Raw genomic sequence first — 144,179 nt, forward strand, 5'->3', positions numbered from 1 at the left:
AGTGGGATCGAGCTCAAGGAGAGGTCCCAAGGCCTGACACTATTACTGAGGCTATGGAGCAGTTACAAAAAGGGACCTTGCATGACCTCACTCTGAAAGATCCCACAAGCAGCTGAAAGAGTCAGATGCAGATATTTGCACCCAACCAATGGACAGATGCAGCTGACTCCTGTTACAGAATTAGGGAAGACTGAAAGAAGCTGAGGAGCAGGGCAACCCTGTAGGAGGATGAGCAGACTCAAGTAATCTGGACCCCTGAGATCCCTCAAACACTGGACCATCAAACAGGCAGCATACACCAGGTGATGTGAGGTCCCCAACACACATACAGTAGCGAACTGCTAGTGCACTTAACCCTCAAGAGACTGAAGACCCTAGGGAGTCTAAAGATCAGGTGGGGTTGGGGTGGGGATATCCATGTGAACACAGGGTGTGTGGAGGAGGCATGGGATGTGGAACAGTTGGAGGGTGGGCAGGGGAAATAAAATATGGAGTGCAAAAACACAAATAAATTAATTTTAAAAAGCAAAGAAAAATTATAAATGTCATCATATGGTTTTGGTTTAAGAACAAGGAATGCAGTATGTTTTTTGAGAGGCGTAGCTCACTGGAGAATTTTAGAACCACTGTAGCAAGTGGGTGTCTCCCGCTGATTTCATGATAGGAACTTGGCTCTTTCTCAGACAAAGAAGTGACATTAACGCCTTTGTAGTGAAGAAAAGAACACCCTGGGGAGAAAGCAAGCAAAGCTATAGTAGAGAGTATTTACCTAAGCTAGAATGTCTGACTGTAAGGGGCCCTGCATCCAGCCTTATTGCTGCTTGTGAAAAAGCAGTATAAGAAGGAAGTCAAAGCAGTGTTCCTAGCACTGTCTTGTTTGTGTCAAATAGCCATCTCTCTCTCATAGTCACTATGAAACTGAGGCAGGTGATATTCTACAGAGCAGAAAGAGCTGCAGGTCAGTTACTTTGTCTCTGATTCTTGGGATCTTATTTGGTGCATTTAAAGCAGCACATTCTCAAAGGAACACTGAAACAGGCTGTCTGCCTCACTTCTTGCAAACCACTTCACTTGAATTTCACTAAACCTTCATTTTATTAGCCAATAAATTCATTTACTTATTTATTATTGTAGTTATGGCACACACATGTCCATGTGCACAGAGTCCTCTATGATTCCCTCCTCTAGTCTTAAGACAACATTGAACTTGGAATTTGACATTTTTTTAGCTGTGCTGGTGGCCAGCTGGTCCTAGCACAATCCTCCTGTCTGCAACACTACACTCTTCCAGCACTCCTCCAGGATCATGGGCCCACTGTCGTGACATCCTACCTGGGGTGCTGAGGATCTGAGCTCAAGTCCTTAAAAATTATCTCTTTCAGCCTTTCTATAAATCCTTTTAAATTTAATACTGGATTTCCAATAAGATGGAACTAGATGGATTTTTAAATCCTTTTAAATTTAATACTGGATGGATGGTCTGTTCTTTGTATCTGGGATGGTGCCTAAGAGGCGAGGTTTGTGCATGTTTATTCTCTCATAAAGGTCAATCTTCCCACATTACATTTCTACTGTAAAATTGTGTGTATGTAGCTTAAAGTTATTGCTAGTGTTGTTTCTAGCTTACTAAAAATTGTATATACTTAAGATCTGAGTGTGATGGGACACACCTATAATCCCAGACTCACTCAGGAGGTAGAGACAGGCATATCATAAATTAAACCAGCTTGTGCTTCATCTCTGGCACAGAGAGACCCTGTGTCAAAAAAACAACCAACCAAACCAGACTGAAACAACAACTACCCAAACACCAACATAAACAGCTGATACAACTTCAACTTCAACAAAAGTGGATACCACATTTAAAGGTGTTATCAAGTACCAATGTTACATGATCAATTTTAGTTCATGAATGAAACAATTTTGAATTAACTTCAAACATATATACTTACTTTTCTATTTACTCTACAGAGAAGTAGACAACATAACTCATACCGGCTTGCTTGCTATTCATGCAAATGGTAGAGAAACTTCTACACCAGTGTTTAACACACACACACACACACACACACACACACACACACAAACACACTCCACCTCCCCACTGCCACTATGCTCCTTTCCATGAAACCTATAACAAGAACTTGCTCGAATGTGCTCTTCTTATCATGCTGACCTGTACCAATCTGTCTGTAGCTATAACTGACCCACCTCTAGCACCCTCTGTATCATTTCCCAGCTCTCTTTAGAAACATATCCTACATGGAGCCTGTAACCATGATTTACTCAATAGCTTACCAAATAATGTATCTATGATACAACCAAACATTTCTCAGATGACTTAGCTGTTTTTGTCTCTTCCACAATGATGTGCTTATGAGAGCATGCCTGGTTAGTGTTATTTGTTTCACTCATTGCCTATTTCCCAAATCACAAAGTACTTGAATACCACCAACCAGAGGGCCACGTTGGGGTTTTATCTTCTGGAGGAAAGCCTGCATTGTTGACTCTTCTGATGAACATATCTGACTCACCTTTGTTGTACATTATGAACCTTCACTATGTGTGGGTTCCTGGCTTCCTCCTCCTCCTGTTATTAGGTATAACAGCTTACATATGTTGGCCTTTTCTGTTCTGGGTACAGAATGGACTCTTCTGCCCACAATCACTTACCTTATAATTTCTTGTATCTGCTATTTAATTTTACAAAAGCAAAACAAAAAATATCTATACTGGAAATATGCATATAGTCTTAGTTTAAGAAAATAATACATATTTTAATGTACATAATCATAATTATTTGCTGTCTGAGATCCATTGAAAACAGATGACACATATAACATTTATTTATGTTTTATGACATAAATATTATTTCCTCTCTGAACAATTGTGACCCATGATGAGCCTTATATATTCAAATGCCAATCAAATATTTCATTGTCATAATGAAATAAACTATTTTTGTTACTGAAGTTAAATTTGTTCTTGCAGCCCTGTCCAGATGGTCATTTTGCCTTTTACCATTTATAAAGATTTCTTAGCTTTGAATCTCATATTTCCAGTTTATCTCTGATTTTGTTGCTGCTTCCCCCCCCCCCCGACAAACTTGTTGTCTGTTATCTAGGAAAATTACAGAATTTAGCCAACAGGCCCTTCACTAATTTTGAGATAAGAATAATACACAAAAACTATGATCTTACGTTCACCAATGATGCTAATGAAAAAAATCAGGAAAGGTGTTATATACTGTACAATAGACTCTAAGAAACATTTCTAAGCTGCTGGGTCTTTGTGTTAATACAGTTCAGTCACAACAACAGTGTTATAGATGCATGGTATATATTTATTTTCAAGATTATATGGAAGCTATATGTGCAAGGTCCCTTTGTGGTGGGAGCCCTTCTCTAAGCTTAGAGAAGCCTGTTCTCTTGCTGTATCCCAGAGTTCTAGAAGGGGTTGAGGAAAGAAGGGAGAAGGAGTAAGGAGAGGGAGGAGGACAGAAGGGACTACAGAAAGGGGAGAGGGGAGGGACGAGGGAGGAGAGGAGAGGGGGAAGGGGAGGGGGAGATGGCAAGGGGAGGGGGAGGGGTAGATGGGAGGGGGAGGAGGAGAGGGAAGGAGGAGGAGGAGAGGGGAGGGGAGAGGGGAGGGGAAGAGGGGAGAAGGGAGGGGGAGGGGGGAGAGGGGAGAGGAGAGAGAGGAGAGGGGGAAAGGGGGAGAAGGGAGAGGGGAGGGGGAAGAAGGGAGGGGAAGCCAGGAGAGGGGAGGGGGGGGAAGGGGAGAAGGGACAGGGGAGGGGGGAGAAGGGAGAGGGGAGAGGGGAGAGGGGAGAGGGAAGAGGGGAGAGGGGAGGGGGGAGAAGGGAGAGGGAGGAGGGGAAAGGGGAGGTGAGAGAGGGGAGAGGGGAGGGGGAAGAAGTGAGAGGGGAGAGGGGAGAGGGGAGGTGAGAGAGGGGAGAGGGGAGGGGGAAGAAGTGAGAGGGGAGCGGGGAGAGGGGAGGGGGCAGAAGGTAGAGGGGAGGTGGCATGGGGGAGGGGAGGGGGAGAGGGGAGAGGGGACAGGGGAGAGGGGAGGGGGGAGAGGGGAGATGGGAGGGGGCAGAAGGGAGAGGGGAGAGGGGAGAGGGGAGAAGGGAGAGGGGACGGGGAGAGGGGAGGGGGAGAGGGGGGAGGGAGGAGAGGGAGGGAGAAGAAGGGAGAGGGGAGAGGGGAGAGGGGAGAGGGGTGGAGGAGGGGAGGGGGAGAGGGGGAGAGGGGAGGGGGAAGGGGAGAGAAGGGAGAGGGGAGGGGGAGGGGAAAGAAGGGAGAGTGGAGGGGGGAGGAGAGAGAAAGGTGGGGGAGAGGGAGGGGGAGAGGGGAGTGGGAGGGGGGAGAAAGGAGAGATGAATGAAAGGAGTAGGGTAAGAGGAGATAGAGTTCTAAGCACGCTAATTTTATCATGAGGACTTCCCCCCCTTACAAACTTAGCTAATCCTAATGACCTCCTTGGGTTCCATCTTTAAACACCAACAGAAGTGCTTTTCTCTTCAACAAATAAAGTTTGAAGGAACACAAATATCCATTATTTTATTTTATTTTATTTTATATTTTGCTTCTTTTTTGTGTCTTTTATTTATTTCTGTACTGAGACTTTTCTTTTTTAAAATTCTTTTTATTGGGCTCCGGTGGGTCTGGCTCCACCGAGCTTAGGTTCCAGTCCTGAGGCCTCTGGCAGGAGCCTTCAGATCTCTGCTTCGGGATCCAGAACAGCCTGGACTAAAACCCACATCTCCAGGTCCTGCAAGAGGCCAGAGGGGCACCCTGGAGGCCGGCTGGGAGGAGTCAGTGTGCTCTGGTGAGTCCAGCAGGCCCTGGGCGGGAGCCTTCAGGTGTCTGCTTTGGGATCTGAACAGCCTGGGCCATGGCACCCTGTCTTCAGGCAGTGCAGGAGGTCAGCTGTGCACCAGAGGCCACCTGGGAAGAGGCAGCTTGCATTGGTGAGTCCAGCATTGACAACAAGACCAACTAACACCAGTGAGAACTAGATGGCAAAAGGCAAATGCAGGAACGTCACTAAAAGAAATCAAGGCAATATGGCAGCATCTGAACCCAATTCTCCTTTAACAGCATGCCCTGGATACCCCATCACACCAGAAAAACAAGATTTGGATTTAAAATCACTGGTCATGATGCTGGTACAGGAACACATTAAGGACATACTTAAAGAAATTCAGGAGAAAATGGATCAAAAGTTAGAAGCCCTTACAAGGGAAACACAAAAATCATTAAAAGAAATTCAGGAGAATACAAAAGCCAATAAGGAGGAAACACAAAAATCACTTAAAGAAATACAGGAGAACTTTGGTCAACAGGCTGCGGTCATGAAAGAGGAAACACAAGAATCTCTTAAAGAATTACAAGAAAACACAAACAAGCAAGTGAAGGAGCTAAGAAAAACCATCCAGAATCTAAAATCAGAAGTAGAAACAACTAAAAAAACTCAAAGGGAGACAACTTTGGAGATAGAAAACCTTGGGAAGAAATCAGGGGACATAGCTGCAAATATCAACAACAGAATATAAGAGATAGAAGAAAGAATTTCAGATGCTGAAGATACCATAGAAACTATGGACTCAACAGTTAAAGAAAATGCAAAATGCAAAAAGCTTATAACCCAAAACATGCAGGAAATCCAGGACACAATGAGAAGACCAAATCTAAGGATTATAGGCATAGATGAGAGTGAAGATTTACAACTTAAAGGGCCAGCAAATATCTTCAATAAAATTATGGAAGAAAACTTCCCTAACCTAAAGAGAGAGGTGCCTATGAATATACAAGAAGCCTACAGAACTCCAAACAGACTGGACCAGAACAGAAATACCTCCTGTCACATAATCAAAATCCCAAATGTACTAAACAAAGAAAGAATATTAAAGGCAGTAAGAGAAAAAGGGCAAGTAACATATAAAGGCATACCTATCGGAATCACAGCAGACTTTTCACCTAAGACTATGAAAGCTAGAAGATCCTGGGCAGATCTCATGCAGACTCTAAGAGAACACAAATGCCAGCCAAAACTACTATACCCAGCAAAACTCTCAATCACCATAGATGGAGAAACTAAGATATTTCATGACAAAACCAAGTTTACCCATTATCTATCCACAAACCCAGCCCTACAAAGGATAATAGGAGAAAAACACCAATACAAGGAGGGAAACTTCACCCTGGAAAAAGCAAGATAGTAACCTTCTTTTATCAAACCCAAAAGAAGATAACCAATCAAATTAAAAAATAACATCAAAAATAACAGGAAGTAATAATCACTATTCCTTAATATCTCTTAACATCAATGGGCTCAATGCCCCAATAAAAAGACATAGACTAACAGACTGGATAAGAAAACAGTACCCTACATTTTGCTGCATACAGGAAACACACCTCAGTGTCAAAGACAAAAAATACCTTAAAGTAAAAGGCTGGAAGACAATTTTACAAGCAAATGGTCTCAGGAAACAAGCTGGAGTAGCCATTCTAATATCAGATAAAATTGACTTTCAACCCAAAGTCATCAGAAGAGACTCTGAGGGACACTTCTTGCTGGTCAAAGGAAAAATGCAACAAGAAGAACTCTCAATCCTGAACATCTATGCTCCAAATGCAAGGGCACCCTCTTTCGTAAAAGAAACTTTATTAAAATTCAAAGCACACATTGCACCTAACACAATAATTGTGGGTGACTTCAACACTGCACTTTCCTCAATGGACTGATCAGGAAAACAGAAACTAAACAGGGACACAATGAAACTAATTGAAGCTTTGGACCAATTAGATTTAACAGATATATATAGAACATTCTATCCTAAAACAAAAGAATATACCTTTTTCTCAGCACCTCATGGTACCTTCTCCAAAATCAACCATATAATTGGTCACAAGACAGACCTCAACAAATATAAGAAGATAGAACTAATCCCATGCCTCCTATCTGATCACTATGGAGTAAAAGTGGTCTTCAATAGCAACAGAAACAACAGAAAACCCACACACACGTGGAAACTGAACAATACTCTACTCAATGATACCTTGGTCAAGGAAGAAATAAAGAAAGAAATTAAAGACTTTTTAGAACACAATGAAAATGAAAACACAACATACCCAAATCTATGGGACACAATGAAAGCAGTGCTAAGAGGAAAACTCAGCCCTGAGTGCCTCCAAAAAGAAAATGGAGAGAGAATACATTACCAGCTTAATGACACACCTGAAAGCCCTGGAACAAAAAGAAGGTATTTCACCCAGGAGGAGTAGAAGGCAGGAAATCATCAAACTCAGGGCCGAAATCAATCAAGTAGAAACAAAGAGAACCATACAAAAAATCAACAAAACCAGGAGCTGGTTCTTTGAGAAAATCAACAAGATAGACAAACCCTTAGCCAGACTGACCAAAGGGCACAGAGAAAGTATCCAAATTAACAAACTTAGAAATGAAAAGGGAGATATAACAACGGAAACTGAGGAAATCCAAAAAATCATCAGATCCTACTACAAGAGACTGTACTCAACACAACTGGAGAATCTGGAGGAAATGGACAATTTCCTTGACAGATACCAAATACCAAAATTAAATCAGGACCAACTAGACCATCTAAACAGTTCCATAACTCCTAAAGAAATAGAAGGAGTCATAGACAGTCTTCCAACCAAAAAAAGCACAGGACCAGATGGTTTCAGTGCAGCATTCTATCAGACCTTCAAAGAAGAGTTAACACCAATACTCTTCAAACTATTCCACAAAATAGAAACAGAAGGAACACTACCCAATTCCTTCTACGAAGCCACAATTACGCTGATACCAAAGCCACACAAAGATCCAACAAAGAAAGAGAACTTCAGACCAATTTCCCTTATGAACATCGATGCAAAAATACTCAATAAAATTCTTGCCAACCGAATCCAAGAACACATCAAAACGATCATCCATCATGATCAAGTAGGCTTTATCCCGGGAATGCAGGGTTGGTTCAATATACAGAAATCCATGAATACAAACCACTACATAAACAAACTCAAAGAACAAAACCACATGGTCATTTCATTGGATGCTGAAAAAGCATTTGACAAAATTCAGCATCCTTTCGTGTTTAAAGTCTTGGAGAGAACAGGAATTCAAGGCCCATACCTAAACATAGTAAAAGCCATATACAGCAAACCGATAGCCAGCATCAAACTAAATGGAGAGAAACTTGAAGCAATCCCACTGAAATCAGGGACCAGACAAGGCTGCCCCCTTTCTCCTTATCTTTTCAATATTGTACTTGAGGTACTAGCTCGGGCAATTCGACAACATAAGGAGGTCAAAGGGATACAAATTGGAAAGGAAGAAGTCAAACTATCATTATTTGCAGACGACATGATCGTCTACCTAAGTGACCCAAAAAACTCCACTAGAGAGCTCCTACAGCTGATAAACAACTTCAGCAAAGTGGCAGGTTATAAAATCAACTCAAGCAAATCAGTGGCCTTCCTATACTCAAAGGATAAGCAGGCTGAGAAAGAAATTAGGGAAATCACCCCCTTCACAATAGCCACAAACAGTATAAAGTATCTTGGGGTGACTCTTACCAAACATGTGAAAGATCTGTATGACAAGAACTTCAAGACTCTGAAGAAGGAAATGGAAGAAGACCTCAAAAAATGGGAAAACCTCCCATGCTCATGGATCGGTAGAATCAATATAGTTAAAATGGCCATTTTGCCAAAAGCAATATACAGATTCAATGCAATACCCATCAAAATCCCAACTCAATTCTTCACAGAGTTAGAAAGAGCAATTATCAAATTCATCTGGAACAACAAAAAACCCAGGATAGCTAAAACTATTCTCAGCAACAAAAGAAAATCTGGGGGAATCAGTATCCCTGACCTCAAGCAATACTACAGAGCAATAGTGTTAAAAACTGCATGGTATTGGTACAGTGACAGGCAGGAGGATCAATGGAACAGGATTGAAGATCCAGAAATGAACCCACACACCTATGGCCACTTGATCCTTGACAAAGAGGCTGAAAACATCCAATGGAAAAAAGATAGCCTTTTCAACAAATGGTGCTGGTTCAACTGGAGGGCAGCATGCAGAAGAATGCGAATTGATCCATCCTTGTCTCCTTGTACTAAGCTCAAATCCAAATGGATCAAGGACCTCCACATAAAGCCAGACACTCTGAAGCTAATAGAAAAGAAACTGGGGAAGACCCTTGAGGACATCGGTACAGGGAGAAAGTTTCTGAACAGAACACCAATAGTGTATGCTCTAAGAGCAAGAATTGACAAATGGGACCTCATAAAATTACAAAGTTTCTGTAAGGCAAAGGACACCATCAAGAGGACAAATCGGCAACCAACACATTGGGAAAAGATCTTCACCAATCCTACATCAGATAGAGGGCTAATATCCAATATATATAAAGAACTCAAGAAGTTAGACTCCAGAAAACCGAACAACCCTATTAAAAAGTGGGGTACAGAGTTAAACAAAGAATTCTCACCTGAAGAACTTCGGATGGCGGAGAAGCATCTTAAAAAATGCTCAACTTCATTAGTCATTAGGGAAATGCAAATCAAAACAACCCTGAGATTTCATCTTACACCAGTCAGAATGGCTAAGATTAAAAATTCGGGAGACAGCAGGTGTTGGAGAGGGTGTGGAGAAAGAGGAACACTCCTCCACTGCTGGTGGGGTTGCAAATTGGTACAACCACTCTGGAAAGCAATCTGGCGGTTCCTCCGAAAACTGGGCACCTCACTTCCAGAAGATCCTGCTATACCACTCCTGGGCATATACCCAGAGGATTCCCCACCATGTAATAAGGATACATGCTCTACTATTTTCATAGCAGCCCTATTTATAATTGCCAGATGCTGGAAAGAACCCAGGTATCCCTCAACAGAAGAGTGGATGCAAAAAATGTGGTATATCTACACAATGGAGTACTATTCAGCCATTAGAAACAATGAATTCATGAAATTCTTAGGCAAATGGATGGAGCTAGAGAACATCATACTAAGTGAGGTAACCCAGACTCAAAAGGTGAATCATGGTATGCACTCACTAATAAGTGGATATTAACCTAGAAAACTGGAATACCCAAAACATAATCCACACATCAAATGAGATACAAGAAGAAAGGAGGAGTGGCCCCTGGTTCTGGAAAGACTCAGTGAAGCAGTATTCGACAAAACCAGAATGGGGAAGTGGGAAGGTGTGGGTGGGAGGACAGGGGAAGAGAAGGGGGCTTATGGGACTTTCGGGGAGTGGGGGGCTAGAAAAGGGGAAATCATTTGAAATGTAAATAAATTATATCGAATAAAAAAATTTAAAAAAATGCTCAACTTCATTAGTCATTAGGGAAATGCAAATCAAAACAACCCTGAGATTTCACCTTACACCAATCAGAATGGCTAAGATTAAAAATTCAGGAGACAGCAGGTGTTGGAGAGGGTGTGGAGAAAGAGGAACACTCCTCCACTGCTGGTGGGGTTGCAAATTGGTACAACCACTCTGGGAATCAGTCTGGCGGTTCCTCCGAAAACTGGGCACCCCACTTCCAGAAGATCCTGCTATAGCACTCCTGGGCATATACCCAGAGGATTCCCCACCATGTAATAAGGATACATGCTCTACTATGTTCATAGCAGCCCTATTTATAATTGCCAGATGCTGGAAAGAAACCAGGTATCCCTCAACAGAAGAGTGGATGCAAAAAATGTGGTATATCTACACAATGGAGTACTATTCAGCCATTAGAAACAATGAATTCATGAAATTCTTAGGCAAATGGATGGAGCTAGAGAACATCATACTAAGTGAGGTAACCCAGACTCAAAAGATGAATGATGGTATGCTCTCACTAATAAGTGTATATTAACCTAGAAACCTGGATTACTCAAAACATAATCTACACATCAAATGAGGTACAAGAAGAAAAGAAGAGTCGCCCCTTGTTCTGGAAAGACTCAATGAAGCAGTATTCAGCAAAACCAGAACGGGGAAGTGGGAAGTGGTGGTTGGGAGGACAGGGGGAGAGAAGGGGGCTTGCGGGACTTTTTGGGAGTGGGGGGGCTAGGAAAGGGGAAATCATTTGAAATGTAAATAAAAAATATATCGAATAATAAAAAAATTAAAAAAAAGAAAGAAAACACACATACATGTGGAAACTGAACAATATTCTACTCAATGATACCTTGGTCAAGGAATAAATAAAGAAATCAAAGACTTTTTAGAATTTAATGAAAATCAACATAGAACATACCCAAATCTATGGGACACAATGAAAGCAGTGCTGAGAGGAAAACTCATAGCCCTATGTGCCTGCAAAAAGAGAGCCAAAATCAATCAAGTAGAAACAAAGAGAACCAAACAAAGAGAACCAAACAAAACCAGGAGCTGGTTCTTTGAGAAAATCAACAAAATAGATCAACCCTTAGCCAGACTAACCAAAGGGCACAGAGACAGTACACAGATTAACAAACATAGAAATGAAAAGGGAGATATAACAACAGAAACTGAGGAAATTCAAAAAGTCATTAGATCCTACTACAAAAGCCTATACTCAACACAACTGGAGAATCTGGAGGAAATGGACAATTTCCTTGACAGATATAAGACACCAAAACTAAATCAGGATCAAATAGATCATCTAAAGAGTCCCATAACACCTGAAGAAATAAAAAGGGTCATAGAAAATCTCCCAACCAAAAAAAGCACGGTACCAGATGGCTTCAGTGCAGAATTCTATCAGACCGTCATAGAAGACCTAACAGCAATACTCTTCAAACTGTTCCACAAAATAGGAACAGAAGGAACTCTACCCAACTTGTTCTATGAAGCCACTATTAAGTTGATACCAAAACCACACAAAGATCCAACAAAGAAAGAGAACTTCAGGCCAATTTCCCTTATGAATATTGATGCAAAAATAGTTAATAAAAATCTTGCCAGCTGAATCCAAGAACACATCAAAACGATCATCCACCATGATCAAGTAGGCTTCATCCCAGGGATGCAGGGATGGTTCAATATAGGAAATCCATCAACGCAATCCACTAGATAAACAAACTCAAAGAAAAAAACCATATGATAATCTCATTAGATACAGAAGAAGCATTTGATGAAGTTCAGCATCCTTTCATGAAAGCTAAAAGTCTTGGAAAGAACAGGAATTCAAGGCCCATACCTAAACATCGTTAAAGCAATATACAGCAAACTGGTAGCCAACATCAAACTAAATGGAGAGAAACTTGAAGCAATCCCACTAAAATCAGGGAGTAGACAAGGTTGTCCTCTCTCTCCATATCTTTTCAATATAGTACTTGAAGTTCTAGCTAGAGCAATTAGACAACTTAAGGAGGTCAACGCCATACAAATTGGAAAGGAAGAAGTCAAATTATCACTATTTGCAGATGACATGATAGTCTACTTAAGTGACCCAAAAACCTCCACCAGAGAACTCCTACAGCTGATAAACAACTTCAGCAAAGTGGCTTGTTATAAAACCAACTCAAGCAAATCAGTTGCCTTCCTATACTCATAGGATAAGCAGGCTGAGAAAGAAGTTAGGGAAATGACACCCTTCACAATAGCCACAAACAATATAAAGTATCTTGGTGTGACTCTAACCAAACAAGTGAAAGATCTGTATGACATGAACTTCAGGTCTCTGAAGAAGGAAATTGAAGAAGACCTCAGAAAATGGAAAAATCTGCCATGCTCGTGGATTGGCAGGATTAATATAGTTAAAATGGCCTTCTTGCCAAAAGCAATCTATAGATTCAACGCAATCCCCGTCAAAATCCCAACTCAGTTCTTCACAGAGTTAGAAAAAGCAATTCTCAAATACATCTGGAATAACAAAAAATCCAGGATAGCTAAACCTATTCTCAACAACAAACGAAATTCTGGGGGAATTAGTATCCCTGACTTCAAGCAATACTACAGAGCAATAGTATTAAAAACTGCATGGTATTGGCACAGTGACAGACAAGTGGACCAAGGGAATAGAATTGAAGACTCAGAAATGAATCCACACACCTATGGTCACTTGATCTTCGACAAGGAGCCAAAAACATCCAGTGGAAAAAGATACCCTTTTCAACAAATGGTGCTGGTTCAATTGGAGGTCAGCATGCAGAAGAATGTGAATTGATCCATTCTTATCTCCTTGTACTAAACTCCACTCCAAGTGGATCAAGGACCTCCAAGTAAAACCAAACACAATGAAACTAATAGAAAAGAAACTGGGGAAAACCCTTGAGGACATGGGCACAGTGGAAAAGTTCCTGAACAGAACACCAATAGCTTATGCTCTAAGATCAAGAATTGACAAATGGGACCTCATAAAATTACAAACTTTCTGGAAGGCAAAGGACACTGTTAAAAGGACAAAATGGCAACCAATAAATTGGGAAAGGATATTCACCATCCCTACATCTGATAGAGGGCTAATATCCAATATATATAAAGAACTCAAGAAGTTAGACCCCAGGGAACCAAATAACCCTATTAAAAATTGGGTACAGATCTAAACAATGAATTTTCACCTGAAGAAATTCGGATGGCCAAGAGGCACCTTAAGAAGTGCTCAATATCATTAGTCATTAGGGAAATGCAAATCAAAACAACCCTGATATTTCACCTTACACGAGTCAGAATGGTTAAGGTCAAAAACTCAGGAGACTGCAGGTGTTGGCGAGAATGTGGAGAAAGAGGAACACTCCTCCACTGCTGGTGGGGCTTTAAGATGGTACAACCACTTTGGAAGTCAGTCTGGCGGTTCCTCAGAAAACTGGACATGACACTTCTGGAGGACCCTGCTATACCTCTCCTGGGCATATACTCAAAGGATTCCCTGGCATGCAATAAAGACACATGCTCCATTATGTTCATAGCAACCTTATTCATAAAGCCAGAGGCTGGAAAGAACCCAGATGTCCCTCAAAGGAGGAATGGATACAGAAAATGTGTTATATTTACACAATGGAATAGTACTCAGCAATTAGAAACAATGAATTCACATAATTTTTAGGCATATGGTTTGATCTGGAAAATGTCATCCTAAGTGAGGTAACCCAATCCCCCAAAAATGCACATGAAATGCAATCTCTGATAAGTGGATATCAATTAGCCCAGAAGCTCTGAATACTGAAGGCACAAATTGCATAACAAATGACTCCCATGAAGAAGCATGGAGAGGGTCCTGATCCTGGAAAGGATTGATCTAGCGCTGGAGCGGAATATAAGGACAGAGAAAAAGGAGGGAAGTGATTGAAGAATGGGTGGAGAGAAGAAGGTTTATGGGACATATGGGGAGGGGGGATCTGGGAAAGGGGAAACCATTTGGAATGTAAACAAAGAATGTAGAAAATAAAAATATTAAAAAATTCTCTAAAAATTCTTTTTATTGAATATATTCTTCATTTACATTTCAAATGTTATACTGTTTCCTGGTTTCCTCCCTTCCCCAAGCTCCCTACTTATCCTGCCACCCCCTGCCTCCAAGAATATTCCCCTCCACCCAATCTATTCTCACCTACTCCACCTTGATTGCCCCACACTGGGGCATCTATTGAGCCTTCATAGGACCAAGTACCTCTCCTCCCCCTGATATCTGACAAGGCATTTCTCAGCTACATTCTTGCCTGGAACCATGTGTACCCCTTGATTGATATCTTAGTCCCTGGGAGCCCTGGGGTATTTGGTTGGCCAATATCGTCGTTCTTCCTATGGAGCTGCAAAACCCTTCAGGTCCTCTAGTCCTCCTTCCAACTCCTCCATTGGGAACCCCATGCTCAGTCCAATGGTTGGCTGCTAGCATCTGCCTCAGAATCTCTAAGGCTCTGGCAGTGCCCCTCCAGAGGCAACCATAACAGGCTCCTTTTGGTTCGCACTTCTTTCCATCCATAGTAGTGTCAGAGTTTGGTGACTGTTTATAGGATGAATCCCTAGGTAGGACCATCCCTGGGTGGCCTTTAAGTCAGTCTCTGCTCCACACTTTGTCTCCATAATTGCTCCTGTGAATATTTTGGTCCCTTTCTCAGAGGAACCAAAGTAACCCCACTTTGATCTTCCTTCTTCTTGAGCTTCCTGTGATCTGTGAATTGTAACTTGTTTATTTTGAGCTTTTGGTCTAATATCCACTTATCAGAGAGTGCATACCATATGTGTTCTTTTGTGATTGGCTTACCTCACTCAGGATGATACTTTCTGTTCCATCCATTTGCTTAAGAATTTCATGAATTCATTGTTTTTAATAGCTGAATAGTACTCCTTTGTGTATATATACCACAATTTCTGTATCCATTCCTCTGTTGAAGGACATCTGAGTTGTTTCCAGCTTTTGGCTATTAAAAATAAGGCTGCTATGAACATAGTGGAGCATGTGTCCTTATTACATGTTGGTGCATCTTCTAAGTATAGGACCAGGAGTGATATAGCTGGGTCCACAGGTAGTACTATGTCTAATTTTCTGAGGAACCACCAAACGGATTTCCAGAGTGGTTTTACCTGCTTGCAACCCCACCAGTGTTCCTCTTTCTCCATATCCTCTCTAGCATCCTGTAGGTGGAGCCAGAGATCACAATGGTGTCTATCATACAACCTTTTTCCTATTGAAATCTAATCAATGACTTCACCAACCTTTTCCTCAATTCTAAAGCAAAAAATTTCATGTCTCCATATGCAACATGTGCACAAAACCTATGTTAATATCTTGTTTATTGTCATCTTTGACACATCTAATTGATCTAGAGAACTTTCTAACCCTTGTTTTACCTCACACTATGTTTGAAAACATGACATATGAGTAGCAAACCACATTGAGAAATCTTACATGACACACTTCTGGAAGTTTCTACTGACTGTTTTGGGGTTGCTTTCTCAATTTCCTTTTCTTCTTTGCTTCATCTGTTCTAGTACATTAGAGGAAACTGTTTTTAAGATTTATTCTTTTTCACTTGGCTCTCTTATACTGAACACTTACTGATCTTACCAGAATAGGTCAGATGTATTGATGTCCAATCTTAAATGTTTCTGAAGAGATACCTGTGATAGAAATATACATTCTGGGCAAGAAGTAAAGGGCAGACCAGAATCTCCTGACACACATAATGTGGCTAGAAGAATCCCAAATGAAATGTGAGTCTCTCTCTTTATCTATCTATCTATCTATCTATCTATCTATCTATCTATCTATCTATCTATCTATCTATCTATCTATCTACTTATCTAACTATTTATATATCTAATTCCCTCCCTCCTATTCTTTTTCTCTTCTCCCCTTTCTTTTTTCCTCTGATCTTCCTCCTCCTCCTCTTCCTCCTCCTCCTCATTCTACTCTTCTTCCCCTTAATTCTTCTTTCTTCAAGATAAAGTCTTGTAATGTTGCACAGGCTGGTCTTGAATTTCTGTGTAGCTTAGTATTGCCTCAAACTTGATATTCTTTATTCCAACTTCTGAGGGCTGAGTTGACAGTTGATGTGTGATCATGCTTAGCCCTTTTCACATTTAACTAGGTTTAAGACTATGATTTTAAAATGTGAACTGATGACAGTGTAAAGATTAGAGATGAGGGGGATGAGAACACAATGAGAATGGTCTTGATGGAGATAAAGGGCATGGCTGATTACTGATAAGCTGTAAAACAGATTCTAAGAACAAGGAAAGGAGATTCTAAAATCAGATAGAAGCAAGAGTGGAGATAAAATATATATTAAGAAGAAATGAGATAAAAAGAAAAGGAGAACTAAATACTTTGGAATTTTCCTTTGACAGGAAGGGAGAAAAATAATATATAGAACACATAGACATAGGCTCAAAGTATGTCAGACTCTGTCTGGTTTCCTGATTGATTTAAAGGATGCTACTGGATCTGCACTGTGAGACTGTTAAATAATACTTTGTTATAGTAATTATATTACATTACTACAAGCAAGCTATTGATGCATCTTCTGGATATGAAATGGCCATTGCAACATGAACTCCCAGCAGCTGTGGTCACCTGCACAAGACTTGGCGTAATATTAAACTAACAAGATCAGTTAACATTCCAGCAGACAGCACTTAGTGGACTCTGGATTACAGAGACAAAGCAGCAAAGGAGAGAATGTGAAAGGGGAAGTGGGAAGGTGTAGGGGATGCCTGGGAATGGGAGAAAGAAGGTGAGATAGGGGGCAGGGCTTAAGGATGGTCATGATCAAGATACAGTGCCTAGATGTATGAAATTACCAAAGAATAAGTAATATATATTCTAGTAATAAATGTGTTGAAAATGTTAAATTATGCTTACAATTTAAATCTTGCTTAATCTCATCAGTCTGCTAGAGCTAACTTCATCAGGACCATGTTGTATTAAAAAACCTGATTGTTTTTTGGTTTTGGTTTTGTTTGTTCATTTGTTTGCTTGCTTTTTTTGGTTGCTTAGTTACATATATGTGCGTTTTGCTTGTTTGTTTTTGGTTATTATTTTGTGTTTAGAATCAGAAACAGTGTCTACCACATGCTAGAGAATTAAGTGCTCCACCCTGAGCTATGTATACCCAACCCTTTCTTTACTTTTTAATTTCTTCACAGACTAGCACTGTGTTTCCTAGGCTAGAGTTTAACTCCCTCTGTAACCCAGGTAGCTCTTGAATTTACAATTCTTCCCTTACCTCATGAGTAGTTGGCATTGCATTTCTGTTGCACCAGACCTGGCAGAAAAAATACAGCAAGAAGTATTTTTTTATACAAATAAATGCACTTATTTCTGGGTCCTGGAGTTTTAGATTGAAGTTGGTACAGCAAATGTAATGCATTTATAAATGGATAAATGATGGGCCACTAGGTGAAGGCACCTGCCATCAAGCCTGAGGACCCACCCAGTGCAGGGACAGAACAAACTCCTACAGGTTGTCTTCTGACTTCCCATATGTGCACCATGGCATGTGCGCGCGCGCGCGCACACACACACACACACACACAGACAGAGCTAAGAATGAATAAATGCTGCTCATTGATGCTTCTCAGGGTTTATTTTTCCTTCCTACTCAGCAACCCAGCCGTCTCTCTACTTGAGTATATTCTCTCAGCCATGCCAATACTGCATGCTTTCAATATGCTTTTTGAATAGATATGAAAATCTTGCCACAATATTTTAGTTTATAGTTCCCAGATGGTGCAGACCTTCATTTGTTTGATGACCACTTATAATTTCAACAGATTAAATTTACTGCTTATTAACCAGACCACCCAATGCTCCCATGGACTAGACCACCAACCAAGGAATATACAGGGAGGGCTCCAGGGCTCCAGTGCATCTGTAGCAGACCATGGCTTTGTCTGACATCAATGAGGGGGAGGACCTCGGTGCTGTGGAGGTTTGATGCCCTAGCATAGGGAGATGCTGTAGAGGTGAGGTGGGAGTGGCTAGGTAGGTCAGGAAGCACCCTCACAGAGGCAAAGTGGAAGGTGAGAGGGCAGATGGGATGGGAGGGTTGTTGAGGAGTAACAAGGAAGGGCTATATCATTTGATATGTAAACAACAGGAATGATTAATTTTTTTAAAAAAGACAAAAGAAAAGTAAAAATAAATAAATTATGCAATAAACTGAAAAAAAGCTTATTGCTCATAATTTTGCTCAGTGTTTTGAGTTTAGAAACTATGTCTTCAATAATGCTATTATAAGAGCTTTCTTCTTGCATGTGAGTGTGTGTATGTGTGTGTGTGTGTGTGCACCTGTATTGCACTGTTATATAGACGCTTTGATTTTTATGACTTTTGTATTCTGATGTTCTGTTTATGAAAACATTTCTTTATAAAAACAATCTTAGCAGGTTCTAACATTGGTTTAGTCACAGGAAATATTTAAGTCTCTTGAACTTCTAAAATACTTTACACACTTTCCTATTTAGCCTGCTCCTTGATAATCATGACTTCCCTTATCTTACGGCAGAGAGGAGACTAACCTATTTTCCTTCTTGTTTTAGCAAAAGGTTCCCGGAATCCCACTCTGATCCCTTGCGTCTTCGCTCTTGTATCCATCTTGCTCCTCAGTGCTTGCTTTATCTCAACTTGTTTGGGTAAGTTACTGGCCAGAGTGAAACTCCTTTTGAGTTATCTTTTCCAGGAATTTCCAACATGTGTTCCTGAAGTCTCGCTTCTCCTCAGTTTATCCACATGTAACACATTTCCCTTCTTAGACTTATTATCAGAGTTGTGCATTTGATTTCTTTTTTAAATTTGTATGAGACTTCTCTGCTTGCTTCCAAAATAATCACTTTGCTGATGCATGACCAACATGTAAAAGCTCTAAGCACTAAATGTGTCCATATCAAGATTGAGAACAAACATGTATCCATGAAGCCATTGCCACCATTAATGTCATAGAAAATCTTGTTCTTTCTGACATCAAGCTATAAGACAAGGTTATGACTGAATTAGTATGTTGTAGGCTGGAGCAAAGAACAAACAGTGGCAGCATAGACTCTGAATATGTAATTCTTAATCTAATATTGAGGGGGATATTGCAGAGTTATGGGGAAGGTTTTGTTGAATTCATGTTGTAGACTTCATTGATTATATTTAATAAATAAAATCAATTTAATAAATGACATCATACCATGTACAAATAACAACCTGCTAGTGAAACCAGAAATCTCTAAGATAGGATTTTTAGTGTATTGATGTATGAAATATATATTAATCTGTCAAAACAATTGGAAACATTCAGCAATAAAATAAAAATGGACAGTCTTAAGTAGGCACTACAGAAAAGGATAACATAACACACATACACACACACACACACACACACACACACACACACACATTATCAACCTTGTTGGTTGTTAGGGAAATAAAACTGCAATTCACAGTGAGTCACCATCACTGAAACACCAGGATGGTAGTGTCTCAAAATACACAGTGTCTCATGATGAAGATGCAGGAAACTTGGACCTGTGATGCTTAACTGCAGGAGGGAGCCTAAAGTAGGAAATCTGTTTGGAGAGCTTTCCTATGTATGTAGTGTCCAGCAACTACATTCTAAAGGCAGGTTCTCTGGAAGGAGAGATGGGAATTGGACAGGGTGGCAAGAGAAAGCACATGGAGATAGACATGGCTTCTGGTTCAAGTCTCAACCTTTAATGCATCTCTCCCCAGATACAAAGGCAGGCCAGGCCCCTCCCCTGAAGGGTGGAAACCAGTTCTGCTTGTTCTGCAGTAGGTGAGCGGGTCAGGTTGCTGGCTGCTATTCTTTGAGGACAAAGGGCTGGAGGAGGTCACAATTCCTCCCTTTTTATTAATTTTAAGAAAAACCAGTGGATAAATATCCATCAAAAGATGGTGGGCTTTGACCAGAGGGGGAAAGAATTGACCATGACCCCCTTAAATATTATATGACATCTTTTGCAGAGGAGGGAAATAGGCTTCCTTATTATTATTATTATAAGGACAGTCTTTCAACCCCAATGCAGTCATGTGTGCTTTCAGGGAACTCAGAGCCAGAAAACATGGTCCTTCCCTTGGAGAGCTTTGCCTCACACCTCCTGTTGGTGTTCATGTTTGTTTAATTAACAAACACACATAGATCTGAGTTCTATGTGGCTCCATTTTTGGATATCCACTGGTAAAGTAAATGCCTTGTGAATGTGAGCTGACTGGCCTTCATAGCAGCCCACCTTCGAGTCCTGGAAGCCATTGCTGTAGCAGCCCTTCGAGTGCTGTATCTGAGAGATACTTGCTTGAAACACAAAAGAAGAGATTAAAAGAAAAAAAAACTGCTTGGGATTTATCTGGAAGGTCCAAGGTATTTAATTTGATTGCAAATTTGTGACTTAGGCACAAGGCCTGGCTTGCAAATGAACTGCTAGTGAACAAAGGAGCCTATCTTCCCAACTATGGGAGAAGCAGCTTTGAGAATACTTTGAATTAGTCATACTTACCAGTTGATTTAGGGTCTCTATCTACCTGCCATATCAATTTTTCTGGCAGCCATTGGCCTCCATATTCTTTTTGAGAGAAAATATAAATAGAACATTTTCTCCATATTAAAACAGGGTCTGGACCTTTCCATGTATTAGTTAACGTGTCCTGCCATTTAACCATGGCATAGGAATTAGAAGTGGCAAGGTGCCAATGGCGATCTGCTGCAGACTGACCTTTAGCATCAGTTTGCAAGAAATTCAAAACAAACAAAACAAAAGCAAGTCATGCTTTAGGTGATTTTGGAGGGTACAGTTTCTACCTTCTTTGTTTTAAAAAGCCAATTTTTAAGAGTGTTATGTGCATGCTCAACAATTCCTTAGCCCATTGGGTTATAAGGAATCTCAGTTTTATGTTCAATTCCAAATTCTTTACAAAATGACATAACGTTATTGCCAGTGTAGTCTGGCCCATTGTCCATCTTAATGACTTTGGGTAATCTCATGGTATAAAAAGCTTGTGAACAATGATTGATTACATTTAGAGGATTCTCCCAAATGTAGAGAAATAAAAAGAAATCTTGAACAAGTATTAATGCAAATGTGTATAAATTTTAATTTAGTGAGTTACATGCATTTGTCAAATATGATTGGGCATAAGACCACATGGATCAACCCCTAAATGGGGAGCTGGAGATAAGGAAAGGCAGTTAGGGCATTGTTTTACAATCATATTTTGCTTGTTCCTCTGTGATTCCATATCAGAGTCTTAATGTATGGCTAGAAAGGTGGAACCCATTATGATCATGTCTAGCCAATTTAACAGGTTCTAAAACTAAAGCCTCTCCTATTAGAACTTTGTCAATTCAATGATTGCTTTCAGCTAATGCTCCAGGAAGACTGTAGTGAGCTCATATTTGGCCAATATACAAGGGATTTTTTTCTAAGAAAAATGTTTCGCAATAGTGAAAACAAAGATCCTGATGATGTATTAAAATTAAATGTGCCATAGGTTTCTAATAAAAGGATAGATTCTGCAACCTACAAGCTAATTGTAAAAAGATTAAAAGTATTATTTATAGGTTGAAAAACATTTAATACCACCCTCAGCTCTGCTAACTGAGCTGAGCCCAGGTGTTTCTATAACCACCTGTTGATTATTAATAAGATATCTATCTCTTCCTTTAGAAGAGCCATCTATGAAAATCAAAAGAGCATTATACAGCGGCTGTAGAGATCATATTAGGAAATACAAACTCATGCACATCCAAAAACTTTATTAATCTATCTTGAGGATAATGGCCATCTATAGTTCCTTCAAATCCGATTTGAGCAAGCAACCAATCTGTGCCATGCTGCTTCATCTAAGAATGATTTTAATGTAAACCTTGATTTACATTAAAGGGCTGAATAATGATATCTGGTTCTTTGCCAAAACAAGATAGCGAATGCTTCCTTCCAAGTACAATTATTTGGGCCATTGCCTCATAATATGGCAGAACATTACATTTAGGAGACACCCTTAAATGAATCCACATAAGAGGAGACTTTTGCCACAATACTACTATAGGCAAATGAGTCGTTATAATTTCTCCTTTAGATTTGTTTTTCTAAGTTAGTTTAACAGTCTTCAATTTTTCTGTCCCACAATTACTAAAAGCTTGAAGCAAGGCAGTTTACCTAATCTGGGACAATTAATAGTTAAAGTGTATTCAATATTTTTCACACATGCACACAAACACCGGCCATCCTGCTCCAAGGCACACATGCCTTACAGATGCAAGGTCAAAGACGCTCAGAGTAATACAGTTCACAATGGCCTAATACTGGAAGCCATGAAAGTGCTCAAAGCCAAAGAGATCAGGGTGTTTTACTCCTTTGAAAAGAACAGGTCACTGTCCAGTTATGGATGGACTATAACTATAGGCAGCAATATTGCTTCAGAAACAGTACTTGGCATAAGACAGCACCAACGGATGCAGGGCATCTGAGTCCATCTATAGAGATTTGTGTGGTCTAAGCTGAAACTGTGGATCAAAGCACAAGGTGAATATTTTAAAAGTTACAAAATGGAAGAATGGATCCTGCTGGTATATAACGGCTACCTTGGGTATTGACAATATTCTATCTTTTGAAGTAAGCAATCTTTGCCAGGAGTATTCACATTACACTAATTTATTATACATTTATGGTTTTCTTTTTTACTTTTCAATATTTGATTGTGTTCCAAATAAAAATGTTACTAAACTTGTAAAATTCACAAAACTTTGTGGAACTAGTCCAGAGCTTACCAAAATCCCCACTCAAATTCTGGGGAAATAAACTGAAAATACTATGTATCTAAAAGATTCCAAAAATTCCAATATAAATCATAGACAATATGATATGATCACAAAATAGTAGCTTTCACTGAATTTACCTGGGATCATGAAATAGCACAGGGAAAAAAAATAGTATGTGGGGACCTTAACTGCGAGGGAAGGAGAAGTGAGGGAGATCAGCCTACTTTTCTAAATTGATGGCTACACAGCAAAAGAAAATCAACTACTTTTCCTGGTAACAGTGACTCATCATTACTTTTTACGCTGGAAGAGAGGAAACGTGGTGAATCTGTCAGACTACCACACAAGGCTAACATGCACCCATGAGGAGTCACCACCTGGAGCTACAGGTAGCAGTGAACCTCTTTATTTGCTTCTATCCAGCCTTCAGAGAGCATCTAAAGGAATGATGAGGAATCTGTAGGAATGAGAACAGGCTGCAAAATGAGTATCAGTCAACTAGGACAGAGAAGTTTCTCATTACTCTAATCAATTGTTGTAACACATTACTAAAGTGTGTGTGTGTGTGTGTGTGTGTGTGTGTGTCAGAGAAAGAGAGAGAGAGAGAGAGAGAGAGAGAGAGAGAGAGAGAGAGAGAGAGAGAGAGAGAGAGTCAGTCAAATGCAGGACCTTGTACATGCTAGGCAATTGTTCCACAACAATAGAACTTGTTTTTTGAGACACAGTCTCACTGTGTAGCCCAGGTTGGTTGGCTTGGAACTAGTGACATTCTTGTCTCTGTCTCTTAAGAGCTTAGATTTAATGTTAGTATTATTACCCCTAGATTGTGGGCATTTTTGACATCTGAAATATAACAAGAACTTCATTCAGTTTTTCCTTGACTCAGATATATTGTGAGAACAGTTTGTTCTTGTTGAGATGCCTATTTCTTTATTTGTATTCTGGAATTTATAATGTTAAGAAAAACTAAACACTTGAGTTTTACATAGTATTTGCTTTTCATACAAATAGAATATCCTGTAAAAGGCTTTGTTACAGGAACACTTTGTTTAAATTAATTTATCCCTTCTATCTCTCAATTCTTTTCTTTCATTGATAAATATCAAACTTAGGACTTTCCATATTCTAAGAAAGTGCTTTATCATTGAGTCACATTGCTAGCTTGGGAAATAATTTAAATACAAAAGCAAAATACATGAAGGGACACTGAATATCTTTTGAGGTAATACTTTAAGTTAGATGACTGTGCACCTGTCACAAATTAGATGCTCCTTGGTAACTAACATCTATGTCAATTCTTACCTGAGGAGGTACGTGGACCTGCTGTCCTGTTAGCTGGAGTGCCTTCCAGTCAAACTGTTACTTTCCTCTTAATGACAACCAGACCTGGTATGAAAGTGAGAGAAACTGCTCAGAGATGAGCAGTCATCTGGTGACCATCAACACCGAAGCAGAACAGGTATGCATTAGCTTACTCCATCCTAATGCTGTGGTTTTACTCTATAGCTGCGACAATCACAACAACCAAAAGTAAATTCAAAGAGGGAAGAGTTTCTTTCAGCTCACAATTTAGGGTCCAACATTGAGAGAATTCAGGGCAGAGATTCATGCAGGAACTTAGAAACCAAGGAGGAACACTACTTTCTGACCCACTCAAAGACTCACACTTAGCTTTGTTTCTCTTCAGCCCAGGACACTTGCCTAAGGAATGGTGCTGCCCACAGTGGGCTGGGCCCTCCTACATCAATTAACAATATACACAATTCCACACAGATGTTCCCAAAAGCCAATCTGATTTAGATATTCCTCAACGGAGATTCCTTCTCAGGTAACTCTAGGTTGTGTCAGGACCATCAGTAATTCTGTTGCTTTAAATCTCTTCATAGAGAAAAGATTTTTTTGGCTCTCTAATGTTCTTTCTTCATCTTTCTGATCAGCCTGGAAAGATTTTTCTTCCTCTCCCACTTTTTCCTTTTCTCTCTTCCTTCAAATCAACTCACTGATTTTGCAACTTTGCTTTTCCTAATACAAAGTCCAATATACACTGTAGCATTCTTTACCCTCCGTCTAATAATAGAAAATGTTGCACACATGAAAAATTGTATAGCAGAATGCATATTTTCTTCTTTTTAAACTAAAAATAAGTTCTTCTCTCATTCAATTTTTCACAACTATAGTTTCCCTTCCATCCACACCTCCTAGCACCTTTCTTACAAGAACTTCAAGCTAATAGCCATAACATATACAAGAAGGACCTGGTAGAGACCTATGCAGGCCCTGCACATGAGTAGAATGTAAATACATTATAAGTTAGAACATTTTTGGTCTTTCCAGACTTTAAGGATGTGCTAGCTCTCCCAGAAACCCATTCTTTCCTTCTCTGTGCTCCCTAGTCTATAACATTGTCTCTGCTAAAGCTCTTTGAGCGTAGTGGGGAGTTAGCACTTAGTCCAGTAACTTGCAGGTCTTCCAATGACTTCCACTTGATGGAAGACTCAGACCATACATTTCCAATTGTCTGTGAAAAGTCAGCCATAGAGTAGGACTCCTGAATATATAATTACATGAATAGTTAATCAGGGATTTCTTGTATATGAAAAATAGTTCTAACATGTGTTATTTATTCTAAGTAAATGCATTTGAAAGTAAATTCAGCATTTTAAGAGCTGAAATTGCTCTCTTCGTGTGATACATTTTCTACATGTGCCCTACCCAAGCTTCTTTTTTCTGTTGGTCAACAGAATTTGTTTAAGAATCCTGTATCATTGACTGCCATTTATAAATTTTCCAACTCTTCAAATGATATAAAATTGTATGAAATATGCAATTAAAGAGTTTTTTCTTTTATCAAAAATAGATTTTTTTTTACACAATATATTCTGATTACAATTTTCCCTCCTACTCCTATCAACTCCTTGCTGCCTCCCCTACTCTCCAGACCAACTTCATTTAGGTCTCTTATTAGAAAAGAACGGGCTTCTAAGAGATGACAACCCACCACAACAAAATAAAATATAATAAGATGAAACAAAACGTGTTACATTGAAGTTGGGCATGGCAACCCAACAGGTGGAAAAGAGACCCAAGAGCAGGCAAGAGAGTCAGAAAGCCACTCATTCTCATAGCTAGGAATTTCATAAAAATACGAAGCTAATAGTTATAATATATACACAAAGGTACTGGTGTAAGCCTATATAGGCCCTGTGCCTCACTGTAAGCCCATGTAGGACCTGTGTTCATATGTGACTTTGCAAATACTATCTCACTTCATTTTTACAGTGATCCTTTGTAGCAGTGGAATTGTCAGAAGACTCAGGGTTTGATGAGGTTAAAGCTTCCCCATCACGCTATACAGATTTAAAGACAGACATGTCTGATATCATGATGTTTATGCTTAGCTCGTGATCTCATTGTCTTTGTTTCTCCTTATTAGCCTAGTGGACATTGCAAAAGTGCATTTACTAAAAAAAATGTATATTTTGTATGCAGAATTTTGTGACTCAGCTTTTGGATAAACAATTTTCCTATTTCCTGGGACTTGCTGATAAGAATGTGGAAGGCCAATGGCAGTGGGTAGACAAGACGCCGTTTAACCCACACACGGTGTGAGTATATTGGTTGGGGCTAAGGGCATTTATAGGAAAACATGAGAAGGGCGGCAAGGAAAACTCATCCTAGAGCAGGGAACACCAGTGTAAGTGCTTTCTCAGTGGAGCACCAGCAGTTGGGCAGTCTCTGTATGCTGTGTTCCCACTGCAGGATAACCCTGTGACTTCAGCACAGTGTTTATGAAAGAACCGACATGATGAGAGTAATATGAACAAGGGTTTCTTAAGATTATCAGTCGGATAAACAATAGTAGAAGAGCTAAAATTAATTTTGAAAGAGTTTTAACCTGTTAATTTTCTTTTTTGAAACCATGGTAATATAATAATATATTACCACATGTATAGTTTGAATTTTCCTAGAAAGTAAAATAAAAATGTTAGACATGGTGGCACACACACACATAAGCCTTGTATTTATGAGATGGGATTGATAGAGTTGAAAATTTAAGGCAACTCTGGACTACATAGTGAGTTTTAGGGAGGACTTAGGTACATAGCAAGATGATGCTTTGAATGAAAAACAACAAAATACACACACACACACACACATATCAGAAGGACTAAAAAGGAACAACTGGTAGAACATGTGGTGCTAATACATTGACTATCAATTATTAATAATGTTTTGACACACTACATTCACGTGCACTCAAAAGGACAGCTCAGTATGGAGAACCCACATTTCTTTCTTTCTCTTTTAAAATCAGGTTTTGTTTTCCACTAAGAGTTTCACACAACGTGTTTTTCTCATATTTGCTCTTCTCCCACCCAGTATAGTGTCATCTTCATTTATTTCATGCCTTTTCTGTTACCTGTATGTTCTTGGAAATACTGTAGAAGGTCTATCAGGGGCCACAGTCTAAACATTGACTCTCCCTGTCCCAGCAGTTGTCAATTCCCATGGCTAGGGATGGGACTTGGTGCCCAGCTCCACTCTCCCTGCTGGGATCTGATTTGCCTTGAGCTTGCACAACGTTAGTGGGTGCTGCTGCAGTCCTGTGAATTTGTGCATTCAGCTGCCATGCTGTGTCTAGAGGACACCATTTCCTTGTATTTCATCCATCTCTTCTGGCTCTAACACATTTTTTTTTCATCAAGATCCTTGAATTTCTGGGTGATGTGATGTGATACAAATGTCCCATTTAAAGGGAGACAGTTTTTAGTATTTCATTTGTACCTTGGCCAGTTGTGTATCTCTGTGCTAACCTTTATCTGCTGCAAAAAGAAGCCTCCATGATGAAGACTGAGAGATGCACCAGTCTATGAGTATAATATTTTAGTCATTAGGAATCCTATTAGTACTGTGTCCATTTAGCAAACTAATAACATAGTTCTCCTTTAGGACCTAGGATCTATACTACAAATTCTTGAGCTGGCAATGGTGTCAGATAAGAGGTTCATCTTGTGGTACAGAACTTAAATCCAATAAGAAAGTTCATTACTCCTATAATGTTCATGTCACTCCATACCAGTATGTCTTGCCAGATAGTTATTATTATAGCTTGCCAAGTTTACAGCTGATTAATGCATACCCTGATAACATTCATAGCATTTTCCAGCCCTATGAAATCTAGTTAGTAGGGGCAAAGCTTCCAAGCAGTATCAACTTTATTTCTGTGACTCAAGTATGTTGTTGGCCACACTATCAAGTTCTGGAGTGTAACCTCTAATGTTGGTAATAGGTTGTAATATTTAGGGGTCTACTGAACCTCACTGGCCAAAAAATTTAAAAGAGGTTACCCATTCTTAGCACTAGTATTTAATTTGTTAGCTTTGTGTATTTAATAGGAGTAACTTATAGGGTGACTTCATTTTAAATCTATCTACATCTGTCTGTAGCTCTGTCTGTCTGTCTGTCTGTCTGTCTGTCCTTGTGGGTTATTTCATTCAGAATGATTGTTCTCAGCTCCATCTTGTAAATTTCATAACTTGATTTTTGTTAACAGCTGAATAATATTTTATGTGTAGATATACCACATTTTTAGTGTCTGTTCCTCAACTGTTGGACATCTAGGTTATTTCTATTTCTTGACTACTTGAGTAGAGCAGCAATGAACATGGATTAGGAAGAGTCTCGATCTACAGGAGGATCTAGAGTCTCTCGGGTGTTTGCCCAAGAACTGTATAGCTGGATCATTTGAGGAAGCTTCACATGGATTTACATAGTGGCTAAACCAGCTTACACTCCCACCAGCAATGAACAAATATTCTCCTTTCTCCACATGTATGCCACACTTGACAACATTTGCTTGTTTAGATCTTAGGCATTCTGACTGGGGCAAGATACAAAATAATCTGAAAGTGGTTTTACTCTGCATTGCCCTGATGGTAAAGAATATTGAGCATTTTAAAGATGTGTCTCTGCCACCTGGATTTCATCTTTTGAGAGCTCCATGCTTAGTCCTAGTCCCCATTTGTTTTCCCCATGTTTACCTATTTTTCCCTTCAGGTCTTTGTACGTTCTAGATACTAACTCTGTCAGAAATATAAGCTGATAAATGTTCTCTCCCCTCCTGCAGGCTGCCTCTTCCCTTGATTGATGGTGTCCTTTGGTGTATAGCAGTTTTCTACTTCCACAAAGTCCCATTTATTAGTTACTGGTCTTAGAGCCTTTCCCATTGTTCCAGAAGTCCTTTCCTGTGTCAATGAGTTCAAGGGCATTCCCTACTTTTTGCTCTGTTATATTCAGGGTATCAGGTTGTATCCAAGGTTCTTGACTCATTTGGAGTTGGGTTTTGTGCAAAGTGAGAGGTAAGAACTCTGTTTCATTATTTTTACACATGGATATCCAGTTTGGCCAGGACCATTTGGTGGAGATGCTGTCTTTTCTCCCATCTTCACTGTTGGCCTCACTGTGAAAGATAAGGTAGATGTATAAATGGAGATTTATGTATGCATCCAAGATGCTATTCCATTGAGCCACAGGCCTATTTTTAATGCCAGTGCCATGATGTTTTGTTTATGGTTTTTGTTTTGTTTTGTTTTGTTTTAAAGTATAGCTCTGTAGTATAATTTGAAATCTGAGGTGGTAATACCTCTAGATTTTTTTTTTAACTCTTCAGAATTGTTTGTTTATTCTGGGACATTCATGTTTAAATTAATTTTAAATTTAACTAAAGTGCATTTAAATTTGCTTTTTCAATTCTGTAAGTATTGCCTTAGAATTTTGATGGAGTCTGAGTAGAATCTGTGATCACTTTTGTTGAGATGAACACTTACACACTATGAAAGGGAGACCTTTTCATATTCTGAAATTTTTTTATTTCCTTGTTAGGGTTTTTAGTTTTTCATTGTATGAGTCTTTTACTTGCTTCATTAGACTTATTCCAATTTCTTTGGTTAAAGAAATGAGGGCTATTGTGAAAAGTATTGTCTCCCTGGTCCCTTATTTCTTTGTGTGTTTTGTCATCATATATATATATATATGGAGACTCCTGGTCTTTATGTGTTAAGGAAGCCACACTTCAAATGTTCAATAGTCATATATGGCTGATGATCTTGCAGTGCAGATTGTAGCTCTGTTTTACTCACATACTATATTTGTTCTGTTTCTCTGGATTGTCCCGGGATAAAATCTTGTCTCACAGTTATGCTTCTCTTTCAGATTCTGGGAAGATGGCGAACCCAATAACTTTATGGAAGAAGACTGTGTTGTCCTTGTTTATGTCCAAGATAAATGGGTCTGGAATGACTTTCCTTGTCACTTTAAGGTGAGAAGGATTTGTAAGTTACCTGGAATAACATTCAATTGAAAGCCCTTGAAGTGATCCTATCAGACCCTGGGGAAGTGTTCAAGTGTCCAAGCATCATAGAAATAGATAACACACTGGGTCATAGAGCACCGTTAACAATGAGGATGATTATTTTTGTTTAAATTTAATTCAACATACATAGTGTGGTTTGTGCTCTCTTTCTCTTCTCTCTCTCTCTCTCTCTCTCTCTCTCTCTCTCTCTCTCTCTCTCTCTCTCTCTCTCTCTCCCTCTCTCTCTCTGTCTTTGTCTCTGTGTCTCTGTGGGGACTACATACTGGCATGCACACACATGCTAATGTACACATGTTTAAGATAGTAAGGTTTTGTGGTGTTTTGGTAGAGAGAATGATCATCTTTCTGTGGGATTCAGTTTTTAATCATTGCTTCCTTGAGAGTATTTTAAGAATTTACTTTTCAATTGGTATGTTTTTGTTATATATTTAATGAAAGTATTAGATTATATTATATAATCTTTTTGTCATTTTTCTCCTGTCCAAATTGTTACCTCTTCAAATTCAAACTTACAGCAGAAAAATGGTAGTAATAAATCATATTTTATTCTTCTCTTATACATTACATTGTGGCCACAGAATCCCTCTAGTCTTCCCAATCCTCCCTACCACCTCTGTTTCAGATCCACTCCTCCTCCATTTCCCTTCAGAAGAGGGCAAGCCTCCCAGTGATGTCTACTGACTATAGCATAACAAGCTACACTAAGCTAGGCACAAATATTTGTATCACAGCTAGAAAAAACAACCCAGTAGGAGAAATAGTATCCCATTTAAACCTAAATCTCAGTTAAAATTTTTTAATTGATATTTTACTTTCACATTTAAGTGGTTACTAAATATCTACCAGGAAAACAATGTAAAAGGGGCTTCAGTGATTGTATTGCCCAGGTAGAAAAGAAGAATATAGACCTTTTAACAATTTTCTTCTTTTTCCATTCCAGCTGTTGGGTCAAAGCAGGTAGTTTCATGATGGCCTAACTTCATTGTAATGGCCTCTTTTTACCCCCCTTTAACTGAGGAAATAAAGTCCTAGGAAGCTAAAGAGCTCCCATTTTCATTGCTTGTTCATGGCAATCAGGACAATGGTTCACATCTACCTTTTCCTGGAGATGAACCCTATCTCCTTTGTACTTGCAGGGAAGTTAATGGAGATAAGCTGGCCTTTTTACTTGGGCAAGGACTCATTTCTTAATTATCTGAAGTTCCACTCTATTGGTGTTTTCATTTTAATTAATAATAAATAATTAATAAAGAGGCCACATTTTCATTTATTTATATAAATTGTTCTAATGTTTAAGAGCTGTACTATTGGCAACCTACAATTATGATGTTTGTACTATTAGTAGTTCAGTTGTGAGTTACCATAAGAAAACCTACTGGAGGCTATGGAGATGGATCAGAGGTTAAAATTGCTTGCTCCTCTTCCAGAGAACCTGAGTTTGCTTCCTAGTATTTATATCAGGTGGCTCATAGTGGCCTACAACACCAACTCTAGGGTATCTGACACTTTCCTCTGGTCTATACAACTTCTTCTGCTGATACAACACACATTCACATACACATATTCACACACACATGTGCACACATATATACATACACACAAAAATAAATAAATAAACATTTAAAAGAAAAGTACTGTTCAGGTTTTGCTTGAAATTTGATTTGCTGATATTTTCTACATCTGAGCTGAGAGTTTCCAAGCAACAACTTTTTAATTTTTCTTCTCCCCCACCACTTTGAAAGGCAATAGCTACTCTGTAAATTTGTTAATAATTTTCTGGGTTAAATGTAGAACATTAATGTTTGGTTCAGTGTGACAGTATAACATTGTGTTTTGTGTGTGTTTGTGAAAAAGTTGGTATGTTTAAAAGAAGTGGAACCAAGTACCTTGACATTGGGTTAGATACATTAATTAAATCATAAATCACAAGACAAGTTGAAATAATTTTAAGCATTAATGACATTTGTATGTTTAACATTATCCATTTTAATGTACAAACCATACACCTGTCTATGATGAAATCCAATTGTCAATAAAATATGATCATCCATTATCTCCTTCACTGTTTCTACAACTCTGTCTACAATCTGTTTCCTTCTGATAAGAATGATCATTCTCAGAACCTTTGCCATGTCTTGGGCTCCCAGCCTCCTACCTGGTTGAAAGCAGCAGAATTTTCCCATTTTCCCATTTCATTAATAGGAAATCAACATGTATATGTGTGAAAATATAAACAGTAGACATGTTAATAAAAACACAAAGTAATAGCAATGTATGAATGTAAACATATGCAGGAGGAGTTGGACAATGTGCCTATTTCAGCTGCTGCTGCAGTAAATAACCTCCCGCCCATACTTGAACAAGACATTTGGTCAGCTCAGTGGGTCACACACAGGACGAAGACATGAGAGTGGGAGAAGGACTAATGGGGAAGGAGTCTAGATGGAGAGGAAGGGAATGAGAGAAAGAAAGAGGGTGTATTAAAATGGCTAAAATCATTATATACTTTTATTTATATAAAATTATATACAAATCATACATAATTATAAAATATTGTATAATTATATAAATGTATGAAGCTATCAAACAGGAAAAAGTGAGAGAAGTGAAGGAAGTCTCTCTTCCTTTAGGAAGTCACATGCTCTAGTGCCTCTAGCGTAATTCCAACCATCAGGTTTTGTTTCTAAGATTTCTTTTCTGAATTTTAAACATTTTTTCCTTTAGAATTCCATGCAGTAAAATGAAACTAGACATGTACCTCTCACTCTGCCATAATCAGTTCCAAATGGATCAGGGACTTCAACTTAAGACCTGACACTTCCAAACTGCCAAGCAGAAACTAAGTAGAATTTCAAGATATAGGCTGCTGTTCAAGGTGTGCTTTCACATACTTGGACCTAGGCAAACTCCCTTTGACTTTTTGTTTTCCCTTCACTTATATCTAATGCTTAAAGTTTTAGGTGAGGGAAACTGTTTTTTGCTACTAGATGTAAAGGCCATCAATGAATCCTTGGGGTTTCAGCTGTGCCCTGAAGCTGAAAGTGTCATCAGATAACACTTGAAACTTGTCCCAGGATTTTCCCTACCTTGCTGTAACATATCTACATGGTTTTCCTACCAATATATTTGAACAATGCCATGATTTGATTCTTGGTTTGGTGTTTTTCTCATTGTTATACTAATTTTCACATAATTACTTCCGAGAAGGGATTGATACATTATCTGAGAACAATCTGAATACATGTATCTAAGAGGATAGATTAGAAGAGAAAGGCATAAACAAATATATTTAGTTTTATAATACACAAGTTTATTCAGGAATAAAGAAATGGAAATCTATGTTTTGCTATGTCTGAAAAAGAGGTGACTAACCCTGGGGTGTGGTAAAACATGCAATTTTGGAAATAAAGCACAACCTACTGCTAAAAAAGTAGGGGAACTTATAAGGCCTGTGCAGTCTTCTTACAGGGGTAGAGTCCTTGAAACCTGAGAGTCTTGAGGAGACAAGGGGGAGGGGCTCAGGGTTATGGTTTCCCTTAGTGAAGAAAGGCAGGTGAAGGCAAACAGGACCACCCTGCATTTCCTTCTTTATAACTTTCTGAGTTGTCATGTAGTGAAACAGTACTTCTTGCACCAATGAACAGGGAAGTGGAAAGGATTGGGTGGGAAAACGGGGGAGGGAAGGGGGCTGATGGGACTTTTGGGGAGTGGGGGTCCAGAAAAGGAGAAATCATTTGAAATGTAAATAAAAAATATATCAATAAAAAATAAATAAGAGAGAGAAAAAAACTTTAAAAAAATCCACATATGGTTTTCTGTAATGATATTTAATGTTCATGCTAAGTATTTCTCTAACTGGAGACATTTTTCATCTATACATCTCTTTGTGCTCCATAGCAAATTTTCATAATGAATATGTATAATTTTTATTAAAGTAGTAAAGTGACTATTCTTTAAAAATTTTGGGCCATGAATGTTTCATTTAAATTCTACTGGTGTCTTTTTTTGAGGAATATGTCATTGAGAATTTATTACTCTATTTTTGTCCCTAAAGTTGTTTTTCTGTAACCTAATGTACAAAACACTACATTTTAAAAATTTTAATTGGGTGTTCCTCCCATGTCCAATTTTCTGAATAAGTAATTTATATTAAGATAAATTAAACTTTTCCTGGCCCAAGCTAGTTTTGGCTTATGTTTCATCACAACAAAAGAAAAGTAAAAACATCCAGAAGGTTATCTATCATAATCACATCAGTTTCATCCTAGAGATGGATGGATGTCACAATATATACAAGTCAATGAATGTAACAACCACATAAATAAACCCAAGGACAGAAACCACATGGTCTTCGTGGTTTCTTTGTGTGCCCTTTGATGGAATCCAGAATCTTTTATGATGAAACTCCTAGAGATTCTAGGGACACAAAGGAACTAACTCAGTACAATAAAGGCAACATAAAACAACCCAAATTCCAGCATGAATGGCATGGTGTCCATGAAATTCCATCCCCAGCTGAGGATTGCCAGTTGGCAATCGGTACCTACTGGAGCAGGTGGAGTGTGGGATGTGGCTGCCACGATGCTATTTATGTTCCAGTAGAAAACATAATTCCTAAGTGCATTCAGGAAGAACTGAGTGGACATAGTAGGTTTAAAACAAATAGAAACACATGAAATTGTGAAGGAAAAACAATGAGGTGGATAGGAGCAGCTTGTAGGGAGGAGAGTAAGGATGGGTTCATTAAACGTGAATTATATAAATGCATGAAATTTTCAAACAAAATAGTTTAAAGAAGAAAAGTCAAATGTGCGGCTGTAAGATTTCTTTGTGTTTATAGGTTATTAATTTTAAAATCAGAGTGTTAAAATGTGTGATAGAAATGCTTGTAAAGAATGCTAATACATCGAATTAATTTATTTAGTTTAACTTCCCAACTCAAGGATACATATTTATTACAATTTGTGAACACTGCTTAAGATCCCTTTGGGACTCTGTTTGAAAGAAACAAGGTGTATATTGACAGAATATCATGCAATAAGTGCAGAGTCTTAAGATGTAAAAATGTGAAACTGAATTTTTAAAGGATAATTTCACTTTGATTCCTGGTTCTACTTGAGCAGTAGATACAAGTACAGGTGAAATCCAGTTAATAGAAGAGAACACAGAGAAATGGGGGTCCCAGAACTGTGGGCTAGACCACAATATATTAGGAGCTGAAGTTTGACTGGCCTTTCCTTAAGGAGATGTGCTTGCTGTAGGACACGCCTTTCTCCCAAGTATCCGGTAAGTTTTAAGACACAAAGATGCATCTTCCTCACTGTTGGAGAACACAGAAGAGACCTATGCATCGATGGCTTGAGGGGATAAGCTCAAGAACCAAGGATGTAGAAGAGGATGATGTGGTGACCATCAAAAGTCTCTTTCTACAGATGTCTTCTTTGCTGGACTGGGTACATGCTCTCTACCTGTCCCTTCATATCAATTCCCATGGGCAAGACAGATGTGAAAAGGAGAGTACCTTTCCTCTTGCTTCATTTATTAGAGAATTACTTTTTACAGTCTGAGAAGAGGACTTGCAGGTTATGGTGAGACCATCAGACAATACCATGTATTTTTACCGGATACAAGTCAGAGTAACACATACATGTGCAGCCCTTCTGATGCCTGACAGACATTTTCTTATGTTGAATTTTGGGTGTTGTTATATTTACTCTCGTTGCTCTTCATGCATGTAAACCATGTTCCCTCTGTTCTCTTGCACTTAGTTCAAAGGACTTATTTCTGGCATCTCACAAATCCAAGGCATACTGTAGAAACAGGGTACATCATTCCAGTTCTTTTTGGAATTTGAAGAGTCCCTTATGGTGGCACAGTCTTCCACTAAAATTATATTGTTAGGCTCTCCAGCATCCCAGAAGCTGTGAAAGAAAAACATGGGAGATCTTAAATATCAGAAACAGAAGGCCTAAAATAGTAAACAACTTGCATATTTGTTATTTAACTATCATTTTGGGAGGTGGGAATTGTAATATCCATTTTATCAATGAGGAAAACCCATTTGCCTATGTTATCAGCTGATGGAACATTACTGGATTTCTACACTATTATGCAGATCCATGAATTTAAACCCAGAAAGAGGCATCATGGTGAGTACTGCTGGCCTGGCAGATGTGCTGCCTCTGCCCTTCTACCTCAGGCCACTCCCACTGTACTCTGCCAGAGATTTTTTTCTTGGGACATCCTTCCTGTACAGTGAGCCACATCTTCTCAGGTTTCAGGGCAGCCAAGCCTCTGAATTCACAGCTACTGTTTGATTTCAATGAAGACAAATAATGAAAACCACTGCAAATTCTAAAATGTGGTATAAGAGAGGGGAGAGAGGGAGGGACATGGGTGGGAAAAGAGTCAGGGAGGGGAAGAGGGAAACATGATCAGGTATTGGGTAGGGAGAACAGGACTGAAGCCCGGAAAGCCAACAGAAAGAATGGAAACTGGCAACCTTGGGACATAGGAGGTGGGTGGCAGGGACCCTCCAGAATGTACCAGAAGCCTGGGAGGTGGGAAACTCTCAAGACTCAAAGTGGGGGACATTAGATACAATACCCTACAGTGGGGAGAGGGAACTTGCAGAGCCCACCTCCAGCAGAAAGACAGGGCATTAAGTGAGGGATGGGGTTGCCATCCCACAGTCAAAAACTCTGATCCAGAATTATTCATCTGAAAGAACTGTAGGGACAAAGATGGAAAACAGGCTGCGGAAAAGGAGGTCCAGCAGCAGGAACAAATTGGGATCCAGTTCAATGGGAGGCCCTCAGGCTTGACATTATTACTGAGTCTATGGTATGCTCACAAAAAGGGACATATTATGACTGCCTTCTGAGAGATCGAACAAACAGCTGAAAGAGTAAGATGCAGATATTTACACCCAACCAATGGACTGAACCCTGTGGTTGAATTAGGGAAAAGCTGGAAGAAGCTGAGGAGAAGGGTGACCCTGTAAGAGACCCTGTAAGCAGTCTCAACTAAACTGGACCTCCGAGATCTCTCGAACACTGGGCCACCAACTAGGCAGCATATACCAGCTGATATGAGGTCTCCAACACATATACAGCAGAGGAATGTCGGATCTGGGTTCATTCAAAGATGATGCACCTAGTTCTCCAAAGACTGGAGGCCACAAGGAGTAGGGATGTCTGATGGGCTGAGGGATGGGGTGGGTTGGGACATCCTGATGGAGACAGGGTTGGGGGAGGAGGTATGGGATCTGGAACAGTCAGAGGGTAGACCTGGAGGGGAATAAAATCTGGACTGTAAAAAAAAATTTAAATAAATTTTTTTTTTAAAAAAGAAGAAGAGTAAAAAAAAGGAGTTAAAAAAGAACATGCTGTCTTTTAAAAGTTACAATTTTCCCATTATTTCTATTTTAGTCTTCCTTCTTCTTGAGTTTCATGGCTAATATCCCCTTATCAGTGAGTGCATACCATGTGTGTCAGGATGACATACTCCAGTTCCACCCACTTGCCTAAGAATTTCATGAATTCATTGTTTTTAATAGCTGAATAGTACTCCATTATTTATATATACCACAGTTTCTGTATCTATTCCTCTGTTGAGGGACATCTGGGTTCTTTCCAGCTTCTGGCTTTTATAAATAAGGCTGCTATGAACATAGTGGAACATGTGTCCTTATTACATGTTGGAGCATCTTCTGGGTATATGCCCAGCAGTGGTATAGCTGGCTCCTCAGGTAGTACTATGTCCAGTTTTCTGAGGAACCACCAGACTGATATCCAGAGGGCTTTTACCAGCTTGCAATTCCACCGGCAGTGGAGGAGTGTTCCTCTTTCTCCAAATCCTTTCCAGCATCTGCTGTCACCTGAGTTTTTGATCTTAGACATTCTGACTGGTGTGAGGTAGATTCTCAGGTTTATTTTGATTTGCATTTCCCTGATGATTTAGGGCATAATATTTCATTTTACCCTTTTAAAATTTTTCATTGTAAGTCAACAATTCTTCAGTTCCTCATCATTTTCACCTAATATTTCTCTTTCATTATTTTGACAATCCTAGGGAATGGGAAAGCTAGGAGCCTGCACCTCCCAGTCCCTTGTTCCTGCTTCCAGTGTCACCCATGATGGACCTGAACTTGCATCATTGTAACGAATGTCAACCTGAGCCTCTCCCTCAGGATGCTCTCAGTTTAGGAATATCTAATTAGACAATTTTCCTTAAGAGTAGTACTTACCTCAGGGACTCTGTGAAAGGTGTATCATCCACCCATCGCCACTGACCCTCCACTACCTGGTCTGTCAGTCCAATATAAAACTCTTTCCTTTTAGGTTTTGTGTGGAAAAGGAATTCCTAAGGAAAATATAAATTTATTATTATTATTATTAATAGATGAAATCAACTATTTTCATTTTGAAGAAATGTTAAAAGTAATTAGTTTTTGGAAGAAGTGAAACAGAATTGAGACTAGACCTAATAGGCATGTTTAAAACTGTAAGATTACTGAAGATTATCTATTAAATTTTTTATTGTGAGAAACTACAAGTAACAAAGTTCAACAGATGAAGACCTTCTAAGTTCTAGAATATTCTTAGTAATTCATTCAAAGTTTCTCTATTGTTAATGGCAACCACATATGATGTATCTATTTATCATGAGAACGTAATCAGCCTGAAGACAACCTATATTAGATGTTTTCCCTCATTCATACAAAGTATCCATCAACAAAATATTATTCTAGAGTTAGCTTCTTACTCCCCTCCCATTCTAGTTAATATGGAAACACCTCATTGAAATCAGCATTTTAAAAGCTGTAGTAATGCTAAGACAGAATGTAAGTTAGGAGGAGAAACAGTGACAGGGGCACATTCCATCCCACACTACTGGCAACAATTGCAGCTCAAACATCACAGGTTCTGGTGAATATATCTGGGAAGATCATGGCGTAAGCACCGAGGAGCCTGTTGACTAATTACCTGTTCTTCCTGTGTGTTGATAACCACCAGGTGAGCACCCATGTCTGAGCAATTCCTTAAACTTGATGACCAGGTCAAGGTTGTCATAGAGAAAAAGTAACAACTAGATTGAAAATGTTTCCAGTTCAAAGGACAACAATTCTTGACTGAACCTATAAGGAGAAAGGCTTCAGACACTGCTGCCCAGAAACTTTGCTACTGAGTCTGTGTGTTGCAGACCGTTTTACCTGATGCTTCATTGTAGCAGGAAAGCTCCTTGATAGTTTCATGTGGCTGTAACTTCTGCTCATAAATTTGAAAGCTGCGATATGTTACTGTAAGAGGAAAGGGAAGCGGTTAATGCTTTGTGTCCTTTTCGGCCCTCCCATTTTGTGCTCTTAACAAACAGCCAACAGTGGTCACAATGCTTCCTCCATATTCTCCCCTCCATACTGAGATGCCCTTCCTCAAAGAAAGACTAATTCACATTTGATGGCTTTCCTAACTTAAAAAGACTAAGATTCATTTCTGATGCATGTTTGCAGTACCTTCTGAGCCATGTCTAACCATCTAAACCTTCCATCCATAAAGAAAATTGTTGTGCCCTTCATCCTGACCAGATATCTCAGCTGAAGGTTACCATTTCATAGAGAAGGCTGAACTAATGATAGTGCTCTGAGAGGAAGAATTCCAGAGCACTAAGGGAGTAGAAAATATGCATTTCAAAAAATTTGTAGAGATGACTGAAATTCAGTTATAGTTAAGCTTCTGGCCTAGGAAATACTTTAGAGCTTGAGGATGGATAGGGAGAAAAATGAAATAAGATGTTGCTATACATCTGGCCAACAAACCCACAGCAGGAAGTATCATAGGCCCTAACTGAACCTATGAATATCACTGCTCAGCTAAATCAGTGGCTCTCAACCTGTGGGTCTTGACTCCTTTGGTGGCCACATATCAGATATATATTTTTATTATTATTCATAATGGTATCCAAATTATAGTTATGAAGTAGCACCTAAGTAATTTTAAACTTAGGGGTCATCACAACATGAGAAACTTAAAAGGTCACAGCATTAGGAAGGTTGAGAACCACTCAGCTGCATAAACATGGAGCGCGCGAATCATGCCACAAGAGAAACTGGTATGGAACTGGTTGGTCAGTAGAGAATATTCAAACCCTGGAAATCTTAGAACTTGGGAGTGGCAGGAGTAGAACTAGCTCCTTCCCTGTTTCAGTGCCTACTTCAGAGCCTGTAACCAGGTAACACTCACCCAGGTGGTCAGTCACAGACCAAGAACCTAGATCAGCCTTCCTTAAAAACGAGGCTTCCCAGTAGTCTTAGCTTTCAACCAATGATCTTCCCCCTCCACCGATAGTCTCATGTTCTTCCCCAAAACTACCATTGGTTCACCCTGAATAAATTGTTTGCATTCAAATCCACCTCCCACAAAAGAAATACTAACAAGCTAAGATTGTCTCAGAGAACTCCTTTTTTAAAGATGTCAGAGCCTTAACACTAAGATTCTTAGAGAAGGCCTTCTCCACACACACACATAGCTGACTGGATCCCAACCAGACTGGGATCTTGCCTGTTCCAGACTCTGCCCAGCTTGCTGCAGTGGCTGACAGCACCAATGAAAGAGGCAGACTGTGGACCCTACACTTTCAGGACTTTGCCCTGCCCTCTCCATGACAGTGCACCAGCAGCATCGGGACACCTTGAGAGGAAAGGTGGAACCAGGAAGCACAAATTAATATGGTGTCAAGTTGCTGTTTATATATTTGTGTTTATGCCCATAGATGGATAAACAGAACTCAGCCTCCATCCGCAGAGCCTGTCATTTTGGTGACTGGCAGAGGATGCAGAACCACACAAGGTGCTAAGAATAAATGACAGATAGTGTTCATCTCTAAATTACCCACTTTATGGTCCTGGGTATGCTGCAAAAGAGGGAAAGGAAGTAAGACTCTGAATATGAGGAGAAAATTTGTGAAACATCATCTTCTGGATAGGACACAGCTATTACAATCATAAAACAACAGTAGCTGTACTGGGTTTGCCAAAGAGTGGGCCCATTCACTCCCAGACATGGTTGGAGGAGGGCACATCCTCTGTTAGAGCATTTCCTATTGATAGATTCAGGGATTACAGAAATTGCTCCCTTCAGTTGTGTACTCTGAATGACCCTATCATCTTCTGATGGATTCCCTCCTCCAGTGGATGCCCTCCTCCAGTGGATAACCTTCTCCAGTGGATGCCCCCTCCAGTGGACTCCCTCCTCCAATGGATGCCCCCCCCCAGTGGATAACCTCCTCCAGTGGATAACCTCCTCCAGTGGATGCCCCCTCCAGTGGATGCCCTCCTCCAGTGGATGCCCCCTCCAGTGGATAACCTCCTCCAGTGGATAACCTCCTCCAGTGGATGCCCCCTCCAGTGGATGCCCCCTCCAGTGGATGCCCTCCTCCAGTGGATGCCCCCTCCAGTGGATAACCTCCTCCAGTGGATGCCCTCGTCCAGTGGATGCCCTCCTCCAGTGGATTCCCTCCTCCAGTGGATGCCCCCTCCAGAGGATAACCTCCTCCAGTGGATGCCCTCCTCCAGTGGATTCCCTCCTCCAGTGGATGCCCCCTCCAGAGGATAACCTCCTCCAGTGGATGCCCTCCTCCAGTGGATTCCCTCCTCCAGTGGATGCCCCCTCCAGTGGATAACCTCCTCCAGTGGATGCCCCCTCCAGTGTATTCCCTCTCCAGTGGATGCCCTCCTCCAGTGAATGCCCCCTCCAGTGGATAACCTCCTCCTGTGGATGCCCTCGTCCAGTGGATCCCCTCCTCCAGTGGATGCGCCCTCCAGTGGATGCCCCCTCCAGTGGATAACCTCCTCCAGTGGATGCCCCCTCCAGTGGATTCCCTCTCCAGTGGATGCCCTCCTCCAGTGAATGCCCCCTCCAGTGGATAACCTCCTCCAGTGGATGCCCTCCTCCAGTGAATGCCCCCTCCAGTGGATGTGCCCTCCAGTGGGTGCTCTCCTCCAGTGATCACACAGATGGCATATGTTAAACTAAATGGGTCATAAAAACAAACTAAAAGTCATGAAACTGTGAAAGGGACCAGGTGGGATTAATGGTGAAGGGAGGTGTGTAAAAAAGGGTGTGAGAGAAAATGAATAATCTGAAACATACATGCATGAAGCTATTAAACAACAAATCTGTCAAGAATAATAAAATATAGTATATACAAAACTTTGTAAAAACAAAAATAAAAATCCTCTTTATAGGAAGAGTGATGCACCAAGCAAGAATGTACTTCTAGTATTTGCCATAGAGAAACAGAGTGAATTTGATCTTCAGAACTCACGGACACATCTGGTGATGAAACAGACACTGAGAAACAGAATGGAGGCCCCAGCCATAGTCCATGAGAGCACTTGGGAGTTTTTGAAGCATACTCTCTCTGTAGGAAGAAAGATAAAATGCACAGTGGATCTTCCTAAAGCAATATGCAAAAGAGATTTGAGTTGACTCTGTCTTTACTCCTTCCTATATTCATTGCTTATCTCTACTAGTCCTGAGGCCCATGTATCTCTCCATGCCCTCTGGAGACTGCTGGCCCTCACCCCCAGAGCTAACACTGCGGGAGACTTGTGTAGAAGCATCTGCTTCTGCAGGCTGCTAGCCTGGATACTACACCTTAAGAAGCACTGAGCTTTTCATTTCTGTTTCCCCCATTTAAAACGCTTCTGCACTCTAAGGCCTTCCCTCTGTGCCTCCTCCTTTCTTCTCTTCTCATCTCACCTCATTTTCTCCCTTTGCCTTTCTGGTCTCTCTTCTGCCAGTCTCTTCTCAGCATCTTATTTTTAAGCCTTTTTTATAAATTAGACAAAACATCGGCAGCCATGCAGTAGATACTTCCTTGTCCCTGATATACGTTTTACAGACGATTAGAGTAAATTTCACTGTGTTAGTCTATGTCTTTTTATTGGGGGCATATACCCAGAGGATTCCCCGGCATGCAATAAGGACACATGTTCCACTATGTTCATAGCAGCCTTATTTATAATAGCCAGAAGCTGGAAAGAACCCAGATGTCCCTCAATGGAGGAATGAATACAGAAAATGTGGTATATTTACACAATAGAATACTACTCAGCAATTCAAAACAATGAATTCATGAAATTCTTAGGCAAATGGTTGGAACTGGAAAATATCATCCTAAGTGAGGTAACTCATTTATAAAAGAACTCACATGGAATGCGATCACTGACAAGTGGATATTAGCCCAGAAGCTCTGACTACCCAAAACACAACTCACATATCAAATCATTACCAAGAAGAAGGAAGGAGAGGACCCTGGTCCCAGAAAGGCTTGATGCAGCATTGTAGGGGATTACCAGGACAGAGAAGTGGGAGGGGGTTGATTGGGGAATGGGTGGAGGGAAGAGGGCTTAAGGAACTTATGGGGAGGGGGGAACTGGGAAAGGGAAAATCATTTGGGATGTAAACAAAGAATATAGAAAATAATAAAAAAAAGGAAAAAATAACTAAAAAAATAAAAACAGAAAAAAGAGTTAATTTCACAGAAGCAAAGGATTTGCTCAAAGACATTCAGAGTATCACAGAAGGTAGAAACACTGAACAGTCAGGTCCTCCCCTCCCCATTCCCCCACCCCTTCCCCCCCACCCCCATCCCTTCTGGGGGGGGAGCTCTTATCTCAGACTCCTCAGCTAGAGTTCTGATCTGTTTTGTTTCCCCCTCACTAAGTGCCTTTCTATCACCCCAGCCCTTAGCAAACTTCTAATAAGAGAGCAAAGCAAGCAAAGGAGATATTCAGGATGTACCTGTGTGGTGAGATGTAGGCGATTTGGTTGAACTCATTCTTCCTTTTTCCTGCCTTTCTTACCTTTCCTTCTCCTCTCAGTTTAGAAAGAGCCCCTGGAAATTGAGTCTCAAAATCTGAATCCTTTACCCTCTTTTTAAAAGTTCAAGTCTAACAGACCCCGATAGCACAGGATGTCAACGTGTTCTATAGATGTGCAATCAAGTCAGAATTTCCTCTCTTGCACAAGGACAGGAGTTTATTGGATGCCACACCACTTCTCGCTCCAAACCACAAAAGAGGAAATGATGAGGTATATGCTGAACATCAAGAGAAATGTCAGAGTGGCCTGAAAAAAGTTTGTGTTATTTTTGGTTCCTAAGCGCCTTACTTTTCTTGAAGTCTAACTTGGTCCCAATTTTCCTTTGGCACTATGTGCCTCAGGACCACATTCTGAATTCTGGTTGTTTTTGTTGTGTTGTGTTTTGTTGTTTGCATGAGTACACATTTGTCCATAGACAGGAGCCTGAGAACCTCTAAATTCTTTCCACACACAGCACACAGCTGGGCACATAATGTGCATATTTACAAGTCAGCAACACATTTTTTTTTTTTAAATTAGGTCCTTTCTGTTCTTTCTCCTTTACCAGCTCTTAGACACTCACTGTGTGGACTCTGACCACTTTACCAAGACACTATCCACTGGGGTGTTTTATAGATCAGCCTTTTTATTTGGAAATTTTAGAGGAGGAACAGATTTGAGTGTTAGAAGAAGCAATTTCCGTTAGACATTAGAACTCAGTGCTTCTCTGGAATGTGAGCTTGATACAGGATGTCTTTCCTAAACTTCCCACAAGTTTTCCAAAGACTCCTTAGTTGTCTGTGGAAGTCACATTAGCATCAGCTGTCTTGAGGTTGTGAGTGTCAGGAGAGAGAAGTGGTACACACATGACTTGGTAATCCCCACGCTCGATGAGCCAGATTTCCTATGTGCTGCACAATAGTTTTTGCCTCAAGGAAACATTCTATTATTTCCATAGATGGGAAATTTTCCTCACAACTTTTTATTTTACAGACATATGATTTTTTTTCAAGTATCTTAAAGCATATTTTAAAATTGATATGGCTTGGTTGAGTTGTCACTGACATTCCACATGGAAAGTTTTGGTCCCTAGAAAAGAGGCGTTGTGGATGTACAGAGATGAGCTATTGTGAAAAGGCCATAGCTTCGGTGGCTTTGAAAAAGTCTGAACTAGTTCAGTCTTCTATGGCTTCTTGACTTCTACCATGGTTTGCCATCTTTACCAAGATCCATACCATGGGGCTACCAAGTCTTTGACCTGATGCTCCAGACAAACATACCAAAAGAAAACTCTATTTCTGTATCAATGGTCTTTTGTGTCTAAAGATTCTTTTGGTAGCATGACCATTTAGGCTAGATTAACTTTCAAAACCCATAAGCAGGGTGGGTTGTACTATCCTCTAGTTTTTTTCCTAAATCTTTTTCTTCAAAGTCTAAAAGTTTTCACTGTATAGTATTTTTGTTTGTTTGTTTCCTTGGTTGAATTTATTTCTGTTTTTTTTTTTTTTGTGGTTGTTTTATTTTTCTCTTCTCTATCTGCCTTTTACTCTTGCCATATGTGATTATTTCCTATGTTATTAAGTAATTTGCATATGATTTAATTTTCAGTATTTGTCATTGGGAATTAGGAATTCTTGCATGCCTAGCACTTTAATGAAAGTGTTTATCATCTCTATGAGTCTTTGGTGGAGGCTTTAGAGTTTATGTGTAACATTATATTACATATAACTAAACATATTTTGACCTCCTTTTACACACACACACACACACACACACACACACACACACACACACTTTCATTATTATTCTAGATAAGACTTCAAGTACTATATTGAATAGGAGTGGAGAGAGTAAGCTTTCTTACATTGTTTATGATCTCAGTAGTAATAATTCATCTCCAGGATGTTGGCTATGGGCTCATCACAGACTTTATTATGCTGATGGGCCTTCCATTCTTAGTCTCTTTCTGGCCTTTGTAATGAAGAGATGTTGGGTTTGTCAGAAGCCTTTCCTGCATATAATGAAATGATCATGTCATTCTATCTTTGAGTCCATTTAGCTGACTTATTTCATTTTTTTAAAATTTTTTTGTGTTAATTCATTCCTGCATCAAGGCCAACTTGATTATTGTGAATGATATTTTTTGCTATGATCTTAAATTTTTGCAAGTATTTAATTGGCAATTCTTGCATCTATATTCACCAAGACTATCAAACTCTAACTTTCCCTTTTGTGGTGTCTTTATCTGGGCTTGTTATCAAGGTAATGTGGTCTTCTCAAAAGGCTCCAGAAAGATTCTTTCTTATTTTATTGAACTAATTTGAGTAGTATTTAGTATCATCTATTCCTTGAAGTTCTGGTAAAATTCTACAATGATCTCAGACTTTCTATTGCTTCAGAAGTTTGTTGTTATTGCTATTGCTTCAATTTGCTACTGATTATAAATTTGTTTATTTACTTCTTAGTTTAATTTGAGTATGTCATATACATCTAGAAATGTATCCATTTCTTTTATGTTATTCAATTTAGTAGTGTAAAGGTATGGAAATATGTCCTCATGATTTTTTTCAATTTCATTGTTATCTGTCACAATGTATAACTTCTTATCTCTAAATTCCTTTGAGTCTCCTTTCTCCTTTATTTGCTTAGTTTGGCTAGGAATTTGTCAACCTTACTTTTCTTTCCAATTAATCATTTTTTCTTTGATTAATTCTCCCTATTTTTTTTTTTTTACAAATTTTTCTCTCAATGTATTGTTTTAGATTCTTGTTTGTTCTTGCTTTTATAAGGACTAAATGATTTTGATTAATTTAGTCATCGATTTCTTTCAAATATTTTAATGTGGACACTTAGTGGTATAAGGTTTCTTTAATACTGTCTTTATTGTGTCTCAAAGAATTTTGACATATTTTCTTTTTTATTCACTTCTGGAAAATTTGAAACATTTATATATTTTATTTTGTTTTGATGTGTGTATATTATTCACCACTTGTGTGCCTGTTGTTCACAGAGGTCAGAAAGGGTGTCAGATCCCCTGGAACTGGGTAATTGTGAGCCACAACATAGGTGCAAGGAACCAAATCCAAGTCAACTCTTAACTACTGAGTCATCTCTCCAGCCCCAATTCCAGAAACACTTTAATTTCCTCCTAATTTCTTCAGTGGCCCATCCATTATTCAAAGTTTTGCCATTTATTACCCTTGAGTTTGTGCATTGTCTGCAGTTTCTATTGCTCTTGTTATCTAACTTTATTACATTGTTGTTAGTGGCTTTTTATAAGTGTGTATGAGTTTTCTTCTTAATCCTGCTAGCTCCTAATTAATTGAGAATAAACTATTATATTTATTTAAAAATCTTTAAAGTCACAACAACTGACAAGTATTATTTTATTTTAAACCTCTAAGCTACTCTGGCTACCTCCCAGGCCAAATCCCTCTGATACTTGCTTTTTAGTATTGATCTGGCTTTCTGGGCTCCAGTTGTTTTCCCATGGTGTCTCTGTGGTTAATCCCCACTACCTCTCTTCCTCCTCCTCCTCTTCCTCCTTCTCTTCCTCCTCTTCTCTTCCTTCTGGCTAAAAGGAAGTCTAGTCCTATTCTTGCTCCTGTTTAGTCATTGGCTGATAAACTAGCTTTATTGACCAATCAGAGAATGATTGAGAAGGAATTTTTAAACAACAAGGAAACAAGAGATTCTCAGAATGAAGAATGAAACAGGATACAACGTCAATATTCCTGTATTTATTGAGGCTTGCTTTATTTTCTAATATGTGATAATTTTTGGAGAACATTCATTGAGCTGCTGAAAAGATAGTATATTTGTTAGCATTTGGTGAGATTTTCTGTAGATTTCTTCTAGGCCCATTTTCTTTTTTTTTTCTCCATTAATTTTTTTTTATTCGATATAATTTATTTACATTTCAAATGATTTCCCTTTTCTAGCCCCCACAACTCCCCGTAAGTCCTGTAAGCCCACTTCTCTTCCCCTGTCCTCCCACCCACCCCTTCCCACTTCCCCGTTCTGGTTTTGCCGAATACTGTTTCACTGAGTCTTTCACTCCTCCTTTCTTCTTGTACCTCATTTGATGTGTGGATTATGTTCTGGGTATTCCAGTTTTCTAGGTTAATATCCACTTATTAGTGAGTGCATACCATGATTCACCTTTTTAGTCTGGGTTACCTCACTTAGTATGATATTCTCTAGCTCCATCCATTTGCCTAAGAATTTCATGAATTCATTGTTTCTAATGGCTGAATAGTACTCCATTGTGTAGATATACCACATTTTTTGCATCCACTCTTCTGTTGAGGGATACCTGGGTTCTTTCCAATATCTGGCAATTATAAATAGGGCTGCTATGAACATAGTAGAACATGTATCCTTATTACATGGTGGGGAGTCTTCTGGGTATATGCCCAGGAGTGGTATAGCAGGATCTTCTGGAAGTGAGGTGCCCAGTTTTCGGAGGAACCGACAGACTGCTTTCCAGAGTGGTTGTACCCATTTGCAACCCCACCAGCAGTGGAGGAGTGTTCCTCTTTCTCCACACCCTCTCCAACACCTGCTGTCTCCTGAATTTTTAATCTTAGCCATTCTGACTGGTGTAAGATGAAATCTTAGGGTTGTTTTGATTTGCATTTCCCTAATGACTAATGAAGCTGAGCATTTTTTAAGATGCTTCTCCGCCATCCGAAGTTCTTCAGGTGAGAATTCTTTGTTTAACTCTGTACCCCATTTTTTAATAGGGTTGTTTGATTTTCTGGAGTCTAACTTCTTGAGTTCTTTATATATATTGGATATTAGCCCTCTATCTGATGTAGAATTGGTGAAGATCTTTTCCCAATTTGTTGGTTGCCGATTTGTCCTCTTGATGGTGTCCTTTGCCTTACAGAAACTTTGTAATTTTATGAGGTCCCATTTGTCAATTCTTGCTCTTAGAGCATACGCTATTGGTGTTCTGTTCAGAAACTTTCTCCCTGTACCGATGTCCTCAAGGGTCTTCCCCAGTTACTTTTCTATTAGCTTCAGAATGTCTGGCTTTATGTGGAGGTCCTTGATCCATTTGGATTTGAGCTTAGTACAAGGAGACAAGGATGGATCAATTCGCATTCTTCTGCATGCTGACCTCCAGTTGAACCAGCACCATTTGTTGAAAAGGCTATCTTTATTCCATTGGATGTTTTCAGCCTCTTTGTCGAGGATCAAGTGGCCATAGGTGTGTGGGTTCATTTCTGGATCTTCAATCCTGTTCCATTGATCCTCCTGCCTGTCACTGTACCAATACCATGCAGTTTTTAACACTATTGCTCTGTAGTATTGCTTAAGGTCAGGGATACTGATTCCCCCAGATTTTCTTTTGTTGCTGAGAATAGTTTTAGCTATCCTGGGTTTTTTGTTGTTCCAGATGAATTTGATAATTGCTCTTTCTAACTCTGTGAAGAATTGAGTTGGGATTTTGATGGGTATTGCATTGAATCTGTATATTGCTTTAGGCAAAATGGCCATTTTAACTATATTGATTCTACCGATCCATGAGCATGGGAGGTTTTCCCATTTTTTGAGGTCTTCTTCCATTTCCTTCTTCAGAGTCTTGAAGTTCTTGTCATACAGATCTTTCACATGTTTGGTAAGAGTCACCCCAAGATACTTTATACTGTTTGTGGCTATTGTGAAGGGGGTCATTTCCCTAATTTCTTTCTCAGCCTGCTTATCCTTTGAGTATAGGAAGGCCACTGATTTGCTTGTGTTGATTTTATAACCTGCCACTTTGTTGAAGTTGTTTATCAGCTGTAGGAGCTCTCTAGTGGAGTTCTTTGGGTCACTTAGGTAGACGATCATGTCGTCTGCAAATAAAGATATTTTGACTTCTTCCTTTCCAATTTGTATCCCTTTGACCTCCTTATGTTGTCGAATTGCCCGAGCTAGTACCTCAAGTACAATATTGAAAAGATAAGGAGAAAGGGGGCAGCCTTGTCTGGTCCCTGATTTCAGTGGGATTGCTTCAAGTTTCTCTCCATTTAGTTTGATGCTGGCTACCTGTTTGCTGTATATTGCTTTTACTATGTTTAGGTATGGGCCTTGAATTCCTGTTCTCTCCAAGACTTTAAGCATGAAAGGATGCTGAATTTTGTCAAATGCTTTTTCAGCATCCAATGAAATGACCATGTGGTTTTGTTCTTTGAGTTTGTTTATGTAGTGGATTGTATTGATGAATTTCTGTATATTGAACCAACCCTGCATTCCCGGGATAAAGCCTACTTGATCATGGTGGATGATCGTTTTGATGTGTTCTTGGATTCGGTTGGCAAGAATTTTATTGAGTATTTTTGCATCGATGTTCATAAGGGAAATTGGTCTGAAGTTCTCTTTCTTTGTTGGATCTTTTTGTGGCTTTGGTATCAGCGTAATTGTGGCTTCGTAGAAGGAATTGGGTAGTTTTCCTTCTGTTTCTATTTTGTGGAATAGTTTGAAGAGTATTGGTGTTAACTCTTCTTTGAAGGTCTGGTAGAATTCTGCACTGAAGCCATCTGGTCCTGTGCTTTTTTTGGTTGGAAGACTTTCTATGACTCCTTCTATTTCTTTAGGCATTATGGGACTGTTTAGATGGTCTAGTTGGTCCTGATTTAATTTTGGTATTTGGTATCTGTCAAGGAAATTGTCCATTTCCTCCAGATTCTCCATTTGTGTTGAGTACAGGCTCTTGTAGTAGGATCTGATGATTTTTTGGATTTCCTCAGTTTCCGTTGTTATATCTCCCTTTTCATTTCTAAGTTTGTTAATTTGGATACTTTCTCTGTGCCCTTTGGTCAGTCTGGCTAAGGGTTTATCTATCTTGATTTTCTCAAAGAATCAGCTCCTGGTTTTGTTGATTTTTTGTATGGTTCTCTTTGTTTCTACTTGATTGATTTCAGCCCTGAGTTTGCTGATTTCCTGACTTCTACTCCTCCTGGGCGAAATAGCTTCTTTTTGTTCTAGGGCTTTCAGGTGTGTCATTAAGCTGGTAATGTATGCTCTCTCCATTTTCTTTTTGGAGGCACTGAGGGCTATGAGTTTTCCTCTTAGCACTGCTTTCATTGTGTCCCATAGATTTGGGTATGTTTTGTTTTCATTTTCATTGTGTTCTAAAAAGTCTTTAATTTCTTTCTTTATTTCTTCCTTGACCAAGGTATCATTGAGTAGAGTATTGTTCAGTTTCCACATGTATGTGGGTTTTCTGTTGTTTCTGTTGCTATTGAAGACCACTTTTACTCCATAGTGATCAGATAGGAGGCATGGGATTAGTTCTATTTTCTTATATTTGTTGAGGTCTGTCTTGTGACCTATTATATGGTCGATTTTGGAGAAGGTACCATGAGGTGCTGAGAAAAAGGTATATTCTTTTGTTTTAGGATAGAATGTTCTATATATATCTGTTAAATCTAATTGGTCCAAAACTTCAATTAGTTTCATTGTGTCCCTGTTTAGTTTCTGTTTTCCTGATCGGTCCATTGAGGAAAGTGCAGTGTTGAAGTCACCCACAATTATTGTGTTAGGTGCAATGTGTGCTTTTAGTTTTAATAAAGTTTCTTTTACGAAAGAGGGTGCCCTTGCATTTGGGGCATAGATGGTCAGGATTGACAGTTCTTCTTTTTGTATTTTTCCTTTGACCAGCAAGAAGTGTCCCTCAGGGTCTCTTTTGATGACTTTGGGTTGAAAGTCAATTTTATCTGATATTAAAATGGCTACTCCAGCTTGTTTCCTGAGACCATTTGCTTGTAAAATTGTCTTCCAGCCTTTTACTCTAAGGTAGTGTTTGTCTTTGACCCTGAGGTGTGTTTCCTGTAAGCAGCAAAATGTAGGGTCCTGTTTACGTATCCATTCAGTTAGTCTGTGTCTTTTTATTGGGGCGTTAAGTCCATTGATGTTAAGAGATATTAAGGAATAGTGATTGTTACTTCCTATCATTTTTGACGTTATTTTTTAAATTTGAATGCTTAACTTCTTTTGGGTTTGATGAAAGATTACTATCTTGCTTTTTCCAGGGTGAAGTTTCCCTCCTTGTATTGGTGTTTTCCTCCTATTATCCTTTTTAGGGCTGGGTTTGTGGATAGATATTGGGTAAACTTGGTTTTGTCATGAAATATCTTAGTTTCTCCATCTATGGTGATTGAGAGTTTTGCTGGATATAGTAGTTTTGGTTGGCATTTGTGTTCTCTTAGAGTCTGCATGAGATCTGCCCAGGACCTTCTAGCCTTCATAGTCTCAGGTGAAAAGTCTGCTGTGATTCTGATAGGTCTTCCTTTATATGTTACTTGGCCTTTTTCTCTTACTGCCTTTAGTATTCTTTCTTTGTTTAGAACATTTGGTGTTTTGATTATTATGTGAAGGGAAGTATTTCTGTTCTGGTCCAGTCTGTTTGGAGTTCTGTAGGCTTCTTGTATATTCATGGGCATCTCTCTCTTTAGGTTAGGGAAGTTTTCTTCCATAATTTTATTGAAGATATTTGCTGACCCTTTAAGTTGTAAATCTTCACTCTCATCTATGCCTATAATCTGTAGTTTTGGTCTTCTCATTGTGTCCTGGATTTCCTGGATATTTTGGGTTACAAGCTTTTTGCATTTTGCATTTTCTTTAACTGTTGAGTCCATGGTTTCTATGGAATCTTCAGCATCTGAGATTCTTTCTTCTATCTCTTGTATTCTGTTGTTGATATTTGCATCTCTGTCCCCTGATTTCTTCCCAAGGCTTTCTATCTCCAAAGTTGTCTCCCTTTGAGTTTTCTTAGTTGTTTCTACTTCTGATTTTAGATCCTGGATGGTTTTGCTTAGCTCCTTCACTTGCTTGTTTGTGCTTTCCTGTAATTCTTTAAGAGATTTTTGTGTTTCCTCTTTCATGACCTCAGCCTGTTGACCAAAGTTCTCCTGTATTTCTTTAAGAGATTTTTGTGTTTCCTCTTTCATGACCTTAGCCTGTTGACCAAAGTTCTCCTGTATTTCTTTAAGTGTTTTTTGCATTTCCTCCTTGTTGGCTTTTGTATTCTCCTGGATTTCTTTCAATGATTTTTGTGTTTCCCTTGCAAGGGCTTCTAACTCTTGATCCATTTTCTCCTGAATTTCTTTAAGTATGTCCTTCATGTGTTCCTGTACCAGCATCATGACCAGTGATTTTAAATCCAAATCTTGTTTTACTGGTGTGATGGGGTATCCAGGACATGTTGGTAGAGGAGAATTGGGTTCAGATGTTGCCATATTGCCTTGATTTCTGTTAGCGGCGTTCCTGTGTTTGCCTTTTGCCATCTAGTTCTAACTGGTGTTAGTTTGTGTTGTCAATGCTGGACTCACCAGTGCAAGCTGCCCCTTCCCAGTTGGCCTCTGGTGCACAGCTTACCTCTTGCACTGCTTGTAGACAGGGTGCTGCTGCCCAGGCTGTTCAGATCCCAAAGCAGGCACCCGAAGGCTCCCGGTGGGGCCCGCTGGATTCACTGGAGCACACTGACTTCTCCCAGCTGGCCGCCCGGAAGCCCAGCTAGCCTCTTTCAGGACTTGGAGATGTGGTGCTGCCGCCCAGGCTGATCTCAGTCTGTCCGATCCCTGGAGTCCGGAACCAAGATGGATGCACCTCTCCTGACTGGTGGGAGTTCTGAAGTGGCTTCCGTTCAGGAAAGGTGCCGCACAACTGCAGCTGCTTGCTGCCCGGCTGGTCAGCGAAGGTCAGTGGTCGTGGGCGCAGGGCCTAACTGGACCCTGTGTCGCCTTGGTTCCACTGCTGATGGCCCTTCAGCTGGACCAGCCAGTGCTGCACTGCCGCTGCTGCTGCTGCCGCCGCCGGAAGTCCCATTTTCTAATGATATAGTTTAATGTCTATGTTTAATTTTTGCCTAGATAACTTATCTATTGTTGAGTGTAGGTATTGAAGTCATCTATTCTTATGTACAGATCAATCTGTGGTGTACAAATATTTATTTTATAAAATTGTGTACACTTGTGCTTGCTGAATATGTGTCACACCAACCCCAGTAGCCTTATCATGGACTCTTCTTTTAAGGAATATCAAGATTCCTTCCTTATTTCTTCTGAGTTGTATTGGTTTGAAGTATATCTTGCCTGCCTGATTTTTAGTTCCATTTTCCATCCTTTTACTCTAGTATGGTATCTATCTTTGATAGTAAGACATGGTTTACTTGGTGTTGGGAAGGGGATAAATTCTGGTTTCTCAGCCAATCTGCTAGTCTGTATTTTTGTTTTTTGTTTTGTTTTATTTTTTGATTGGACAATTAAGACTTAATATTCAGACATTAGTGAAGGATGTGAATATGTTTCTGTCATTTGTTTTGTTGATTTTTCTATTGTTTCCTCAGATCTATTTTGATTAACTTTCCTGATAATGCTTATTTATCCCTGGAAGCCAGTTGTATGTGTGTTAACCATTCTCTTCAGACTGGAGCATTACTTCTACAATCCACTAGAGAGTTGCTTAGGGGTTACAAATTCCTATCTTATCATACAAGGTTTTTCTTCCTCCTTCTAATATAGGGCATAGTTTTACTATGCATAAAACTCAGGGTTGGCATTTGTGATCTTTCAGAATTTGGAAATCATCCTTCCAGACTCTTCTGTTTTAAGTGTTTCTAGTGAATATAAGATTAGTTGTTTTTCTGATGGGTATGTATTTGTAACACAAATGACATACTGTGCCTGTGTCTGTCACAGTTTTTAAAGCCTTTTATTTTGTATTTCAACTATTTTAACTATAGTATATCATGTGAGATTTCTTTTCTGGTTCTGCCTATTTTTTTCTGTTGACCTCTTGTACCTAGATGAACATCTCTTTCTATGGTTTGGGGGACTTTATATTTTCTATGCTTTTGAAAGGGTATTATTCTCCTCTTTTTGTCTAAAATGCAAAGATTGTGTATTTTAAGGTCTCACAAAGTTCTTTCATGCTCTATACTAATATATATTTTAATTTATTGTTGACAATTACTGAATGAAAGATTTTCTCTACCTTGTCTTCTAGTCCTGACATTCTCTCATCAATCTACTTTATCAGCAAGATTTTCCACTAGAGTTATAGAGTTTTTTATTTCTATCTTCATTTCAACTTGACTTTTCTTCAGCATTTGTATTTCTTTATTATTAACCAAGGAATCATGATTTAAAGACAGATCCATACATGTCAGAATTTTGATATGCCAATACCAAGCATGTGTGAGAGAGAAATAAGTAAAACAACCCTACTCACAATTGTTTCAAATTAAATGTGCTGAAATTTTGGTAATAAAGGCACTAGAAGCAATAAGAAATAGTTGTGAATTTGTTGTTTGTTTAATTAGTTAATTATTTTATATCCCACCACAGTTTTTCTCCTCTCCTCTCCTCTCCTTCAATTTCATCTCCCCACCCACATTTATTCTTTTTATATTTCTCTTCAGAAAATGGCCAGTCTTCCATGGATATCAACCAGCCATAGCATATTTAGTTGCAGTAAGACTAGGCACCTTCTCTTTTATTAAGGCTACACAAAACAACCCAGTAGATGTAAAGGGTCACAAAGGCAGGCAACAATGTCAGAAATAGCTTCTTTTCCAATTGTTAGGGGTCCCATAAGAAGATCAAGCTACAAAACTATAACATATATTCAGAGGTCCTAGGTTAGTCCCATGCAGGCTCCTGGGTTGGTGGGTCAGTCTCTATGAGACCCATGTTAGTTGATTCTGGGAATTTTATTGTGGCATCCTTTACCCATTTGACTCTGATAATCCTTCCTTCCCCTCTTCTGTAGGATTTGCCAAGCTCCTCCTAATGTTTGGCTGTGGGTCTCTGTGTCTGTTTTTATTGATTGCAAGGTGTAGCCTCTTTCATGACAACTGCAATAGACACCAATCTATAACAGAATATCCTTGGCAATCATTTTATTTTCATTGTTTTTTGTGGTGGTGTTGGGTTTTAGTTTGTTCATTTGTTTGTTTGTTTTGCCATTTGTGTTTGATTCTAATATGGCCTTCTGAGCTATACAATCTCTGGTTCTTGGCTCTCCAGGAAGTGTTAGCAATGGACTCCATCTCATGGCATGGGTCTCAATCCTGACCAATCATTGATTGTCCTCTCAACAATTTCTGTTTACCCCACCTTTCTCCAGCACATATTGTTGGAAGTGGGTTGGTGTTCCAATCTCCCTGCTGTCAATCCTGCCTTGTTGTGGGAGAGGGGTGTTTCATGCCCCAAATCTCCCATTGCTAGGAGTCTTAACTAGGGTCATCCTTATTGATTCCTGAGAGTTTTCTCTGCCCATGGCTTCTGGCTTGTCTCACAATACAGACCTCCCCCATCCACTCCCCTGCAGCCAATTGCAGTTGTCTCTCAGAGTTACTCTCTTTCTCCCACACTTGATCCCTCCTATTGCTCCTAATGAGGAAATGATTAAATCCCTTAAAAAATTCAGGAAAATAAAACCAAATAGGTGAAGGAAATTAATAAAGCTGTTCAAAATCTGAAAATGGAAAGAAAAACCAATAAAGAAAATACAAATAAGAAAAATCTTAGAAATGAAAATATTAATAAATGAACAGAAGCTATAGATGCAAGCATAACCAACAGAATACAAAAGATGGAAGAGAGAATCTCAGGCATAGAAGATATTGTAGACAAAATCAATACACCAAAGAAAATGCTAAATCTATGAAATTCCTAACACAAAACATGTAGGAATTCTGGGATGCTATAAAAAGACAAAAATCTAAGAATAATAGGAATAGAACAAGGAGATAATTCCCAGATCAAAGTCCAACAAAATATTTTTAACAAAATCATGGAAGAGAATTTCTCTTACTTAAAGAAAGAGATGCCTAAAAAGGTAGAAGCTTTACAGAACACAAAATAGATTGGACCAGAAAAAAGTCCCATTGTCACATAATAGTTAAAACACCAAATATGCAAAACAAGCAAACAATATTAAAAGCCTCAAAGAAAAAAATGTTCAAGTAACATATAAAGGCAGGCCTATTAGCATTACACCTGATATCTCAACTCTAAAAGCCAGAGACTATAAGGCCAGAAAGGCCTGGACAGATGTCTTACCGACAATAGGGAACCACAAATGGCATCCTAGACAATACACCAAGAAATCTTTTAATCTCCATAGATGGAAAAAACAAACTATTACATCACAAAAACAAATTTATAAAATACAAATCCATTCCTACAGGAGGTACTAGAAGGAAAACTCCAACTCCAGGACATTAAGTAAATGCAAGAATATACAGGAAATATACAATTCTATATAAGCAAAGCACAAAGAAGGGAGACACACACAAGTACATACAAACACACATGAACACATAAACACAAATAGGCATGCACACACACGTACACTATCAACAATATCAAAACAAGGATTAACACTCATTGCTTATTAATATCTGTCAATATCAATGGACTCAATTTCTGCATAAAGACACAAAGCTAACAGAATGGATGTGTAAACAGAACCCATCATTCTGCTGCATAGAAGAAGCACACCTCAACATCAAAGATGAACATTTCCTTAGTAAAGGGCAGAAAAAAGATTTTTATTATTCTAGATAAGTACTATATTGGATAGGAGTGGAGAGAGTAAACTTTCTTACATTGCTTATGATCTCAGTAGTAATAATTCATCTCCAGGGTGTTGGCTATGTGCTCATCACAGACTTTATTATGCTGATGGGCCTTCCATTCTGGCCTCTGTAATGAAGAGACATTGGGTTTGTCAAGAGCCTTTCCTGCACATGAAATGATCATGTTATTCTATCTTTGAGTCCATTTAGCTGGCTTATTTCATTTTTTGATTTTTGTGTGTTGATTCATCCCTGCTTCAAGGCCAACTGAGTTATTATGAATGATATTTTTGCTATGATCTTAAATTTTTTGCAAATATTTAATGGACACAAGCAAATGGACACAAGAAGCAAGTTGGTGTAGCTATCCTAATATCTAACAAAATAGATTTTCAACTAAAATTAATCAAAAGAGATAGGAAACTATAATTACTATTTATCAAAGGAAAACTCTACCAAGATGACATTTAGTTTCTGAACATCTACGCCTTAAATGCAAGGACACCCACATTCATAAAAGAAACATTATTAAAGTTTAAACCACAACATCCACCCTCATACATTTCTATTAAGATACTTTAACACCCCAGTTTCATCAATGGAAAGGCTAAAGATACAGAAGCTAAAGAGAGAAATAATGGAGCTAACAGATGTTGACTCATATGGATCTCAGACATAGATACAGAACATTTTACTCAAGCACAAGGAATATACCTGTCTCTCAGTACACTCCAGAAACTTCTCCAAAACTGAGAAGTCACAAAACTAGTCTCAACAGATATAAGAGAAGTGAAATGTAATAGGTCTTCCTCAGGACCTAGATACACAATTCCTGTGCATAGAGTCAAAGGATCCTCTACCGTACTGTAAGGATACTTACTTCAACTATGTTCATAGCAGCTTTATTCATGATAGTAAAAAAATTAGAAACAACCTAAATGTCCCTCAGTTGAAGAATGGACAAAAATGTGGTACATTTATACAATGGAATATTATTCAGCTGCTAAAAACAATGCCATGAAATTTGCCAGCAAATGGATGGAACTAGAAAATATCATCATGCATGAGGCATTGAGTCCCAGAAAGATGAAGGTAGTATGTAATCACTTATATGTGGATATTAGCCTTAACGTAAAGAATAACCATGCTACAATCCACCGAGAAATAAGCTGAGAATAAGGTATAATTTTCCTCATAGGTGAGTAACAAAGTCTGTGTACACACTCTTATCTACAGGTTCTTACCCCTTTAAGGGCTATGATGAAGTATCTTTTCTATGTGAATGGATTTAATATGATTTGAAAAACAAATGACATTTCTCTTTATACATTTGAATTTATTATTACAAATGTGTATAATTTTTTCACACCAAAATATGGTAACAGCTAGGCTTGGTGATGCACACTTGTATCTGTGACTTATCAGAAGATTGAAACAGGAGGGTCACAATTGCCAGGACAATCTACGCAGCCTAGTACTTACTTTTAAAGATTTTAAAAGTGTAAGGATGTGACTTTATGGTAGAGTATTGCCTAGCATGCACCATGCTCTAGGTTCAGTCTCCTAGTTTGTAAGCACCAAAAAAAAAAAAAAAAAAAAAAAAAAAAAAAATTAATGATAGAGTAAAAGAAAGGAAAAAAAGAGAAAAGTTTGACAAATTGGATCTAATTCACAAGAGACATTTTAAAAAGCTCTTAGTATCCCACGGTTTGCTTTCTTTGAAGTAAGTCAATCTGAAATCATGCCAGTACTTGGAAAAAAGTGTGAATTAAATATTTATATTTAATTTTTACCATGTAATATATTTCTATTCATAAGCATATATAATGCAAGATACTAAAAAATGCACATTAATAATTTGCTCTATATAATAATCAGAAGTAATTTTTTCTAATGAAAGATTTTGTCTTGGTCATGAAGAAATATGTTAGAATTACATTTATGTTAACAGATTATGAGTCCAGCCCTGCTCCCCTACTGAACCCTTTGATGCCTCCTTCAGATGAGCCTTCCTGACCTAATTATGCTACCACTGGATAGTCTCTCTTTACCCTGGAACCTTGAGAGGTCACAGCTCAGTGAGTGTATACACCCCACAGGTGTTTTAGAGGACTTCACATTTGTTCTTAATTGTGTGTTTTCTTGTTGAGAAACAGGATTTCTAGGTGCCAAGTGAGAGGTTCCTGAGCCCTTGGGGACTCACAGTGACTCCGTGAAAGGTGACACAATCTAGGGCTAAGAAGGTTGCAAAGCAGATTATACTGTCAGGAACTGAGGGAGTGTTTGGATACTGGTGGGCATGTATCAGGACAAAACAATGCTTTATGACCTTGATCTACACTGTCCAGACAGACATATGTTTTATCAGTTTGTTGATGTGCTATTGGGGTTGATTAGTCCAAGATTCTCAACTGAACAGATTTCTGGGTTTTATCAATTATTTATCAACATAAATATGGGATTACTCAGTGCTTTTTCTTTCCAGATTTTTCTCATTGTGTTTCAGGAACAAATTTCTTGTTTCTCCTTACATATACCTGCTTCTCGTGGTTACTATCAAGATGGGGATTTTGTGATTGGAGGACTCTTCTCCCTTAGAGTGATAATTAGATACTTCATAAATAAATTTAGCTTTAGAAATTCATTCTATTTATCAGAATTTCTTCATGGGTGTTTGGTTTCTTTCATTAAAATATTGCTTGAGGATTTCATATATATACATATACATATATACATATGTACATATATACATATATACATATATATGTATTATGTTCATCAGACCTTCCTTTACTTCCTCCTCTCCAATGTCCACTGTCTCCTCTCTCTCAAGTTCATGCTCTCTCTATCTGTCTCTCTGTTTCTCTGTCTCTCTGTCTCTCTGTCTCTGTCTCTCTCTCTCTGTCTCTCTCTCAACTTGGATTCTGTCTCGCTCTTACTTTTTAATCTACTGAGTTTATTTAGGCATGCTAGTACTGCAGGAGTATAGGACATTATTTAGAGTCTAGGCAAGCTAAACTTTCTGGAAGGAAACTGACTCTCTGTTCCTCAGTAGCCACGAAATGCCAATGGCTAATCAGCCATGACTGTCTGGCTCTGTGTGTCACTCCCCTACTCATGCCGAATTCTCTTACATATGTAAGAAGGTGCTGAAAGCACTTTGCAGTCAAAAATGATTTTTCTTCATAGTTATTTAGTGTATTATACTGAGAACAATTACATTTCCTCTTTACATCTACTTGACATTATTTTTAAACTGCTATTGGTGATCAAGCACTGTGCATTTTCCTGAGGTTTATCCTACTTTCGAAGATCACAGTACTAAGTTTTAATGTTTGCTATTTCTAATATGCTTTACTCCTCCATTTTAATTTCTCAGAAACAGGTGGCGGTGGTGGCGGTGGTGGCAGTGCAGCAGTGGCTGGTCCAGCTGAAGGGCCATCAGCAGTGGAACCAAGGCGACACAGGGTCCAGTTAGGCCCTGCGCCCACGACCACTGACCTTCGCTGGCCAGCCGGGCTGCAAGCAGCTGCAGATTTATGGTGCCTTTCACCGCACAGAAGCCACTTCAGAACTCTGCCTCCTGCCAGTCAGGAGAGACTCACCTCCATCTTGGTTTCAGACTCCAGAGAGATCGGACAGACTGAGGTACACAAACATAACCCGAGGCCAACATCGCAGGGGTCTAAGCCCGACGGGCATTGGCCTGCACCCAGGCCCTGGGCTGTTCGGGGGGGGGGAAGGGAGGCCATCAGGGTGCCAACCCAGCCAGGAGGTTCCCCCCCCCCCTCCCCGCCGGCGTTCGCGCTGCCATTTTGCCTACATGACACCAGAGAGCTCTAGCAGGCAAAGCTGGCTAACAGGCATAGCCCGAGGCTAACAAAGCTGTGGTCTAGGCCCCAACAGGCCCTGGACTGACCCCAAGAACTGGGCGGCTTGGTGAGCGATCTCTGTGTCAACCCGCCCAGGAGGTTGTTAGCCCAGCAGACTCTCCCGGCACTTTCAGGGAGCGTGAGCGCACACGCCCGCCATCCTGGCCACCTGACTGACCCAATTAACAGTCATAGCCCGAGGGAAACTTTGCTTGGACCTTGGCCTCCCAGGCTTTTACCTGGACCTAGGGCCTGAGCAGCAGGATAGCCTTGTGTGCACCAACCCGTTTGGGAGATCGGCTGCCCAGCAGCGTGATCAGCACTTGGAAAAGTTCCTGGCATCATACACCATCAGCACTCCCTAAAGGTGCAAACGGGCTCCATCTGGTTCACAGACACAATCTGGGGCAAAGCATACTAGAGCTGCAAGGGCACCCAAGAGGAGGACAGCACATCAACAATCTGCTACAGGGGAAACCCAGCCATATAGTGTTGCAGTAATAGCCCCAGAGCCCCTCAGGAGGCCCAAACACCAGCCAGGGACAAGACCAACTAACTCCAGAGAACTAGATGACAAAGGGCAAACACAGGAACGCTACTAACAGAAATCTAGGCAATATGGCAGCATCTGAGCCAAACTCTCCAACATCAGCAAGTCCTGGTTATGCCAACACATCAGAGAAACAAGATTTGGATTTAAAATCACTAATCATGATGCTGCTAGAAGAACACAAAAAGGACATAAATGAATCTCTTAAAGAAATATAGGGGAACATGAATAAGCTAGAAACCCGTATAATGGAACCATAAAAATCACTTAAAGAAATGCAGGAGAATAAGGCTCAAGAGATAGAAGCCAATAAAGAAGAAACACAAAAAAAACTTAAAGAAATGCAGGAGAACTTGAGTCAAGAGGCAGAAGTCATGAAAGAGGAAACACAAAAATCTCTTAAAGAATTACAGGAAAACACAAACAAACAAATGATGGAACTGAGCAAAACCATCCTGGATCTAAAAACAGAAGTAGAAACAACTAAGAAATCACAAAGGGAGACAACTTTGGAGATAGAAAACCTTGACAAGAAATCAGGGATCATAGATGCAAATATAAACAACAGAATACAAGAGATGGAAGAAAGAATTTCAGATGCCGAAGATACCATTGAAACCATTGACTCAACAGTCAAAGAAAATGCAAAATGCAAAAAGCTTGTATCTCAGAGCATCCAGGAAATCCAGGATACAATGAGAAGACCAAACCTAAGGACTATAGGTATAGATGAGAGTGAAGATTTACAACTGAAAGGGCCAGCAAATATCTTTAACAAAATTATGGAAGAAAACTTTCCCAACTTGAAGAGAGAGATGCCTATGAATATACAAGAAGCCTACAGAACTCCAAACAGACTGGATCTGAGCAGAAATACCTCTCGCCACATAATAATTAAAACCCCAAATGCTCTAAACAAAGAAAGAATATTAAAGGCAGTAAGAGAAAAAGGCCAAGTAACCTATAAAGGAAGACCTATCAGAATCACACCAGACTTCTCACCAGAGAACATGAAAGGTAGAAGATCCTGGGCAGATCTCATGCAGACTCTAAGAGAACACAAATGTCAGCCAAGACTACTATACCCAGCAAAACTCTCAATCACAATAGATGGAGAAACCAAGACATTCCATGACAAAACCAAATTTACACAATATCTTTCCACAAACCCAGCTCTACAAAGAATAATAGGAGGAAAATCCAATACAAGGAGGGAAACTACACCCTGGAAAATGTAAGATAGTAACCTTCCTTTATCAAACCCAAAAGAAGATAATCACTCAAATATAAAAATAGCATCAAAAATGACAGGAAGTAATAATCTCTCTTCCTTAATATCTCTTAACATCAATGGACTCAATTCCCCAATAAAAAGACATAGACTAACAGACTGGATAAGGAAACAGGACCCTACATTTTGCTGCATACAGGAAACACACAAATGTCAAAGACAAAAACTACCTTAGAGTAAATGGCTGGAAGACAATTTTACAAGCCAATGGTCTCGGGAAACGAGCCGGAGTAGCCATCCTAATATCAGATAAAATTGACTTTCAACCTAAAGTCATCAAAAGAGACACTGAGGGACACTTCTTGCTGGTCAAAGGAAAAATCCACCAAGAAGAACTTTCAATTGTGAACATCTATGCTCCAAATGCAAGGGCACCCTCATTCGTAAAAAGAAACTTTACTAAAGCTCAAAGCACACATTGCATCTAACACAATAATTGTTGGGGACTTCAACACTCCACTCTCCTCAATGGACCGATCAGGAAAACAGAAACTAACAGGGACACAGTAAAACTAATTGAAGCTTTGGACCAATTGGATTTGACTGATATTTATAGAACATTTCACCCTAAATCAAAAGAATATACCTTTTTCTCAGCACCTCATATAATTGGTCACAAGACAGACCTCTGCTTCCTGATGCCACTCACACCCTGCCATTTTGCTGTTCTGCTCTCTCAATAAAACTCTTTCAGCTTTTAATTCAGTGTTTTATTACTGTCCCCTGCCTAGGATTTCTTTTACCATCCCAGTGGTTCACTTACTAGTTCTCTCTCTTTTTCTCTCTCCCCCTCCTCCTCCCCTTCCTCCCCTCTTTTTCTCCATGAATGTGTGTATGTATGTGTATGTGTGCATGTGTGCATCTGTGTGTGTGTGTGTGTGTGTGTGTGTGGTATATGGCATGTGTGGGTATAGTGTGTGTGTGTGTCCAGTGTACGTTACATGCAACCGTATACCAATACTGTGCAGGTAGGTATGTCAGGACGCCCACACATGGACACCAGAGAGTCTTCCTCCATCTTTATCTACACTGATGCCTTGAATCAGGGTCTTCTACTGAACCAGAAGCTTGAGATTCTGGGCTGATAGTCAGCAAGCTCTTAGGATTTACCTATCTCTACCCTGCTATGTTAGTAATCAAGCACATGCAGGCATCTCTTACTTGCTTTGGAGATGCTGATAATTCTAATACAGGGCCTTATGCTGCAGAGCAAGCATTTCCAACCCACAGTGACTCCTCCCCTACCTCACATAATTTTAAGTTAGTGTACAAAGTGGATTTATCATAGCATCTTTATACCATTATAGTTTACTCTTTGGTCCCCTCAGGCTTTGGCCTATCAGATTCCACAGTTAGAGTCTGATTCTGACGTCAGCTCCTAGTCAGCAAGATAGTGAACTAAATTCTCCCTCCATAAACTGTCTGAGCCAAGCCTCCTCCTACCTAACTCTTCAGTTTATTGCCATTTTGACCTTCCATTTCCACATCTGCAACCTGAGGCAGCCTCATTCAGGCCTGTTTAGATGCCTGCAGACTCTGTGAGGTTCTGTTACTCCCCATTGTCAGCCCCAATGTTAGGTCAGTGTTAGATTATCTGTTCTCTCCTGAGAGGGTAGCCTGCCACAGCCCTCTGAGTCATAGGGAGTGACAAAGTAAAGCTCTCATGTTTGGTCAGTCCATCTCCCTGGAGGAGCAGCTGTCTTCCTGAGAGCAACTCCTGGATTGGAGGCCAGAAAGAAGCCTGGGCTTGTCCTGTCAGCAGGACAACATGTCTTTCTACCACAGACTCTTGCCTTATCTTTTGGATGCAATTTGTCACATTTCAAAAACATAATTTTTAAATTTATGGTTTAACAGTAGTTCATTCAGATTTTGTAATATTTTAAGTAAACATAATTATAAACTAGTTCCATGTGCCTCATGAGCCCATTGTCAATGTTTAATATATAAATTGTATCATGTTCTATAATCTATTTAAATTGCTTAATCTGGGAATTTACTAAATATGCAATTTACTAAGTATTTATTTATGTTACTATTTCCTTACTCAATGTATTCATGTTTACTTCATTTTCTGATTTCTTCTTTTTTATTCCCCCTCCTTCTCCTTATCTATGCCCCTCTCCCAGTCAATTAACATGTATTGAGTGTTTGTATTCAATTATCATGATTTTGGAGGCAATAAGTGAAATGTTCACTGAACATCCAAATTCAGATGCCTGGAGAGAATTTAGTGAATAGAGTCAGGGAGTGAGCTATGGATTAGGTCCTGATCTACTGGGCATCTGATTTTAGGAGATTATTTAGGGAATTTGTGTGAAAAGGGTAATTGAGTCCCAATTTGAGCCATGGGGCACTGGGATATTTTGATACCACCAGTGTAGAGATAGATAGAAGATTCAATAAGTCAGACTAGTAGAGTTCTTTCCCACAACAAGAGGAAGCTCCACTCCCAAGTGCTCTAATATGCCCAGAATCATAGGATCTCAAGAGCTTGGTCACACCAGAATTTCAGAATCCCAGAGGCAGCTTAATTCCAAGAAGATTTGACACACCCAGGATCTCAGGATCACAGGATCCTAGAATCACAGGATAACATAGACAGCTAGATCCTGAGGAGTTCTGATACAACTGGGATCACAGACACCAAGTACAGGTAGCATGAGAAACAACCAGATGCTAGGAGGCAAGCACAAGAATAAAAGCAAGAGAAAACAAGGCTTCTTGACATCATAAGATCTCAGTTCTCCCACTACAGCAAGTCATGGACACCCCTATAACATCATAAAGGCAAGATTTGGATTTAAAATCATATCTTATGATGATGATAGTGGTCTTTAAGAAGGTCATAAATAACTCCATTAAAGAAATACAGGAGAAAAAAAAAAAGAAATACAGGAGAACACAGGTAAAAAGGTAGAAGGTCCTAAAGAGGAAACACAAAATCCCTTAAACAATTACAGGAAAACCCAATAAAACAGGCAGTGGAATTGAACAAAACCATTCAGTATCTAAAAATGGAAATGGATAAAGAAATCACAAAAGAAGACAACCCTGGAGATAGAAAACCTAGGAAAGAGATCAGGAGTCATAGATGCAAGCATCACCAACAAAATACAAGACAAAGCAGAGAGAATCTCAAGTACAGAAGATGCCATAAAAACATTGACACAACAGCAAAAGAAAATGCAAAATGCAAAAAGCTCCTAACCCAAAACATCCAGGAAATCAAGGACACAATGAGAAGACCAAATCTAAGGATAACAGGTATAGAAGAGAGTAAAGATTTCCAACATAAAGGGCCAGTAAATATCTTCAACAAAATTATAGAAGAAAACTTTAGAACTCCCAATAGATAGGACAAGAAAAGAAATTTTTCCTGTCACATAATAGTCAAAATACCAAATGCACAAAACAAAGAAAGAATATTAAAAGCAATAAGGAAAAAAAGATCAAGTAACATATAAAGATAGTCCTATCAGAATTGCATCAGAGTTCTCACCAGAGACTAGGAAATCTAGAAGATCCTGGGTAAATGTCATATAGAACCTAAGAAAACAATTATATTCAAAAAACAAAACCCTCTTAATTAACATATATGGAGAAACCAAGCTATTCCATAAAGAAACCAAATTTAGACATCTTTTGACAAATCCAGCCCTACAGAGGATAATACGTGGAAAACTCAAACAAAAGGTGAGAAAATACACCCTAGAAAAAGCAAGAAAGCAAGCTTCTTTAAACAACCCCCAAAAGAAGATTGCCACAAAAACATAATTCTACCTCTAACAGCAAAAATAACAGGAAGCAACAATCACTATTCCTTAATATCTCTTAATATCAATTCCCCAATAAAAAGACATAAACTAACAGTCTGGATATGTGATCAGGACCAGCAATTTGTTGCATACAGGAAATGTACCTCAATGTCAAAGACAGATACTACCTCAGAGAAGAAGTCTGGAAAAAAGTTTTCCAAGCAAATGGGCCCAAGAAACAAGCTGGAGTAGCCATTCTAATATTGAATAAAATCAACTTTCAGAAAAATTATCAAAAAACTATAAGGAAGGATACTTCATATTCCTCTAAGGAAAAATCTACCAAGATGAACTCTCAATTCTGAACATCTATGCTCCAAATGCAAGGACACCCACATTCATAAACTTTACTAAAGCTCAAAGCACACATTGCATCTCACACAATAATAGTGGGAGACTTCACTACCCTACTCTCAACAATGGCCAGATCATGGAAATAGAAACTAAACAGAGATACAGTGAAATTAACAGAAGTTATGAACCAAATGGATTTGACAAATATCTATAGAACATTTCATCCTAAAATAAAGAATATTCCTTCTTCTCAGCACCTTGTGGTACCTTCTTAAAAAGTGACCACATAATTAGTCATAAAACAGGCCTCAACAAGAAAACTGAAATAAACCCATGCATCTTATCAGATCACCATGGATTGTGGCTGGTCTTCAACAACAACAACAACAACAACAATAACTACAACAACAACCAGAAATCCCACATACACATCGAAGCTGAACAATGTTCTACTCAAGGATAACTTGGTCAAGGAAGAAATAAAGAAAGAAATGAAAGACATTTAGATTTTAATAAAAAAATTTAATATATATTTTTATTTTCTATATTCTTTGTTTACAATCCAAAAGCTTTCCCCTTTCCCAGTTCCCTCCTCCCCATATGTCCCATAAGTCCTCTTCTTTCCATCCATTCTCCTATCTTTCCCCTTCCCTTTTCTCTGTCCTGGTACTCCCCTGGAAAATAACATCCTAAGCTAGGTAACACAATCACAAAAGAATACACATGGAATGCAATCATTGATTTTAATGAAAATTAAGGCAGAACATACCCACACAGATGGGACACAATGATGGCAGTGCTAAAAGGAAAACTCATAGCTCTGAGTGCCTCCAAAAGAAACTATAAAGACCACACACTAGCAGCTTGACAGCTCATATGAAAGCTCTAGAACAAAAAGAAGCAAAGACATCCAAGAGGAGTAACAGGAGGAAATAATCAAACTCAGGACTGAAATCAACTAAGTAGAAACAAAAAGAACTATACAAAGAATAAACAAAGCCATCAGCTGGTTCCTTGAGAAAATCAACAAGATAGATAAACCACCACCCAGACTAACGAGAGGGCACAGAGACAGTATCCAAATTAAGAAATGAAAAGTGAGACATAACAATAGAAACCGAGGAAATTAAAAAAAAAATCATCATATCCTACTACCAAACCTATACTCAAAAAGCTGGAAAATCTGGATGAAATGGACAATGTTGTAAACAGATACCTGGTGCCAAAGTTAAATCAGGATCTGGTAAACCATCTAATAGCAGCAGCCATTAAAAGTTTCCCGACCAAGAAAAGCCCTGGAGTAGATGGCTTTAGTGCAGAATTCTATCAGTCCTTTAAAGACCTAATACCAATAGCTTCAAACTGTTTCCCAAAATAGAAACAGAAGGAACACTATCCAATTTGTTCTATGAAGCCACAATTACTTTCATACTTAAATCACAAAAAGACTCATCAAAGAAATAGAACTACAGACCAATTTCTCAGGAATATTGATTCAAAGATCTCAATAAAATGCTTGAAAACTGAATCCAAGAACACATCAAAACCATCATCCATCATGTTTAAGTAGGCTTCATCCTAGGGATGTAGGGATGGTCCAATATATAGAAATTCATTGATTCAATCCACTATATAAGCAAACTCAAAGAAAATAAAACACATGATCATCTCATTAGAATCTAAAAAAGCATTTGACAAAATTCACTACCCCTTCATGTTAAAATTCTTGGAAAGATAAGGAATTCAAGGCCCATACCTAAATACAGCAAAAGCAATATACAACAAACCAGTAGCCAACATCAAACTAAAGGGAGAGAAACTTAAAGTAATCCTACTTAAATCAAGGTTGCCCACTCTCTCCCTATGTACTCAGTATAGTACCCAAGCCCTACCCAGAGCAATTACACAACAAAAGGTTGTCAAAGGGATGCAAATTGGAAAGAAAGAACTCAAAATATCACTAATTTGCATATGATAATTTGCATATCATCAATAATTTGCATATGATATGATAGTATACTTAAGTGACATCAAAGATTCCACCAGAAAACACCTCAACCTGATAAACAACTTTAGCAAAATGGCTGCTATATAATTAACTCAAACAAATCAGTCTTCCTATGCTCTAAGGATAAACAGGGTGAGAAATAAATTAGGGAAATGACATACTTCACAATAGTCACAAATAATATAAAATACCTTGTGTGACTCTAACCATGCAAGTGAGAAATCTGTATGACAAGAACTTCAAGTCTTTGAAGAAAGAAATTGAAGAAGATCTCAGAAGTTGGAAAGATCTTCTATGCTGGTGAACTGGCAGGATTACCAGCAAAAATTGCCATCTTGCTCAGATATATCTACAAATTCAATGCAATCCCCATCAAAATTCCAACTCAATTCTTCATAGAGAATTTTCCAAATTTATCTGGAATAACAAAAAACCCAGGATAATGAAAACTATTCTCAACAATAAAAGAACTTCTGGGGTAATCGGTATCCCAGACCTCAAGCAGTACTACAGAGCAAGAGTGTTAAAAAACTGTGTGGTATTTGCACAGAGACATCCAGGAAGATCAATGGAATAGAACTGATGATCCATAAATGAACCCACATACATGTGGTCACTTGATCTTTAATAATGGAACTAAAACCATCCTCTGGAAAAAAGCATTTTCAACAAATGGTGCTGCTTCAACTGGCAGTCAACATGTAGTAGAATACAAATAGATCCATTCTTCTTGTACAAAGCTGGAGTCCAAGTGGATCGAGTACCTCCACAAAAAACAATGTACTCAGAAAGTAATAGAGGAGAAAGTGGGGAAGAGCCTTGAATACATGGGCATAGGGGGAAATTTCCTGAACAGAGCACCAATGGCTTAGACTCTAAGATCTACAATAGACAAATGGGACCTTATAAAACTGCATGTTTTCTGTAAGGCAAAGGAAACTGTCCATAGGCCAAATGGCAATCAACAGATTGGGAAAAGATCTTTACCAATCCTACATTCAATAGAGGGCTAATATCCAAATATATACAAAGAACTCAAGAAGTTAGACTCCAGAGAATCAAATAACTCTACTAAAAATGGGGTAGAGAGCTAAACAAAGAATTCTCAATTGAGGAGAATCGAATGGCCAAGAAGCAGCTAAACAAATGTTCAACATCCTTAGTTATCAAGGAAATGCAAATCAGAACAACAATGAGTTTCTACCTCATACTAGTCAGAATGGCTAAGGTCAAAAACTCAGTTGACAGCAGATGCTGGCGAGGATGTAGAGAAAGAGGGACACTCCTTCATTACTGGTGCAATTGCAAGCTAGTACAACTACAGTGGAAATCAGTCTTGTGCTTCCTAAGAAAACTGGGCATAGTGCATCCTGAGGACACCACTATACTACTCCTGGGCTTATGCCCAGAAGATGCTCCAACATATAACAAGGGCACATGCTCCACTATGTTCATAACAACCTTATTTATAATAACCAGAAGCTCAAAAGAACCCAGATGTCCTTCACCAGAGGAATGGATGCAGAAAATGTGGTACATTTACACAGTAGAGTACTACTCAGCTATTAAAAACAATGAATTCACGAAATTCTTAGGCAAATGGATGGAACTAGAAAATATCATCCTGAGTGAGGTAACCCAATCACAAAATACACCCACCAATAAGTGGATATTAGCCCCAAATCTCCAAATGCCCAAGATAAAATTCAGACCACATGAAGCTCAAGAAGAAGGATAAATGCTTTGGTCCTTCTTATAAGAGAGAACAATATCCTCATGGGTATAAATATGGAGCAAAGTGTGGATCAGAGTCTGAAGATAAGGCTATTCTGAGACTCTCCCACCTGTCGGTCCATCCCATATAGTCACCAAGTGCAGACCCTGTTGTGGATGCCAAGAAATGCATGCTGACAGGAGTCTGATATGGCTGTTTCCTGACAGGCTCTATCAGACCCTGACAAATACAGAGGTGGATGCTTGCAGCCAACCATTGGACTGAGCTTAGGGTCCCCAATGGAGGACTTAGAGAAAGTACTGAATGAAGGGGTTTTCAACCCCATAGGAAGAATAACAATATCGAACAACCAGACACTCCAGAGCTCCCAGTGACTAAATCATCAATTGAAGAGTACACTGGAGGGACCCATGGCTCCAGGTATATATGTAGCAGAGGATGGCCTTGTCAGGCATCAATGGGAGAAGAGGCCCTTGGTCCAGAGGTGAAGGTTGGATACTCCAGGGTAGGGGAATGTGTGGATAAGGAGGCAGTAGTGGGTGAATGGGTGGGAGAACACCCTCAGAAGCAGGTAGAGGGGAGGATGTGATGGGGGTTTCTGGGAGTTGGAACTGAGAAAGGGAATAACATTTGAAATGTAAATGAAGAAAATATCTAATAAAAAAGAGTATCATCTGTATTTTGTTGTTTAAAAAGACAGCCCAACAATACTGAATGTTTACCATCTAATGGCAAAGCTTTGAAATGTAAAGGTAAAAGTGATACCTATGGGGAAAAATGCTTCTTAGATTCTTTATTAGTTAATTAGCTATGTATTTGTGACTTTGAGTAAAAGGCCTTTAGTGTTAATGTTTCTCCACTTCCATATCTGGAGGGGGAAAGTTTTGATATGGGAAGTGACAGATTTGCAAATGCTCTTGTTTGACTGATATTGCCTGAACTGAGAGAAGGAGATAGACACTCTGTGGCCCTGTTTGATATATATAAAAAGTAACTGATGGGTCATAGGTAATAAATTGGTATTCCTTAGCAAAGTTATTTAAGTGTTTAATTTGCCCTAGAGTACATTAAGAGAAGACATAAACTAAATCATTTGAGAATATACATAATTGTCTTGACTTAAGTAGAAACATTCTTTCTGTTTAGATCAGCTATGCTCCTTTTGACCCAAGTCTCGGGACCAGAGTCCAGCTCCAGTCTCCTTACCAGTTTCCTGTGCCCACTGCAGTTCTGTACCAGGGAATTATTCAACTGCTGCTCTACTTCACTTGGGTCTGGGTTGGCCTAGTCATCCCAGATGATAGGAGGGGAGAACTGTTCATTAGGGACATCACAGAGGAGATGAAGAACCATGGACTTTGTGTTGCATTTGCAGAGATGGTTGCAGAAATTTCTGCTGAGAACCAAATAAACCAGAAGATTTCTATGGAAAAATTCACATTGACATGTGTTATCATCACATTTGGTGACACATATTCTCTTCTGAGGTTTGTCAGTAATATCATTTTCTATATTCCTTTTGATAATGTCTGGATCACAACTTCTGATTGGGACTTCACCATGTATCCTTTTTATCCACGTACAACTTATATTTACTTTGGTGGAGGATTATCATTTTCTGTTCACATGGATGAAATTCTGGGATTCAAGGATTTTCTCAGAATTGTTCAACCTAGAAAATACCCTAATGATGTCTTTATCCATCATGTGTGGCCAATCATATTTAAATGTCCACGCTTATATCAGCATGGAGCCTGGAAACTAAGTCAATGTGAGCAAAATGGTGGCAACCTGAGCACACGACCATGCATGTTTGGGATATGAATACCTCACCCTTGAGCTACAAAGTCCATGCAGCTGTGTATGACATTGCCCAGGCACTTCATGAGGAGCTGTCACTCAGAGTGGAAGGAGCCTCACTGCATAAAAGTGTACTCCAGGCTCCTCTCCCATGGAAGGTAACAATAGCTGGTCCTGTCTTTTCCTAGGCTGTTGGGCTTTGTCTTGTAAGTTCTGCATTTAGTTTCATGAACTTTCATAGTTACTCTCAAATTAGAGATATTATTAAAGAAAAGCACATAGTGGTGTGTAAAGTTGAACTCACATTTCTGTTTGAAGACAATACAAGCATTGTCCCTTCCCCCACAGCATTGAGCTGGACTTTTCAGCCCATCCCATCAGCTGCAACATTCTTGGCTGCCAGCCCCCAGCCTTCCGCTTGTGTTATCTCTGGCTTTTGTTCCTCTGAGAACAATACAGCTGTTTTCACCTTGGCAGCCAAGGCTGCCTCAGGGCAATCTCACCTGGAGACAAGCAGAGACCTGTGAGACATGAAGTCCTTTAATCCCAGCAGGCGACCCGCTGAGAAGAGGAACCAACAGGTTCTCTCGGCCATCTCCTTGACGTTGGGGAGGGGGGTGCTTTTCTTTAAAGGCTATATATTGACTAAATATTAGTAAAAATCAGTCTTGATCGGCAAATGTCGTCCTGACTCATTTCTCTTTCGTCGCCTCCCCATTTATCCCCAGAATTCTCTTCCAGGTCTCCAGTTCACATGTGGCCACAAAGCATGATGCTAAAAAAATTGGTTTTCCTAATTGAAGCCCATTCAAGCAATAATATTAAGGGCCTTTCATTGTCACGATTCTTATTATTGCTTTTATTGTTTTGTGAAGAAACTACAGAATACAGCTCAAAAGTCTTGGGCAAGTATAAATAAGGCATATTTATTTTAAGGTATTTTAGGCACATATGATGCCAATAGCTTGTTTTATTTTTGATAAACAGATCCTAGAAAGAACACATAGTTCTATAAGGCTAGACATTGTCATCCATGACTATTCTCCAGCATGTGTGACTTCATGAGTTTGAAGCCAGGTTGGATTGTACAGACAGAACTCTACTTTAAAATCAGATTCCAACCCCAACTGAAACAAAAACAGTTTCTCTAATACGAGTATGGATTGAATGGGGTGGTACTAATCATCACATTTACTTTCCACATGTTTGCCCCTCTGTACCTGCTTACCTTTTCAAACCTATAGAGTTTCTAACAGTGTACCAGAGTTCCTTCCTCTACATCATTATCAACACTTATTTTTTGAGATTGTTTAAATTTGCTCATTGTTACATACTTTCAAACACTTAAATAATGAATGGTATGCATTTTCTATGCCTGACCCCATTACATTCCCTGCTCCTCCCTCCCCTGTTGGAGCCTTTCTCCCAAGCAGTGTCCTGACCGGCAGGACTTAGTAATTCGGGGTGTTGAGGAGAAGCCAAGCCTGAAAGAGAAAACGGGCAGGAAAGAAGAGGGAGGCCAAGCAATTGGGGTGTCTTTGTCAAGGCCTCTTTAATGAACTGCAAAACACCTGGTTATGAACCCTCAGTAAGGAGGAAGTAGGGAGGGCCTGAGGGGGATACTAGAAGCACAGAAGGAGGAAAGGTCATCGGGGTGGAAGTTGACTCCGGCTAGAGGCATCTGCAGCTTTCCTGGAATGCTGGTTCCGCTCAGACCATCCCAGGTGTTCGGCCAGGTAAAGAGCAGGTTGATCAGCCTTGTGTGAAGAAGGGGGAGGGGGTTGCTGTAAACCGCAAGGTTGGTGAACTTTCAAGATGAGGGCTGTTGAAACTCTGGTTTTCTAGGGTTTGGTCTCCGACAAAGCAGCCCTCTCTCACTCTCATGACCTCTTTTTGTATGTGGGATCCTCTGAATTTAATTAGAGATTTCTAACCTAAGAGTGGGAGATTATTTCTGGACTAAGGGCTAATTATCCCTTTAGATCACATAAATCTTTTGTTTTTAATTTTGACATCAGGCATCCTAACACACTGAAAGTGGTATAGCTCATGGTGAGCTGCATTCACCTTTCTCTCAGATTGGGGATGTTATATGTCTTTCCACATACTTTATAACCACATGTATCCCTTTCTTGAAATAATAATCTATCAGACATTTTTTCTTCTTTTAACTTTTTGGCTAAATAATTTCATTAATTACCTATAACTTGGAATAATAACCCTTTATTAGGTGTCTTGCTTGCAAATAACTTCTTTCATTTCATGAATTGTCCTCTTACAATGTTGTTTGTTTTCTTTGCTGTGTAGAATCTGTCTTGATAGGACAATCTATCTTAACTTACATTGTCAGCTTTTGCCATTGTATTTGAAATTATCATCATCTAGACCAATGATATCGAAGGACTTCCCTCTATGTTTTTCCCTAGAAGTTTTTTATTCTGAGGTTCTGATCTGTTTTTACTTTATTTGCTGTATGAAATAGACAAAAATCCAACTGCAGTTTATCACCCTGTTTTAACAACAGTTTTTGTTGAAGAGATTAAATTTCACCCTTTGGATGTTCTTGGTGTCTCGTGTGTTTAGTTGGTTTCTAGGTTTCTGTTCAGCTCCTCTGTTAAGTGTGCATGTTATAGGCCATACTCATACTGCTGTAATTTTATAAAACTGTTTGGATTGAGAAATGCAAAGCTTTAATTTTGTTCTTCTTGATCAAGATTGCAAAAATCATGTGACTTCTTTGTGGATCGTTTCTCTTGTGGGGATTTTAGGCCTTGTTAATGTCTGAGAAAAAATTTAAATTTTCATAGATATTATCCTACTCTGTGAAACCATTTTCATAATAAACTATATTAAACAGTATTAACTCTTCTAGTCCTTGATGCTGTTTCATTTCTATGGCTTTTCAATCTCTTTCATCAGCATTTTACAGGTTTTACCATAGGGATATTTTGCTTACTTGGTTAAATATTTTCCTAATTAGCAAAATAATTAGGAATATTGTTTTATTGGCATATATTTGGTATACATGGTATTGGGTTTCATAAGAATAATTACAGTCAAGTGTATACAATACTCATTTGAATATGTTTCCCCTCAATTTCTTCACTTCACTTTTACTCTTTACAGAGATGAGGTGATTTGCATGAGAAATGTCCCCCATAGGCTCAGAATTTGAACAATAGGTTCTCCAGGCATTTGTCTAGAGAAATTTTGATGATGACGTTTTCTTGGAGTAAATGCATCAATGCAAAAAGGTTTGCCATTTCTTTATCTTCATCTTACTTCAGGGCCATCTTCTCATCTTGCAGGTGAGGATGGGAATGTTCAGCTTCCTGTGCCATCACATGTGCTTACTGCCATGCTCCTCACCATGATAAACTCTGGTCCACCTACAACCATAGGCCCAAATAAACTCTTCCTTCTGTCTATTGCTTAGGTCATAGTGCTTTATTACAGCAACAGAGTGGTAACTAATACTTGTGTTAGTCACATTTGGTCCTCTACACAGTTCTGCCTTTATTCCCAAGTCTTCCATTTTTTATGTACGTGTATATGTGCACTTTTGCATGTGTCTCTGTGTGTGCAAGTGTGTGTACAGTTTTGTGCAAGTATGTGTGTGTGTATGTGTGTGTGTGTATGCCTGAGTACATGCATGTGCACATGCAGGTATTTATTATTGTCTCTATGTGTGTCTGTTTGGGTGATAAACTAAACTCTACAAATGATAGAAAAACTGCTGTATGTGATTTTATGAGTCTCATTTTCCTTAATATGATAATTTTCTCATACCAATTTTCTCATAAATGGCATGACATCATTAGTCCTTACATGTACAGAGCCATATTGGGGCAGTCTTGCACTTGGTCAGAGTTTGACTTTGGTCAAGGTTAGCTTCTCCCAGATAGCCAGGATCCTGCTCCACCTAGGGTGGAGTGCTCCAAGTAAAGGTTAAGTTCATTGTTCCTCCAGGTCTAGGAATTCCTGAATTAAACAGGTGACCCACCCAGCTGCCGGAGCAGTCAAGACGAGGACCTCCAAGAGAAGCTAGACAACTTCCACCGGAACTCAGCCTGGAGTCTGGGGGGAAGGGTTTGCCCAAACTGTTAAAAGGTCTGGCACCATTAAAGTTTCTGGCTTTGATCAGTGAATATTGTCTTAGCCGTACTTCTTTTCGCCCCTCTTCCCTATTTATTCCTCAGCTTCTGTTCCAGAAACCCACTTCGTAATAGCTGCAGGCAGCTATGGAACCCTACACTTACAGATGGATATAATTCCAATATGAGTATTGCAAATTTTCTTAAGAATTCATTAATTGACAGACACTATATTAATTACTTTCCTGTTTCTGTGACCAAACTCCACTGTCAAGTACACTAATAGGAGAAAGGGTCCTAGGGGTAAACGTATTCATCATGGCAATGAGGCATGGCAGGAAGCATCAGTTAAGGTGACAGAGGCGGGAGATCATATTTCATCCACCCGAAGCAAAGAGAAACAACTGAAAATTCTCTATTCTATCAAATAGATACAAGGCTACACCTCTGAAACCTCCTAAAATACTGCAAACCAACTAGATGCCAACTGTTCAATACCTAAATCTATAGGGGCCAGTTATATTCAAACTACCACACACTCCTAAACTGAGTCATGAGCTCAATATTGTTGCAGTAAGCCCTAATGTCAAGTACTTTTGATACACTGACTTAAAAGTCCTTCAAGTAAACACTACGAAGTGATGGAGCCGTACCATTGTAGCCCGACTTCTTTCTTTGTTTCTTATTTATTTATTTATTTATTTATTTATTTATTTCACTCCATATTTTATTCCTCCCCAATCCCCCATCCACCCTCTGACTGTTCCACATCCTGTACCTCCTCCCTACCACTGCCTCCACTTGGATGTCCCCACCCCCTACCACACCTGACCTCTAGACTCCCTGGGGCCTCCAGTCTCTTGAGGGTTGGATACATCACCTCTGAATGAACACAGACCCAGCAGTCCTCTACTGTATGTGTGTTGAGGGACTCATATTTGCTAGTATATGCTGCCTGATTGGTGGTCCAGGGATCCCGATTAAATGAGACTTCAGGTCCTCCTACAGGATTGCCCTTCTCAGCTTCTTTCAGCCTTCCCTAATTCAACACTAGGGGTCAGCTGCTAGGAGTCCATTAGTTGGGTGCAAATATCTGCATCTGACTCTTTCAGCTGCTTGTTGGGTCTTCTAGAGAGCAGTCATGCTTGGTCCCTTTTTGTGAGTTCTCCATATCTTTAGTTATTATAGCAGCCTGGGACAATGAGGAAGTGAGTTCACAGGTAAGCTGGGGCTAAAATAGAACAGGCAGGCAAGAGAAATAAGGAGTCAAGGCAAAGTTTTTATGATCAAGGCTAGATGTTTAATGGATAGCTTCAAATTTAAAGGTGGGGGGAAAAACGTTCCCCCAAAAGGCTGGGAACTTGTCTGCAAAACTGGTTTGGCTGCTCAGCAGGTAGCTGGCTCCTCTTGGGAAACTGCAGATTCTTGAAGAACAATAGACATGATCTAGGTCTGAAAGCTTCACCCTAGGCAGGCAACTGTGGCAAAACACTGAGGTCTGAACTTCCCAATCAAGGGCTGGGTGGAGAGCACAATTCCTCCCTTTTTATTTATTAAAAATTAACTGGACTGGGGCATAAGATTTACTTGTGCTCCCTTGTCCTGTCTGGGTATTATGGTGGCTGGCGACACATCTGGCTTAGGTCTGATTCTAGACTCATTCTCTTACCTGTCTTGGCAAAGCATGTGCAGCTTGTTTGTGTTTGTTTACACAAACACTGCCTTTAGTGTTTATTATGAACAAACTGGGCCTGTAGGCAAATTTTCCTATTTTAGGTTGATGAAAGGTCATAGAATATCAGTTGCCCGTTTCTGACTGCTGGCCCTCATAGTACACCTTTTTTTCCCATTTAGACCAAAGCCACAAGGACCTACAAAGATGCACTCCATGAATTTCTTCATAGCAATGAATAACTGTCATGGTGAGTCACTGAGCCTTGCCGAGCTTTCTAGTGTGGAGGCAACCAGTCTGCTTAAAATACAAAGTAAAAAGTTAAGAGCAAAACAGGATTAACTTGTTTGTGGATGTCCTGAAATATCCAATTCAATTGCGAATTAGCAATGATCAGACCAGACCCAAAGCCTGGCTCCCAGTGGGGGGGAAGTGGCTTTAAAAATCAACAGAGAGACATCAGAACTCTGCCTCCCACCAGTCAGTTACGAGGGCTCCATATTGGTTCTCGGTCACCAGAGAAATCAGACTGAGGTACGCAAATATAACCCGAGACCAACATCACGGGGGTCTAAGCCCGACGGGCGTTGGCCTGCACCCAGGCCCTGGGCTGATCGGGGGTCCACCGGGGTGCAAACCCGGCCAGGAGGTTTTTTTCCTCCAGGGCCGGCACGCGCACCACCACCATTTTGCCTAAGGGAAGCCAGGGAGACCTAGCAGGCAAAACCAAACCGGCTAACAGGCATAGCCCGAGGCGGACATAGCAGGGGTCTCAGACGGTCAGGCCCTGGACTGCCCCCAGGTCCTGGGCTGCTCGGTGGGCCATCTGTGTGCTGACCCAGCCAGGAGCTTGTTTGCCTACGGGAAGCCAGAGAGACCTAGCAGGCAAAACCAAACCAGCTAACAGGCATAGCCCAAGGCGGACAAAGCAGGGGTCTCAGACGGTCAGGCCCTGGACTGCCCCCAGGCCCTGGGCTGCTCGGTGGGCCATCTGTGTGCCGACCCGGCCAGGAGGTGGTTTATCCAGGCCAGTTTGCGCACCACCGCCATTTTGCCTACAGGAAGCCAGAGAGACCTAGCAGGCAAAACCAAACCAGCTAACAGGCATAGCCCGAGGCGGACATAGCAGGGGTCTCAGACGGTCAGGCCCTGGACTGCCCCCAGGCCCTGGGCTGCTCGTTGGGCCATCTGTGTGCTGACCCAGCCAGGAGGTTGTTAGTCCAGCAGACTCTCCCAGCACTCTCAGGGAACTCGCGCACGCCACCATCCTAGCCACCTGACACACCCAATTAACACCCACAGCTGAGGGGATCTTTGCACCGACATTGGCCTGCCAGGCTTTTGCCTAGACTCAGGGCCTGAGCAGCTAGGCTAGCCTTGTGTGCACCAACCCGGTTGGGAGTTCTGCTGCCCAGATCAGCCTGGGCGGCAGCACCACATCTCCAAGTCCTGCAAGTGGCTAGCTGGGTTTCCGGGCGGTCAGCTGGGAGAAGTCAGTGTGCTCCAGTGAATCCAGCGGGCCCCAGCGGGAGCCTTCGGGTGCCTGCTTTGGGATCTGAACAGCCTGGGCAGCAGCACCCTGTCTACAAGCAGTGCAGGAGGTAAGCTGTGCAGCAGAGGCCAACTGGGAAGGGGCAGCTTGCACTGGTGAGTCCAGGACTGACAACACAAACTAACACCAGTGAGAACTAGATGGCAAAAGGCAAACACAGGAACGTCACTAACAGAAATCAAGGCAATATGGCAACATCTGAACCCAATTCTCCTCTACCAACATGTCCTGGATACCCCATCACACCAGTAAAACAAGATTTGGATTTAAAATCACTGGTCATGATGCTGGTACAGGAACACATGAAGGACATACTTAAAGAAATTCAGGAGAAAATGGATCAAAAGTTAGAAGCCCTTGCAAGGGAAACACAAAAATCATTGAAAGAAATCCAGGAGAATACAAAAGCCAACAAGGAGGAAATGCAAAAAACACTTAAAGAAATACAGGAGAACTTTGGTCAACAGGCTGAGGTCATGAAAGACGAAACACAAAAATCTCTTAAAGAAATACAGGAGAACTTTGGTCAACAGGCTGAGCTCATGAAAGAGGAAACACAAAAATCTCTTAAAGAATTACAGGAAAACACAAACAAGCAAGTGAAGGAGCTAAGCAAAACCATCCAGGATCTAAAATCAGAAGTAGAAACAACTAAGAAAACTCAAAGGGAGACAACTTTGGAGATAGAAAGCCTTGGGAAGAAATCGGGGGACAGAGACGCAAATATCAACAACAGAATACAAGAGATAGAAGAAAGAATCTCAGATGCTGAAGATTCAATAGAAACCATGGACTCAACAGTTAAAGAAAATGCAAAATGCAAAAAGCTTGTAACCCAAAATATCCAGGAAATCCAGGACACAATGAGAAGACCAAACCTAAGGATTATAGGCATAGATGAGAGTGAAGATTTACAACTTAAAGGGCCAGCAAATATCTTCAATAAAATTATGGAAGAAAACTTCCCTAACCTAAAGAGAGAGATGCCCATGTATATACAAGAAGCCTACAGAACTCCAAACAGACTGGACCAGAACAGAAACACTTCCCGTCACATAATAATCAAAACACCAAATGTTCTAAACAAAGAAAGAATACTAAAGGCAGTAAGAGAAAAAGGCCAAGTAACATATAAAGGAAGACCTATCAGAATCACAGCAGACTTTTCACCTGAGACTATGAAGGCTAGAAGGTCCTGGGCAGATCTCATGCAGACTCTAAGAGAACACAAATGCCAACCAAAACTACTATATCCAGCAAAACTCTCAATCACCATAGATGGAGAAACTAAGATATTTCATGACAAAACCAGGTTTACCCAATATCTATCCACAAACCCGGCCCTAAAAAGGATAATAGGAGGACAACACCAATACAAGGAGGGAAACTTCACCCTGGAAAAAGCAAGATAGTAACCTTTCATCAAACCCAAAAGAAGTTAAGCATTCAAATTTAAAAAATAACGTCAAAAATGATAGGAAGTAACAATCACTATTCCTTAATATCTCTTAACATCAATGGACTTAATGCCCCAATAAAAAGACACAGACTAACTGAATGGATACGTAAACAGGACCCTACATTTTGCTGCTTACAGGAAACACACCTCAGGGTCAAAGACAAACACTACCTTAGAGTAAAAGGCTGGAAGACAATTTTACAAGCAAATGGTCTCAGGAAACAAGCAGGAGTAGCCATTTTAATATCAGATAAAATTGACTTTCAACCCAAAGTCATCAAAAGAGACCCTGAGGGACACTTCTTGCTGGTCAAAGGAAAAATACAAAAAGAAGAACTGTCAATCCTGAACATCTATGCCCCAAATGCAAGGGCACCCTCTTTCGTAAAAGAAACTTTATTAAAACTAAAAGCACACATTGCACCTAACACAATAATTGTGGGTGACTTCAACACTGCACTTTCCTCAATGGACCGATCAGGAAAACAGAAACTAATCAGGGACAGAATGAAACTAATTGAAGCTTTGGACCAATTAGATTTAACAGATATATATAGAACATTCTATCCTAAGACAAAAGAATATACCTTTTTCTCAGCACCTCATGGTACCTTCTCCAAAATCGACCATATAATTGGTCACAAGACAGACCTCAACAAATATAAGAAGATAGAACTAATCCCATGCCTCCTATCTGATCACTATGGAGTAAAAGTGGTCTTCAATAGCAACAGAAACAACAGAAAACCCACATACACGTGGAAACTGAACAATACTCTACTCAATGATACCTTGGTCAAGGAAGAAATAAAGAAAGAAATTAAAGACTTTTTAGAACACAATGAAAATGAAAACACAACATACCCAAATCTATGGGACACAATGAAAGCAGTGCTAAGAGGAAAACTCATAGCCCTGAGTGCCTCCAAAAAGAAAATGGAGAGAGCATACATTACCAGCTTAATGACACACCTGAAAGCCCTAGAACAAAAAGAAGCTATTTCGCCCAGGAGGAGTAGAAGGCAGGAAATCATCAAACTCAGGGCTGAAATCAATCAAGTAGAAACAAAGAGAACCATACAAAAAATCAACAAAACCAGGAGCTGGTTCTTTGAGAAAATCAACAAGATAGATAAACCCTTAGCCAGACTGACCAAAGGGCACAGAGAAAGTATCCAAATTAACAAACTTAGAAATGAAAAGGGAGATATAACAACGGAAACTGAGGAAATCCAAAAAATCATCAGATCCTACTACAAGAGCCTGTACTCAACACAACTGGAGAATCTGGAGGAAATGGACAATTTCCTTGACAGATACCAAATACCAAAATTAAATCAGGACCAACTAGACCATCTAAACAGTCCCATAATGCCTAAAGAAATAGAAGGAGTCATAGAAAGTCTTCCAACCAAAAAAAGCACAGGACCAGATGGCTTCAGTGCAGAATTCTACCAGACCTTCAAAGAAGTGTTAACACCAATACTCTTCAAACTATTCCACAAAATAGAAACAGAAGGAACACTACCCAATTCCTTCTACGAAGCCACAATTACGCTGATACCAAAGCCACAAAAAGATCCAACAAAGAAAGAGAACTTCAGACCAATTTCCCTTATGAACATCGATGCAAAAATACTCAATAAAATTCTTGCCAACCGAATCCAAGAACACATCAAAACGATCATCCACCATGATCAAGTAGGCTTTATCCCGGGAATGCAGGGTTGGTTCAATATACAGAAATCCATCAATACAATCCACTACATAAACAAACTCAAAGAACAAAACCACATGGTCATTTCATTGGATGCTGAAAAAGCATTTGCCAAAATTCAGCATCCCTTCATGCTTAAAGTCTTGGAGAGAACAGGAATTCAAGGCCCATACCTAAACATAGTAAAAGCAATATACAGCAAACCGGTAGCCAGCATCAAACTAAATGGAGAGAAACTTGAAGCAATCCCACTGAAATCAGGGACCAGACAAGGCTGCCCCCTTTCTCCTTATCTTTTCAATATTGTACTTGAGGTTCTAGCTCGGGCAATTCGACAACATAAGGATGTCAAAGGGATACAAATTGGAAAGGAAGAAGTCAAACTATCATTATTTGCAGACGACATGATCGTCTACCTATGTGACCCAAAGAACTCCACTAGAGAGCTCCTACAGCTGATAAACAACTTCAGCAAAGTGGCAGGTTATAAAATCAACTCAAGCAAATCGGTGGCCTTCCTATACTCAAAGGATAAGCAGGCTGAGAAAGAAATTAGGGAAATGACCCCCTTCACAATAGCCTCAAACAGTATAAAGTATCTTAGGGTGACTCTTACCAAACATGTGAAAGATCTGTATGACAAGAACTTCAAGACTCTGAAGAAGGAAATGGAAGAAGACCTCAAAAAATGGGAAAACCTCCCATGCTCATGGATCGGTAGAATCAATATAGTTAAAATGGCCATTCTGCCTAAAGCACTATACAGATTCAATGCAATACCCATCAAAATCCCAACTCAATTCTTCAAAGAGTTAGAAAGAGCAATTATCAAATTCTTCTGGAACAACAAAAAACCCAGGATAGCTAAAACTATTCTCAGCAACAAAAGAAAATCTGGGGGAATCAGTATCCCTGACCTCAAGCAATACTACAGAGCTATTGGTACAGTGACAGACAGGAGGATCAATGGAACAGGATTGAAGATCCAGAAATGAACTCACACACCTATGGCCACTTGACCCTCGACAAAGAGGCTGAAAACATCCAATGGAAAAAAGATAGCCTTTTCAACAAATGGTGCTGGTTCAACTGGAGGTCAGCATGCAGAAGAATGCGAATTGATCCATCCTTGTCTCCTTGTACTAAGCTCAAATCCAAATGGATCAAGGACCTCCACATAAAGCCAGACATTCTGAAGCTAATAGAAAAGAAACTGGGCAAGACCCTTGAGGACATCGGTACAGGGAGAAAGTTTCTGAACAGAACACCAATAGCGTATGCTCTAAGAGCAAGAATTGACAAATGGGACCTCATAAGGTTTCAGAGTTTCTGTAAGGCAAAGGACACGATCAAGAGGACAGATCGGCAACCAACAAATTGGGAAAAGATCTTCACCAATCCTACATCAGATAGAGGGCTAATATCCAATATATATAAAGAACTCAAGAAGTTAGACTCCAGAAAACCGAACAACCCTATTAAAAAATGGGGTACAGAGTTAAACAAAGAATTCTCACCTGAAGAACTTCGGATGGCAGAGAAGCATCTTAAAAAATGCTCAACTTCATTAGTCATTAGGGAAATGCAAATCAAAACAACCCCAAGATTTCATCTTACACCAGTCAGAATGGCTAAGATTAAAAATACAGGAGACAGCAGGTGTTGGAGAGGGTGTGGAGAAAGAGGAACACTCCTCCACTGCTGGTGGGGTTGCAAATTGGTACAACCACTCTGGAAATCAGTCTGGCGGTTCCTCCGAAAACTAGGCACCTCACTTCCAGAAGATCCTGCTATACCACTCCTGGGCATATATCCAGAGGATTCCCCACCATGTAATAAGGATACATGCTCTACTATGTTCATAGCAGCCCTATTTATAATTGCCAGATGCTGGAAAGAACCCAGGTATCACTCAACAGAAGAGTGGATGCAAAAAATGTGGTTTATCTACACAATGGAGTACTATTCAGCCTTAGAAACAATGAATTCATGAAATTCTTAGGCCAATGGATGGAGCTAGAGAACATCATACTAAGTGAGGTAACCCAGACTCAAAAGGTGAATCATGGTATGCACTCACTAATAAGTGGATATTAACCTAGAAAACTGGAATACCCAAAACATAATCCACACATCAAATGAGATACAAGAAGAAAGGAGGAATGGCCCCTGGTTCTGGAAAGACTCAGTGAAACAGTATTCGGCAAAACCAGAACGGGGAAGTGGGAAGGGGTAGGAGGGAGGACAGGGGTAGAGAAGGGGGCTTACGGGACTATCGGGGAGTGGGGGGGCTAGAAAAGGGGAAATCATTTGAAATGTAAATGAATATCAAATAAAAAAAATTAAAAAAAATTGACAAATGGGACCTCATAAAATTACAAAGTTTCTGTAAGGCAAAGGACACCATCAAGAGGACAAATCGGCAACCAACAAATTGGGAAAAGATCTTCACCAATCCTACATCAGATAGAGGGCTAATATCCAATATATATAAAGAACTCAAGAAGTTAGACCTCAGAAAACCAAACAACCCTATTAAAAAATGGGGTACAGAGTTAAACAAAGAATTCTCACCTGAAGAACTTCGGATGGCGGAGAAGCATCTTAAAAAATGCTCAACTTCATTAGTCATTAGGGAAATGCAAATCAAAACAACCCTAAGATTTCATCTTACACCAGTCAGAATGGCTAAGATTAAAAATTCAGGAGACAGCAGGTGTTGGAGAGGGTGTGGAGAAAGAGGAACACTCCTCCACTGCTGGTGGGGTTGCAAATTGGTACAACCACTCTGGAAATCAGTCTGGCGGTTCCTCCGAAAACTGGGCACCTCACTTCCAGAAGATCCTGCTATACCACTCCTGGGCATATACCCAGAAGACTCCCCACCATGTAATAAGGATACATGTTCTACTATGTTCATAGCAGCCCTATTTATAATTGCCAGATGCTGGAAAGAACCCAGGTATCCCTCAACAGAAGAGTGGATGCAAAAAATGTGGTATATCTACACAATGGAGTACTATTCAGCCATTAGAAACAATGAATTCATGAAATTCTTAGGCAAATGGATGGAGCTAGAGAATATCATACTAAGTGAGGTAACCCAGACTCAAAAGGTGAATCATGGTATGCACTCACTAATAAGTGGATATTAACCTAGAAAACTGGAATACCCAAAACATAATCCACACATCAAATGAGGTACAAGAAGAAAGGAGGAGTGGCCCCTGGTTCTGGAAAGACTCAATGAAACAGTATTCAGCAAAACCAGAACGGGGAAGTGGGAAGGGGTGGATGGGAGGACAGGGGAAGAGAAGGGGGCTTACGGAACTTTCGGGGAGTGGGGGGGCTAGAAAAGGGGAAATCATTTGAAATGTAAATAAATTATATCGGAAAAAAAAAAAAGAAACATGCTACCAGGAAACAAGATGCATTACTTATTCCTCAATATTTCTTCATTAGAAAGTATAGGTTTATAGACTATTGGATATTATAGTTTGCTCTTATAGAGATTTCAATAAAGTTTAATTTTCTGATTATTTCTAAAAAAAAAAAAAAAAATCAACAGAGAGACTGTTTTCTCAGGAAAGAGCCAGATAAGCTGGCTGATAAAGATTTTTAGCCATCTTCATAATTGGAATCTCCAATATTGGATTTATTTCTAGACCAGTCCATGATTGAGTGGTTACATTAAAGGAAAGAGAAGAGTTATAACTCCTCCTTTTGATTAATTTTTCTAAGTCAGTTTTCACAGTCTCTATGTCTTCTATCTCACAAGATCTAAAAGCTTGAAGCAAGGCAGCTTATCTAATCTAGGACATAGGCAAGCCAAGCTGGTCAAAAACATACACCCAATACAGCTTTCCTGTCACCATTGTCAGGGCACTCACTAAGCTCACAGGTCAATATTACCTTCAACATTCCCCACCAATCACTCTGGCAGCTAGCATGCTTCTGTAGCATTCTGAAAAAAAAAAAAACCCAAAAAACAAACAAAACAAAACACAAAAACCCCCACAAACATGCTCTCTTCCCCATACCTAATCAGGATAATGCCATATGCCAATAAGTGGATCCTTTCATCTCACCTAGGCATGAGTATGCCTAGTTGGAGGATGCTATAGATAGACAGCAAGGTGTTCCTTGGCATTCAAATTTTAAAATTTTAAAAATATAAAAGCATGATTTAAATAATGTGCCCAGGGATATAATTACCCTCTTTTTTTTTTTTTTGAGAAGATTTTGTTTTAAAGTTCCATAATACCTTTTCCTTGACAATCATTAAAAAAAATCCCAGTAATATGGTTGTTGTCAAAACATCTTGAATGCTTGACTGTAATAAATACCCAGTTCCATTATCTGCTTTAATCTGAGTTGGAACACTAAGCATAGAAAATAATGTAGGCAATGACTAATTACATTTTTAGTTGCTTCTCCTGTTAAAGTAGCTGCAACTAGAGAGCCTGAAAAGGTATCATTAGTCACGTGTATATTTTTTAATTTTCTAAAATCAGAAATATGAGTATCATTCATGTGTAATAATTGATTAAGTCCCCTAGGATTAACACCATTGTGTGGTACAGGTAGAAACTGAGGACACTGAGAACAAGTCTTTACAATTTGATGTGTACATTCTCTAAAAATGTCAAATTATTCTCAAGCCATGACTATTTTGATAATGTAAAGAATGTGATTGTATGGCCATATTCCTATGTAAGGCCTGTAGTCTGACTGGAATACAAATCTCTTGTGGCATTGTGTTAAGCGGTCTTGTCCAGGCAATCCAGAATGGGCTCTTTTTAAAGATTTAAGTTATTATATATAAGTATACTGTAGCTGTCTTCAGACACACCAGAAGAGGATGTCAGTTCTCATTATAGATGATTGTGTGCCACCATGTGGTTGTTGGGAATTAAACTGAGGACCTCCAGAAGAGCAGTCAGTGCTCTTAACTACTGAGCCATCTCTCCAGCCTCAGGGAGAGCTCTTAAATGTCCAGAGGACAGTCTTTTAAAGGAATAGTCCCTTTTCTTAACTGAGTTGTATTTGCATAAATAATTGCAAAATTTAAGAATAAGCAGTATCTTAAAAAAGGGAACAGTATCAAGCAGTTGTAAGCCATGAATTATATACATATACATTGGCTATCAGTATACAAATTAAAAGCTTGATTTTTTTTCTTAACATTTTAAAGATAGCAGCTACAGTGAAAGGATAGAAAATACAGCCTAACTCTAATGACCCCAAGAAATCAGGAGTTTAAAATGCTATCTCACTTTGTTAGAAACTAGGTAAAAGGTCACATTCCAGAGCCCGCCCGCCCTTTGTTTAGACCTAGCAGAAAGGCCTTGAATAGGTGATCCTGGCCCCATAGGGTAGCTGGAAATGGGCTAAGCTTATCTTCTGTAAACTTATGCCATTACCCTTAAGCAGGAGTTCACGCAGCTGTAGACACTATAGGAAATTAATTGGTCCACTGAGCGAGCTCTGATAATTTAAACTGATTGGCCTAAAAGCTATGGAGTGGTACAAATCAATTGGCTCGCATTTAACAGGCTCTCCATGCTAAGAAATGATTGGTTTGTGATTCTCAGGCTCTGTTGTGAACTTATAAAAGTTGTTGCGATTGGCTCTCATTTCGCGGGCTCTGTCGTAAACTTATAAAAGCTATTGCAATTTGACACTCGGGGTCCATAGTCCTCTAACCCTGCGTGGTGCATGGCTATGGAACCCAGAATTCTGGAATAAAGAAATCCTCATGCTATTGCGTCGAGACCGTTTCTCGCGAGTGATTTGGGTGTTGCTTTCCGGGGTGTGGGGTGCTGGGGCACCCTTGGTTTTTGGGGTCTTACAACAGTACACAATTCAATTATCTGTACTGAAGCAGGGGGAAACTCAAAAGAATAAACATGTGATCCAATACAAAGAGAAGCTTTGGATAAGCTTCTCTTCCATAGAAAAGCTGTTATAAATCCAGTAGATGTATTCATTATGGGATGTATGTAAAGGGTCAAATAAACGGCCAATGAAGGGCCAATGCACCAATGAAGGGGGGTTTAAAGAGAGAGAATGGGAGATAAGGGAGTGTGGCACGGCGGTGTGGGGGAAGAGGGTGCCCAGGCAGGCCCTTGCCCAAGCACCTCTTCCCTCTGAGGGACCACACGCACACAGACATGATATAGAATAGAGTTTACTCAGGGTAGAGGTTGGGAGTTAGTGGTATAGTGGAAGTCAAGAAAGGAAGAGAGAGAGAGAGAGAGAGAGAGAGAGAGAGAGAGAGAGAGAGAGTAGTGGAGGCCGGCCATGACCATGTGGAGAGAGGGGGGAGGGGAGGAGAGCCCAAGAGGGGCAGAGAGATGAGAGTGCCAAGAGGCAAGAGCTATGAGAGAGAGAGAGGAGGGGCAAGTAGCCCCTCTTATCGTGGGCCAGGTCTATGGGGTGGGGCATACCTGGCTGTTGCCAGGTAAGTGTTGGGTGGAGCTTAGACAGAATACTAAGAGTATGTATAAATCTACAGGAAATACAAAAGCATGCATGGAAGCAAATTTTAAGAACTTGTCTTTTGGATAACGATTCTCAATTTTACCTAAAAGGTTTGCCATGCAATAGGTCAGATATCAATATTCGGGGATAACCAATTTAATTGCTCTTTGAAATAAGGAACAAATGTTCCATCAGGTTCTTAAGACATCCTTTTCAAAATACTTTCATGATTCTATCCTACAGTTCTTTATTAACACAGCAACAGCTTCATAATAGGATGTTAAAACTTTACTTGGAGATGAAAAAAGATGAATCCATATTAATGCTCCCTTTGCCAAGGAATTGTTGTGAGCACATAACATAAATAAGCAACTGACTACAGTAGGTTCCTCAACTATCTGTAAAGCTATTTGTCTCTCAACAGTTGATTTGTACCCCCTTGAGAACATCAGAGGCTTAAGTCCTCCTGTGGTGAGCTTTAGGTGAGATTTTAGCCAATTAACATCTACTAATAACTTTTGGAAATCATTTCGAGTAAGTAAATTATCTTTTCTTATTTGAAATTTTTGTGCCAATTTGTTTAGGATATAATTGATACAGTACCTTTGAATTTTTTCTGGAGCAACAACTACTCCAAAAATTTTAAAGAGCAAAGGCCTGTAATAAAATTTCATGAATAATATACAGTGAAAGCTTTAAAGTCCTAGCTTCTTGTATTGAAGCAGAGACAAATCATTTTTTTCTCACATAAGGTAAGACTATTAGCCATTCCTTGGGGGAAAATCTTTCCAGTGATATTGCTTCATTGGTTCTTTAAAATTAGCTCACTAAAAGCAAAACCTTAAAATTAGCTCACTAGAAGCAAACTCTTTAAAATTATCAGGATGCAGAGGAAAAAACAACATTCCAAGTCCATAATAATTGTGTATGAAGTAGGCAGGGCAGATTTTAATGCCTTCGTAAGTTCTACATAGCATTATTAACCTTTCATAAATCTTAAGTTTGAACTTATTTTGAATTACCTGGATAGATCTGTTAATAATGTTGTTAATTATAAGTCCTGAAACTTCCTAAGTGGGGTTTGCAAGACAAGAGCAGTGCCACACAAGCCTCCACTGAGGCAGCTCTGAGCTTTGCATTAACTCGAATGTAAATATTTACTGTAGTCTCCTGCAAAGCAGCAGCTTCTACTTCCTGGATCTTTTCTTAATTTCAAATATGGGTTAACATCTTGTGCTTATGATCAAACTATAAACAGTAGTCAATAGAATGCTGGCAATTTAACCATAATTTTTAAGTTTCCCTTGCAATATTAGAGCATAACTACAACTTTGGAAAGCAAAACTCAAATTTAAACAATCCAATTCTCCTTAAAATCCATACCAAAATTATTACTTTTACAAGTTAGGCTGTTAGATCTTCTATATGAATGCATAACTGTGCAACTTTTACTACCTCATTAAAGAGACATTGTTTTAAGTCTTATTTCTAGGATAAGAATTAAATAAAATATTAATCCAATTTAGAAGTATCTTTAGAGGCCTGTTTTTCCTGGATTGGCTCATGCCACATGTTGTTGTTTAAAATGACTCCAACCGTGAGTTACCAGTTTTAAGCTACCTTTCTTGTTACCAATGTTAACAATTTTTAATCATGCCCAGTAACTTATCGGCCTGTACTCTATAGCCAAGACATGAAAAATATTTATACCTTTAAGGCCAGTCAGAAACAAAAATAAAGTGACTACACAAATCTTATAAATTTAAACCAAACAAATTTTCCCCTTTTCTAGCTATACTTTCAAGAGGAAAAGCACTATGAACCCAATAATCAAAATTGTAGAGTTTTTTTTTTTGGTAGGAGAAAGGACCATCGCTCCCTTACCATAAAAGCCAAAAAGCTGCTGTCCCCTTTAAGGGTGCTTTGTGCAGATGATCAGCAGCTGGCAGGGCTTCTCCAGCTACCCTAGGCTCCGAACTACAGGTGCAGGTCTCCAAAGGCAGATTGAGATTGACTCTGCCATTTGTTTGTTTGTTTATTTATTTATTTATTTTTGAAACAAGTTAAAGCTAAATCAAGGTCTGAACAAACAGCAGATAAAGTTTTAGCCATTTTTTTCTTTTGACCATGAAACAGAACGTTAAATTAAATCACAAAATGAAGACACAGATTTAACATAAAACAGTCAGTTTTGACAGATACAGAAGATTGGCGTGGCAAAGATACACAATACACACAGAGAGAAGAGAACTTGTAACTAGTACTATCTCCAGTAGGGTCCATAGAGGAAACAGGACATCTCTCAATTTCCCCCTGTCCCTAGGAGAGCTCTCAAATCCATTCCCTTCTCTTTTTCTTTCTCTCTCATGTTTCTAAAATCTGTTTTGTTGCTGTTGCTATATTTTTGTTTTTACTCTTTTTATTTTATTTTATTTTATTTTATTTTATTTTATTTTATGCCCTATTCCTCTTGCCTGATGCTGTTCTAGACTACAGACAATTGCCTAATAAAATTTGCCATCCCAATTTTCTGTCATACTCTAGGTGATCTAGAACTGGGCCTATGCTGACTCAGTCTAATATATAGCCTTTTTCCACCCCTGTAACAACAGCCTTCAAAAGACGACATTTATAGTGCTAACATTAATGCTGTATATTGCTTATTGTGCCAGATACATAACTTCTTCCATTTTCTGTGGAACTCCACTGAAGACAGCATCCCTTACTTGGTCTTTCCATCTCCAAGTTGGGCGCCAACTCTAGCGGCATGGGGCTACAGGGAAGAGAGTTCACCTTGAGGGAAAGTTAGGGCTGAAATGGAACAGGTGGGTGAGAGAAATAAGGAGCCAAGGCAAAGTTTTTCTGATCAAGGCTCAATGTTTAATTGGTAGCTCCAAATTTAAAGGTGGGGGGAAAACCCTTCCCCCAAAAGGCTGGACAAAACCAGTTGCTCAGCTGGTGACTGGCTCCTCTCAGGAAACTGCAGATCCTTGGAGAACAATAGACATGACCTAGGTCCAAAAGCTCCACCCTAGGTGGGCATCTGTGGCAAAATGCCAAGGTCTAAATTTCCCACTCAGGGGCTGGGGATAGAGCACAAGTAATAATGTCTGGACTTGGGACCTCCCCTTGAGGTGGATCCCACGTTGGGTCTGTCGCTGGACCTTCTTTTCCTTAATTTCCACTCCAGTTCCATCCCTGTAATTCTTTCAGAGAGGCACAATTATGGGTCAGAGTTGTGACTGTAGGATGAGTCCTCTCTCCCTCATTTGATGCCCTGTTTTCCTGCTGGAGGTGGGATCTATAGTTTCCCTCTCCCTACTTTTGGTCATTTCATCTTCCTCCCTTTGAGTCTTGAGAGTCTCTCACCTCCCAGGTTTCTGGTACATTCTGGAGGGTCCCAACAACCTCCTATCTCCTGAGGTTGCCTGTTTCCATTTTTTTCTGCTAGCCCTAAGGGTTTCAGTCCTTTTCCCTCACCCAATGCCAGATCATCTTCACCTCTCCCCTGACTATATTCATAGCAGCCTTATTTGTGATAGCCAGAAGCTGGAAACAACCCAGATGTCCCACAACAGAAGAATGGATATAGAAAATATGATTCATTTACACAATGGATTACTACTTTGCTATTAAGAGTGAGGATTAATTCCTTTGCTATTAATCCTGCGTTTTGCAGACAAATGGATGGAACTTGAAAATATCATCCTGAGTGAGGTAACTCAGACCCAAAAGGACAAGCATGGCATGTTCTCACTAATAAGTGGATTTTAAAAAGTACAGAGTACCCAAGATACAGTCCACAAAACTCACAAAGATCAACAAGCTGAAGTGCTCAAGTGAGGATGCCTCAGTCCCACTTGAGAGGGAGAACAAAGCAATCACAAATAGGGAGGGAGGCAGGGACCATTTCTGGTTTTTTTTTTTTGTTTGTTTTTTTTTTTTGTTTTGTTTTGTTTTTGTTTTTTTTGAGAAATATCCTTTCTGAATTTCAGAGTGGACTAATTCACATTTTCACTAGTAATGTGTAAGCATTCTCTTTTCTACATATTATAAGCAATATTTGTTAACATATGGGTTTCCTATTGCTGTGATAAAGTAACCAAAAGTGACGTATGGAAGAAGGAGTTTATTTTGGTTTAGGTTTCTGAGTGAGACTCCTTAATGTTGGGGAAGCATAGCAGCAGGTGCTAGAGCAAGGAGCAGAGAGGTTATATCTTCAACCACATGTAGGAATGAGAGAGAGAAAGTGGGATGAGGGTTTCACATTCTCAAAGCCCAGTCCAGTGACATAATTCCTTCAGAAATGCTCCATGATCTAAAATTTCTGTCACCTCCCAAAGCAATACATCCAGCAGGGACCAAGTATTCAAATACATGAATCAACTGGAAACATTGATTATTCAAATGACTGTATATACTTTCACTGTTTGTGTTCTGTGTGTGTGTGTGTGTTTGTGTGTGAGTGCTTCTTTGAGAATTCTGAGAATTTCTTAGTGTGTCTTGATCTGATTCATCCTCCTCCCCCCCAGCTTTCCCTTTCTACACCCAGAGTTGCATCTCACCCCCTTAAAACCCTTCAAGATCAATTCTTGCTGTACTAATAATTTGGATATGTGGCCTTCTGAAGGTGCATGGTCAACTTTCTAGACACTATACTTTTAGAGAATATTGACCCTCTCTTCCAATAGCTTACCATTGCCAATGGCATCTGGTATGGGTAGGACTTAATGTTCAAATACTTTAGCTTGGCTTGGGCTTGTGAAGTCTCATGCATGCTATTTAAACTGAGCTCATATGTGCAGCGCCTTGCAGTGGTCAAAAGATACCATTTTCTTGTAATCATACACTGGCTTATTACATAGGAATTCATCCACTGGTTCATATTCCATAAGGCTAATATTGTATTACTCAAAACATTTTTTAAATTTAACTCTGCTTTGTTTATATTCTTTTCTTCCCCAAGTTCATTCATATCCCTGCCTCCTTCCAACCATATGTTCTTTCTGAAAAAACAAACCAAAGCTCAATGCAACAAACTGCCCAAAACCAGGAGAACAAAAGACAAACTAGACAAAACAAAATGTCACATGGTAATCAAATTAAGGCACACACAAAAAACAGACAGAGTCCATTATATTGGTCATTTGCTCCTGAACATGACACCTGCCCTGATCTGTCTAGTGTCACTCCATGAGAGAAAACTGATTTTCCCTCTTCCAGCAGGTATAAATGACAGTTTAGTTGTTATTTTTTTTAACCTAGTGACCAGGTTTTTATTCAGTTCGTTCGTTCGTTCATTCATTCATTCATTCATTCATTCATTACTCATTCACTAGCTTTTCCTAAATAAGACAAAAATAATTTAATAAAAACCCAAAACTATCACATGGAAGTCAGACAACAGAAAAGAAGTGCCTCCTTTTTAATATTTTTCTCTGAGCTATAATGGAAGGGTTCATATTTTATTATTTAAAAAATATCTCATATAATATATTCCAACTGCATACTTTTCTCTCTCCATTCCTTCCATTCCCCTGACAATCTCTGCTCTCTCCCATTTACACTGGTCATCTGTTATTTGTCTCTAAAATGTAGGAATCCCAGGTATATCAACATGGCAAACAAGATACAGTGAGATTAAGTACATTTCCTAATATTAAGGCTGAATGAGGTCATCCAGTATGAGGAAAAGGGTCCCATAAGGAGGTAAAAGAAGAGTCAGATACAAACACTGTTCTATTGTTAGGAATCCCATACAACATCAAACTAAACAACCATAGCATGTATGCAGATGACCTAGTGCAGATCTGTACAGGCTCTGTACTTGTCAACTCAGTCTCTGTGAGCCACTATAAACCCTGCTTTTTTTTTTTTTTTTTTTTTTTAATTCTGTGGGATGTGTTCTTCTGGTATCCTGAACTTGACTTGTCTGACTTGTCTGGCTTCTACAATCCTTCTGACATATCTTCCATGGATTCCCTAGGCAATGCATAACCTTTGGCTGTGGATCTCTGAATCTGCTCCCATCAATTGCTACATGAAGTCTCCGATAAAAACTGGAATAGGCACTGCTCTATGACTATAGCAGAATAGACTTAGGGATCTCTTTTTGACTAGTTTCTGTGTTGTGGGCGATCTTGTTTAGCTCCCCCTTAGTTATCTGAGCAAACTGGCTTCAGGTTCCTGGCCATCCTGCCAGTGTCTGGCATGAGATGCATCTCATGGCTTGAATGTCAAGTTAGAACAGTCATTACTTGTTCACTCCCACCGATTTAGAGCCACTGTTGTCCCAAAACATCTTGCAGTCAGGACAGGTTGTGGGTCCAAGGTTTTGTGGCTGGATTGGTGTCTAATCTATACCACTGTGAGCCTTGCCTCATTACTGAGGATGGTCATTTCAGATTCCTCATTCTCCATTACTAAGTTCTTACTAAGATCACCTTCATAGATTCCAGGAAGTTCCACTCCACTAGATTTTGATTTTGCATATAAATGTTCCACTATTACATCTCTCTCTCTTTGTGTCTCTCAATCCATAATTTTTTCCTCATATCTCCCTCCCCAAACTCTTTCCTTCTTGTTCCCATCTCTATCCACCCTCTAGTCTACCCACTAAATCTATTCTATCTTCCATTCCCAGGGAGATCCATGTGACCTGCACTCTCCACCCCCAGAATCCTCCTTGTTGCTTAGTCTCTCTGTGTCTATGGATTGTAACATGATTATCCTTTATTTCAAGCTAATAACAACATATGAGTAACTACATGCTATGTTTGTCTTTCTGGGTCTCAGTTGCATCTTTCTGGATTGGTTGTGTCTTTCTGGATCTTTTCTAGTTCCATCCACTTGCCTGAAAATTTCACAGTATCATTTTCTAAAACCTGAGTAATAAGCCATTGTGTAAATGTATCATAATTTGCTAATCCATTCTTTAGTTGAGAAACATTTAGATTTCATCCAGTTTCTGGCAATTTTAAATAAGGCCACTATGAACTTATATGAGCATATATCCTTGTGGTATGATGAAGTGTCATTTGGGTATATACCCAAGAGTAATATAGCTGCTTCCAGAGGTAGATTGATTCCAAGTTTCCCGAGGAACCAACATATTGATTTCTATAGTGGCTGTACAAGTTTGCACTCCCTCAATTAATGCAGAAGTATGCCCCTTGCTCCACAACCTTAACATCATGAGCTTGTGTCTTTGATCTTAGTCATTCTGAAAGGTGGAAGACAGAATCCCAAAGTAGTTTTGGTTTGCATTTCCCCAATGGCTAAAGATATTGAATATTATTTTAAGTGTTTCTTGGCCTTTTGAGATTCCTCTATTGAGAATTCTCTCTTTAGCTATGTACCTCACTTTTTGGTTATTTAGATTCTTTGGTTTGTTGTTGCCTAGTATCTTCAATTCTTTATATATTTTGGGTATTTGCTCTCTGTCAGATGTAGAGTTGGTATAAATCATTTCCCATTATGTAGATTTTTGAAGTTGTCCTTTGACTTACAGAAACATTTGGCTTTCAGGAAATCTTACTTATTAAATGTTGATGTAAATGACTGCACTATTAGTATTCTGTTTAGTAAATTGTCTTCTTTGTCAATGTGTTTAAAGCTCTTCTCTTTTACTTCTTTCAATTCCAGTGTGTTTGGTTTATGTAATTATTAATTGGCCTTGAGTTTTGGGTAGGGTAATAAATATAGATCTATTTGCATTATTCAACATGTTGAAGATATCCAGTTTGAACAGAAACATTTGTTAAAGATTCTTTTCCACTGTGTATTTCTGGCTTTTTAATCAAAAATCAGTTGTCCATAAGTGTGTGGATTTGTTTCTGGGTCTTCAATTTGATTCCATTGCTCAACATATGTGTTTTTATGAAAATACTTTGTGGCTTTTATTACTATAGCACTGTGATAAAATTTAAAATTAATGATAGTGATATCTCTTGAAGTTATCTTAATATTTATTATGTTAACTCTACTAATTCATGAGTATGGGAGATCTTTCTATCTTCAGATATCTTCTTCTGTTTCTATATTCCAAGCTTTAAAGTTTTATCATACAAGTCTTTTCTTGATTCATTTCACTACACATAAATATTTGATACTGTTTGTGGCTACTGTGAAGAGTTTTGTTTTCCTGATGTTTTTCTCAGTTTGTTATTTGTATACAGGAAGGGTACTAATGTTAATCTTGTGTCCAGCCATATCGATGAAAGTTTTCATCACTCATAGGAGTTCTCTGGTAGGGGTTGCTTATATGTATTATCATGGAATCTGCAAATAATGATATCTTGAATTTTTATTTGCTAACTAGTATCCCTTGATCTCCTTCAGCTATCTTGTTCATGTAATGTCCATTGGGTTAAAAAATCTGTTACCTCCAGTATTTGTTGAGTTTTTGAATGTGTGCATGCATGCATGGTGTATGCATGCATGCATGCATGATGCGTGTGTGTGTGTGTGTGTGTGTTTGTGTGTGTGTGAGATATAAGCTTAGTGCTGGCATTGATTAGCCCTATGACAAATGTTGCTATTCAGAACAATAATGAAAGCCACAGGAACATACAGTTAGAGAAAAAAAGGGCGGTTATACTAACGAGGTTTATTTATATCTCAGTGACTTATAGTACAAGTTTTGAACATTATTTTTCACTTTTAGCTCCACCCATTCTTACAAAAGGGCCAATTTGGGAGAAACACCAATAAGGAGAACACTGTGAATAAGGAGGTTTTGGCGACCAAATTTGACATCTTTAATTACCAGTCTCTGCCGAGCGGTACTGGAGATCAAGTGAAGGTTGGCGAGTTTGTCTTTGAATCTCGCAGTATTCAGCATTTATCACTAAATGAAAAACTCATAACTTGGGGAAAATACAACAAGGAGGTGAACATCTGTGAATTCAGTACCCTGGCTGTTCTCAGAGTGGAATTCCTCAGAGAACAGGGTTGTCAGAAGGCACCAGCTTTTGGCCTAAGAAGAGAAAAGAAATTTAATTGCCAAAAACCCAAAGCTTCTGCTAACAGGATAGAAAGAGAGAGTTAAATCACTAGAAGCCATAGCTTCTGGATCCTAAAAAATTAAAAGAGTGTTAAAGGATCATTAGCCTTTGGCTTTCATCTATCAGGAGTCCCACCTCAGTACCCGATTGCTGGTATGGGGACCCTAGCACATTATATCTTTCCTGTCTATTCTTATGAGAGTTGAGTAATCCTATCTCTGACTCACTCTGTCAAATCTTTCTCTCATTCATCACTTTGCCTGCCCGATCAATTAGATGTTACTTTCAAATATGGGTGCTTGCTTCTACCACCTAATTTTACCTTCTTTGTTTGGGATTATAGATGTGCTAATGACTAAGTCATACCACAACTAGAAGAGCTATTTTCAGTAAATAGCACAATCTCTGGGTTCACAGTATAATTAAATATCCTAAACAAATATTTCTAGATTTGAATTTTAAATCTATATGCACATTCATCCCCTTATTGTTGGAGCTGCTCACCCCGAATATCTCAGTGATGTGATAAAAAGAGGTCATATATAGTAATGGTGAATATTATGGTCTTCAAGAGACCCAATATATTTTCTCTAATGGAAGACACTGAGTATATCACTCACTTCAATGCAGGTCTCATTTTAGGATTAGTTTGCCAGTACAATATGGGGATCAACATGTACTTTTATTTGGTTACACTTTGGTGGGATTTGCTTTTCTTTTTGTGCTGTTGTATTTTATTTTCTAGGTTTTGAGCAGTTTGTTGTTTTATTGGCATTTAGGTTTGTTCTTTGAGAAAGAACACAAATTGGGTAGGTAGGAAGGAGAAGAAGATCTGGAGAGACTTGGTGGAGGGAAAGGATATAGTTAAACTATATTCAAAGTTTAAAATTTCTTTTAAATGTAATACAACATAACATATAAATATAATAATAAAAATAACAGCTGAATGAAATAAAAAGCAAGTGTTCAAAAAAGAGGGTCGGAGAGAGACTATGAGAAAGAAGGAAAGAAAAAGAAAGAAGCTGATAAGAGCACTGACTGTTCTTCTGAAGGTCCCAAGTTCAAATCCCAGCAACTACATGGTGGCTCACAACCATCCTAACAAGATCTGATGCCCCCTTCTGGAGTGTCTGAAGACAGCTACAGTGTACTTACATATAACAATAAATAAATCGAAAGAAAGAAAGAAAGAAATATAATAATAATAAAAATAACAGCTGAATGAAATAAAAAGCAAGTGTTCAAAAAAGAGGGAGGGAGAGAGGGAATGAAAGAAAGAAAGAAAGAAAGAAAGAAAGAAAGAAAGAAAGAAAGAAAGAAAGAAAGAAAGAAAGACACCTTGTCTTCATACTCTCTAAAAGCATGGTAGTTTGTGGTGTTACAGTACATGAAAGTCCTGCAGAAAGTTACCATCTGGATGCTAATACTGAATGCCATGTATTGACTGCTTTCCCCTTCCAATGTCTTCTATACAGACTCCTTCATCTGCTTGCAGTCAAAGTTGTCCACTTGGATTTAGGAAAACACCTGTTGAAGGGAAACCATTCTGTTGCTTTGTGTTCCATGTCCAGATGGAGAGATTGCAAATGAAACAGGTATTTATTTTTACTAGATCTTTTCTTTATTTACATTTCAAATATTATGTCCTTTCCTGGTTTCACCTCTGAAAACCCCCTACCCATCCCCCCTCCACCTGCTCACCAATCCACTCACTCCTGCTTCCTTGTCTTGGCATTCCCCTATACTGGGGCATTGCGCCTTCTCAGGACCAAGGGCCTCTCCTCCCTTTGATGTCCAACAAGGCCATCCTCTGCTACATATGCAGCTAGAGTCATGGGTCCCTTCATGTGTACTCTTTGGTTGGTGGTTTAATCGCTGAAAGCTCTGGAGGGAACTGGTTGGTTGATATTGTTGTTCCTCCTATGGGGCTGCAAGCTTCTTCAGCTCCTTGGGCCCTTTCTCTAGCTCCTCATTGGGGACCTTGTGCTCAGTCCAATGGTTGGCTGTGAGCATCTACTTCTGTATTTATCAGGTACTGGCAGAGTCTCTCAGGAGACAGCTATATCAGGCTCCTGTCAGCAAGTCCTTGTTGGCATCCACAATAGTGTCAGGATTTGGTGACTGTCTATGAGATGGATCCCCAAGTGGGCCAGTCTCTGGATGGCCTTTCCTTTAATTTCTGCTCCACACTTTGTCTCTGTGTCTCCTTCCATGGGTATTTCGTTCCACCTTCTAGGGAACAAAGTATCCATACTTTGGTTGTCCTTCTTCTTGAGCTACATTTGGTGAAACAGGTATTTATAAAACAACAATGAATGTGGAATTTTTGGGAAACAGTTCTGTATGTGGAAATTTCTAGAAATGATTATGAATGTGGGAATGATTCACAGTGGGGCAGGGGTGAGTAACACAAAGCCTGAAGACACAGTTACAGTTATATAGTTAACTCCTAATACTTTAAAACAAGTTCTATTTGGGTGAAATTTGTACAGGTTTATGGTCCTAGCACTCAGTAGGCAGATTTCTAATTTTAATGTTAGCCTCATCTACAGAGTAAGTTATAGGACAGACAAGGCTGCACACCAAAACCCTATCTTCAAAAAACCAGCAAACAAAGACTAAGTCAATTTTGTTACTGTTGGTTGTTTCTTTATTGGTTGGTGGGTTGACTTGTCTAGATTTGTCACAAACTCTGGGCTCCAGCAATCCTCCATGTTTAGATTCCTGGAAAACTAAGATGACCAGAGTGTGCTCCTGCATTTGGCCTTGTTTTGTCTTCTGAACATCTGCACTGAGTTCTGTTTCTTTTCTTTGTACCCCTGCTTTTCACCAATGGTTATGTTACTGCTGTAGCAACAGCAATGGTTAAAGTTATTGCTCCCTTCATACTATAAGCTATGAACAATGGTCAAAAGTAGAGTCTCTGTATAACCCAAACAGTTATCAGTCCATGCAAATTCTAAACAATATGTAAAATTAATACTTTTCCCTTGGAATTACTTTGGATCTTGTGGGTGTTCTCATACATTCCCTGGTATGGTAAGCCAGCATGGGGTCACTGTACAACTAAGCACTGAAGAGATCCCACAGGATTAGTGATGTGCAGGGCTGTGAGTGATGTGTGGGGCTGTGAGTGATTTGTGGGGCTGTGAGTGATGTGCAGGGCTGTGAGTGATATGTGGGGTTGTGAGTGATGTGTGGGGTTGTGAGTGATGTGTGGGGCTGTGAGTGATGTGCAGGGCTATGAGTGATGTGCAGGGCTATGAGTGATGTGCAGGGCTGTGAGTGATGTGTGGGGTTGTGAGTGATGTGTGGGGTTGTGAGTGATGTGTGGGGCTGTGAGTGATGTGCAGGGCTGTAAGTGATGTGCAGGGCTGTGAGTGATGTGTGGGGCTGTGAGTGATGTGCAGGGCTGTAAGTGATGTGCGGGGCTGTGAGTGATGTGCGGGGCTGTGAGTGATGTGCGGGGCTGTGAGTGATGTGTGGAGCTGTGAGTGATGTGTGGGGCTGTGAGTGATGTCCAGGGCTGTGAGTGATGTGCGGGGCTGTGAGTGATGTGCAGGGCTGTGAGTGATGTGCAGGGCTGTGAGTGAAGTGTGGAGCTGTGAGTGATGTGCGGGGCTGTGAGTGATGTGTGGGGCTGTGAGTGATGTGAGGGCTGTGAGTGATGTGCGGGGCTGTGAGTGATGTGCAGGGCTGTGAGTGATGTGCAGGGCTGTGAGTGATGTGCAGGGTTGTGAGTGATGTGTGGAGCTGTGAGTGATGTGCGGGGCTGTGAGTGATGTGCGGGGCTGTGAGTGATGTGTGGAGCTGTGAGTGATGTGCAGGGCTGTGAGTGATGTGCGGAGCTGTGAGTGATGTGCAGGGCTGTGAGTGATGTGCGGGGCTGTGAGTGATGTGCCGGGCTGTGAGTGATGTGCAGGGCTGTGAGTGATGTGTGGGGCTGTGAGTGATGTGCGGGGCTGTGAGTGATGTGCAGGGCTGTGAGTGATGTGTGGAGCTGTGAGTGATGTGTGGGGCTGTGAGTGATGTGTGGGGCTGTGAGTGATGTGCAGGGCTGTGAGTGATGTGCAGGGCTGTGAGTGATGTGTGGGGTTGTGAGTGATGTGCAGGGCTGTGAGTGATGTGCAGGGCTGTGAGTGATGTGTGGGGTTGTCAGTGATGTGCAGGGCTGTGAGTGATGTGCGGGGCTGTGAGTGATGTGCAGGGCTGTGAGTGATGTGTGGGGTTGTGAGTGATGTGGAGGGCTGTGAGTGACCTGCAGAAGTTCTCCTCCCACTGTCCTCTGACTGTCCAGATGTTACATCATCCTCAAATTGATTCCAATTGCAAAGCCTCCCCAGAGCACAGCAGTAATGTTTCCTACCAGCTTTTTATGACCTTACTTCACATCTAACATCTATTTCAAAGCAGGTATTTGCGACGCCAATTTTATTCTCCTGAATGAAATCTTTGCTTATCAATGATTTACTGTTTAAAGTACTGTCCTTTGCTTTGTTTTGTTGGCAACGTAGTGGCAGTTTGCAAGCCCACTACTTCCTTAGTACTGGGCTTAAGATGAGCATCACCAAATCCTTGACTTAACTTTGTATTGGTTCTTTGTGATTTTTCATGTCACTCACCCCAATCCCTCTCATCTTCCCTGCCTCTTGTATCAATCTCCTGCTTGCAACCTTCCACTGTACTAAGAGAAAAATGTCTCATTGTAGAAGCTGTAATATGTCACAGTATGTCCCATGTTATACCCTTATTTCTACACTTCTTTGCTTGCCAATGTTCTTTGTAAATGTTCATTGCAATGACTTGGTCTCCTATGTGTTCTCTGGATTCTGCTACTCTATAGATACTGGGAATCCTTTTAGATATCCTGTTGTTGTTGTCCTGTGTTATGGAGATACTGAAGTTTTAGATATTTTGGACTGGCCCCTTCTTGCACTCCAGCAGTTCACAATGTGGTAGATATTGAATTTGGTCAGTTCAAAGGCCTAGATAATTACGACTTTCCTGCTTTGATGCTCTCAGGTCCAGTTCATAAACAACTCTGATACAAGGGCAGCTATACCCTGCTGCTTCTGTGATATTAGAGGACTGTTCTCCCAAGTTCTGCAGCCAGGGAGGGATATGGACTATTCTCCCACTCTCACAATCCCAAGCAGGTCTTCTGCCTGCCATAAATGGCAAGGGACAAGGGAGGGTATGTGAGACTCTCTCCTTGGTTAGTACTACCTGCCTGAAGATAAGAGTCAGGGCTGGTTCTCCCACACTAATGTTCTTGGGGCTGACTTACTTGCTACCACCATTTCCAGGGCTATCTCTACTGTGCTGACTATGCAAGGTTCTGGACCTGGTTTCCAGAGTGCTAAAGCATGTAAGAGGTATGGACAGCTCTCTTGCATTGCTGACCTTGGGACCAGTACTCCTACCACTTGTAGGTCACAAGAGGCAATGAAGAGGTTATTTCTCCCTCACCCATGTCATTGCATGGCAGTCAAGTGGCTTACCAGTTCTGCCATGCTCATACCCTTGGGGCTGGCTTACCTGTGCCGCCAACCACCAGAGTCAGCTCAATTTTACTGGCCAGGGGAGATACGGGGATCATTCTCCTATGTTCTACAGCTGGTGAAGGAATTACATCAGGATCATTCCTTTTTTCTGTGTTGAGTTCACTCCAGCCTGGGGACTTCAGGCCTAGACTGAATTCTTCTAGTCCCTGGCTTATTCCTCCTACCAGGGGTTATTGGGGTTTATGCAGCACTGCAATAGTGATTATCTCTGGCTTTCTTTTTCCAGGGAGTGTTAGGCTACTAGTGTTCCTAGGTCAGAACACTGTGCATAGAAATATCCTCTCTCCTCTCTGCCACCTACTGGTATACATGTGACACAGCAGCCACCCCTGCAACCCATCTAAGAGTAGTCCTTGCTCTGTACCCTTATCAAATTTGAATATACCTTCCCCCCCCCCCCGCGTTTAGAAAAGTATAATGCACTGACTTTAATAGATAATAATTGAAGAAAATATATCTACACTGATACTCTCTAGGGATACCATCTCTTTAAAGTACCTTTAGTTTTACCAAATATACTTGGGGAAAACTTTCCCTCTTCTCCTCCTCATAGCAGTACTATCTAAGTCATCAACAGAAGGCTTAATGTTTAGAAGTATATATGACCGAATCTCCTTTTCTTCAAGTGAAACATCTACCAATTATAACATTATCTTTGTACTTTAATACTTATATGTTTCATAATCTGAAACAATAATTTTATGCTATTTCTAAACATATTGACTCTTACAAAATGAGTTTGCAAATGTACAAGTTTATATTTACTGAAAATCAGGAGATTAATTGGGTGATATAACCACATTGTACTAAATAATTCTAAGAAAATATTTCTATCATTATCATGAATTTAGCACATTTTCATGGTGGGAATTGAACCTAAAGCCTTGAAATATTCTAGGCATGTGTTCTAGACACAGCTGCATTGACAGATCATGCAATTATTACCACAAAAATGTTTCATCACATGGATTAAATTTAATGAGTGCTCACCATACACCTTTGAAAATACATTCAGACTGAATTCTGTGGCCAACTGGGTTTTCAGTGGTTCCTAATACTTCATTATATGCTTTTTAGAACATTTAATCTATTCTCTCGTAGTAAGAGGACTGAGTTAATCAGAGACATGGTGATTCTTTGACATGTTTCAAACTGGTAATTTGGGAGACTAGGCCCAAGTTTCTGTTTATTAGTCCTGGAAAAATGCAAAACAAACCAATTTTAGGGAAAAAAAAACCACCTTTAAGACGCATATAGTCAGTAAGCTTTCATACCACCTAGCCTGAGCCCACTTCACAGACATTCAATAAGGAGCTGTAGAAGCTGCCTGGCTGTCTAACTTGAGCCAGGTATACTTGATCAGAACCCGCCCCCACCCAAATCTCCATTATACAAACACAAAGGCACCAATATGTCTGGAGATGGAGACAATCATTCAAAAGTAAAATTCACCCACTTCTCCCCTCACAGGCTTTAAATTGACCATGCAAAGTCCACACATGTGTCTTGCATCCTGATTCATAGTAGAACCCTACATTCAGGTTCTCTGCAGAATAAATGTTCCTTACTGTTGTATATTATTTGAGTCTGGAGTCTCATTTTTGAAAATCATAAACCCTTACATTTGGGGGCTCATCTGGGATTTACTGAAGTCCTCTAACCAAAATAGGTGAGCTTTTTGTGTTCTAATTGGTAGGTCTGTGTGCCTTGGTATCTATTGTCTTGTCTCTCTCTGTGTTTCTGTTTCAGGTTTAATCTGGAGTCAGAGAAGGACAAAGTAAATGAGTATTTTGTTGAGCAGCCAGGGGATATGGAAGATACTCACCAACCTCCCTGTAGCAAGAACTTGCTAGTTCCTATCTGATTTCTGAATCATCTCTGTGTTGATGTGCTGTCCATGTGCAGGAAGGAAGACCATCTAAAAGAGACGACTGGTTTGCTTTTATTTTCCCTGAAATGTCATTCGTGTCTCTCTGTATTCTGTCTGTGCTTTTTTGTATTCTTGGACAAGACTTTCTTTGATTCGAAAGATGAGACAGGTGCAGAGCACCCCACTGAACTCTGTCCTAAATCATCTTATAGAGTTGTAGAAGACTCCAATATGGGTGTTCAGCTTGGCAAACTAACCACCATTTGCAGAAATTAATGGCCCATTTACAAAGAAGGATAGCCTGATGAAACATTATTTAAAACATGATTTTAATCTTTATTCCTATGTCATCTCTTAAAAGTTCTCTCTAAAATGTTTTCTATGAAAGTTCTCTAAGAAAGTTCTTCTAGAGTCCTGAGGCCTCTGGCGGTAGCCCTCGGACCTCTCTGCTTCCGGATCCAGATCAGCCTGAGCAGCAGCTCCACATCTCCAGGTCCTGAAAGAGGCAGGTGGGGCTTCCGGGCGGCCAGCGGGAGAGGTCAGTGTGCTCCGGTGAATCCAGCAGGCCCCAGCAGGTGCCTTCAGGCGCCTGCTTTAGGATCTGAACAGCCTGGGCCACAGCACTTGGTCTCCAGGAAGTGCGGGGGACCTGGTGTGCACCCAGAGGCAGTCTGGGAGCTCACAGCACAGCTCGTTCCCTGTGGCACAGAGCTTAGGCTTCAGTCCTGAGGCCTCTGGCGGTAGCCCTCGGACCTCTACGCTTCCGGATCCAGATCAGCCTGAGCAGCAACACCACATCTCCAAGTCCTGAAAGAGGCAAGTGGGACTTCCAGGCGGCCAGCGGGGAGAAGTGTGCTCCAGTGAATCCAGCAGGCCCCAGCAGGAGCCTTCAGGTGTCTTCTTCGGGGTCTGAACAGGCTGGACAACAACACCCTGTCTCCAGGCAGTGCAGGAGGTAAGCTGTGCACCAGAGGCCACCTGGGAAGGGGCAGCTTGCACTGGTGAGTCCAGCACTGACAACACCAACTAACACCAGTGAGAACTAGATGGCAAAAGGCAGACGCAGGAACTTCACTAACAGAATCAAGGCAGTATGGCAACATCTGAACCCAATTCTGCCTTACCAGCATGTCCTGAATACCCCATCACACCAGTAAAACAAGATTTGGATTTAAAATCTCTGGTCATGATGCTGGTACAGGAACACATGAAGGACATACTTAAAGAAATTCAGGAGAAAATGCATCAAAAGTTAGAAGTCCTTGCAAGGGAAACACAAAAATCATTGAAAGAAATCCAGGAGAATAGAAAAGCCAATAATGAGGAAACACAAAAAACACTTAAAGAAATACAGGAGAACTTTGGTCAACAGGCTGCGGTCATGAAAGAGGAAACACAAAAATCTCTTAAAGAATTACAGGAAAGCACAAACAAGCAAGTGAAGGAGCTAAGCAAAGCAATCCAGGATCTAAAATCAGAATTAGAAACAACTAAGAAAACTCAAAGGGAGACAACTTTGGAGATAGAAAGCCTTGGGAAGAAATCAGTGGACATAGATGCAAATATCAACAACAGAATACAAGAGATAGAAGAAAGAATCTCAGACGCTGAGGATACCATAGAAACCACGGACTCAACAGTTAAAGAAAATGCAAAATGCAAAAAGCTTGTAACCCAAAATATCCAGGAAATCCAGGACATAATGAGAAGACCAAACTAAGGATTATAGGCATAGATGAGAGTGAAGATTTACAACTTAAAGGGCCAGCAAATATCTTCAATAAAATTATAGAAGAAAACTTCACTAACCTAAAGAGAGAGATGCCCATGAATATACAAGAAGCCTACAGAACTCCAAACAGACTGGACCAGAGCAGAAATACTTCCTGTCACATAATAATCAAAACACCAAATGTACTAAACAAAGAAAGAATATTAAAGGCAGTAGGAGAAAAAGGCCAAGTAACATATAAAGGAAGACCTATCAGAATCACAGCAGACTTTTCACCTGAGACTATGAAGGCTAGAAGATCCTGGGCTGATCTCATGCAGACTCTAAGAGAACACAAATGCCAGCCAAAACTACTATATCCAGCAAAACTCTCAATCACCTTAGATGGAGAAACTAAGATATTCCATGACAAAACCAAGTTTACCCAATATCTATCCACAAACCCAGCCCTACAAAGGATAATAGGAGGAAAACACCAATAGGGAGGGAAACTTCACCCTGGAAAAAGCAAGATAATAACCTTTCATCAAACCCAAAAGAAGTTAACCAATCAAATTTAAAAAATAACGTCAAAAATGACAGGAAGTAACAATCACTATTCCTTAATATCTCTTAACATCAATGGACTCAATGCCCCAATAAAAAGACAAAGACTAAATGACTGGATACCTAAACAGGACCCTACATTTTGCTGCTTACAGGAAACACACCTAAGGGTCAAAGACAAACACTACCTTAGAGTAAAAGGCTGGAAGACAATTTTACAAGCAAATGGTCTCAGGAAACAAGCTGGAGTAGCTATTTTAATATCAGATAAAATTGACTTTCAACCCAAAGTCATCAAAAGAGACCCTGAGGGACACTTCTTGCTGGTCAAAGGAAAAATACAACAAGAAGAACTCTCAATCCTGAACATCTATGCTCCAAATGCAAGGGCACCCTCATTCGTAAAAGAAACTTTATTAAAGCTCAAAGCACACATTGCACTTAACACAATAATTGAGGGTGACTTCAACACTGCACTTTCCTCAATGGACCGATCAGGAAAACAGAAACTAAACAGGGACATAATGAAATTAATTGAAGCTTTGGACCAATTAGATTTAACAGATATATATAGAACATTCTATCCTAAAGCAAAAGAATATACCTTTTTCTCGGCACCTCATGGTACCTTCTCCAAAATCGACCATATAATTGGTCACAAGACAGACCTCAACAAATATAAGAAGATCGAACTAATCCCATGCCTCCTATCAGATCACTATGGAGTAAAAGTGGTCTTCAATAGCAACAAAAACAACAGAAAACCCACATACACGTGGAAATTGAACAATATTCTACTCAATGATACCTTGGTCAAGGAAGAAATAAAGAAAGAAATTAAAGACTTTTTAGAACACAATGAAAATGAAGACACAACATACCCAAATCTATGGGACACAATGAAAGCAGTGCTAAGAGGAAAACTCTTAGCCCTGAGTGCCTCCAAAAAGAAAATTGAGAGAGCACACATTACCAGCTTAATGACACACCTGAAAGCCCTGGAACAAAAAGAAGCTATTTCACCCAGGAGGAGTAGAAGGCAGGAAATCATCAAACTCAGGGCCGAAATCAATCAAGTAGAAACAAAGAGAACCATACAAAGAATCAACAAAACCAGGAGCTGGTTCTTCGAGAAAATCAACAAGATAGATAAACCCTTAGCCAGACTGACCAAAGGGCACAGAGAAAGTATCCAAATTAACAAACTTAGAAATGAAAAGGGAGATATAACAACAGAAACTGAGGAAATCCAAAAAATCATCAAATCCTACTACAAGAGCCTGTACTCAACACAACTGGAGAACCTGGAGGAAATGGACAATTTCCTTGACAGATACCAAATACCAAAATTAAATCAGGACCAATTAGACCATCTAAACAGTCCCATAATGCCTAAAGAAATAGAAGGAGTCATAGAAAGTCTTCCAACCAAAAAAAGCACAGGACCAGATGGTTTCAGTGCAGAATTCTATCAGACCTTCAAAGAAGAGTTAACACCAATACTCTTCAAATTATTCCACAAAATAGAAACAGAAGGAACACTACCCAATTCCTTCTATGAAGCCACAATTACGCTGATACCAAAACCACACAAAGATCCAACAAAGAAAGAGAACTTCAGACCAATTTCCCTTATGAACATCGATGCAAAAATACTCAATAAAATTCTTGCCAACCGAATCCAAGAACACATCAAAACGATCATCCACCACGATCAAGTAGGCTTTATCCCAGGAATGCAGGGTTGGTTCAATATACGGAAATCCATCATTGCAATCCACTACATAAACAAACTCAAAGAAAAAAACCACATGGTCATTTCATTGGATGCTGAAAAAGCAGTTGACAAAATTCAGCATCCTTTCATGCTTAAAGTCTTGGAAAGAACAGGAATTCAAGGCCCATACCTAAACATAGTAAAAGCAATATACAGCAAACCGGTAGCCAGCATCAAACTAAATGGAGAGAAACTTGAAGCAATCCCACTAAAATCAGGGACTAGACAGGCCTGCCCCCTTTCTCCTTGTCTTTTCAATATTGTACTTGAGGTACTAGCTCAGGCAATTCGACAACATAAGGAGGTCAAAGCGATACAAATTGGAAAGGAAGAAGTCAAACTATCATTATTTGCAGATGACATGATCGTCTACCTAAGTGACCCAAAAAACTCCACTAGAGAACTCCTACAGCTGATAAACAACTTCAGCAAAGTGGCAGGTTATAAAATCAACTCAAGCAAATCAGTGGCCTTCCTATACTCGAAGGATAAGCAGGCTGAGAAAGAAATTAGGGAAACGACCCCCTTCACAATAGCCACAAATAGTATAAAGTATCTTGGGGTGACTTTTACCAAACATTTGAAAGATCTGTATGACAAGCACTTCAAGACTCTGAAGAAGGAAATGGAAGAAGACCTCAAAAAATGTGAAAACCTCCCATGCTCATGGATCGGTAGAATCAATATAGTTAAAATGGCCATTTTGCCAAAAGTAATCTACAGATTCAATGTAATACCCATCAAAATCCCAACTCAATTCTTCACAGAGTTAGAAAGAGCAATTATCAAATTCATCTGGAATAACAAAAAACCCAGGATAGCTAAAACTATTCTCAGCAACAAAAGAAATTCTGGGGGAATCAGTATCCCTGACCTCAAGCAATACTACAGAGCAATAGTGTTAAAAACTGCATGGTATTGGTACAGTGACAGGCAGGAGGATCAATGGAACAGGATTGAAGATCCAGAAATGAACCCACACCCCTATGGCCACTTGATCCTCGACAAAGAGGCTGAAAACATCCAATGGAAAAAAGATAGTCTTTTCAACAAATGGTGCTGGTTCAACTGGAGGTCAGCATGCAGAAGAATGCGAATTGATCCATTCTTGCCTCCTTGTACTAAGCTCAAATCCAAATGGATCAAGGACCTCCACATAAAGCCAGACACTCTGAAGTTAATAGAAAAGAAACTGGGGAAGACCCTTGAGGACATCGGTACAGGGAGAAAGTTTCTGAACAGAACACCAATAGTGTATGCTCTAAGAGCAAGAATTGACAAATGGGACCTCATAAGTTAACAGAGTTTCTGTAAGGCAAAGGACACCATCAAGAGGACAAATCTGCAACCAACAAATTGGGAAAAGATCTTCACCAATCCTACATCAGATAGAGGGCTAATATCCAATATTTATAAAGAACTCAAGAAGTTAGACTCCAGAAAACCAAACAACCCTATTAAAAAATGGGGTACAGAGTTAAACAAAGAATTCTCACGTGAAGAACATCGGATGGCGGAGAAGCATCTTAAAAAATACTCAACTTCATTGGTCATTAGGGAAATGCAAATCAAAACAACCCTGAGATTTCACCTTACACCAGTCAGAATGGCTAAGATTAAAAATTCCGGAGATAGCAGGTGTTGGAGAGGGTGCAGAGAAAGAGGAACACTCCTCCACTGCTGGTGGGGTTGCAAATTGGTACAACCACTCTGGAAATCAGTCTGGCGGTTCCTCCGAAAACTGGGCACCTCACTTCCAGAAGATCCTGCTATACCACTCCTGGGCATATATCCAGAGGATTCCCCACCATGTAATAAGGATACATGCTCTACTATTTTCATAGCAGCCCTATTTATAATTGCCAGATGCTGGAAAGAACCCAGGTATCCCTCAACAGAAGAGTGGATGCAAAAAATGTGGTATATCTACACAATGGAGTACTATTCAGCCATTAGAAACAATGAATTCATGAAATTCTTAGGCAAATGGATGGACCTAGAGAGCATCATACTAAGTGAGGTAACCCAGACTCAAAAGATGAATCATGGTATGCACTCACTAATAAGTGGATATTAACCTAGAAACCTGGATTACCCAAAACATAATCCACACATCAAATGAGGTACAAGAAGAAAGGAAGAGTGGCCCCTTGTTCTGGAAAGACTCAATGAAGCAGTATTCAGCAAAACCAGAACGGGGAAGTGGGAAGGGGTGGGTGGGAGGACAGGGGGAGAGAAGGGGCCTTACGTGACTTTTTGGGAGTGGGGGGGCTAGGAAAGGGGAAATCATTTGAAATGTAAATAAAAATATACCTAATAAAAAAATTAAAAAAAAAGAAAAAAAAAGAAAAACAAAAAATCTATACAAAAAAAAAAAAAAGAAAGAAAGAAAGTTCTTCTAAAATGTTCTTCCCTTTCAAGATTTCTTCTTCAATTCTCTAGGAAAAGGGGGATATCTTTTCTCTTTGTCCTCAGCACATATACATCTTTCAGAATACATGATCACATGGTAAAACATTGACAACAAGTTTACACATAAACTAAAATCAAAATTGAATACAGAGTTTACAACAGAGAAAATTGACATGCATATCCATTTAGGGTATTTATCAAGCTAAACTTTCATCATCTTTTATTAGGTCTTTTTTTTAATATTTTTATTTTCTATATTCTTTGTTTATATTCCAAATGATTTCCCCTTTCCCAGATCCTCCCTCCCCATATGTCCCATAAACCTTCTTCTCTCCATCCATTCACTAATCACCTCCCTCCTTTTTCTCTGTCCTTATATTCCCTTCCAATGCTAGATCAATCCTTTCCAGGATCAGGACCCTCTCCATACTTCTTCAGGGGAGTCATTTGTTATGCGATTTGTGCCTTGGGTATTCAGGGCTTCTGGGCTAATTAATATCCACTTAGCAGAGATTGCATTTCATGTGTATTCTTTTGGGATTGGGTTACCTCACTTGGGATGACATTTTCCAGATCAAACCATTTGCCTAATAATTTTGTGAATTCATTGTTTCTAATTGCTGAGTAGTATTCCATTGTGTAAATATACCACATTTTCTGTATCCATTCCTCTTTTGAGGGACATCTGGGTTCTTTCCAGTTTCTGGCTATTATAAATAAGGCCGATATGAACATAATGGAGCATGTGTCTTTATTGCATGCCAGGGAATCCATTGGGTATATGCCCAGGAGAGGTATAGCAGGGTCCTCCGGAAGTGTCATGTCCAGTTTTCTGAGGAACCACCAGACTGATTTCCAAAGTGGTTGTACCATCTTACAGCCCCACCAGCAGTGGAGGAGTGTTCCTCTTTCTCCACATCCTTGCCAACACCTGCTGTCTCCTGAGGTTTGACCTTAGCCATTCTGACTGGTGTAAGGTGAAAACTCAGGGTTGTTTTGATTTACATTTCCCTAATGACTAATAATGTTGAGCACTTCTTAAGGTGCCTCTTGGCCATCCGAATTTCTTCAGGTGAAAATTCTTTGTTTAGATCTGTACCCCATTTTTAATAGGGTTATTTGGTTCCCTGGGGTCTAACTTCTTGAATTCTTTGTATATATTGGATATTAGCCCTCTATCAGATATAGGGTTGTTGAATATCCTTTCCCAATTTGATGGTTGCCATTTTCTCCTTTTAATAGTGTCATTTGCCTTACAGAAAGTGTGTAATTTTATGAGGTCCCATTTGTCAATTCTTGATCTTAGAGCATAAGCTATTGGTGATCTGTTCAGGAACTTTTCCCTTGTGCCCATGTCCTCAAGGGTCTTCCCCAGTTTCTTTTCTATTAGTTTCAGTGTGTCTGGTTTTACATGGAGGTCCTTGATCCACTTGGAGTGAAGTTTAGTACATGGAGATAGAATGCATCAATTGGCATTGTTTGCATGCTGACCTCCAATTGAACCAGCACCATTTGTTGAAAAGGCTATCTTTTTTTCCACTGGATGTTTTTGGCTCCTTTGTCAAAAATCAAGTGACCATAGGTATGTGGATTCTTTTCTGGATCTTCAGTTCTATTCCACTGGTCCACTTGCCTGTCACTGTGCCAATACCTTGCAGTTTTTTAACACTATTGCTCTGTAGTATTGCTTGAAGTCAGGGATACTGATTCTTCCAGAATTTCTTTTGCTGTTGAGAATAGTTTTAGCTATCCTGGGTTCTTTGTTATTCCAGATGAATTTGAGAATTGCTTTTTCTAACTCTGTGAAGAACTGAGTTGGGATTTTGATGGGGATTGCGTTGAATCTGTAGATTGCTTTTGGCAAGATGGCCATTTTAACTATATTAATCCTGGTGATCCACGAGCATGGCAGATTTTTCCATTTTCTGAGGTCTTCTTCGATTTCCTTCGTCAGAGACCTGAAGTTCTTGTCATATACATCTTTCACTTGTTTGGTTAGAGTCACACCAAGATACTTTCTATTGTTTGTGGCTATTGTGAAGGGTGTCGTTTCCCTAACTTCTTTCTCAGCCTGCTTTTCCTTTGAGTATAGGAAGGCAGCTGATTTGTTTGAGTTGATTTTATAACCAGCCACTTTGCTGAAGTTGTTTTTCAGCTGTAGGAGATTTCTGGTGGAGGTTTTCGGGTCGCTTAAGTAGACTATCATGTCATCTGCAAATAGTGATAATTTGACTTCTTCCTTTCCAATTTGTATCCCCTTGACGGCCTTATGTTGTCTAATTGCTTAATTACTTTTTATCATAAGAAACTATTTACTTCTAAAATGTATTACCTAAAGCATTATTTCTAAAACAATGGCACATCATTTGGGAAAATCAAAATCAAAGAAACAAAATAAAATACCACAGTTCCTAAACATAGATGTTGATAAATGTTAGCAACTTTTACTTTCTAGTCCTTCCACACTAATAACTAAGAGCTTCCAGAAATAAGAGCTCCAGGGATCATTGTGGACTACAATGTAGAAAGGCTGTAAAAGCCAGAGAGGTGACATCTGTAGTGAAGCTGTATTTATCAGACAGGATAGGATATACTTGAGCAAATAAACTCAAAGAAGCATGCACCAGACTAGCAACAGAGAAGCCAGACAATATCCCAGGATAGATGGGGGTTATGCTCATAGTGAACCAGCCCTAGCAAAGTGCTATTGGCAGTTGATGTCTTCTGGAGTGAAAAAGTCAGTTTTCTTTAGACATGTGGTCCTGATTGATGGTCCTATATCCATTTGGACATACACAACATTAAGTGAACATAGTAGGGTTTAAAAAAAGCAAGAGCACATAAAGTTGGGGAGAGCAATTGTTGGAGGGAGAGAAAAAGCATACAGGGCAAAGAAATTTGTGGTGGATTTGATCAAAGCACATTTATATTCATGTATGAAATTCTCAAGCAATAAAAAGATTTTTTAATGAAAAAATGTACAAAATGGAAGAAAAACTAAAAGCTTCAATGTGTGTTATCTCTTCCATTCATATGTAATGACATATAATTTTCATACTGTGTGCTTTCCTCTCATTTCATTTCTATATTTCTGACTTTCATATTGTTCAAGTCTACTCAATTTCTGAATATTTTATGGATCAAGTGTATATGTATATTTCTCTCATGAAAGAAAACTAATTCATCTATTGTTTTTCAATACTATGGTACAGTAAAAATAACCAGGGACATTTCCTTCAGAATTCAACAATGGTTCCATGCAATATATCCTCTTCAAATGTCCATCTGTGGTCTCACCAGAGGAATGTAATAAACCAATCTGTCTTCTTTTCAGATATGGATCAATGCATCAAGAGTCCTTAAGATCAATATCCAAATAAACAGAAAAGTTACTGTTTCTCTAAAATTATGACATTTTTGTCCCATGAAGATCCTCTAGGAGCTGTTTTGGTCTCTGTGGCCATTAGTTTACCCTATTTTCAGCCATGATTTTAGGATTATTTATCTGCTATCGGGACACACTTGTTGTCAGAGCAAATAACAGAAATCTCAGTTATGTCCTCCTTGTTTCTTTAATGCTCTCTTTCTTTTGCTCATTGATATTCATTGGCCAACCTAGAACAGTCACCTGTGTCTTGAGACAAATGATTTTTGGGGTTGTATTTTCTGTTGCTGTTTCTGCTATCTTGGCAAAGATCTTCATTGTGGTTGTGGTCTTCAAAGCTTTCAAACCAGGAAGGAAGGACCTTAAAAATGTGGATGGTGACCCGACTCTCAAATGCTATAGTCTGCTGTGGTTCCATCATTCAAGTGTGCATCTGTGCAGTCTGGCTGGGAACATATCCCCCCTTCCCTGATGTTGACATGCAGTCAGAGTTTGGGCAAATCATCCTCTTGTGTAATGAGGGGTCCACCTTTGCTTTCTATTGTGTTCTAGGGTACTTGGGCTTTCTGTCTAGTCTCAGCTTGCTTATTGCTTTTATGACTAGAAGGCTACCTGACACCTTTAATGAGGCAAAAACAATCACATACAGCATGCTGATTTTCTGCACTGTGTGGATTTCTTTTGTACCCACTTACCTGAGCTCCAAAGGTAAAACCATGGTGGCTGTGGAAATTCTTTCAATTCTGGCCTCCAGTTCTAGCTTAGTGGGCTATATATTTCTTCCCAAATGCTATGTGATCCTACTGAGGTCAGGTGGCCATTCTAGAAAAAAGTTCTTTAAATGACTTCCTCATTAAAGTAAAGGAATTCACTTTAATGATTCCTTTAGTGATTTTTTTAAAATGAACTTTATTTGTACAAATAAAGATTCAAAAGAGTGTTGTGAATCAATGTATTTCTCATGACAATGGCAACTATTGTTTAATCAAGTGTCCCTGCTATCATTAGGGGTGATTAGACACAGTGAACAAAGCCATTACAGGTTAGATAGTTGCCAACTTGAGGTGACTTCTGGTGTGTCTGCTAGGTGTTTCTTTAAATAACAGTTCTCTCATTTTTTAATATAAGAGGACTGGAAATGAGTAAGAGTGAGAATGAGAGAAAATTATTTGTGTGGAAATAAAATTAATAGATGTTTAAAAGTGTGCTTTCCCTTTGTTATTCATATGCAGTTATAGTCAATACAAATTAATTTTAATGCAACCATGAATTCTGCTACAGGAACTCATGGTCTCTGATTCTCCTTTTTTTTTGTTATTTTTTTATTCGATATATTTTTTATTTACATTTCAAATGATTTCCCTTTTTCTAGAACCCCACTCCCCAAAAGTCCCGTAAGCCCCCTTCTCTCCCCATCCTCCCACCCACCCCTTCCCACTTCCCCGTTCTGGTTTTGCTGAATACTGCTTCACTGAGTCTTTCCAGAACAAGGGGCCATTCCTCCTTTCTTCTTGTACCTCATTTGATGTGTGGATTATATTTTGGGTATTCCAGTTTTCTAGGTTAATATCCACTTATTAGTGAGTGCATACCATGATTCATCCTTTTGAGTCTGGGTTACCTCACTTAGTATGATGTTCTCTAGCTCCATCCATTTGCCTAAGAATTTCATGAATTCATTGTTTCTAATGGCTGAATAGTACTCCATTGTGTAGATATACCACATTTTTTGCATCCACCCTTCTGTTGAGGGATACCTGGGTTCTTTCCAGCATCTGGCAATTATAAATAGGGCCGCTATGAACATAGTAGAGCATGTATCCTTATTACATGGTGGGGAATCCTCTGGGTATATGCCCAGGAGTGGTATAGCAGGATCTTCTGGAAGTGAGGTGCCCAGTTTTCGGAGGAACCGCTAGACTGATTTCCAGAGTGGTTGCACCAATTTGCAACCCCACCAGCAGTGGAGGAGTGTGCCTCTTTCTCCACACCCTCTCCAACACCTGCTGTCTCCTGAATTCTTAATCTTAGCCATTCTGACTGGTGTAAGGTGAAATCTCAGGGTTGTTTTGATTTGCATTTCCCTAATGACTAATGAAGTTGAGCATTTTTTTAAGATGCTTCTCCGCCATCCGAAGTTCTTCAGGTGAGAATTCTTTGTTTAATTCTGTAACCCATTTTTTAATAGGGTTGTTTGGTTTTCTGGAGTCTAACTTCCTGAGTTCTTTATATATATTGGATATTAGCCCTCTATCTGATGTAGGATTGGTGAAGATCTTTTCTCAATTTGTTGGTTGCCGATTTGTCCTCTTGATGGTGTCCTTTGCCTTACAGAAACTTTGTAATTTTGTGAGGTCCCATTTGTCAATTCTTGATCTTAGAGCATACGCTATTGGTGTTCTGTTCAGAAACTTTCTCCCTGTACTGATGTCCTCAAGGGTCTTCCCCAGTTTCTTTTCTATTAGCTTCAGAGTGTCTGGCTTTATGTGGAGGTCCTTGATCCATTTGGATTTGAGCTTAGTACAAGGAGGCAAGGATGGATCAATTCGCATTCTTCTGCATGCTGACGTCCAGTTGAACCAGCACCATTTGTTGAAAAGACTATCTTTTTTCCATTGGATGTTTTCAGCCTCTTTGTCGAGGATCAAGTGGCCATAGGTGTGTGGGTTCATTTCTGGATCTTCAATCCCGTTCCATTGATCCTCCTGCCTGTCACTGTGCCAATACCATGCAGTTTTTAACACAATTGCTCTGTAGTATTGCTTGAGATCAGGGATACTGATTTCCCCAGACTTTCTTTTGTTGCTGAGAATAGTTTTAGCTATCCTGGGTTTTTTGTTATTCCAGATGAATTTGATAATTGCTCTTTCTAACTCTGTGAAGAATTGAGTTGGGATTTTGATGGGTATTACATTGAATCTGTATATTGCTTTTGGCAAAATGGCCATTTTAACTATATTGATTCTACCGATCCATGAGCATGGGAGGTTTTCCCATTTTTTGAGGTCTTCTTCCATTTCCTTCTTCAGAGTTTTGAAGTTCTTGTCATAAAGATCTTTCACATGTTTGGTAAGAGTCACCCCAAGATACTTTATACTGTTTGTGGCAATTGTGAAGGGTTTCATTTCCCTAATTTCTTTCTCAGCCTGCTTATCCTTTGAGTATAGGAAGGCAACTGATTTGCTTGAGTTGATTTTATAACCTGCCACTTTGCTGAAGTTTTTTTATCAGCTGTAGAAGTTCTCTACTGGAGTTTTTTGGGTCACTTAGGTAGACTATCATGTCATCTGCAAATAATGATAGTTTGACTTCTTCCTTTCCAATTTGTATCCCTTAGACCTCCTTATGCTGTCGAATTTCTTGAGCTAGTACCTCAAGTACAATATTGAAAAGATAAGGAGAAAGGGGGCAGCCCTGTCTAGTCCCTGATTTTAGTGGGATTGCTTCAAGTTTCTCTCCATTTAGTTTGATGCTGTCTACCTGTTTGCTGTATATTGCTTTTACTATGTTTAGGTATGGGCCTTGAATTCCTGTTCTTTCCAAGACTTTAAGCATGAAAGGATGCTGAATTTTGTCAAATGCTTTTTCAGCATCCAATGAAATGACCATGTGATTTTTTTCTTTGAGTTTGTTTATGCAGTGGATTGCATTGATGGATTTCCGTACATTGAACCAACCCTGCATTCCTGGGATAAAGCCTACTTGATCATGGTGGATGATCGTTTTGATGTGTTCTTGGATTCGGTTGGCAAGAATTATATTGAGTATTTTTGCATCGATGTTCATAAGGGAAATTGGTCTGAAGTTCTCTTTTTTTGTTGGATCTTTGTGCGGTTTTGGTATCAGCGTAATTGTGGCTTTGTAGAAGGAATTGGGTAGTGTTCCTTCTGTTTCTATTTTGTGGAATAGTTTGAAGAGTATTGATGTTAACTCTTCTTTGAAGGTCTGATAGAATTCTGCACTGAAACCATCTGGTCCTGTGCTTTTTTGGTTGGAAGACATTCTATGACTCCTTCTATTTCTTTAGGCATTATGGGACTGTTTAGATGATGTATTTGGTCCTGATTTAATTTTGGTATTTGGTATCTGTCAAGGAATTTGTCCATTTCCTCCAGATTCTCCAGTTGTGTTGAGTACAGGCTCTTGTAGTAGGATCTGATGATTTTTTTGATTTCCTCAGTTTCCATTGTTATATCTCCCTTTTCATTTCTAAGTTTGTTAATTTGGATACTTTCTCTGTGCCCTTTGGTCAGTCTGGCTAAGGGTGTATCTATCTTGTTGATTTTCTCTAAGAACCAGCTCCTGGTTTTGTTGATTCTTTGTATGGTTCTCTGTTTCTACTTGATTGATTTCGGCCCTCAGTTTGATCATTTCCTGTCTTCTACTCCTCCCAGGTAAAATAGCTTCTTTTTGTTCCAGGGCTTTCAGGTGTGTCATTAAGCTGGTAATGTATGCTCTCTCTATTTTCTTTTTGGAGGCACTCAGGGCTATGAGTTTTCCTCTTAGCACTGCTTTCATTGTGTCCCATAGGTTTGGCTTTGTTGTGTCTTCATTTTCATTGTGTTCTAAAAAGTCTTTAATTTCTTTCTTTATTTCTTCCTTGACCAAGGTATCATTGAGTAGAATATTGTTCAATTTCCACGTGTATGTGGGTTTTCTGTTGTTTTTGTTGCTATTGAAGACCACTTTTACTCCATAGTGATCTGATAGGAGGCATGGGATTAGTTCCATCTTCTTATATTTGTTGAGGTCTGTCTTGTGACCAATTATATGGTCGATTTTGGAGAAGGTACCATGAGGTGCTGAGAAAAAGGTATATTCTTTTGCTTTAGGATAGAATGTTATATATATCTGTTAAATCTAATTGGTCCAAAGCTTCAATTAGTTTCATTGTGTCCCTGTTTAGTTTCTGTTTTCCTGATCTGTCCATTGAGGAAAGTGCAGTGTTGAAGTCACCCACAATTATTTTGTTAGGTGCAATGTGTGCTTTGAGCTTTAATAAAGTTTCTTTTACGAAAGAGGGTGCCCTTGCATTTGGAGCATAGATGTTCAGGATTGAGAGTTCTTCTTGTTGTATTTTTCCTTTGACCAGCAAGAAGTGTCCCTCAGGGTCTCTTTTGATGACTTTGGGTTGAAAGTCAATTTTATCTGATATTAAAATGGCTACTCCAGCTTGTTTCCTGAGACCATTTGCTTGTAAAATTGTCTTCCAGCCTTTTACTCTAAGGTAGTGTTTGTCTTTGACCCTTAGGTGTGTTTCCTGTAAGCAGCAAAATGTAGGGTCCTGTTTAGGTATCCAGTCAGTTAGTCTATGTCTTTTTATTGGGGCATTGAGTCCATTGATGTTAAGAGATATTAAGGAATAGTGATTGTTACTTCCTGTCATTTTTGACATTATTTTTAAAATTTGATTGGTTAACTTCTTTTGGGTTTGATTAAAGGTTACTATCTTGCTTTTTCCAGGGTGAAGTTTCCCTCCTTGTATTGGTGTTTTCCTCCTATTATCCTTTATAGGGCTGGGTTTGTGGATAGATATTTGGTAAACTTGGTTTTGTCATGGAATATCTTAGTTTCTCCATCTATGGTGATTGAGAGTTTTGCTGGATCTAGTAGTTTCGGCTGGCATTTGTGTTCTTTTAGAGTCTGCATGAGATCTGCCCAGGATCTTCTAGCCTTCATAGTCTCCGGTGAAAAGTTTGCTGTGATTCTGATAGATCTTCCTTTATATGTTACTTGGCCTTTTTCTCTTACTGCCTTTAATATTCTTTCTTTGTTTAGTACATTTGGTGTTTTGATTATTATGTGAAGGGAAGTATTTCTGTTCTGGTCCAGTCTGTTTGGAGTTCTGTAGGCTTCTTGTATATTCATGGGCATCTCTCTCTTTAGGTTAGTGAAGTTTTCTTCCATAATTTTATTGAAGATATTTGCTGGCCCTTTATGTTGTAAATCTTCACTCTCATCTATGCCTATAATCCTTAGTTTGGTCTTCTCATTATGTCCTGGATTTCATGGATATTTTGGGTTACAAGCTTTTTGCATTTTGCATTCTCTTTAACTGTTGAGTCCATGGTTTCTATGGTATCTTCAGCATCTGAGATATTTTCTTCTATATCTTGTATTCTGTTGTTGATATTTGCATCTATGTCCCCTGATTTCTTCCCAAGGCTTTCTATCTCCAAAGTTGTCTCCCTTTGAGTTTTCTTAGTTGTTTCTACTTCTGATTTTAGATCCTGGATGGTTTTGCTTAGCTCCTTCACTTGCTTGTTTGTGCTTTCCTGTAATTCTTTAAGAGATTTTTGTGTTTCCTCTTTCATGACCTCAGCCTGTTGACCAAAGTTCTCCTGTATTTCTTTAAGTGTTTTTTGCGTTTCCTCATTATTGGCTTTTGTATTTTCCTGGATTTCTTTCAGTGGTTTTTGTGTTTCCCTTGCAAAGGCTTCTAACTTTTGATGCATTTTCTCCTGAATTTCTTTAAGTATGTCCTTCATGTGTTCCTGTACCAGCATCATAACCAGTGATTTTAAATCCAAATCTTGTTTTTCTGGTGTGATGGGGTATCCAGGACATGCTGGTAAAGGAGAATTAGGTTCAGATGTTGCCATATTGCCTTGATTTCTGTTAGTGATGTTCCTGCGTTTGCCTTTTGCCATCTATTTCTCACTGGTGTTAGTTGGTCTTGTCAATGCTGGACTCACCAGTGCAAGCTGCCCCTTCCCAGGTGGCCTCTGGTGCACAGCTTACCTCCTGCACTGCCTGGAGACAGGGTCCTGTTGCCCAGGCTGTTCAGATCCTGAAGCAGATACCTGAAGGCTCCTGCTGGGGCCCGTTGGATTCACTGGAGCACACTGACTTCTCCCCGCTGGTAGCCCGGAATCCTCTCTTGCTGTTATCATTCATACCCATTGGATTCTAGTCTTAAGCATGGAATTTGTCTGAAGCTAAATGGATGAAGAGATGACGTTTAAGGCCAGGGATTCAACAGCATATGGGAAATTTTGTAATCATGTATCCTAGACCATGTGGCTTTCCAGGTATTTGACTTTATCCAACGGAGAACTAGCTTTAAACATGATGGCCAGATCATGCCAAAGATAAACCTAAGTTATAGCTTGTAACAGTAGGATGATTCACTGCTCAGCCATGGTAAAAAAACAAACAAACAAACAAAAAAACAAAAACAAAAGCAAACAAACAAAAAAAAGAAAAACACATGCTCTGAGAGGTCTACATGACCAAAGTAGTTTTATGTTCTAGAACAAGATTTACTCATATGGTCCATAGTTTTAAACTAGAGAGAGTGTTTACACACTGCAATGTTGCACCATGGTAAGGCTAAGAAACATTTAAGATATTCTTAGGCTATCTGGAATCACAATTATTGCTTAACGTTCATTTATTTAAACTTATACAATATGGGACTGAGTTTCTCTTATTTTGCCATAAAAATAGTAGAGAAAATTCCATTGGAATCTGCTATGTCAGGGTAAAATAAAGTTTGTTCAAAATCTATTACTTGGTGGGCATAGAACCACTTGTGTTAAAAGTATCTGGAAGTATGCACTCACGAGGTCTTACCACTTTAAAGAGGAAGACACTCAACTCTGAAAAGCTGCTAGGCAGTTTGACATGATGAGTGGAAAGAATCCCAGAGCCAGCTTTTCTAGAGCCAGCTTCTTTCCTGAAGCTGTGCACCATCAGGTTGCAAGCCAAGCACATCACGGACAGACAGAATGCTTCAGACAGGGGAGGTTCCAGGTGGATGGCAGACACTTCACATCTTATTTGGAGCTTATCTAAAAGACTAAGTAACTGCTCATCAAATATATGCTGGTAATTAATATTCAGACATTTAAGCATTTTATAAATGGGTAGAGTGCAGAAATCACTACATGGTTAATGGAGACTATCCATTATCCAGTAATCTCTCAAAAACAATATAAATCTGTTACTTGACTATGATTTATAATTACACAGAGGAATAATGTCATGAACTCATACAAACTCTTAAAAACTTTTCATTGCATAAAAATCTATTTGTGCAAATTTGCTTAAAAAATATTCCAATAGGTAAAGCCACCTGTTTCCATTCTTCAAGCATGTTCCCTTCATTGCAGTTTAGAGGGAAGCCTCATTGTGAGCCTTGTTTTATTTCTTTGCTGTGCAGTAAATACCAAATTTTCATTCTTAAATTATACATTGTTAAAATTGTCAGTTTTCAGTTGTATATAAATATGACATTCTTTATATTTTTGCTGATTTGTTGCCTTTCCTAAGTCTCCTTTAGGAGTTTACACAAGTAGTGATATATAATTTAGCTATATTCAGTCTTTCCCATGGATGAATATTAAATCTCTATATGTAAATTTATGTTAATCTTCATGACACAAATTAAAGCTGTTACCATTTTCCTATTGCAAGTAAAGTATTTTCTATTTCTATATTAGTCTACTGGTATGTATGTATACAGATTATCTAGAATTTCAATTTGTAAGCAGTATTTTAGCAAAATATGTTGATTTGTTAGGACCTACTAAATTATTTTCCAAATTATATTTGAGTAATTGGTGCCTTAATCCCAGTATCTAACTAAAAGATGCAGTCTGTTCAAATCACTTAGTCTTTGTTACACATAACTTTTATTACATTGAAATTATGAAATGATATCTCCTTTTGGGTTATCTTACACTGACATAGTGAGTAATCAGATTGTAGTTTATACTTTTTGGGAAATTCTACAGTTCAACAATGATAAAATATATTTTAGTGTTTTCATCCCATCTACGATTTTCTGGTCTTCCTCAATATCCAAATTAATGTTTCCTGTTCCTTGGCTGTTCTCTTGCCTCATCCTTGTCCATTCTGTTTTCTTTGGTCTCTATAAGTTCCATCACATAATGTAACAATAAATAGTATTAAATGCATAATTCCCTTAAATTTTATGTTTTATTTGAGAGAGAGACAGAAAGGGGGGAAGTGTATATGAATGTCTCTATGTATAACTTTAGTATCCAAGTCTCTTAGTACAATTCTATATTCATTCCTAATAAGGGTGTTTGGAAGAATATGACATGGTGTTTCCAGAGTCACTTTCTAACTTCAAGGGCAGCCTTATGAATTTCAGTTGGAGGTCAAGTACAGGGCACTTATACTTTGTACTTTAATTGATCCTTAGCCCTGGATTAGAGAAAGGGGCCACTGCATATTTTCTCTTTTAAAAACATCTTCTGATAAGTACATATTCCATGTTGAACACATCTCACCTTCCCCTCCCATTAGTCCTCTATAACTCCAGGTCAGATTTGACTCTACTTTCACCATGTATACATTAAAATTACAAATTATAATTGAAAGATGTTAATTTACAGCTGCCTGCACAGGTGAGACCGGCCCTGCAGATAAGAGGATCCTGTCCAGAGGCCTCTGTCAGGAACCTTCCGGTTTCTGCCTCTGGATCTGGAACATCCCCTGCCACAGCACACAATTTCCAAGTGGCACAGGAAGTCAGATATCCACCCAGCAGCATGGAGGAGACAGCCAGCACAACCTGCATCCAGAGTTGATCGGGGCTACAGATCTACATACCCAAATACAACTACAAGAGAGTGGGTCTCAGGCGCCATCTTTACTCCTGTGACTATGTAACAGATTGGTAGGCAGGGATCACCAGAGTAGAGGATCACTTGGGACACACTCTACGAGGCCTCCACCTGCACCCAGGAACTCGGCAGCACCACAGCAATTTGTACCAGGGGAAAGCAGGTCACCTAGGGTTGCTGAGATAGGCCTGCAGGCACACAGGAGGGGCAAGCACCAGCCAGGGACAGCAGGACCAACTAACACCAGTGATAACAAGATGGCAAAAGTCAAATGTAGGAACATTTATGGCACCATCCGAATCCAATTCTCCCACAACAGCAAATCCTGAATACCCCAACACACCAGGAAAGAAAAACTTGGATTTAAAATCACAGGTCATGATGCTGATGGAGGTCTTCATGGAGAGCTTCAAGAAGGACATAAATATCTCCCTTAAAGAAATACAGGAGAACACAAGTAAACAGGGAGAAGCCCTTGAAGAACTAAGGGAAAGCACAACAAAACAGATGAAGGACTTAAACAAAGTCATCCAGGATCTAAAGAAGGAGGTAGAAACAATAATGAATCACAAAGGTAAACAACTCAAGACTTAGAAAACCTAGGAAAGAAGTCATGGGTCCAAGCATCAACAGCAGAATACAAGAGATCGAAGAGAAAATCTAAGATGCAGAAGATACCATAGAAAGCATTGATACAACAGTCAAAGAAAATGAAAATTGCAAAAAGCTCATGACCCAAAACATCCAGGAAATCCAGGACACAGTAAGAAGACCAAACCTAAGGATTATAGGTATAGAAGAGAGTGAAGATTTCCAACTTAAAGGGCCAGTAAATGTCTTCAACAAAATTACAGAAGAAAACTTCCGTAACCTAAAGAAAGAGATGCCCATGAACATACAAGAAGCCTACAGAACTCCAAATAGATTGTACCAGAAAAGAAATTACTCCCATGACATAATAATTAAAACACCAAATGCACTAAAAGAAGAAAGAATATTAAGAGCAGTAAGGGGAAAAGGTCAAGTAAAATATAAAGGTAGACCTCTCAGAATTAAACAGGACTTCTCACCAGAGACTATGAAAGCCAGAAGAGCCCGAGAAGATGTCATGCAGACCCTAAGGGAACATAAATGCCAACCCAGACTGCTATATCCAGCAAATCTCTCAATTACCATAGATGGAGAAACCAAGGTATTTCACGACAAAAACAAATTTACACAGTATCTTTCCACAAATCCAACCCTTCAAAGGATAATGGATGGAAAACACCAACAAAAATGAGGGAAAATACACACTAGAAAAAGCAAGAAATTAATCTTCTTTCAACAAACCCAAAAGAAGATAACCACACAAACATAAAAATTACATTAAAAAAAGCAGGAAGCAACTATTATCTTAACATCAATGAACTCAATTCCCCCAATAAAAAGACATAGTGAAGGGTCATACAAAGAGGCAAAGGGGTTTAGGGAATGTGGCATAGCTGTGTGGGGAAAGCGGTGCCTAGGCAGGCCCATGCCCAGGCACCTCTTCCCCCTGAGGGACCACATGCACACAGACATGGTATAGAATGGAGTTTATTCAGGGCAGAGGATGGGAGTTAATGGTATAGTGGAGGCAGAAAAAAGCAGAGAGAGAGAGAGAGAGAGAGAGAGAGAGAGAGAGAGAGAGAGAGAGAGAGAGTGTAGAGAAATGGAATCTGGCCATGACCACATCGAGAGAGGGGAAGGGTCAGAGAGCCCAAGAGAGGCAGAGAGGTGAGAGTGCCAAGAGGCAAGAGAGATGAGAGAGAGAGGAGGGGCAAGTAGCCGTTTTTTTTATAGTGGGCCAGGTCTATGGGGCGGGGCATACTTGGCTCTTACTAGGTAAGTGTGGGGTGGAGCTTAAACAGAATACTAACAGACTGGATTCGTAAACAAGATCCAACATTTTTCTGCATACAGGAAACACATCTCAGTGTCAAAGACAAACACTACCTCAGAGCAAAAGGCTGGAAAACAGTTTTCCAAGCAAATAGTCCCAGGAAACAAGTTGGAGTAGCCATTCTAATATCTAATAAAATAGACCTTCAACCAAAAGTCACCAAAAAAGACACAGAAGGACACTTTAGACTCACCAAAGGACAAATCTACCAGGAAGAACTCTCAATTTTGAACATGTATGCCCAAATACAAGGGCTCCCTCATTCATAAAGGAAACTTTACTAAAGCTTAAAGCACACACCCCACCCCACACAATAATTGCGGGTGACTTCAACACCCCACTTTTCTCAATGGACAGATCAGGGAAACACAAACTAAACAGAGACACAGTGAAACTAACAGAAGTTTTGGACCAAATGGATTTAATAGGTATCTATAGAACATTTCATCCTAAATCAAAAGACTATGTCTTCTTCTCAGCACCCCATGGTACCTTCTCCAAAATTGACCATATACTTGGCCACAAAACAGACCTCAATAGATATAAGACAATTGAACTAATTCCTTGCCTCCTATCAGATCACTATGGAGTAAGGGAGGTCTTCAATTGCAACAAAAACAACAGAAAGTCCACATACAGATGGAAGCTGAACAATGCTCTACTCAATGATAACTTGGTCAAGGAAGAAATAAGGAAAGAAATCAAAACCTTTTTAGAATTTAATGAAAATGAAGGCACAACATACCCAAATTTATAGGACACAATGAAAGCAGTGCTAAGAGGAAAACTCATAGCCCTGAGTGCCTCCAAAAAGAAAATGGAGAGCACATACACTAGGAACTTAACAGCACATCTGAAAGCTTTAGAACAAAAAGAAGTTAATACACCCAAGAGGATTAGAAGGCAGGAAATCATCAAACTCAGGTCTGAAATCAACTAAGTTGAAACAAAAAGAACTATACAAAGAATCAACAAAACCAGGAGCTGGTTCTTTGAGAAAATCAACAAGATAGATAAGCCCTTAGCCAGAATAATCAGAGGGCACAGAGACAGTATCTGAATTAACAAAATCCAAAATGAAAAGGAGAAATAACAACAAAAACTGAGGAATTTCAAAAATTTATCATATCCTACTACAAAAGCCTATACTCAACACAACTGGAAAATGTGGACAAAATGAGATAGACCCTCTGTGGCATGTTTGGTATGTTATATAAAAGTACAAAGAAAATGATACATTTCTTGTGAGCAGTCAGAAGAAAGTGATGGGTCACAGGTATCAAAATGGTATTTCTTAGAAAAGTTAGTTAACTGTTTAATTAAGAGAAAATGTAAACCAAATCATTTCAGAATAAAGACAATTGTCTTGTTTTAAGTAGTAACTTTCTTTCTGTTCAGATCAACTATGCTCCTTTTGACCCAAGTCTTGGGGCCAGAATCCAGCTCCAATTTCCTTACCAGTTTCCTGTGTACACAGCAGCTCTATGTCAGGGAATTATTCAACTGCTGCTCTACTTCACCTGGGCCTGGGTTGGTCTGGTCATCCCAGATGATATGAGGGGAGAACTCTTCCTTAGGTACATCACAGAAGAGATGAACAACCACAGCCTTTGTGTTGCATTTGCAGAAAAGGTTCCAAAATTTCCTGCTAAGGACACAGTAAATAGGGAACTTTTTATGGAAAGATTCACATTGACACGTGCTATTGTTGCATTTGGTGAAACATATTCTCTTCTGAGATTTGTATATGACATCTTTTTCAATACTCCTTTTGGTAAAGTCTGGATCACAACTTCTGATTGGGATATCACCACATTATCCTTTGACCAAAATCTAGGTTATATACACTTTGGTAGAACATTATCATTTTCTGTTTGCATGGATGAAATTCTGGGATTAAAAGATTTTCTCAGAAGTGTTCAACCTAGAAAATACCCTCATGATATCTTTATCCAGGATGTGTGGTCGATCTTATTTGAATGTCCACGCTTCTATCAGCATGGAGTCTGGGAACTGAGTCAATGTGAGCAACCTCTGCATGTTTGGGGCATGAATACCTTACCCTCCAGCTACAAAGTCCATGCTGCTGTGTATGCCATTGCCCATGTACTCAATGAGGAGCTGTCACTCAGAGTGGAAGCAGACTCACTGGATAAAAGTGTACTCCAGGCTCCTCTCCCACGGAAGGTAACAATAGCTATGTTTATGCTTTCCTAGAGTATTGGGCCCTGGCTTTTAATTTCTGCATCTGCTTATCATTTCAAACTTTTTGCATTTCCAACAATGTACTAGAGTCCCTTCCTCTAAACCCTTGTCAACACTTTAGTTTTGAGATTGTTTAAATTTGCTTATTATTGTTTGGTACTTTCAGAGATTTAAATAACAAATGGTGGGCATTTTATACCCCTGCTTCATTGCATTCCCTACTCCTCCCTCCTCTGTTGGAGCCTTTCTCCCAACCAGCCCTCTCTCACTCTCATGACCTCTTTTTGAAGGTGGGATCCTCTGAATTTAATTAGAGTTCCTCAACCAAAAGTGGGAGGTAATTACTAGACCAAAGGCTCTTTATTTCTTTAGATCACATAAATTGTTTGTGCGTTTTAAATTTTGACATCAGGCATCCTAACACATAGAAAGGGTTCAGCTCATGGTGTGCTATATTTGCCTTTCTCTGAGATCAGTGATATAAAATGTCTTTCCACACACTTTATGCCCACATGTATTCCTTTCATGAAAAAAATCTAACAGACACGTTCTCTTATTCAAACGTTTTGGCTAAATAATTGCATAAATTACCTATAACTTGGGATGAAAATTCTTCATTAGGTGTCTTGTTTGCAAATATCTTCTTTCATTCCATAAATTGTCCTCTTACATTATTGGTTTATTTCTTTGCTGTACAGAAGCTTTCTTTGTTAGGATATTTTTTCTTAGCTTTCATTGACAGATTTTTATATCATATTGAAAATATCATCATCAGGACCACGGACTTCCCTCTCTGTATTACTTTAGAAGTTTTATTCTGAAGTTTTTATCTGTTTTTATTTGATGTATGAAACAGCCAAAAATCTAACTGCAGTTATTTACATGTTTATGCCATGTTTTCACAACAGAATTTGTGTAATAGGCTACATTTCACCCTTTGTGCATTTTTGGTGTCTTATTTGTGCAGTTGTTTTCTGGATTTCTGTTCAGCTCCTCTGTGATGTATGCATGTTATAGGCCATGCTTGTACTGTTATAGTTTTATAGAAGTATTTGGAATGGGAAATGCAATGCTTTAATTTTGTTCTTCTTGATCAGTTTGCAAAGAGTATGTGACTTCTTTGTGCCTCTTCTCTCCTGTGGGTAATTTAGGCCTTGCTAATCTTTGAGAAAAATCACCATTTAAATTTTGAAAGACATTATCTTAATCTGACACCTTTTGTATAATGAAGTATTTTAAATAATATTAACTCTGCTAATCCTTGAGCTGTTATCTTTTTATGTCTCTTCAGTCTCTTTCATCAATGTCTGACACGTTTTACCATAGGGATAATTAACTATTAGGTTTAAATAGAAATGTTGCTTTATTGACATATTTATTACACATAGTATTGGGTTTCATAAGGATAATTGCATTCAAGTGTATACTAGTTTGACTATGTTTCACCTTAATCCCTTTACTTCTACTCCCTGCAGAGCTGTGGTGGTTTGAATGGGAAATGCCCCCCAGAGGCTCAGGAATTGAACAATAGGTTCCCATGGCATTTTTCTAGGGAAATTTGGATGATGCAGTTTTCCTGGAGAGAACACATTAATGCAGAAGGGTTTTGATATTTATATATCTTCATCTTACTTCTGTTACACCTTCTTATAGTGCAGTTGAGGATATCAATATTCAGCTTCCTGTGCCATCACACATGCCTACTGGCATGGTCCTCACTGTGATAGACTTTGATCCCTCTGGAACTGTAGGCCCAAATAAACTCTTCCTTCTATCAGTTGCTTCCTCACAGCAACAGAGCAGTAACTGATTTATCACTTGTGCAAGTCACATTTGTCCCCCTACACAGTTCTGCCTTTATTCCCAAGTTTTCCTTTTTTATATTTGTGTATGTGCTCATATTTTTATGTGTGCATGTATGTGCACATGTGTGTGCATGCATGTGTGTATGTATGTGCATATTAACCTGTGTGTACATGCATGAATGTACACATGTGTGCATGTGGCTGTGTGTGTAATTTGGGGAATTATAAAATTCATAAACTCTACAAATGAGAGTAAAAACTGCAATATGTGACTTTCTGAGTCTGATTTTGCTTAATATAATTTCCTTTGACCAATTTTTCCATAAATGGCACAACTTTATTAGTCTTTATAAATGTATATAAATTCTACTGTATATGTGACAATTTTTAAGCATTCATTAATTGAATAGATACTATATTAATTACTTTCCTGTTGCTGTGACAAAACACCATGACCAATTAAACTCATATGAGAAAGGGTTTGGCTTGAAGTTGCAGGGGGAAAAGTGTTCATCATGGCAAAGAGGCATGGCAGCAAGTGTCAGGCATGGTGGCATGGGCAGGAAATCATATCTCAACTGCAAGACAAAGCAAAGAGAGTAAACTGAAAAGTCTTTATACTCTCAAAGCCTACCCCTAGTGATATGCTTTCTCCAGAAAGGCTGCACCGCTGAAACTTCCTGAACACTAACAACCAACTGTGTTTTCCTGACATCCTAGGTTGCTCTGGCTCCTATGATCCTTCTTTTTCATCTTCCCTGGATTATTCAAACACTGCCTAATGTTTGGCTGTGGGTCTCTGCATCTGCTATCACCAGTTGCTAGATGGAGTCTCTCTGATGGACAATGGGCTAGGCACTGGTCTATAGGCATAGCAGAATATCTATAGGAATCCAATGAATCCAGGTTCACTGACTGTTGCTGTTGTTGTTGTTGTTGCCTATTGTGTTTGGTTTTACCTTAAGTCTTCAAGCCACACAGCTTCATTTTACTGGCCAACAAGGCAGTGTCTTTCATGGGTTGCCTCTTATGGCTTAAGTCTGAAGTTAGACCAGTCACTGTTTACCACTACCAGAAATTCTGAGCTACCAATTGCCCCAGCACATCTTGTAGTCAGGACAAGATGTGGGTCCAAGGTTTTATGGCTGGATTGGTGTCCAAGCTCCACTACTGGGAGCCTTGCCTTATTAAAGAAGATGGGCAGTTCAGGTTTCATATCCTCCATTAGTAAGTCCTCACTAAGGTCACCCTCATAGGTTCCAAGAAGTTCCACTTCACTAGATTTCTACATTGTCCCTAAATTCCCCACTATTCTCTCTCTCTCTCTCTCTCTCTCTCTCTCTCTCTCTCTCTCTCTGTCTCCTTCTCTGCCTCTCTGTCTCTCTGTTTCTCTGTTTCTATGTCTCCACCCCCATCTCCATACGCTCTCCCTCTGAAACTCCCTTTTCCCTTCCTGTTCCTATCTTGACCCATGCCCTAGACTACCTACCTACAAAATCTATCCTAGTTTCCCTTTCCAGGTAGATTTATGTGACCTGCCTCCTAGAGCCTTCATTGTTACTTAGCCACTCTGGGTCTATAGACTGTAACATATTTACCCTTTATAGCTAATAACTACATATAAGTAAGTACATGCCATGTTTTTTAATTGGGTCTAGGATGCCTTACTATGCATGTATTCTAGTTTCATCCATTTACCTACAAATTTTGCAATGTCATTTTTCTAACAGCTGAATAGTACTCCATTATGCAAATGTGTCACACTCTGTTTATCCATTTTTCATTTAAGAAACTTCTTGGTTACTGCCAGTTTTGGGCTATTACAGATAAAGCTACTAAGAATTAATTGAGCAAGTGTTCTTGTGATGGGATGGAGTGTCCTTTGGGCATATGCCCAAGAGTGGTATAGGTCAGTTTTGAGATAGATTGATTTTCAGTTTTCTTTTTTTTCTTTTCTATATTCTTTGTTTACATTCCAAATGCTTTCCTCTTTCTCGGTGCTCCCCCAATAAGCCCCATAAGCCCTTTTCCCTCCGCCAATTCCTCAATTACCCCACTTCCATTTCTCTGTCCTGGTACTCCCCTATAATGCTGGATCAAGCCTTTCCAGGACCAGGGCCTTCTCCTTCCTTCTTCTTGGGAATCATTTGATATGTTAATTATGTCTTGAGTATTCAGAGCTTCTGGACTAATTAATATCCACTTATCAGTGACTACATTCCATGTGTATGCTTCTGTGATTGGGTTACCTCACTTAGGATGATATTTTCCAGTTCCAAACATTTACCTAAAAATTTCATGAATTCATTGTTTTTAATTGCTGAGTAGTATTCCATTGTGTAAATATACCACATTTTCCCTTCCTCCATTGAGGGACATCTGGGTTTTTTCCAGAATCTGGCTATTATAAATAAGGATGCTATGAACATAGAGGAACATGTATCCTTATTGCATGCCCAGGAATCCTCTGGGTATATGCCCAGGAGTGGTATACCAGGGCCCTCCGAAGTGTAACACCCAGTTTTCTGAGGAACCACCAGACAGATTTCTAGAGTGGTTATACCATCTTGCAATCCCACCAGCAGTGGAGGAGTGTTCCTCTTTCTCCACATCCTCTCCAGCATTTGCTCTCCCCCGAGTTTTTGATATTAGCCATTCTGACTGGTGTGAGGTGAAATCTCAGGGTTGATTTGCATTTCCCTAATGATTAATGATGTTGCACATTTCTTAAGGTGCTTCTCAGCTATTCAAAATTCTTCAGGTGAAAATTCTTTGTTTAGCTCTGTATCCCACTTTTTAATAGGGTTGTTTGGCTCTCTGGGGTCTAACTTCTTGAGTTCTTTGTATATATTGGAAATTAGCCCTCTGTCATATGTAGAGTTGGTGAAGATCTTTTTCCAATTTGTTGGTAGCCGTTTTGTCCTTTTGACAGTGTCCTTTGCCTTACAGAATCTTTGTAATTTTATGAGGTCCTATTTGTCAATTCTTGATCTTAGAGCATAAACTATTGATGTTCTGTTTAGAAACTTTTTTCCTGTGCCCATGTCCTCAAGTGTTTTCTCCAGTTTCTCTTCTATTAGTTTCAGTGTGTCTGGTTTTATGAGGAGCTTCTTGATCTGCTTGGAGTTGAGCTTAGTACAAGAAGATAAGAATGGATCCATTTGCATTATTCTGTATGCTGATCTCCAATTGAACCAGCACCATTTGTTGAAAAGGCTATCTTTTTCCACTGGATGGTTTTAACTCCTTTGTTGAAGATCAAGTGACCATAGGTGTGTGGGTTCATTTCTGGGTCTTTAATCCTATTCCATTGATCAACCTGGCTGTCACTGTACCAATACCATGCAGTTTTTAACACTATTGCTCTGCAGTACTGCTTGAAGTCGGGGATACTGACTCCCCCAGAAGTTGTTTATTGTTGAGAAAATTTTAGCTATCCTGGGTTTTTTGTTATTCCATATGAATTTGAGAATTACTCTTTCTAATTCTATAAAGAACTGAGTTGGGATTTTGATGGGGATTGCATCGACTATATATTGCTTTTGGCAAGATGGCTATTTTTACTATATTAATCCTGCCAGTCGACGAGCATGGAAGATTTTTCCATTTTCTGAGATCTTCTTCAATTTCCTTTTTCAAAGACCTGAAGTTCTTGTCATACAGATCTTTCACTTGTTTTGTTAGAGTCACACCAAGATACTGTATATTGTTTGTGGCTATTGTAAAAGCTGTCATTTCTCTAATTTCTTCTCAGCCTGCTTATCCTTTGAGTATAGGAAGGCTAATGATTTGCTTGAGTTGAGCCACTTTGCTGAAGATGTTTATCAGCTATAAAAGTTCTCTGGTGGAGTTTTTTTTGGGTCACTTAAGTATACTATCATATCATCTGCAAATTGTGATAGTTTGACTTGTTCCTTTCCAATTTGTATCCCTTTGATCTCCTTATGTTGTCTAATTGCTCTAGCTAGAACTTCTTGTACTATATTGAAAAGATATGGAGAGAGGGGCAGCCTTGTCTAGTTCCTCATTTCAGTGGGATTGCTTCAAGCTTCCCTCCATTTAGTTTGATGTTGGCTACCAGTTTGCAGCATATTGCTTTTACTATGTTTAGGTATGGGCCTTGAATTCCTGTTCTTTCCAAGACTTTTAGCATGAAAGAACGCTGAATTTTGTCAAAAGCTTTTTTAGCATCTAATGAAATGACCATGTGGTTTATTTTTTTTTTGAGTTTGTTTATATAGTGAATTGCATTGATGGATTTCCATATATTGAATCATCCTTGCATCCCTGGGATGAAGCCTACTTGATCTTGGTGAATGACCGTTTTGATGTGTTCTTGGATTTGGTTGGTAAGAATTTTATTGAGTAATTTTGCATTGATGTTCATTAGGAAAATTGGTCTAAAGTTCTCTTTCTTTGTTGGATTTGTGTGGTTTTGGTATCAGCACATTTGTGGCTTCATAGAACGAGTTGGGTAGTATTCTTTTTGTTTCTATTTTGTGGACTATTTAGATGATCTATTTGATCCTGATTTAATTTTGGTATTGGCTATCTGTCTAGGAAATGGTCCATTTCCTCCAGATTCTCCAGTTGTGTTAAATATAGGTTTTTGTAGTAGGATCTGATGATTTTTTGAATTTCCTCAGTTTCTGTTGTTATATCTCCCTTTTCATTTCTAATTTTGTTGATTTGGATACTGTCTCTATTCCCTATGATTAGTCTGGCTAAGGGTTTGTCTATCTTGTTGATTTTCTCAAAGAGCCAGCTCCTGGTTTTGTTTATTCTTTGTATCCTTTTCTTTGTTTCTATTGCTTGATTTCAGCCCTGAGTTTGATGAAACTTGTCTTCTACTCCTCTTGAGTGAATTAGCTTCTTTTTGTTCCAGGGCTTTCAAGTATTCCATTAAGCTGCTAGTGTATATTCTTTCCAGTTTCTTTTTGAGGCACTCAGGGCTATGAGTATTCCTCTTCTCACTGCTTTCATTGTGTCACATAAATTTGGGTATGTTGCGCCTTCATTTTCATTTATTCTAAAAAATCTGTAACTTATTTCTTTATTTCTTCTTTGGACAAGTTATCATTGAGTAGAGTGTTGTCCAGCCTCCATGTGTATGTGGGCTTTCTGATGGTTTTGTTGCTATTGAAGACTACTCTTACTCCATAGTGATCTGATAGGAAGCATGAGATTAGTTTGATCTTCTTTTATCTTTTGAGGTATGTCTTATGACCAATTATATGGTTAATTTTGGAGAAGGTACCATGAGGTACTGAGAAAAGATATATTATTTTGCTTTAGGATGAAATGTTCTCTATATATCTGTTAAAACCAATTTGTACAAAGTTTCAATTAGTTTCACTGTGTCCCTGTTTCGTTTCTGTTTTCCTGATCAGTCCATTGAGGAGAGTGGCGTGTTGAAGTCATCCACAATTATTGTGTTAGGTGCAATATGTGCTTTGAGCTTTAGTAAAGTTTCTTTTATGAATGAAGGTACCCTTGCATTCGGAGCATAGATATTCACAATAGAGAGTTCTTCTTAGTGGCTTTTTCCTTTGACCAATAAGAAGTGTCCTTCTATGTCTCTTTTGATGACTTTAGGTTGAAAGTCAATTTTGTCTGATGTTAGAATGGCAACTGTGGCTTGTTTCTTGAGACCATTTGCTTGTAAAATTGTCTTCCAGCCTTTTACTCTAAGGTAGTGTTTGTCTTTGACACTGAGGTGTGTTCCCTTTATGCAGCAAAATGTAGGGTCCTGTTTACGTATCCAGTCTATTAGTCTGTGTCTTTTTATTGGGGCATTGAGTAAGAGATATTAAAGAATAGTGATTATTACTTCCTGTCATTTTTGATGTTATTTTTTAAATTTGATTGGTTATCTTCTTTTGGATTTGATGAAAGAAGGTTATTATCTTGCTTTTTCCTGGTTGTAGTTTCCCTCCTTGTATTGGCTTTTTCCACCTATTGTCCTTTGTAGGGCTGGGTTTGTGGAAAGATATTGTGTAAATTTGGTTTTATCATGGAATATCTTGGTTTCTCCATCTATGGTGATTGATAGTTTTGCTGAGTATAGTAGTTTTGGCTGGCATTTGGGTTCTCTTAGAGTCTGCATGAGATTTGCCCAGGATCTTCTAGCTTTCACAGTCTCTGTTGAGAAGTCTGTTGTGATTCTGATAGGTCTTCCTTTATATGTTACTTGGTCTTTTTCTCTTACTGCCTTTAATATTCTTTCTTTGTTTAGTACATTTAGGGATTTGATTATTATGTGATGGGAGGTATCTTTCTTCTTTTCCAGTCTGTTTGCAGTTCTGTAGGCTTCTTGTATGTTAATGGGCTTCTCTCATTTTTGGTTAGGGAAGTTTTGTTCCGCAATTTTGTTGAAGTTATTTGCTGGTCCTTTAAGCTGTAAATCTTCACTCTCATCCATACCTATAATCTTTAGGTTTGGTCTTCTCATTGTGTCCTAGATTTCCTGGATGTTCTGGGATACAAGCTTTTTGCATTTTGCATTTTCTTTAACTGTTGAGTCCGTGGTTTCTATGGTACCTTCAGCATCTGAGATTCTTTCCTCTATCTCTTGTATTTTATTGTTGATATTTGCATCTATGACCCCTGATTTCTTCTGAAGGTTTTCTATCTCCAAAGTTGTCTCCCTTTGTGATTTCTTAATTGTTTCTACTTCTGTTTTTTAGATCCTGGATGGCTTTGCTCGGTTCCTTCACTTGTTAGTTTGTGTTTTTCTGTATTTCTTTAAGAGATTTTTGTGTTTCCTCTTTCATGACTTCTGCCTGTTTACCCAAGTTCTCCTGTATTTCTTTAAGTGATTTTTGCATTTCCTCTTTATTGGCTTCTATATTCTATCTGTTTACCCATATTTTCCTGAATTTCTTTAAATGCTTTTTGTGTTTCCCTTGTAAGTTCTTCTACCTTCTGATTCATTTTCTCCTGTATTTCTTTCAGAGATTTATGTCCTTCTTGTATTCCTCTAACAGCATCATGACCAGTGATTTTAAATCCAAATCTTGTTTTTCTGGTGTGTTGGGGTATCTAGGACTTGCTGTTGTCAGAGAATTGGGTTTGGATGCTGCCATATTGCCTTGATTTCTGTTTGTAACATTCCTATGTTTGCCTTTTGCCATCTGGTTATCTCTGGAATTAGTTGGTTCTGTTGTCACTGTTTGGTGCTTGAACCTCCTGTAAGCCTGTAAGGCTATTTCTGATCCTCTGGATGAGTAGGTTTCCTCTGGCACGGATTGCTGATGGGCTGCTCTACTCTTGGGTGCCATTGGAGCCCTGGTGTGCCTTGCCTCAAGCAATGTTATACTTGGGTTGTCTCTGTGTACCTGGAGCTGCTTGTCCTGTCCAACTGGGAGCAAAGATGGTGGCAAGGAGCCACTCCAAGTACCAATTACTCTGTAGAGCAAATGACCCACAACAGGGCTGGCACACAGATGAACTGCAGAGCTGCCCAGGTCTTGGCCACAGGCAGAAGCCTGGCGGTCTGTGTCTCAAGTGATGTTAAACTCAGAATCTCTCTGTACCTGGTGCTGCCTGTCCTGTCTTTCTGGAGAACCCCTCCAAGTGCTGATTACTCTGCAGGACAAATGACCCAGGACAGGCTGGCACACAGATGAACTGCAGAGCTGCCCAGGTCGTGGGCAAAGGCAGAAGCCTGGCAATCTGTGTCCCAAATGATGCTAAACTTGGGGTATCTCTGTACCTGGAGCTGCCTGTCCTGTCTGACTGGGAGGGAAGATGGTGGCAGGGAACCCCCCCAAGTGCCAATTACTCTGCAGGGTAAATGACCCACAACACGCTGGCACACAGACAAACTGCAGAGCTGCCCAAGTCTTGGGTGCTGTCAGAAGCCTGGCCGTCTCTGTCCCAAGTGATGTTAAACTCAGGATATTTCTGTTCTTGAAGCTGCCTGTCCCGTCTGTCTTGGGAGTGAAGATGGTAGCAGGAAGCCCTTCCAAGTGCTGATTCAATTCCCAATTTTCCAAAGACCCATAATCTTGATTTCTGTAGTGGCTGTACAAGTTTGTACTACCTCCATCATTGCAGGAGTGTTCCTCTTGCTCCACATCCTCTCCATTATGAACTGTCACTTATATCTTTAATCTTATCCATTCTGACATCTGTAAGATGGAATCTTAAAGTAGTTTTGAATTGCATTCCTCTAATGGCTAAGGATGTTGAATATTTTAAGTGTTTCTCACGCATTTGATATTCCTCTATTGAGAATTCTCTATTTAGCTCTGTACCTAATTTTTTAAAATTAGACAGGGAGTTTGTTGATGCCTATTATCTTCAGTTCTTTATATAGTTTGGATATTAACTCTCTCAGATATAGAGTTGGTAGAAATCTTTTCCTATTCTCTAGACTATCATTTTTTTCCCCTATTCAAGTTGTCTTTTGCCTTGCAGAAGCTTTTTGGTTTCATGAGGTTACATTTATTCATTGCTCTATCAATGTTCTATTTAGGAAGTTGTCTCCTGTGCCAATGTGCATACAATTGAAATAATTAATAAATAATGGCAGCGTGTTCCAAGCTAGTTATGCAAAAGTTCTGGGTTGTTGAATGAAAGGCATAATTTGAACCTATACATTTTAATATACTTTAAACATTGCTCAATAGCTGGGCTATTTCTTAACTTCCACATGGCTAATCTACCCCCTCTGATATTCCTGAGTTATCAGTTTTTATATTCAGCATGTTACTTTGGCTGCCTCTGTATACAGTGGGGCAGGCCTCTTGGGCCGCACTCACTTGGTGGTTATGTCTCCCTGTGCTGAATATTCTCACGCATGGCATCTCTACTTATCTATGTCTCCTGGCCCGGTGGATCTCTTTGTCCTCCTCCTTCCCTCTCCCTAGCCAGAGAATCCCAAAAGTCTCAACTTTGTCTGCCATGCTCAGTCACTGGCTGTCAGTATCTTTATTTGCAAATCAGAACCAAATTTGGGCAGGTTCTCAGAAGTTAAGTGCGTGTAGATGTTCTTGGGCAAACAGTTTTTTTGGGGGGAGGGGAGCATAATTAGCATTCATAATACAAGCAGTTATACATATTTTCAAGTTTATTCCCTACATTTTTCCATAAAGTTCAGTTTTCTGTTTTAATGTTGTGACTGACAATTTGAGTTTTCTACAGGGCATTAAACATGGATCTAATTTCCTACTTCTACATGAAGACATCCAGTTAGACAGGATCATTTCTGAAGATGATTTCTTTTTTCCATTGTGTATATTTCTGGCTTCTTTATAAAATTTAAGGTGTCTATAGGTGTGTGGATTTATGTCTGGTTTTTCAGTTTGATCCTATCACTCAATAGCTCTCTTTTTATGAGAACACTTCATAACTTTTAGTACTGTAGCATTTTGTACAATTTAAAATTTGGGATATTGATACCTCTGGAAATGCTTTTACAGTTATGTTAATTTTACTGATCCATGAGCATGGGAGAACTTTCCATCTTCTGATATCTTCTTCCTTTTTGCTTCAAGGACTTAAAATTTTTATCACACAAGTCTTTTGCTTGCTTGATTTGGCTGCCCCAAAAGACTTTACTTTTTTTTTTTTTTTTGGCTATTGTGGAGTATTGTTTCTTGGACTTTTCTTAAGTCGCTTTGTAATTTATATATAGGAAGGCTACTAATTTTTGAGTTAATCTTGTATCCAACCACATCTCTGAAAGTATTCATCAGCCATAGGAGTTCCCTGGTAGAATTTTGGGGGTTGCTTATATATACTATTATATCATCTACAAATAATGATGTCTTGAATTTTTATTTTCTCATTTGTATCCCTTAATCTCCTTCAGCTATCTTACTACTATTATATTCATTTTGTTTATAACATCTGTTAGCTCCAATATTCACTGAGTTGTTGTTGAATGACTCATCCATGACACATCCATTGGTAAGAACGGGTATTACAGTCTCCTACTACCAGTGTTTGAGATCAATGTGTGATTTGAGATTTAGTTGTGTTTCTTTAACAGACTTGGGGACCCTTGTGTTTGCAGCATAGGTTTTAAGAATTTAGACATCATCTTGTTCGATTTTTCCTTTGATGAGTATGAACTTCTTTCCCATCTATTTTCATTAATTTTTGTTTGCAGTCTATTTTGTTATGTGTTAGAATATCTACTCTACCTTGATTTTTTTAGGTCCATTTGCTTGGAAAATCTTTCCCCAATCCTTTACTCTGAGGTAATGACTCTCTTTGATGTTGAGATGTGTTTTGCATATGCTGTGGAGAAGGTTGGATGCTGTTTTTGGATCCATTCTGTTAGCCTGTTTCTTTTTATTAAGGAATTGAGTCCATTGATATTGAAAATTTTCAATGATAATTTTTTATTGGGTGCTGGCAGTGGTGGTGATTGTGGTAGTGGTGGTGGTGGTGGTGGTGGTGGTGGTGGTGGTGGTGGTGTATGTGTGTATGTGTTTGTGTGTGTATGTGTTTGTATGTATGTGTGAGTGTGTGTGTATGTGTGAGTGTGTGTTTGTATGTATGGTGAGTGTGTGTGTATGTGTTGTATGTGTGTGTTTACTTCCTATTATCATTTTGCTATTTTGAAGTTGCTTATTTCCTGTGTTGTAATGGGTATAGTTTACATACTAGGGTTGAAGTTTTCATTTTAGCATCATCTGTAATGCTGGATTTGTGGATAGATATTATTTAAATTTGACTTTTTCATGGAATATTTTGTTTTATCTACCAATGGTGATTGAAAGTTTTGCTGGGTATAGTAATCTGGTATCTTATGTGGTATCTTAGAGTCTTCAGCGCAATTGCCCAGGCCCTTCTGGCTTTTAAAGTCTCCACTGAGAAGCTTGAGCAATTCGAATAGGTCTGCCTTCATATATTACTTAGACTTTTCTCCTTGCAACTTTTATTGTTCTTTGTTTGTACTGTATGTTTAGTGTTCTGATTATTATATGGTCCAATCTATTTTGTGTTCTGCATCCTTCTTGTACCATTATAAGCATTTTTAAGAGTTAGGAAACTTATCTTCTATAATTAAGTTAAAAACATTTTGGGAACCTTAGAGCTGGTAATTGTTTCCTTGTTCTATTACTATCACTCCTATTATATTTTTTCTTTCTTAGTGTCCTATATGTCCTAAATGTTTTGTGTCAGGAATTTTTTTAAGTTGAATATTTTTTGTGATGCATCTATTTTTTGTATCCTATCTTTAGCACCTGCAATTTCATCTTCCATCTGCTGGTTTTTGATGGTGATTCTTATATCTGTAGCTCCTGTCTGCTTACCTAGATTTTTTTATCTTCAGAATTTCCTCAATATGCTCAATATGTGTTTCCTTTATTGTTACTATTTTGATTTCCAGGCTCTGAACAGTTATTCATTCCCTTTAACTGGTTGTTTTCTTTTTTTTTTTTTCTTGGCTTTCTTTAAAGGGATTAATTTATTTCCTCTAATTTTTATTTGTCATTTCCTTGATTTCTTTAAGTGATTTATTCATTTTGTCTTTAGGGATCTCAACTGTCTTCATTAAGTTAAGGTCATTTTTTTGAGATTCATCTGGGTTGAAATATTTAGGGCTTGCTGTTGTAGAATAAATAGGCTCTCATAGTGACATATAGCATTGCTTGAGGATTGTGTTTCCACACTGATGTATAGGCATCTGTATTTGTGGTAAGTGTAAGTCTAAGTGCTGAATTTTGGGTTTGTCTTTCTTAGATGAGTGATTTGCACCTTGGTTGCTGATTTTACTCTGGTTTCCTGGTCTGTTTCCTGTGGTTGAGTAGAGGTTCTTTGTTTGAATTGAGGGCTAGAATACTGATGCCTGTGATGGCCTCTTGTTGATTATGGCACCTATATTTGAGTTGGGAGTTTGAACATGTCAATGTAGAGGGAATAGGAGATTTGGGATAGAAATGGGCAGGCATTGAGAGAGTAGGGGCAGTCCATGGGTTGAGAGCTACCTGTTGTTCTTGAGGCAATCATGATTACTGTTTCAGCAC

General features: G+C 39.4%; 2 protein-coding genes and 2 pseudogenes across 3 annotated transcripts; 2 read left to right on the forward strand and 2 right to left on the reverse strand.

The window, feature by feature from the left end:
- Positions 1-16,002: 16,002 nt before the first annotated feature.
- Clec4d (C-type lectin domain family 4 member D) lies at positions 16,003-32,631 on the forward strand. Of its 2 annotated transcripts, none has more exons than XM_052174800.1 (6): positions 16,003-16,173; positions 19,003-19,095; positions 23,501-23,608; positions 24,527-24,678; positions 26,709-26,824; positions 30,432-32,631. In XM_052174800.1, exons 1-6 carry the CDS (start codon positions 16,146-16,148, stop codon positions 30,577-30,579), a joined length of 645 nt encoding a protein of 214 aa, XP_052030760.1. In that variant the 5' UTR covers positions 16,003-16,145; the 3' UTR covers positions 30,580-32,631. The 2 variants fall into 2 exon arrangements, with proteins under 2 accessions (XP_052030760.1, XP_052030761.1); XM_052174801.1 differs by having other exon boundaries at positions 24,530-24,678.
- Positions 32,632-35,411: 2,780 nt separating this feature from the next.
- On the reverse strand, positions 35,412-44,561 carry Clec4e (C-type lectin domain family 4 member E). The gene is made up of 6 exons (XM_052174802.1): positions 44,397-44,561; positions 42,916-43,011; positions 39,806-39,892; positions 39,579-39,730; positions 38,840-38,955; positions 35,412-36,512 (listed from the first exon to the last, which is right to left on the reverse strand). The coding sequence occupies exons 1-6, from the start codon at positions 44,431-44,433 to the stop codon at positions 36,356-36,358; spliced, it is 645 nt and encodes a 214-aa protein (XP_052030762.1). The 5' UTR covers positions 44,434-44,561; the 3' UTR covers positions 35,412-36,355.
- Positions 44,562-60,484: 15,923 nt separating this feature from the next.
- LOC127677629 (vomeronasal type-2 receptor 26-like) lies at positions 60,485-117,510 on the forward strand (annotated as a pseudogene).
- LOC127679577 (uncharacterized) lies at positions 105,172-105,294 on the reverse strand (annotated as a pseudogene).
- Positions 117,511-144,179: the final 26,669 nt, after the last annotated feature.

Source organism: Apodemus sylvaticus, chromosome 2 (assembly GCF_947179515.1).
Source record: "Apodemus sylvaticus chromosome 2, mApoSyl1.1, whole genome shotgun sequence".
Classification (NCBI taxonomy): domain Eukaryota; kingdom Metazoa; phylum Chordata; class Mammalia; order Rodentia; family Muridae; genus Apodemus; species Apodemus sylvaticus.

What these genes read in the sequence shown, in the direction of transcription:
- Clec4e (XM_052174802.1), bottom strand. Translation starts at nt 44,433, where the DNA reads ATGAGTTCAACCAAATCGCCTACATCTCACCACACAG. An exon ending in GCCTACATCTCACCACACAG is followed by an intron (nt 43,012 to 44,396) that starts GTACATCCTGAA and finishes TTCTTCCTACAG; the next exon opens with AGAGAGTATGCTTCAAAAAC. An exon ending in TCAACACACAGGAAGAACAG is followed by an intron (nt 38,956 to 39,578) that starts GTAATTAGTCAA and finishes TATTTTCCTTAG; the next exon opens with GAATTCCTTTTCCACACAAA.
- Clec4d (XM_052174800.1), top strand. Translation starts at nt 16,146, where the DNA reads ATGTGGCTAGAAGAATCCCAAATGAAAT. An exon ending in GTCACCACCTGGAGCTACAG is followed by an intron (nt 23,609 to 24,526) that starts GTAGCAGTGAAC and finishes TTCTTACCTGAG; the next exon opens with GAGGTACGTGGACCTGCTGT. An exon ending in CCGTTTAACCCACACACGGT is followed by an intron (nt 26,825 to 30,431) that starts GTGAGTATATTG and finishes CTTCTCTTTCAG; the next exon opens with ATTCTGGGAAGATGGCGAAC.